General features: G+C 45.4%; 1 protein-coding gene across 10 annotated transcripts; it reads right to left on the bottom strand.

Annotated features, from left to right (window-relative positions):
• Positions 1-1,109: 1,109 nt before the first annotated feature.
• On the bottom strand, positions 1,110-117,102 carry BMP3 (bone morphogenetic protein 3). 10 transcript variants are annotated; one of them, XR_010082606.1, is made up of 6 exons: positions 116,641-116,780; positions 116,099-116,176; positions 112,238-112,339; positions 111,232-111,398; positions 105,368-105,691; positions 93,439-96,628 (listed from the first exon to the last, which is right to left on the bottom strand). XR_010082606.1 is itself a non-coding variant. In XM_063415214.1 (3 exons), the coding sequence occupies exons 1-3, from the start codon at positions 116,930-116,932 to the stop codon at positions 4,444-4,446; spliced, it is 1,389 nt and encodes a 462-aa protein (XP_063271284.1). In that variant the 5' UTR covers positions 116,933-117,102; the 3' UTR covers positions 1,110-4,443. The 10 variants fall into 10 exon arrangements, 4 of the variants coding, with proteins under 4 accessions (XP_063271284.1, XP_063271286.1, XP_063271285.1 ...); XR_010082610.1 differs by lacking the exon at positions 105,368-105,691 and having other exon boundaries at positions 92,636-95,844; XR_010082607.1 differs by lacking the exon at positions 105,368-105,691 and having other exon boundaries at positions 93,443-96,628.
• Between the last annotated feature and the right edge of the window lie 1,216 nt (positions 117,103-118,318).

Raw genomic sequence — 118,318 nt, 5'->3', positions numbered from 1 at the left:
CCTGGGCTGGGAAACAAAAGACAAGCATTTATAAACCAATCCTGAGGTGTCTTGAGGATGCCCAGGCTTGGGAGAAAGCCCTTCCCACCACCCTCTTGGCCTTTTCCCACTCTGAAGAACTGTAGAAATGCACATCCAAACCCAAGTCAGGCAGCCTGGGATGTTTTCTGCATAACAAACACCACAACCCTGAGCACCAGGAGCCTGAAGATGTTCTCGATTGCAATTCCCAGCTTCAATGAATTCTGCAGGGGACAGCCAAATTGTTTGTGCACAGAGGAAGTAAAAGTTGTCATTTTCAATAGTTAAAATATCCATGGGAGTTACTGGCTGCTTACAGTAGAGAGCTTCATATGACTTCCAATACTTATGGATTTATCAAAAGAAGCAGTTTCAGGTTCCTTCTCTTTGCAGTCCAACTCTAAACGGGAGCTGGCTCACAACTGCTCCTGAGAGAGGCAAGTGGAACTTCAGGAGCTTGGAAAGCAACTCCGGCTTTTGAGTCCTGGCTCACCTGCCCAAACATCCACAGTGCTTTTATACTGCCTCTCTCTCTGCTTTCCACTTCATGCTTTTCATTTAAATGCAAGAAAGCTGCAAGCTCTGCCTCCAGCCTCCACTGCATCTTCCCTGTGCCTCAACACTGCTCACCTGCTCACCTCAGGTGCTGCTCCTCTCTGTTGTGCTAACCCTAGCCATGGTGCCAAGGAGGGAGAAATTCCAGATTTTGTTTCCTAGGAAAGGCTCTGTCAGGCAAACCCATGCTTGCAGCTCCTTCCTGGCTCCATGCTTGTGCCGGGACAGTCTTAGCTGCACGCAGCCTCTGCCGCCAGCTCCCGCCTGGCTTTGCTCCAGGGCCACCACCCTCGGGGTTCTTCCCGGGACCTGCCGTTCGCCACTCACCTTCAACCTCATTGCAGCCACAGCAACTCCCACCCTCCTCCATTGTCACCACAACCCTCAGCCGCAGCTGCTGCACACAAGACCCACGTGTGGTGCTCCCAAGTAGCTCCTGGCAGCCCGGCACAGCCAGACAGACCCTGCTGGGTGCCACCCACAGTGCAACAGCACCGCGTGTGTGAGACCAGTGTTATAAACGAGGCCAGGACTCGGGTGGAAAAATAAAAAAAAAAAAATTCCTCGTTTATTCTGTTAAACTACCAAAGACGGGAGCCCAGGATAAGCCTAGACTCCTCACAAGCCAGAGAACACGTACAAAACTACAGTGTAACAATTCAGTACACCGGGTGCTCCTTTGGATACATTGTGTCTGCCAGAGACCTCTGGCAGAGCTTCAACGCTCCCTTTTATCTGCTCCTGCTCTCTTCTGATTGGGGCGCTCAGGATCTTCTCTCCGATTGGCCAGTTGTCTAGGATTTGATTGGTTTATAACGAGAGTCATCCTGGACCAATCATTCTGCCAGGGCGTCGAGTGATTGGTCCCTTGCCCCTACCAATCCAGGCTCGTGGTTTTGATGCTGCCTGCATGACGGCATCTGTGGAGCTATTCTTGTTGTCACACTCCCAGCGTTTGCAGAGACATTAATTAACTTGTACCCCAAACCTACAAACTTAAGAACTGTTACTTATACATTGCAACATTCAACCTAACACCCCAGAAACATTCATCTACTTAAACTTATACAATTAGAAACATAGAAACACTGACTTAACTATCCAATTTGAAACATCAGACTCACAACTAATTGAACTTATACGTTTAGGAACATTTCTTTTATAACACCAGTGTGCAGGCACCACATTGCCCGGTTGCATCCCGCCCTGGAGCATGGTGTGACGTGTTGGGTACATCACTGCCCATGTGCTGTCAGTTCCACTGCTGCCTTTCACCCTTCAGTACCACCTGACAAAGGGAGGACATGAGCACTGGACTGGTGCCAGAGTGCTACGAACGCTGGGAAATCTTTAATGTTCTTGCAAACATCTGAGTACCACACAGGAGAAGCCAGATTTCAATTTTAAAGTAATTTTATTTTACATTTCTCAGAGTTCTGAGCCGAATGTCTGTATTACTGAAGGAAAACAATACAGATCAGACGAGCTTATCCATCAGCAGTAAAACATGCCCTTCAAACTGTAGGTGCACCTGTCCTTTGGAGCTCCCCTACAGTCCTGGCAGTTCATCTTTGCCCTAACAGAGAAAACTGCATGGTTTAAAGAGTGCTGAGAGAAAGGAAGATATGTTAAGGAGGGCCACTGATATAAAATAAATTAGAAGCATCTGTAATAGTTTCTTTTCATATACAAAATAACTTTTCTTTTGGGGGTGCTTTTCATTTTATTAAATTGAAAGTCTGTACACAGAAAAACCTTCCACCAGAAATCATTTAACAATGCTGGTTTTACAAGGGAAAAGGAGTCATTAAACAACTGTTGGGGGTGTTAGATTTGTTTCTTTTTTACTTACAAAATTTTTTCCCATAAGTTGCTAGGAGACTTAATGACTGAGTGTTTGACTAAAACAAAGAAGTGGCCAAAGCAGATAGCAGCACCAAGCTACACCTACTGTTTTTGGGTCTCTGGGAGTTTCCCTCAGAGAGGGGAGATAATGCGAGTTTTGGGACAAGTAAAAAGACAGGGCTAGAGGCAGCTTCGCTCTCTTTGCCCTGGGCATCGGAGGGAGAACGGCCAGGCTGCTGCTTGCTGCAGGAGTTTGCTGTTATTTCCTGTCCGGTCTCGAAAAATCGACCACCATCTGCTCCTGTGCACCGCAACCCTGAGCACGCCAGAACCCTGAGCTCGCCTCCTCCTGCCCTGCCGGGCCTGCCCTGTCCTGCCACTGCTGTTCCTTCAGCCCTGCTTCCAGGCTTTCTGCTACTCTGTAGCCCTGCACTGCCCTGCCCTGCTGGGACATCCCTGCCGCTCCAGGCACCACCCACAGAGCTTCTGATACATCTCATCCACCAGCCCAGGGTTTTTGCCACCGCTCCGGCTTGGTGCTCTCAGAGTCCCAAGAGATCAGACTGCCCCGGGCTTTGTGAAACCAAAGCCCCTCAAGGTTCCTGGTTCTGTTTATTATTAATGCTGTGTAGTTGTTCTTGTTTATTTGCCTTGTTAGACACACTAGTAAAGGACTGTTATTCCTATGCCCATACCTCTGCCTGAAAGCCCCTTTAATTCTCTAAATTAGAATAATTTGGAGGGAGGGGATTTGAATTTGTCATCCCAAGGTGGATCCTGCCCTTCCCTAGCAGACACCTGTCTTTCAAACTAAGACAACAACCCATCTTGCAAACTCACAAGCCTCTCCTCAGTTGAAGGTGCCTGTCTTTGTGATCAGCCCTGCCCCAGGAGTGACACTCTGCTGCTGCTGAGTTCAGGGCCCCCAGAGCATGAAAAAACAGATCACCAGTTTGCCAACTAAATCAGAGTGCTGAGTGCCCCATCCAGTCCTTTCCTTAACAGCTCCATAGAGGCTGACTCCACCACATCTCTGGGCAGCCCTTACCACTGCCTGACCATCTTTTCCATGAAAAAATTCTTCTTAATGTCCAGCCTGAAGCTCCCCTGGTTCAGCTTGAAGCTATGACCTCTGGTCCTGTTGCTTATTACCTGGGAAAGAGGTCACTCCACAACCTGCTTACAGTGTCCTTCCAGGTAGACAACCTACAGATTATTTGCATGTTCTAGAACACGTGGTGAACAAGTCATTTGAACACTTCACTGAGCGTGATATTTTCATACCCTTGGCCTGCTGAGTTAGCAGAAGTCAGAGTGATGCACTCAGTCGTTCTGTTTTGAGCTCTTCTGCCCAGGGTTGCCAAGCTCCAAAGAGCTGAATTACAGAGTACAAGTCAGAGAAAAGGAACTCGCATACAAGGTGGGTAACCTCATACAAAGGAGATGCATGGTCAAGTAGGGTTATCTACAGCTTTTAGGATGTCAGATTTGTTTTGCTGCCTTGCTGTACTACTCTAAGACCTACGGCAAGAAACTTAGCTTTAAAATGAAGACTATTATATTTCTAACCTCCCCCTGCCATTAGTCACCATTAGATCAGAGATAAGAATTACCAGCTTGTGCTGCTTCCAAAATCTTGTACAAAAATACATTACTATTATACTGTCCTTTGGGCAGTGTCAAAAATCTGCAGATTCCTCTTCCACCTCTCACTTTCAACAGGTACAGTCAGATCCTATTCCCAAGCCTTGTGTCTTGGTCAAAATCACAGATGAATGAAGTTTGTATTCACTTTCCCTGGAATTGCTATTTGGAATCCATTCTGTTCCCATTCTCATTGAGTGTGTATCTTTACAATTTCTCTTTTTTGTCTAAAGGAAATGCATTGGCAGTGCAAACACAAAGTAGGTATGATGAGACTCCTGCCCCCCACCCTCTTCCCCAAACAGCAAGGGAGTAGCAGAACTCGAACCCAGGGCATTGCCAAATCACCCTGGCATTGCCAAAAGGCCTCCCAAGGTGTTATTTGCATGCACAGGACTCCACTGTCATGTTGGGGTACACCTTCAGCACTACGTTTTTGTTTTCGTCAAAGAATAAGATACTAAGAGAAGACATTTTGTCAGGAACACAACAAGGCTCGGGAATGCCAGGGACGACTCCAACAGCTCTCACAATGCTCTGGATGGTAGCATGGTTGGATGGCTTCATGGCCTGAGAAGAGAGAAAGACATGGCAGAACATATTACTGCACCCACATTGCCATGAATTTATGTACTGTACAATAAAATTTGTACAGTACACAAAAAATTCGCTTTGTTGAAGTACCCTGTTGAGACCCCCTCAGCTGGAACTTCTATAACCAGTGGCACTGCTGAGGAACTGAGCCTCCAAGACAGCTGTACCTCATACTAAAGAGACATTTTCCTCCAGAGAAGAAACTTCAAAGGACAAAGTTTCCTAAATTTATAAAAAGGGACATGCTTGTGTTTGCTGTACACAGAAAGCAAATTTGCCTAGTCAGGTAACTGCTTGGTCACAAAACCAAAAATCATTAAGGTGCTCATAAAAATAAAAAACAGCACAGAAAAATGAAAACCACAAAGTTTTAGTCTGAACCCTAAAATGCTTCCTGATCCAAGCATCTGTACAAGAAATAAATGCTCAAGACACAGCTTTTAACCAGGGGCTTTTGGTTTGGCTTTTAGAGTTGTTCTTATACACACAATCTGGGAATCAAAACAGTTCAGTGAGTACCCCATCACAGGTCACTGGGATATATACAGAACAAGGTCATTTTGGCCAAATGTTCAATTTGCAGTTTTGCTGCAATAAGAGATGACTTGTTTCTGGGAAAAAAAGGCAGTCTTAAGGGTTAGATATGGACTTGCAAAAAGATAAAGAATAACTGTGAATTCCAGTTCTTAATATCATTTATGCACCACATTTGTACATGAAGTTGTACATTGAAGTTGTAAGCTGATCAAAGACATTTCTGCTGGTTTGTTTTGAATTCAAAAGTACCTATACTCCTCAGCAATGACAGCTAGGGATCTAAAAACATGTTTTAGATTATCATACAACTCAGATTTCTGTATAATTTCTGTCTTCACAGGGAAGTGAAAGCTGTGGTAGCACTCAGCCACGTTTCCTTACTCAGATGCTGGGCAGCATTCTGTCCAAAATAACTGTGAGCCCAACAGCTGTCCTGAGCTTACTGATCACATGCCAAAAGATAGAACACCTACTGAGATCCTATTTCCTGTAGCCAGTAATACTAAAACTAAAATCAGGACTCCAAATAGGCCATGCAACATCTCCTCATAAACCTCCTTCAGGTATGGAATCCATAGCCTCAAAATGCAAAATTGCACCAAATCAACTTCAGGCTAAGCAGCACTGAACAGATTTCAAGCATGGCCTTGGCTTTTGGTGGGAACAGCCTGGACACATGCTGTCCTAAAAGAAGTATCTCTGTTTAACTGGGTAGCATACAACAGGGAACATCCCCTGTTAGAGTCCATGTTTCCATGGATCCTCCGCAGAGAGTGAAAAGTACAGAGATAGATTAAGGACCTTTGGAAAAATTAGAATGTATAAAGCTTTATGTGTGTAAAGTAGAAATCTAAGCCGTTAGTTTCAAGCTTCACATGCCCTAAGTCCTCATTGTTAGTGTAGAAGGACAGAGCTTCAAGCCTAGTGATAGAGTTTAGACACAACAAAAATAGAGTAGAGTACTGTTTATAATTTTAAGTATAAATTTTATGTACAATAAGATAGAACTTTATGCTAGTAAAATAGAGTTTTGCGTTAATAGATATGTTATGTGTGTAGGTTTTGATACTGTTTTTCGTAGTTTTATGAACTTTAAAATTGTATCTAGATTGGCTAGTGTGTAGATAAAAAATATGAATATGCATTTTGTAATTGGAGATAAAAAGCCTCTGGGTTGGAAGTGAAGGTGTTGATTGATCAATCCAATCTATTGATCCAACCTCCACCTTCTGCAGCCTGAGGAAGGAGCCCTGCTAGGGAGCCGAATAGGATTCTAAAGGTACCATCTATTGTTGCTCAGATCAGGGCCCGTCCCTTCCCTCTCCCCCTGCGGTGTTTGCCCGGGAACTCTGCTCGGGGCTGCTGAGAACTCTGTGTGAGTTTGGGACCTCGGGGCCCCCATTGCCATCGCATCCCTGTGGTTGAGAATCCTGTGCGGTTCGAGATCCCTCACTGTCATTGTGACCCTGTGATCAGAGACTCTGTGTGGATTTTGAATCTCGGGGCCCTTTTCTAACAGAAAATTGTGATCCCCGCGGCCGAGATCCCTGTCTGAGATTTGTGATTTTGCGATTCATTCCTCTCTGTTATTGTGACCCCACGGCTGGAAACACTGCTTGGGGTCAGGAGATAGGAGGCTGATTTACCTAGAGGCTGTAATGTCAGATTTGTGCTTTGCTTATAGTCTTACTAGAGTTTTGCTTGTTAAGAATTCTGTGCTTTGCTTGTTGTTTCACTAGAACTTTGTTTGTTAAGATTTCTATGCTTTAGTTATTGTTTTATTTAAACTTTGCTTGTTTATGTTTATAACTGATTGTATTGTAAGACCGCTTTTTAGGACTCTTGCACCTTCAGATACGTGCTTTGTAAATAAACCACTCTGCTTAGATCCTAAAATGCTGTAAGACCTATAAAGACTTTTACCCGTAACACAGCCTTGGCAATCCCCCTCACTGACTGCAGCACGTGCTGAGGACGCTGCACCAGTCCTTCAGGTGCACCCTGGAGGATATCCAGTTTCAGCCAGTGGGAATTCAACTGTGACCAGAGCAAAAGCCAAAGTCCTGTGCTTCTCAGGAATCCCAAATCCCCTTGGGAGTACTAAACTGCCACAGTGCCCTGCACAAGAGGTGAGTCAGGCTGCTGCCTGCGGGCCACCAATGCTCTGTCCAGCACACGGTCATGGTCATGGAAGGCAGGAGTTTGCTCAGAGGAGGGGAGAAGAAGGGGAGGGCGAGAGGGCCAGCAGGAGGTAAAAATGCCAAGCTGTTTCCAAAGTGCCAAGGCTGTGAGTGAGCCCAGCTGCAGACAGGCCACATCTGCCGAGGTGCACAGCCCTCAGGAGTTTGGCTGCCCTGTGGAATGCCATTGCATCTAGGTTACAAGCAGGGCACACAATGGCAGCTACAAGCTCTCATTCCTGACCAGGAGAGTGCCTCCCTGACCCACAAACTCTACGCCAGGTCACACTCGTAATTCATGTGGGTTTGAAAGCAGTCCAACCAGCTAACTAGAACCAGAGCATGGGTAAAAAACATGCAAATCTGGAGGTGATGGGTGGGGCACATCTGTTCTCAATTACCCAACAGGTTGTTAGCTCTAGGGGCTCACCCTCAGTAAAGGAACATTATGTACTCACAGGCACAGACTAGTCTCTTATTGCCTGAGGGTCAGGGTATCCTTCTGCAAACATGGTCTTAGTAGCAGATCCCATCATGCTCAGCTTTAAATCCTGCCACTGCAGCTGGAGGTCCAACTGCTCTGGCTTCACTATGGCAGGAATACAGACTCTGGAATGAAACGCTGCAGTGCGTCCAGGATCCCTGCCTTTACTGATGTTTCCTGCAGGCATTACTTGTGCATACTTCTGATTTTAGGCCAGCCTCAAATCCCGTGTCCTACTCTCAAGTTTCAGCAGCCTCCAGGAGCTACACGTTGCTAAGAATGACACTGGACAATTGGAACCGAGTTCATCTATCTAGGTCACAGGGCTAGGAGCACCTCAGCCTTGCCTGCTACTCACATGCAATAGCTCATACCAACCAGAGGATATTTTGAAAATCAGTGGGTCCATTGCTTTTGGATTCCCTTGGTCCAGTGAATCAGAAGTGATTTACTCAACTCTGTTGTTGATGGGCACCACAACCATGCCTGCCACTGCGCAGACCTCTCTGCCCTTGGGACAGCCTTGCCTCCCATGGTACATGGCCTGCCTGGAGTGTGTTATACTGACTGCCTGTGGTGGTGCTCCAGGCTCCTTTTGGGCATAAGTGCTGCCTACAAAACAGTTTTCCACATCTGGCTTGTATTTTGTTTGTTAAACAGGCTAATAACAAGTTCACACATCATAAGCACTATTCAGGAAATATTTTATGGCAGTTTGGGTTCTGGATGAAAAACTAATAGCAAGTCAAGATTTTTTAATTACTTTTGCAGGCTTGTCTCTTTCCTAGATGTTCTAACCACTGCCCATCACTGCGTGGGGTGAAGGTACCAGGTAGGTCCTAGATCCAAATGCATGCTGGCACTAGCAGCCTTTCACTGGCTGCCTTATGGGAAACCAAATACCCAGTTAATGGTAACAGACAGTGAAAAAGAATCAATAGAGACCATACCTTTGGAATTGGGAATTGACATTCTCCTGAGCAGTAATAGGCGTCAAAGGACTTAGGGGAAATAATCCATTCACTCCAGCCAATGTCTGCAAAATCCACCTTGAGATAGCGCCGGGTGCAAAACCTTGGTTTGTTCCACTGCTTCCTCCTCGCCTTCTTGAGTGTTTGCTCATCAAACTGGAGAGTCTGGGTCTTCTGGAGATGATTCTTCCTCTGCTTTTTCTTGCTCCTGGCCCTGTCTGCCAGCTGCGGCTGGAAGGTCTTGTAGGGTTTTCTGCCCTCCCATCTCTCATCCTCACTGTACTTGGCTCCTGGAAGCTCATTATTCTGCAATGGCAACATGATGTTTGCAGACCGTTTTCTCCGGCGGTTATTGACATTGCTCCTCATGTGGCTTTCTGGCTTGGGAAGGACCCTCACCAGAGGCTGATGGTGTCCTTGCAAAGTAGAGACCACACTCTCTGGCTCTGAGATAGCAGAATCATTGGCGTAAATCAGGATGTAGGGTTTGTAGGAGGAAGATGCTTTTTCCCAGGGATGATGGCTGGTTAGATCTATTTTAATACTCATCAGCAGTTCGTTGTTTTGCTTTGCTTCATGCAGGAGTTGAGTGATATCCTTCCACTGCCAGGAAAGGATATCCTGGTAAGCAGAGGAGAAATTTATGAGGAAGTGCCCCCAGCTCCGTGTCGGGTTCCCTTCTGAAGGAAAGGTCCAAACTGAAAGACCTATCTGAATTTCAGGTTTCCTGTGCCTGCGATGAGAACAGCCACTGGACTGGGAACAGTTCCACTTCACATGCAGCAGATCACCAATATAATAATACACCGAAGCTGACAAGACATTTTCAGAATCTGTGAGTGATGTCAAGTTAAAAACATACATCTCCTGGCCTTCGGGAGTCCCTAGAAAAAGAAAAACTCAGATAGCAATACGGGCATCTAAAAATGTCATCCAGAGGGGACACAGGCTGCTCTGACAGCCTTTTGGCTAAGTCAGATATTAATCATGTCTGAAGTTTCCCTCTAGAATAATCAGTTACACTGGATACATTTAGTCATTCCATCTAGGACACTTCATCAATTTCTATGCCAGAGTTAGAAGTTATTTACTAATACACCTGAAGGCAGGCAGATGGTACCAGAGCATCCTCGGCAGCCCAAAGAAAGCAAATCCAAAACCAAGATTTGGGGAGTTGGGGTGTGGCACACCCTCTTGTGTCTGTGTGGGGATAAACAAGCCAAGGACAACCCTTCTTATGTTTGGGATATGTCTGTGCCAAGCAGGAGTGACACTGGGGACATCATGCTTTGCACAACTGCAAAATCCAGGAACTGGAGCTAACTGCAGGTACTGTGCCCAAAGCCAGGGACAGACTGCTAACACAGGCTGGTCTGGGAAACACATGGGGGACTCAAACCCCCAGAAGGTGCAATAGCGAGGCTCAAGAGGAAGGTTTAATTTTTCTTTTAAAATTCTCTGTGGGCTGCAGTTAGGTCCATCCTTCAGAGCAAGAGAAATATAGATCCCAGTGTTAAGCTGTAAAACCAGGCTGGTAGGAAAAACTCAAATAGAGTATAGCTAAGGTATGGTCTGCAGGTCCCTCACCCGACTCTTAAAAGGGCTGGAAACATTCTGACACATTAGGGAAATGAGGGCATGCAGAATTAAATGAATTTTGGACACCACGGTATGTCAAAAGCCTCTCCAAAGGGTTAGTCTAAGCAATGACAAGCAGAGATGGCCATGGACTAGTGTTGAGGGTTAGATTTGTTTCTTTTTTACTTACAAAATTTTTTCCCATAAGTTGCTAGGAGACTTAAAGACTGAGTGTTTGACTAAAACAAAGAAGTGGCCAAAGCAGATAGTGTTGTTGTTTAAATTTATGGGGGGGTCCCCGGGGAGTGCCCCCCGGAAACCCCCAGGGTCTTTATGGGGTCGTGGTGTTCCCGTGCTGGCAGGCAAAGAGACTCAGATGCCGGTGGGATGCTGATGAGGTGAGGGTTTATTCACTGAGGGAGGGGGGAAGGGAAGAGGGGGAAAGGGAAGAGGGGGGAAGGGAGGAGAGGGAAAGGGAGCATCAGGAGGCCTCCAGGGGGAGAGGGGCAAGAGGGGCAGAGCCTTCTGCCTTGGCATTCTTATCACAGAGGTTCAAAGGGGCGCGGTAACATTCTCCAGCCAATGAGGTTACAGATACAGGATACTGCTGGGAGGGTACAGACTTGGGATAAACCATACATTTTCCAGGGGTGAGCTAGGGCAAACCATTTCCATAAAATGCAATCCCACAAGTCACCCTTTTTTTCTTTAAAATGTGAGAAGAGAAATATGATATATGACAATTAACAATTTAAAAATGAAACAGTAATTGCACAGTTTTGCAGCATGAAACCAAATACAATTGCAGTGAGGATTATGTTATACTGTGAACTTTTTTCTGACCTTGTAATTGCAGTAGACAGGTTATGTGAGTTTATATTGCAAGATTTGAAACAAGTTAACAAATTTGTTTGAGCCTTTCCAGCGTGACTGGCCTAATAGTGTCTAGTCTTTTCCAACTGGCTTTTCAGACCACCACAGCCCCCAGTTTAGGCTGAGGCGCTGACCTCTGCTCCCACTCTAGGGACAGGAAAACACGTGTAGTTCCCCGGGCTCCACACACGGCCTCAGATTCTCACCCACGGATCTGAGCCAAATCACTCCTTTCACTTTCCAACTGGTTCAACCGAAAGGACCTACACTCTGCATGCAATTGTTTACATTCGTCCATATGTACCCACTGGGGATTTTTTTCGTCCATACTTGCACCAGAAGTGTCAGAGACCTAACAAAAGACCCCCAGTTTTAGGTCATCAAAAGAAAAACAAAAGAAAAAAACTACAAAAAAAGTCAAATACTTTCTCAGACACTCTATCAGGTTATCAATCACCCTCAGAATGAACTGAGGACAGTATAAACCCAAAAAGCGTTATCGATTCAGTAGTCTACCACTGAATCACGGCTTACAAGAAGACAGTCCAAAAACCGCTTCCCTTGGATCTACACTTGTGACCTGAAAAGGCCTCTGCTTTCTAAATTAGAAAACAGGGGAATCTGCAATATGAACACACACAAAAGCTAGAAAGGCATGATTGTAAAAACTACTTCATGGGGATGGGAAGGAAATGGAGGGGTTTGGGACACCCTGCTGTTTGGCCAGAACAGCAAGGGACGGGGCAGAAAAACAGGGAAAGGGAATCAAAGTAGCATTAACAATTATACAAGGCTGTAAAACTGGTATTACAAATTCACTTTAGCTTTGGGTTTGGTTTCTTAGCGTTTACCTTGTGGGACTTGGAAAGCGGAAGATGGGACTGAGAGCATGTGGCCATGGTGGCCATGCGGTCACAGCGCAGCACGTGGTGTTAGCTGTGCCGTGCCGGGTTTAGCAGGAAGGGGTTAACTCTCGGGGGTTTGTTAAGGGAAATAGGGTTAGGGAGAAGGAGCAGCGAGGGGAGGAGGGAGTAAGGGTAAGGAAGGAGGTTACACAATTTACAAAACCGAGTTTTGGAAGGTGCGAGGCTTGGGCACAACTGAAGACTGCTTTTTCCTTCTCTGATGGCTGTCTGGCTGAGTTCCTTTCGCTGCTGTCCAGGGGCATTGGCTGCTTCGTTGTTGTTGCCGGGCGGTGGGAGGGCCGCTTGTCCGCGCGGCTTCTCCCGGTGCTGGGGCCCGCGCGCGCTGTGGCGGGGCGGGGGCCACGTGTCTGCTCGCGCCGGGACTGCGCCGCGCCGCGGAGGGGTCCCGCTGGGCTGGGGCCGCTCCGCCGCCGGGGCCGCTCCGCTGCCGGAGCCCCACCGCGCCGGCACCTGGGCCCACGCCGGGTCTGTGCTGCCGCTTTGCCGCCTGCACCGCGGCCGCCGCGGGCCAGAGGGCGCCGCGCCGCTGCTGCGCAGCCCGCGCCGCCGAGCCAAGGCGGGCTGGGGCCGCGCCGCGGGCACGCGCCGCGGCAGCGGTCCCGCCGCACCAGGGCTCATGCCAGGGCCTCGCTGCGGCAGATCCGTGCCGCCCACGCCGCGCCGCCCGGTGAGGCTGTGCAACCCGCGCGGCGCCGAGGCGGGCCGGGGCCCCAAGGGGCTGGGACCGGGCCCGCGCCGGGCTGGTCGGCGGTGGTGGGACGGCTGCGTGGTGGCTCACGAGGTCTCTGCATGGTGGGGGAGGGGCCGCCCCAGGCCACGGCGGCCCGGAACAGCCCCTCCACCGGAGACGGCACTGAAACGGAGTTATCATGGTCCATCTTGTCTCAGGGTCGTTGGTGCTGTTGCCTGACGTTGGTGCGTCATCGGTTGTTGTTTAAATTTATGGGGGGGGTCCCCGGGGAGTGCCCCCCGGAGACCCCCGGGGTCTTTATGGGGTCGTGGTGTTCCCGTGCTGGCAGGCAAAGAGACTCAGATGCCGGTGGGATGCTGATGAGGTGAGGGTTTATTCACTGAGGGAGGGGGGAAGGGAAGAGGGGAAAAGGGAAGAGGGGGGAAGGGAGGAGAGGGAAAGGGAGCATCAGGAGGCCTCCAGGGGGAGAGGGGCAAGAGGGGCAGAGCCTTCTGCCTTAGCATTCTTATCACAGAGGTTCAAAGGGGCGCGGTAACATTCTCCAGCCAATGAGGTTACAGATACACGATACTGCAGGGAGGATACAGACTTGGGATAAACCATACATTTTCCAGGGGTGAGCTAGAGCAAACCATTTCCATAAAATGCAATCCCACAAGATAGCAGCACCAAGCTACACCTACTGTTTTTGGGTCTCTGGGAGTTTCCCTCAGAGAGGGGAGATAATGCGAGTTTTGGGACAAGTAAAAAGACAGGGTTAGAGGCAGCTTCGCTCTCTTTGCCCTGGGCATCGGAGGGAGAACGGCCAGGCTGCTGCTTGCTGCAGGAGTTTGCTGTTACTTCCTGTCCGATCTCGAAAAATCGACCACCATCTGCTCCTGTGCACCGGAACCCTGAGCACGCCAGAACCCTGAGCTCACCTCCTCCTGCCCTGCCGGGCCTGCCCTGTCCTGCCACTGCTGTTCCTTCAGCCCTGCTTCCAGGCTTTCTGCTACTCTGTAGCCCTGCACTGCCCTGCCCTGCTGGGACATCCCTGCCGCTCCAGGCACCACCCACAGAGCTTCTGATACATCTCATCCACCAGCCCAGGGTTTTTGCCACCGCTCCGGCTTGGTGCTCTCAGAGTCCCAAGAGATCAGACTGCCCCGGGCTTTGTGAAACCAAAGCCCCTCAAGGTTCCTGGTTCTGTTTATTATTAATTATTATTAATGCTGTGTAGTTGTTCTTGTTTATTTGCCTTGTTAGACACACTAGTAAAGGACTGTTATTCCTATGCCCATACCTCTGCCTGAAAGCCCCTTTAATTCTCTAAATTAGAATAATTTGGAGGGAGGGGATTTGAATTTGTCATCCCAAGGTGGGTCCTGCCCTTCCCTAGCAGACACCAAATATGTCTTTCAAACCAACACAACTAGTGATGACCAGCCACACCGCTCCCACCCTCCACACAATGTAGGAAGTCTCTTGCCCAGGCAAGTGAAAACATTATTTCCAGTACTCATCTTTCACAAACTTTCAGAATTTCATGTTCTATGTGACCTTCAGTGCCTCCAGCCTGCAATATCCCAGTGGCCAGTGCCATTGAGGTATAAGTATGGCAAAAGCCTGTATATTCTCCCTGTGCTGCCCCATCCCTACCCGAACAATCCAAGAAGCTTCCTCTTCTGAACATTTTTGTGTCATACTATTCCAATCAATACATTACAAAAGCAGGAACTGGTTCTGCTAGAAAAATAGAACCCTTCTCCCCAACTTAGCAGATGCACTGCTTCGTGGAATTATGGAAAAAACATGTGTTTTCTTCAGTGGAACAGGGCCAAAAGAGTGGAAAGGCTAAATCTTCTGAGGAAGACACCCTTGTTTACATGTTCAGCCTAATCTGACAGCAGAGCACATAGGTAATTTCCCAAAAGCTGAAAACTCACGTAACATTTTTACAGATGCCTAGGGAACTAGATTTACTTGGCATTCCATCCCACATTTTATTCCTCAAGCCAAAACCAGCTCTTGATTACGCTTGTACTAGGCATACATGAGGACCTGATCTCTGCTTGGTTTGTAACCACTAATGTAATAAGGTTAATACATAATTTGGCAGAGCACTGAGTAGATCAGTCTTAGGAGCCAGAATTCATGGTCTCATAAGCACCTGTTTAAGAAGTTTATATTTAAATCATTGCTGTATGTTGAATGACAAGTTTTGATCTTAATTTTTATTACAAATGCTAGTTTAAAAATCCTGCCTGTTCTAAACTGGCATATTGTATTGGAAGACAAAAGAAATTTTGTTCATAAAGAAATTCTGGACAGCATAGGGCAAACAGAAGGAGTCCATAGTTTTGGTTAAAAGCTAAATTTCATCAGCCACTTCTGGCCTGTAACTCTACACCAAGACAAAGCACTTGCAGTAGATGGTGCTATTTTCCTACACAACCACCTCCAAACCTCAGCAGCTGAGTTCTCAGATCTTTCATCTGCAAAATTATCTCAAAAACAGTTACTAGTGGCCAGTACAGACATCTGTGGATTCACCAGATTCTGCCTCAAGAAACCCAACTGCATGACCTGAGGTGCCATCAAAATTTGGGAGTACCGGGCCCAGTACTCCCCTTGTTGCGACACCAATACCTGACTCCCAGGTGTGAGCATTGCACTGAAATAAGTGTTCCCTGGGCTAGAAATTACCCTTAAAAATGACAGACATGCCAAGGAAGATGCAGCTTTAAAATAAATACAAATGCATCTTTTGCGCAGGAAAATTTAATTTCCCTGAAACGAGACTTTGTCTTTTGGCTCATAGGCTCATTTTCCTGCTGGAAACCATTCCAGAGAATTAAGTTTTAAGAAGAAAAAGGGAAAGAAAAAGTATGAGGAACTGAGCTACACGCTGTTGCCTTTCAGACACCATGAGGCCAGATTTTAACAGGAATCCTGCTGCGCTCCACCAAATGTTACTGCCGGCCTGATGTGGAGTTTTTAAGACCAAGCTCTGCATGACAGAGCTCTTCTGAATTGCAATAGCTAAGACAACAGCACCACTGCACCACTAGCACTGCTCAATTCTACAGCATCGAGCGCTGAAACAACTGAGCAGAAAGATACTTGACAAGCAGGACATGGGCGTTCTGTATATTCATATCAAGTATCATTTGGAAGGTATATACAATTATATGGACAGGTAGTGGGTTTATTTGCCTCCTCGGCCCACAGGCTTGTCTGTGCTCACCCATGCACTCACCCCTTGCCCAAACGAAACCCACAGCCCAGCAGCACCATGGCAAGGCTTGCACCGGGATAGCCCTGCTTCCTAGTCTTGTGCACAAATCACAGCAGGGCTCTCTGGGACGCGGCCAGAAGGGGGGAGTCTCTTCAGACCGAAAGCAGAAATGCCCGCCTTATTCTACACATGTACTGGCACTCCTTCTTCGGAGCACCAGAGATGCCAGACTATTTACTAACAGCTCAAACCCAGGTCCTGGCACTACAGCTTAAGTACCTGTATCTACTGGATCTTAGAGGCATGACCAATGCTCCCTCACCTCCCTGCACCAACCCACAGTGGCATGGACAGCCCATGACTGGCATTAAAAAAGTATTTTTAAGGAAGCACAGTAAGTCTGTCAAGACTGACATCGCCAGCACAAATAGATTCTTGTCACAAAAGGGATTTCAGGCATCAATAAGCTAGAACGAGTCTGCTAACATGGGGTGTGTTTACCTTTATGGAGGATGCCCTGGCATTTTTATGGACTGCCAAACCCATCCTATGGGTGAAAAAGGATGCAACAACAAGGACTGTACTTATACAATCATTATTAGCTATCATTTAAAGGCGATATTAAAGAGGTGCCACAGCCCACTTAAGAACACGAGTGTTTCCGGTGTTCCCATCAGTTCACAGCCCAAATACAAAAGTTCACTCAGAGCTGGAAACAGGAACAAGTTCCTCAACAGAAACAGATTTGAAAATCAGATTTTATCTTTTCTCCCACCTTCCCTCTTACTTGGCTGCTGCTTCCTAGTTACCAATTTGTGTTCTGTGCAAAAGGAAAAGATAGGATGCAGTTCTCCCTTTTGAAAGAGCATAGGACCTGGTGCCAGACTGGTTTTACTAATTCTTTTAGCAAAGCAGGTAAGATCACAGCAGCTAGCAACTTGATATAAAACAGCAACAAGTTCACTACGGATTAAAGCTATCAGCCACTCAAATAAAGAAGTTATGTAGAAACAGCAATGCTGCATACTCAGGACATAGCTTACATGAGGATTTCATGACATGAAACCCACAAATCTGCACACTGCACACCATAAATGCTCTGCACAGTGGCCACTTGATCTCTTTCCTATATATTTTAAGCAGGAAGACCACAGTGGGTGTGAAAACTAAACACAACATCTAGCTCAAAGGTAGCACAAGCCAAGCAACCTAAGGGGGTACATCCACAGTAGACACAAATCTGGGCAGGAGAAGAGCCAACCTCACTCTTCCTCACAGCCACTATTCATTGCACTTTAGCTGGTGGCAGCAGGCTAGTTGGGTGAAAAACAAATTGTGCACAGCCTGTCCTTTGACACCAGAGCTTCTCATGCTGAAGCTATTTGTTCTAGAAACACGGACTGGCAGGGAACTGTGAACACATGTGCATGGTACCACTGTGAGGCACACAGTGACAGAAACCAGAAAATTCAAATTCTGGGTCTGGTCATGAGAGGCCATACTTGCAGATCTTGCCCTTTTGCCTCAGAGGCTTGTAGATTTGAGCCCATCTGCGCAAGTCATAGCTTAATGTTTTTCAAGTTCCTAAAATCTACGAGGATGTTACTGCTTGCATTGTATTTATAGGGGTGCAGCAAAAAAACCCCAAAACAAAGAAACACACAGAAGGGAAATAAAGTCTCCTGATGGAATATTTTTAAAGCTCTTATTGCAAAGAACTCCTAATATGACCGGTGTTCAGAGGGGTCAGCATTTGGCCTGGACTGGTTTCTGCAGGCTGATGGCAGCAGATGAGGCGCTGCTTCTCCTGTGCGCGCTCCATTTCTCCTGTTTTCATGGGCCTTTGCACCACAACAAAGGAAAGAAAGGCCTTTTGAAAGGGAGGAGAACATAGTTCTAAAACCACAAGAATTTGCCTAGGGGCAGGTGTAATACCTGAACTTACTTGAGCTTTGGTCTATAAAAAAGAGTTTAAAGTAATTTCTCACTGTATAACTTTACTATAACACCATTAGGAAGACCTTCCAACAAAGTCAGGACTCATTAGCAAGCCACGCTACTTAAGTGATGCTAGGATTAAAAATGCTTTCAGAAGCAAACCTAATCTGCATTTGAGGCTTTTATCTTTCTGCTCTCTTTTATTTTTTTTGTGCTGTATCTGACTTCCAAATTCTAAGTCTGGGCAGCACACCTCCAGAGGCAGTGCAGAAAGTAAGCAGATTTCTGCCAGCTGGAGGTCAAGTGTCTTTCAGGAGGAGAGGACAGTCATGTACAGACACTGCTGCATGGACAGGACCACAGCTTCCAAGTTCCCTTGCCAGAACTGCCTGAGTGTTCCATTGGGGCTCACAGATCACCCGACCTTGTTCCGATGTGTCTCTTAGAGCTACAGCGGATGGAAAACCACTCCTGTGGCACCCACAGGTAAAGCACTGGAAAAGACCTGTCCAAAGCAACACACGGACTATCAGAGTCATCCCAGAAATGTCCTGCAACAGTGAGAAGAGCTGCCACAGAAATCACAGGCTGAACATCCCTCGACTCAAATACAGAGAAAACAATTAGAGCAGTTAAGTCCATGAGAGAGAGCAGTGCCGAAGTGTAACTAAACGCTCTGTGGAAGATATACATCCTTAGTGCACTCTTCATGGATTTCAGACCTGCGGTTTCTTTTCAACTTTGTCACAGGCAAAGGTTCCTTCTTCTGAGTTATTCAAAGTTGACAATTATGCTCTCAGATAATTTAGCAAGATTAACAGGAAATAAATTTACCCAAATGATTGCATGAACATTCATCAAAATCAATGGCCAAAACCCCCAACCCAAACAAGCAACCATGCAGCCTAGTTGTGAAGTGTGGCACACGAGAGATTTCAGGGCAGTGTGGGATGAAGGCTTCAAAGAGGTGCCACACAGGGCTGAAGCTCTGGTCCCTCCCCTCAGAGAAGTGAGCCACAGAAAGAGAAACTTGCTTTTAACAGGTATGATAATGCTTGTTTTGATTAATCTGTCTTAGCTGGGTTTTGTTGGCTGTTGGTAACAGGGCCACAGCTGGCACATGCAACACCACTATTCTTTGACTAGAAACAGAGATGAGTTTCAACAAATTCTACAAGCTTTTGGTCTCATCACACAACACTCCAAGATCTCAAAATTTGTTTGCTGGGATACCTGGGAGATTTCAGAAGGGCCTTTCCCATGTGCTGCAGAAGAAGCAGCAGCCCCTGCAGAGGAAAATTAAGGACATGAAGGTTTCACAGCTACATTTGAAAGCTGTGTTTCAGAAAGAGGAGTTTCTCTCCTGAAAATGTCAGACTAAATTGCAAAGTTAAACTGCAAATGAAACCACTGAAGATTTGCTTCCAGACCTCTTGCTGTAGGTGAAGGAGACACAGGAAGATTCTTGGGGAACTTCTATTCCTAGCAGACAAAAAGCTGAGTCCTAAGGGGCTGACAGAGGTAATGGTAAAATGTGAAGGAGTAACAGCATCATGTATTAAATTAATTGACACATCCCATTAAGTACAAGGGGAAGCCCACGGGAAACTGAAATTTGGAGTCAAGGAGTGCAACAGTCAAAGCAGCAGATCTACAGACAAAGTACCTTGAAAGGCGAATAGTGCTGGAGGTACCATTTTCATTGCAGGCCTTGTCAGGCAGCCAAGCAAAAAGTCAGAAAAAGCCTTTCTATTGCACCTACCACCCTGAGGAGCATGAAATATAAGGGCTTTCTGGAAAGAGACTTCTCTGCCATCAAACAACTACACAAAATAAGCTGCTGCTGCCAATGGCAAGACAAAGACAACAGCTAACTGGTTAAATCTTTTACATAAATACTAAAGTATCAAAAAATTTTAAAACATATCTTTTGCTTTGGCACTTGATCTGTGAAAGTATTGGAGGGGGAGGAAAGGGTTTAGGAAGCAATGTGTTTATAGGACTGCTGCAACTCAGCATCAGGTGAGAGTACAAATATAATCATAAAGACCACAGAGATGGGATTTCAACCAACAATATAGGTTTAGAATTACTTTGACCAGATATGTGTAACAAAGGGAATATTGCTCTGCAAGTATCATTAACAACCTCTCCTTTTGAGAGGGGAGGATGTAATATTCACTACAGCTGTAGTGAATATTACATCCTCCCCTCTTTTGGTGGGCTAAATTCAGCAACAGTCATGGACATGAGACTTCACACAGCAAACAAGTCACATTAGAAAGGCAAGAGAGTTCTTCAGTAAGAGCAGCAGCTGGGGAGTCCTAGCTCTCAATCCTCCAAACCCAGGGTAATTACTCCTCTAAAGCCTCTCCTATGGACAAAAACACTTGCAGGGTTGAAACCTAATACACCAAAGCCAACTCACTCCTCACTGTATTTAATCTCTGTACATTGCTGCTTTTGAAGAAAGGAAGCCTGCCACCCAACTCTCTTTCCTGGGACAGGAAGCACCTGAAGCAAGTCACTGAAACTCAGAGAGCTCTTAGTTTTACTGGTAGATACTTGTCTAAGAAAAATCCACTGGGTCAGTGCACCTGTGTAATGAAAAGTAAGAGACTTTGGGGGCTTCTGTGGGTGTGGCATGACAGCTGTCCCACACGCAGCAAGGTTTTGGGATACAGTAGAGAAGGGAAGGACATCCCAGAGATGGTCATCTTTGGGTTCTGGTCATTCTGTTTAGGCCTTGTGGAGCTCATATGCACAAAAACCAGAAGAAAGGGAGGGGATGCAGCACCAAGACAGTGACTTCTTTTCCTGCTAGGACATGGGTCTTTTGAGATGCTGGCATGTTAAACACATCCCCTCCCTTACAGAAAATGTTTTTACATTTTCACCCATCTACCTGTGCATGCCAGTGTGTAGTCACAGAGTGATGTAAGTGCCCCTTCCAAAGATACCAAGATGAAGTATTTACAACACTCAAGTTGTGCTTCAACTGAACTCACCTGCCACTGCCTCTCATTGTCAGTACTATCACCACTTGCCAACATGAGAACGCTGCAGACAGCCTGAAGGATCCCCAAACCATGTCACGGCTCAGTCACACACAAATCACTGTGGTGCAGAACACCCCTAACAGGGGACTCTGCAGAAGATCCGCTAATTACTCCACCTCCCTCCCTCGCATGGTACTCAGCCATCACGATGACAGTGATGCTTGACGCAGAGCAGAAGCAGTAAGGCAGTAATTAAAATACAGGACATAACAGAAAACACAACAGTCCCCACAGAAGGCGATACTTCTCTAATTCTCTCATTTCTTTCCCCCACCGAGCTCTCCGGGCACTACTTCAGCGATGCTCTGAACGCCGCCGCCGCTCAGGGAACACGGAGCGGCCCCGTGGCACTGAGCGCTCCCCATCGGAAGCCGAGCCCTACCCCGACGGGGTTCCCCCTCTTCCCCCGGCCACGGTGCGCTCTCACCTGCCGGCAGCGGGCGAAAGCCTCGCACCGTGTTGCCTCGGCGAAGCCACAGCCCGGGTGGTGTCGGCGGGCCCCGGCTGCCGCGGTACTGTTCGTAGAGCCGCAGCATGTGCTCCGCCACTCTGTCCGCCGCCGGCGGTTGCCCGGGCCACCGCTGCCCCGGGCCGTCGTCACCTGCGGGCGTCCGGGCGTGGCCGGCCCGCACGGTCCCCGGCGCAGCCCGGCGCCAGAGCCCGACCCGGCGCGGCCGCAGCGCATCCCCCAGAGCCGGGCACAGGCAGCCCCATCCCACGCACAAATACAACACAAAGCGGGCCGACGCCGCCATCCTGCCCCTCCGTCCCGGCAGCGGCGCCGGGGGCCCCTCGGCGCTGCCGGGCGCCCTGGGGCCAGGCGAGCCCGGGACTGAGCGGAAAACGGCCACGGGGCGTCCTCCTTCTGGAGAAGGGAAAAACGGGGGAAAAAGAAAAGGGGGGGGGGGGGGAACCACTAAAAAAAAGCGGGGCGGAGGAAAGCTCCACGGACCGCCCTCCCTTCCCGGCGGGGAGCGAGGGTTTTTATTCCCAGCCGTGCAGGTTGTTGTCGGGGGAGAGGCGGCGGTGCTGCTCCCTGCACGGCCGGCACTCGTTCGCCTCTCCCGCCCCGCGGCTGGTGCAGCCTCGCGCAGTGTAGAGACCGGGGAAGCGCGGAGATCGCCCCGCCCGTCCTCACTCCGGCGGGGGCGAAGTGCAGGGAGCCGCCACCCCAGGGGAAGCGCAACGATGGGACGGAGGGAGGGGATGCTCTGGAAACTCCATCCCCCTGGCCGGACGGCGATCGAGGCAGAGGATGGTCCCCTGCCCGCCTCCACCCAGCCCCTCCCAAAGACCGTACAAAAACGTGATGGCATTAAAAAAAATAAAATATATGTATATATATACATACATATAAAAATCACGAGTCACAGCGCACTCCCCTTTCTCCCCTGGAAAGTCTCAAGGCTTGGCTGGGAGTGGAGCACTGTCTACCGCGGGCAGGTGGAAGTGATGCTTACCGGGTTATGCTGGGGTTCTGCCTGCCTCTCCTGAGTACCAGCCACACTCAGCGACCTTCAACTTCCTCCAACTCGGCCGGGACTGGCAGAGTTGCCCTCAGCAGCAGCTTGGAGCCCGTGAGAAAAGCTGTACACCCAGAGAAATCCTGCACGGGATGACTCCTCCACAACAGGAGGGCACGGCTTTGCTCAACTGTTCTTTGCTCAGCTGAAACAAATCCATGTGCCTCCCACATTTGCTGTCTTTCAGCACCAGAAAGACAGAAATGTCTCACCTGCCCTTGCCAATGCCATAGCCTCACACAACAGCCCAGCTTATATGACACTGTCCCTTGCAAAATCTGCTTTGCAACAAAAGGGTGCCTCATCTGTACGCTGGGCAAGGAACACACAGGAGGCGGAAGAGGAGCCTTGCTGCAGTGTCACAGCTTGAGTGTGCTGGTTCCCACGATCAGCTTGGTTTCTAACCTGAAGAAGGGAGATAATAAGATTGGCCTACAGACCAGATGGACACATTATGTATTGCCTCTCAAATTACATTGAAATTAGTATCAGTAGCAAGTACTGTTATGCAGTTGTAATAAGCTCATCTGTAACTACGAGAGGTGAGTGGCCACCACCAGGTAGGGAGGAAAGTGAAGATTCTTAGAAGAGTAATGGTTTTTATAGGCTCCTACATTTGAAGGTTCAGATACAACCCATGGCAGTGACTTACCTTCAAACAGTGCTGAGGTACTGAAGCTACCACATGCATCTCCAAATACTATCTGTATATGTGCAAACACACACCACATCACTATTGATGCAAGTAGTACCATTACCTCTACTTTTCTCTAGGTAAGAAATGCACATTAGTGTAATATAAAAGCTAACAATACAAATAAACATAATTAATAAGTTCATAATTAAAACACTAAGATATGATTGCTTTTTTTGGACACAAGTAATAAAATCAGTGCAGATCCATGAGAAAGAAAACAAATTTATTTAAAATGATGGCTAAAAAATTCCGCACAAACAGCAGTCCCTGGCTTATATCCATAGCAGGACCGTCAATCCCAAAGAAGAATTTTATGCAACTGGAAATTACCATTTCAATTTCAGTCATGTTTTTTTCTGCTGTTGAAAGAAGCAACATAAAAAAAACCCCACAAGCAACAACACACCACAAGTCTTTAAATAAAAACTGGCATAACTGAATCCTATTCTATACCTACAGCACCAAGCAATTTGCTGAAAGATGCGATCTTCTGCAAATCTCCAACACATCCTCTGAGCAGCTTCCTGACTCCTGAGATCAGACCACTGTAAATCGAGAATTACCTGAGTTTTAAAAAGATAAACCCTCAGAGACACTGTGTATCCGTAGCACCATTCTCAAACAAAGGATTAGATGAGAACTATTTTTAGTTCAACATGGAAGCTCAAGCACTCTGTGAACTTTTATTTACAATCTTTAAAGTGTTAGCGGAAAGTCCTGTTTATGCAAAATTAAATTGAAATTTGATTCCCAGCACTTGACTGCAGCCAAATGTCTAAAATAGAAAGTTAGCCCTATACAATCCTGTAACAGCCAGAAAGAAGAGAGAAAGAAGACATTGGATGTGAAACAGAAAGGAAAAACTTCTTGGGGCATTAGGAGCCTTCTCCAAATCCCTGTTTTCAAACAGCCACCACAGTTCTCTGAGCATGTTATGCAGGCACACATAGGATTTCAAAAATCCCTTGCTTTATGAACTGTCCCTGTGACATATCAGGACATTCATTAGAGTTCTGCAGCTTGCAAAGTTTAAAAATATCACTCATTCTATGAGATTTTAAATGCCAGAACCTTGTGAGAGCAACCAAACCAAACCAGAGCACGTCAGGAGCTCCTCTCCACAGCCAACAAACTCTCACACCTGACCTCTAAAGGAACAGCTTCTGTGCTTCTCTGCTATTCCTTTTCTGCTTCTTCCACAGAAGTGCTGCGAACCAGTTATACAGGCATTATCCTGCCCTCCAGCGACAGCCAGCACAACTCTAGGCCTGAGCTGCTCCCTTCTGATCACCACAGTCTCCAGCCTGTGCAGCAAACTGGCCTTTTAATTCCTTAGCCCCAGGCAGACAGCAGGCTTCAATCCAAATTAAGTTTATTTAAATGTTGAGCAAGTCCTGGGCCATTGTCTGGGCCAGCCTTACCACCCTCTGGCAGCCCTTTCAAAAGTACTATTTAAAACCTCCACCAAAACTTCAAGGTTTTCACTTTTTCGGAGCTTGCCACAGAGTGCACAACCCAGTTATTTGTTCCCTTCGCACAAGCACTCGGAAGTCCCAGGGAACAGGAAACCACAAATACTCCTTCTGGAGGAAATGAAATAATTACATATTTGCATAACAAAGTGATATTAGCAAAATCTGCTCAGCATGTGAAGGCTAACCCTACACTTGTGCTATTTGCCTGGCTCTCAGCCGTTGTAGAGTTCACTTAGCACAGCAGCCTCTGCTACTGTGGCTCCTGCATCCAGCTCTCCTGGCTGTCATCTGGAGAATTCCCCACTGCAGCTCCATCTCAGCTGCCTCACACCAGTCCTCTGCACCTCTGTTTGGCTGTCTCAAATGGACTTCTGTGTGCTCGGCTATGGCAGAGCTCCTGTCACTGAGTCTTTGGGTCAGTGTCAACAGCTCTGTCCCAGCGGTGTGTTCCCAACCCCACAAGGTCACCCTTACTCTTACCAGACCCCCAACCCATGGTTAAGGTGTGCTGTCCTGCATCCAGGGACCTTGAATCTTCTCCCCGGGGTCAATCTGCTCTGCAGAACCACTGTGCCCTGGTCCGCATCACTTCCTTGCATCCCTGACGCACTTGCATTCCAGGTACACCAGGTACAAATGAGAACACTGAGCAGCACATCATCCAGCAATGCTTGGAACCATGCTATCTGATCCAGCAGTGCTTGGAACCACACCACCCAATCCAGCAATGCTTGGAACCTTGCTCCATGGACCTCAATGCACCAGGCTGCCTCTCCCATTACTGGAAACAAGGAGGCATGTACTCCTTGGAATGCTCATGGCCCCAGAGATGTACACAGAGAATAGCCTTTCACAAGGCAGGCTAAGGTGGGAAGCCCAGAGGAAACGTCTTTGTGCACAGCCATTCCCTGTATCCCCTGTACTGGCTTTTTGAGACTTGCCAGCTGGGCTGGGTGTTTGCTCAGGTGGCCAGCAGCAGCCTTCCCCCTAGTGAGGCCTTCCAGCCGAATTTCATCTCTCAGGCCCCAGGATCATATCTCTCTCACCACAGAGAACTTCTGCTGCAGGACCTGTAACAACTCTGCCTGGAGGCAAACTGAAATAAAACACGTCTTGAGCGCACAACAGCCAAACAACAAGAACGATGTTCCCCTTCCGTGCAAAGCCATGTTCTGTACACTCAGCTCATCTGCGTGGCCACAGTCCATTCAGCACCTGTGTTTTTGTTTTCTTTGTGGTGGGAACTGTGGCTTGGCCTGCACAGCTTGTCCCTACTTGCCTTGCAAAGAACTGTCCAAAGGTTTTAGTCATCTGTAGCCTGATTTCTTTGTGTGGGGAAACAGAGTTAAGGATACGGTTTCCCCAACTGCCTCTTTTACAGATGGCCGAAAGGAGAACATCTAATGACTAAACATTTTGTACTAAATAACAACTCTGCTATGAATGTGCTAGTGGCTCAGCAGAATGAAGCTCTTCAGCACCAATCTCCTGTTTCCTTCCAGCTTCACTCTATGATCCAAAACAACCACCACAACAACAGATCCCAATGTTGTTGCAAGACCAAAGATCCAGATGCCACATGAAGAGAACAAAACTAGGATTTTGGTGGGGTGCTGAAGAAATAGTAAGAATTGAAAAAACATACAGGCTAATGAAACCTGCAGACCTTAATTGATGCACATAGTTCAGATGTGCTGGAAAAAGACCTACAACTCTCCCCACCAGTAAAAAAATCTAGATTTCCAGGGATCCACTTGCCTATCAATGCCCCAAATTAGTTTCCTTATAGCAGCGTGCAAACCCTGTACCTGCAGTAAATGTCACAATCTGTGACAATACCAGAATCTTCTTTCAGAAAAGAACTTAAGACACTTTCATGCACCTTATGTTTACAGTGAGAAATAGTTTTGGGCTAGACAGTTTGCACTTGTTTCTGCTAAAAAGCCACAGGGCCTAAGAATATACACAGGAAGCTTTCATGTGGTTATCAGTCCCTGGAATTCTTCTCTCATAATTACTGTGTGTTTTGCTTGTACACTTCACTTGTGTCTGATCAGGGCTGAACTGTGACAAGATCTTGGGAACAACACTCAGTGACGTTTCAGGGAAATGGAGTATAAGGTTGCTAAGTTACTTTTTTATGCTCTGTCCTGTTTGTCTGAGAAAATCAATCTTTCCTTTAGAATGCAAGCCAGACCACACAAGGGCTTGGGGACAGATTTCCACTTAGGGCAGAGACCAGAACTTCCTCCAGTCAGTATTGGCAAAGGAATATAGAACATCACTTGGGAGCTTCCATTTTGTGGTAATGCTTAGGGGTCCTTGACTTTGGATGTCAGAAGGAGGGCAGGAGGCCAGCTCACATGCAAGCACAGGTAGGCAAGGAAGCAGATGGATTTCCTGAGCAGTCAGCAATCCTGTGAATTACTCCCGACTACCATTCCTTCACTGCAAATACCACAGTTTGCATTTTGTCTCCAACAACATTCATTGCCCAAGTCATCAATGATCAGTCAGATTTAAGGCTTTCAGGTGCTGTGCTGGAGAAGCATCATAGTCTGTGTACTCTGCTTTTATCAAGTGTGGTGTCCCTCTGAGAATGTGCAGAAGCAAACTGAGCATGACTGCTACTAAATTAACTGGTGTTGATGAAGCATCTTTGACATGACCAGTGCAGCCAGAAAATAACATCCTGTTTTTTATAAAAATACTTCCTTTTTACTAGTAAGATCTAAGGATGAGCAGTGAAATTATTAACCACAAGACATTTCCATACAAAAGAAAATTAACGTATCACATGGGAGAAAAGATCAATAATGCAAAATAAGGGAAAACATGGCAATATTGAACAAGAACTTTCTTCTGAAATACTGTTTTATATGTGATCAAATTACTTGCAATCTCAGCTGCAGCACAGGAGATGAGTAGATTCAGCTCGCGGTACTGAGGAATTTTTCAACCAAATATTTATTCTAAGATCCTGATTGCTCAGACCTCACCAAGGATGTGGGAAATGCAATTGCATATCCATTCTTCACTGGATCTTTAATTACTGACATAGCTTAGACAACAGAGCTTGGAAAATGCAGCCACAAAAGCCAGTAATTGCAGACTCACCCTGGGCTCATCAGAGGCTGTTCTCTGCCTCTTCCTGCTCCTCCTTCTCCTTAGATATTGAAAGCTGCCAGGTCTTTTCCAAATAACAGTTTTGGAAGCTTTGGGGCAAGTCTTCACAAGATTCCCCTTTCTCCCTACCAGTTCTGGTTCCTGCAAGTTAATCACCAAGAAACAGCCTCCTGGGTACAGGCACGGGCACGGGTTCTCTCTTGCAGAAGCCGGGGTTGTGCCCTGCCAAGCAACAGGCACAAACTCTGCTTATGGCAAGAGTTAACTCTCCAGAGAAACCCTAAGCTTGTCTGCCACAACATCACCTGTACCTGCAGCACCTGGCACCACAAGTAACAGCAGCACTGGCTGGTGCTGTGCAAGAGGGGTTTGCCATCATTTTTGCTAGGATACATCTGGCAGCTGAAGAAAGTACTTTTGCCATTCAACCATCCACTAAAAATCTGGACATACTACCTTCAGCCACAGCTATTTCCTGGTGGAACTCCGAGGGAAAGCAGTTCCTCAGACACTTGTGTGGCAGCAATCAGAGGAGCAGCCCCAGCAGCAGCACACAGGCCTCTGGCTGATGCCCAGACAGCAAACCCCCAGCACAGACTGTCCTGACTGTACTTGCAGAACTATGGGACGCTGTAGCCTCATTAAAAATACCTCTTTTCTGCCCATGATTTACAGGCAATGCCCAGACCAGCCGCCAGCACCACAAAAGCCAGAGCCATGTGTGTGGAGCTGGAGCAGATGTGCCTTAGTGTGTGGTGCTGGCCGGTTGCTGCCCTCGGTGGGCAGTGCGCTGTGCAGGGCTCCCTGGTGTTACACTGGGCTCCATGCTGCCACAGCCCTTCTAACTCCACACCCCATACACTCAGTCAGCTAACATAAATTTTAAATATACAACACAGCTAATCCCAGGATGTGATCCTATGGCCTGTAGAGCTCCTTTGGAATGAGCGAACACATGAGGAAGTACTGCAAACATGTTGCCTTGATTTTCAAGAAATCAGTAAGAGGAGAAGGAGCTACTATCTTTAGGTCCTGCTGCCTTCTGCATCTGTCTGTGCATCATGACACTGTCTTCACAGGTAAGGAGTAGTGAATCATTCCTGATTCCCAGACTGTACACAGAAACTTCAACGCAAATCACATTCCAGACAAGCACTTGGCCAATTTCTGAGATTTTTTTTCCCTTCCATTCTGTTCTCTCTAGAGAGAGAGGAGGAGGGCAGGATGGCATTTTCCCTAAGTCACCACTCTTTCTCCCTTAAGATTTTAGTAATTTGTAGTTTCCATTTCGCCACTGCAAATATATATATGATGAGTTTCTCCAAAGCTGTAGAAAGCCCATCTTTCCTCAGAAGAGATTTGATCTTTCTTATGAGATTGAAGTTGAAATTGTAAAAAAGAGAGAAATTAAAAGTAAAAAGTAGTATTTGTTATATTTAAAGACAAGCCAGATGTGAAACCATACATGTCCAAATTAAACATTTACAGAGTTGGCAGCAATGGGTTTTACTTCTCATATACAAACGTCAAGTTCGAATGTACTCTACTTCCTACCTATGCACCTCTCCAACATCTCTCTTGCTCCTTGCTGCTTTGCATTTCTAGGGATTATCCCCTGGACTCCTGCATGGCAGCTCCCAACATCAGCACAGGGGCCTGGTTTCACCTCCAAAAGATGTGAAGACTATGACAAAAATCCTGGATGCCAAATGAGAGACAGCAATGTGCGTGATCAGGAGACTAAGGGATAACTGACAGCTATAAATACTGAAAGGAACTATACTGCTGGCACTGAAAATCTTCAAAAATCAGGGCACGCTATCCAGGAGTGCAGACATCAAGTCTCATACATGGGGACCACCATTATGCAAGGAAAAGACAGAGTCACAGATTAATGTTGAGAAGATATTTTTCCCCATATGTCTCCAGCCACAAGCTGGGAGCAACAGCAGCCTTCCCTGGCTTCATTCTCATCAGGCTCCCCAGTTTCACCCCTTCACCACCCATTTCCCCAAACTCCTAACAGTGACTGGACTGATACTATCAGTATCTTGGTCAGCCACCCCAGAACTCAGGTGCAACCAAAGGGCCAAATGGTTTGATAAACATTAAGTATGATGCCAAACAATGTAAAAAACATGCCTACTTTTTATGAACTATGAAACAAAATGCTGCCCTCCTCACACTGTTGTAGCTCTTGTCTAAGACATCCTGTGCAATTTATCAGTCACAGTAAAGTCCATAAAAAACTGGGATCTTGAAGACAGGCATTTTTTTCTCAACCCTGAATTCTTTCACACTGCAGTATTATGAGCAATAGGTAATCCCTGCAAATTAGGGTCTGGAGTCTGGGTAATTCTCTCGAGGACTGGAGAGTTCACAGTTTGGAAACTCAGGATGTTTTGACCTTTTCTGGAAGTGAAGTTGAGACTTAAGTCATAGTCTATATCCATAGCATCTGATGAGCACCTCTGAGCCAAGGACTTGCAGACATTCAACACTACTGACTTCCCCTGAAGCAGCCAGAACAGCTAGACAGCAGCACATCAAGCTGGTGGGATGAGACCCATGGACATAGCCAAGAGTGAGGTACCACGGGGCTCCCTTCTAGAGCCAACTGCAGCAAACACACCACCAAGGGCCACTGGAGGAAGGGCTAGTCATGGATCTTCAACACAAGCACAAACTTCTGTTATGTTTGCAAAGAAACCTCTGCTGATTACAAAAGAGAGAACTCCATAACCAGCAGCCTTTTCTCATCTAAATCCCCTGCAGATCCTATGCCCTGGAAGCTGGTAGATCACAGTGACAGCTGTCATGAGGCATGTGCTATCTGTAGCACGTGACCTGCTCCGACCTCTGCCTGCTATCACCAACTGACAGGCATCCATACTGAGCATTCCACTCCTTCTACAGGCTTTGAGCTGGACTCCGGGCATACCATCCCTCTCCCCTGCATGGAGTCATTGCTGCCTCTGTGGTCCACAGGCACAGGTGGAGGTTAGGTTTGGCTCCCACTGCCCATACCTCCTTCCCTCTGCACTCTGGCCTGGATGTGTGGGGCTACAGCAGATCTCTTCTGTCAACTGCTCTTAAATCCACAGGGTAGAGGAGGGAAGGGAGAAGGTGCCTTCTGCCCCATGCTTGGGAATGGGTTGCTGGCCATGACTTGGCCTACACGACCTTACAGATTACCAGATTGTATCCCTGAATATACCCAAGAAGACAACGGGAGGAATTCCAATCCCAGTCAGCAACTGTCTGCCAAGTGCTTGTCCACTTATAGTGGACAGAGTACAGCAGCAGTGTGAGAGGAGAAGGGCAGAAGCAGATGTTATGGTTCTTGTGATAACAATGCCCAACACACTGCTCCCAAGTGCCTAGGGTCCATTCATATCCCAAACGTCCAGCCCTGCCTGGACCGCCCTGCTCAGTCTTATGTGTGCTGTGCCCAAAGTAAATGAGTTTCATTGCTGATGAGATAAAGGAGGGGCTTCACATCATTAGTCCAGGGGAAAATCTAGGAGCAAAGTGCTGCAGTAGAATGGCTCCTTACCTGGCTCTGGTTTAGAAAACAATGCACACAGATAAGAATAAATGAAAATGCTGCAGTAACAAGCTAACAAACATGAGGACACAATCCTTCCCACACCACAGTTTCACAAATAGCATACCTAGCACACTGCCACAGAAAACCAATAAACCAGCCAGTTCACACAAAACTGAAAGAATACTATTCTACTACAAGACATTCCCTCCATCCTCCTTCATAAGGAGAGATGCCCCAAGTACAGTCGATCAGACAAGGGAACCCAAACTTTGCCTTTTGCTGCACTGCTTCATTCAGAGAAGTTTTTTTTGGTATTGTTCAATAAAGTGAACATTCTCCATGTTCTCTGAACAAATTGTACTGCACTTGTTTCTCATCAGATTACATAAATTAGCTGAGAGGGAATGGATTCAATTATAGTCCAGATTCCAGACCTCTTAAGAACTGACTGCCTAACACATTCCTTTCGTTTAATAAACTGGAACCAAATGAAGATTATCTCATATAAATAATACTCCCTTGATAGGGAGATGCGGTAAAATGGCAAAAATACTCAGAGGAACCACACAGACCAAATACAAGAGCCTCTGATATTACCCTCTGGATTTGAAGTATGAACATCACATAAACTTCATTGTTCAGTATTTTTACTTTGTATTGTGAGGAAGAATTTGATTCAAAGACTTCAACTTACGACCGAGTTTCCTATCTTCTGACAGCCTCAGACAGCCAAGGAAAAGATGTGTTTCTGCAAAGTATGCCTCTCCACGCTGAAAAGATAATTTGATATCTCTGCACACCATACAAACCTCTCCTGAAAAATCCAAGATTTACAGTCTCCCAAGTGAGGCAGTTTCCCAGACACTTTTTTTTTAGGGAGGCAGCATTGTGGAAAAAACTGAATCTGCTACAGCAGCTCTTAGGAACAACTCATCCTCACAGAAATACTCACCCAGCCTTTCAGCCTGAGAAGAAGACAAGCCATCTCTAGTCAGGTTTTTTTATATCTGCCTAAATGCATAAGTAGCCCAGGAAGAAAATCACAAGAAAAAGACTTTGATTCAGAGCTCAGTAAAGGACTCAAGGCTGAAGGCACAAAGTTATAGAAGCAATCAATTATCCCATTAGCAAACAGTGTTCTGGACACATTTTGTAGGAGCTGGTTAAAACACAGAGGCAAAGAACAACACTGTACAATTACCTATAAGCAAATGTTTTTTAGATTACTAAAGAATTGCTGAAGACAGTTTTGATGTCAGCCCATGCAATTACAACTTGTCTAATCCTCCAGCTGTGTTTAACCTGGCATGAAACTACAAATCCCAGATTCAGCAGGTAAGCTTCACATCTAAGACTTGAGCCAAGAAACAGGATGTTTTTTACCCACTCAGTAAAAAGGTTTCCAGAGGACATGGTAAGTTCTCTGCCAACATGAATCTTTAAATCAGTACAGTACTAGCAAAGCCTTTCCTCCTGGGCTTCTTCATACCTGTCCCTCCATCTGTCCAAAAGCTTTCTCAGTAATATAGGAAACTCAGTAACTACTGTGCACTTATACACATAAATAAAGCAAACAGCTGTCCTGGCACTTAGTTTGAACGTCCCTTTATGTTCAGTGGGAAGTTTCAAAAGTAGTTTTGCATGTGCTACATTCCACCTATAAAACCCCAGATACAGGAGATGCTCTAGCCTCACCTTCCTCCATTTTTTTTTGTGAGAGAAGTCAAATGAAACATCACATGAAGCTACATTCTTCTCTAAAAGGCATGAACATTCTGACTTGTCCACTGAGTTTGCAGTATGCCCTAGTTTATACCCAGGGAATGGTAAAAGTGGTTGAAGCATGCATGAAGTGAGACTTCTTCCACTCAGGGCAACCAGAACTAAGCATTCCTACTGAATACAAAGGGGACATTTCCCCTTTGATGGACCTGACAACAAGGACTTTAAAAGGCTTCTTTATGAGTAACTAATGAAATCCTAATATGTAGAAAGGATTACTTATGCAAAGCAGACACAATGCTATGTTCATGCCTGTTCTTATGTACTGGTTTGAAAGCAAAACCAGTGAGACTTCAAGTCAGAAATACAATTTAATAGAGAGAGAAGAATCAAACAACAAAAAAGGTAAAAATAAAATAAAATCAATGCAATAGTACAAAGAACCACTGACAGAGTCAGAATACAAACCTGACACTCTGTTGGTCAGGCTGTTGGAAGCAGTCTGAAATTCCTTCTGGAATGATAGATGTGGGTCCCTTTCTTTCCTCAAGGGTCCAGTCATCCTCTGGGAATCCAGTGGAAAACAGGATATCTTGGTGTTTGGGATTGCTGGTTTTAACCTAGTGGAAAGGCTTTGGCTCCTCCCACTGGGTGGAGCATCTCCCAATGGAATGAAGTAACTTCATCAGTCATGTGAGAGGCCTTAAATGGCCCATTCACAGGTGATGTCCCTCAAAGGAGGATGGGTGGAGGAAGAGATAAGGAGGCACTGTCTTATCTGGTGTTATCAGTTGTCGCATTAACAGAAGGCATCCGCCCTCTTCCCCCACTAGGGTTACAAGAGATAAAGAACAATATCTCCCACCCGGTTTTAACAGATGAAAATAGAATACACATTTTTAGTTACATTTTCCAACCCAAGAGATCTTATTTCAGTCATAAACAGCAATTGTCTGTTCACTCCCAGATTTAAAAGCACAAAATCTGGATTTTTGCTTCTCACCTCGATTGTGTTGGGAGATGTCTGTGTCTTTCTCTGCTGACTGACACGTGAACAAATCACCCAGACCCCTCACCAGTCACTGGCCCCTCCAAGCCTCTGTCCTGCTTTTGAACTCCATAACACACACGAGGTTTCGACAGAAGAGGCTTGGCAACCATTTTATTTATAGACACCACTTCCAGAAAATGAAGCACACGTTAACTTCTCCATACCCTCCATCTGGTCACCAGGAGCCTGACTGTGCATGATGTTGCACATAGCTGTTGTTGGTTCTTCTAACCCATGGGAAGAGGAGACTCCCATAAAGGACGCACTTGGGAAGGCTTTTCCCACAGGTAGGTCCCAGGCTGTATCTGCCACGTACACAGTACTCGAACAATCTAATGCCATTGGACACCTATTTTTAAGCAAGGGTGATTTGTCTGACCATCTGCAATGCTACTGTCCATGCAATGACTACTTGACAAAGGTAGGAACAGTGAGAACACTATTTTATTTGGAATGCCCCTCTGCAGCCAAAGCTAAACTGACTCACTCTAATATTCACAACAGACTTTTTTCAGAGAGGTGTTAGGCTGGGAGCTGGTTACTGCACACCTCTGCTCTGTGTTGTGACAGGAGAACATAGCAGGATTCTCCAGCCCTTTTAAGACAACCTCTGTACTGTTTCAGTTCTACAGCTAATGAGTTTGAAAGCAAAAATCTGATAATTTAAATACAAGCAAAAAAATCAGCAGAGTAAAATCTGTGCCCAGAAGCAATGCTGACTAGGGCAGAGCAGCTGAACAGAGAGGTTGGCAGCAGGCAATTCTTTATCTCACACTATCCCACTCAAAAAGCAAAAAGAACCAGTAGACAGAAAGGTTGTTACATCCAGGAAACCACAGAGAAAACCCTAAAGGCGGAAAGCAGAGGACACTATGCAGGTGAGGTGTAAGAGTATTTGTTTGCTGCACATACGTTGTTTTTGACTCAGCTGAAACCAAATGATACTTCTTTTCTAAACATGGGAAAATGGAAACAATACCACATGGAACTCTTTCAAAAACACTTTTTATTTTAACAGCAGCAGATTTCTAGAGTATAATGGTTTATCTGGCAAGCTTTTGTTATACTTGAGATGCATTTCCTTTTCCAATTTCACATTTAATTCCACCAGAACATATGTTACTCATTTTGCAATTTTGTACCCTTGATGCTGTTGATAGGAAGAGCCAGAATAAACTCCTGCAGTACTTCTGACCATCTTGAAATACAAGTCTCCCCCCTGTCATCAGCACTCCACTGTTTGGAACAAATTATTTATGCCTCTGCAGAGCCAGGTACAAGCCCAGAGGAAAAATAAGACTCTCCCCAGCACAGAGAAGGGCACTGCACATTGCAGCCACAGGCAGCCACGATGGCAACTGTACACCAGGCACCTAAGAACGAGTCACAGCTTTGAACCAACACTGTGACTCGTGCAGCATGATCCAAACACTGAGCAAAGTGTCAATGCTACAGTGCCACCTGCAATGGCCAGCACAAAGCTAACTCATGACGACCATCTGCTTACAAACAAACCTTCTCAAAACTGTTCAGACATTATGAGCTCTAAATCATCTCAAACCTCAGGCAAGCATGCAGACTACCATAGCATCACTTTACAGCCTCTACAAGAGGAAGCAGAATATCAAAAGTGCCACACATTACAGATACATTTCAGAGGTCTGCTCCTCAAAACTACAAGTCTGTGATGCTTCTCATCTATCAATATCACTTCTTTCCTCACCTGTGATTCATTTCCAATCACCCAGAAACATGCATTTATTCAACTAAGAATCCACTTAATTTCCTTTAGTGCTTTCAAACTTTGTCACACCTTTTTGCCCTGACAAGATTTGTACAAATCTGCACTTTTTTTCCTCCCAAAAACCATAAAGGTGTTGACAGAAAAGTAACAGAGAGAATAAAAATATCAGGAAATAATGTCCCAGAAGTCTCCTCTTTATTCTTCTGATTTGTCTCCCACATTACAAATTCTTTTAAGTGCAAAGATCATGCTTCATATCCACCCCTGAGTTTTCAGGAATTTATATGGCAAAAGGTGAAAAAGCTTTTGTTTGTGATGGTGTGCATAGAGGCCTAATGACTGAACTTATCTACCACTGGAATAAAGTGACTTATACTTACTGTAATTTTGAGCGAAATAGAGAAAAAGAGTAATGTTGAGTTGGAAGGGAACTATGACAATAACCACGCAGCACAAAGTTTCCTTTCCCTGTTCCCTACTCAGATGCTAGAGGCATGCAGAAGTGATGTATCACCAAGGACTGTAGAGTTTTTGGAGTTTCAGTGGAGTCAATACCATATATTTTTATTTAATTTTTTATGGTAAGTTTCTATAAATATAAGTGTTTCCACGGGGAAGAGGTTGAGACAGCAGACAAAGTTCAAGACTGGCAAACTGTCATTATGGAGCAGTTTATATTGAGTATTATCATGCAGCACTTAAAGGATGGCCAGGGTATCAGACCCAGCCAGCATGGGTTTAGGAGGGGTAGGTCGTGTTTGACTAACCTGATCTCCTTTTATGACCAAGTGACCTGCCTGGTGGATGCAGGAAAGGCTGTGAATGTTGTCTGTTTGGATTTCAGCAAGGCCCTTGACACTGTCTCCCACAGCATACTCCTGGAAAAATTGGCAGCTCGTGGCTTGGACAGGAGCTCTCTGTGCTGGGTTAGGAACTGGCTGGATGGCTGAGCCCAGAGAGTGGTGGTGAATGGTGCTGCATCCAGCTGGCAGCCAGTGACCAATGGTGTCCCTCAGGGATCTGTGCTGGGGCCTGGTTTATTCAATATCTTCATTGATGACATGGATGAGGGGATTGAGTCTTTCATTAGTAAATTTGCAGATGACACCAAGCTGAGAGCGTGTGTTGATCTGTTGGAGAGTAGGAGGGCTCTGCAGAGAGACCTGGAATGGTTGGATGGATGGGTAGAGTCCAATGGAATGAAGTTTAATAAGTCCAAGTGCCGTGTCCGGCATTTTGGCCACAAAAACCCCCTGCAGCACTATAGGCTGGGGACGGTGTGGCTGGACAGTGCCCAGGCAGAGAAGGACCTGGGGGTACTGGTCGACAGCTGGCTGAACATGAGCCAGCAGTGTGCCCTGGTGGCCAAGAAGGCCAATGGCCTCCTGGCCTGTATCAGGAACAGTGTGGCCAGCAGGAGCAGGGAGGTCATTCTTCCCTTGTACACGGCACTGGTGAGTACCTTGAGTACTGTGTCCATTTCTGGGCCCCTCAGTTTAAGAAGGACATTCTCTCCCAGTTCTGTGCTGTTACCTATTAGGTTTTCAGCACCCAGTTGTCAAGGTTGCACTCTACTCTTTTAAGATCTGTTCTTGCCTGCAAATTCTTTCTAGTCCCATTCACCCATAGCTCCCATCATTTTTTACTGTCCTGGAGTATTCGACCTGTTGTTATTAATATTTTCAGTGCCAGATCTGTTTCCTTCCAGATCCAACTTTCACAACTTAAACAAAGGCCTCTCGGAACCCTGGCTCCCAATAAGTGGGCATACCACAACTCTTTATATTCTATGCACCTAAAACAACCCCAGGGGTTACAGTCACAATTCAGGGTGGTGCATTCCACTTCTCTTGGTCCTAGGCCGTTCCTTTTATGATGTCTCCTCGACATTCACTTGCCCTTCTTTTCTAAAGTTATTTATAGATCCCTGGGCTGTGAGGTGATTTTCTACTGCTGTGTTGGTGGTTCTACCGGTCCTTTGATTCTCGATGCATGAGTCTACCCTTTCTCTGCTGGTCTCACTGATGTTTCTGTTGTTAAGAGAGTTAAATCCAGACCTTCCATTTTGGGGTTAAAGTGTCTTCTTTCCAGCTTTTAATTAATACCCAATCTCCTGGTTGTATCTTATGAATTTTAAACCCCAGTGGTCCTGTTTGGGCTAACATTCCTTTTTTCCTTAACTCGGTCACATGCTGCCCCATGGTCTGTGTATATTCCTGTATGGTTATATCTTCTACTGCCTCTGGGGTTAAAGGCATGTCCTGAGAACAGGGCATACCATATATCATCTCATAAGCTGGAAGTCCAGTATCTGCGTTTGGAAGAGTTCTGATGTTAAGTAGGGCCAATGGTAAGCATTTGACCCAAGACAACTGGGTCTCCAGCATTGATTTGGTAAGCTGTTGCTTCAATGTTTGGTTCATCTGTTCTACCCTACCAGGAGTCTGGGGGTGCCATGGAGTATGGTATTCCCAAGAGATACCCAGCACCCCTGCCAGATCTTTAACTACCTTCGAGGTAAAATTGGGCCCTTGATCTGAGTCTATTGCCCGTATCATCTCATACTGCGGAATGATATGCTCTAACAGTACTTTTACTACAAACTGAGCAGTTGCCCTCATAGCAGAATATGCCTCTACCCAGTGGGTTAGGTGATCCACTATCACCAGTAAGTACTTCCATCTATTGACTTTTGGGAGTTTGGTATAACCTACCTGTAATCTTTCAAAAGGTCTATAGGCTATCCTCCTTCCTCCTGCCAGAGTCTGCCTCATAACCTTTTTGTTGACCTTCTGACAGGTAAGGCAGCCATGTGTGACCTGCTTAGCTAGCTCAAATATACCTATGCAGCCAAAATACTTTAAAAAGTGATCACACAAGGCTCTAGTTCTTCAGTGAGTGCGCTGGTGTAGCTGGCCAAAAATTTGTCATGCATAGGTTTTAGGTAAAACTTCTCTCCCATCTATTAAAACCCACCTTTCTTGGTTTTGTTTTGCTCCTAATTTCTGTACAGCCTCTTCCTCTTGTATGCTATACCTCTTTAGAACTTTCTTTCATTTTCCTTCAACATGTTTAATGACTTAACCTCTCCTGAGGTGGAAGCGATGTTTTTGGCTTCCAAGTCTGCTTTGCTGTTTCCCTTAGCATGGTAGCTTATCTCTTTCTGATGTCCTTTCACATGCACTACAGCTATCTCATTTGGCTCCTTCAGGGCCTCCAGCACCCTGGAAATCAGCTTGTGGTGAATGAGCCCTTTCCCCTGAGTGTTTATCAACCCCCTCTCCTTCCAAATTTTCCCAAAGGTGAGTACAATTCCAAACACATATTTGGAGTCAGTATAGATTACTTTCCCTTTTAACAATTCTAGTGCCCTAAATAAAGCATACAATTCACGTGCCTGAGCTGACCAGCTAGGGCTCAACTTTCCTGCCTCTGAAACAGACACGTCTTCCCCATTTATTATGGCATAGCCTGATTTTTGTTTCCCCTGCACCACTTGTGATGAGCTGTCTGTAAAACACTGTTCTCCTGATGGTAATTCTACACCACTCAAATCTGGCCTAATCTGTGTTTGTACATCTATTAATTCTACACAGTTTTGTGTTATTTCCTTCCCACTACTCATCCTATATAAAACTGAGCTGGATTCAGGGCAGTAGTTGTTTTCAGTTCTAATTCCGGAGAATGGATTAGGATGGCCTCATATTTCAGGATTCGGCTATCAGTCAACCATTTATCTACCTTCTGGCACATAACTCCTTGTACATTATGTGGAGAGTACGCAGTTAAAGGTGCCCCAAAGGTTACTTTCCTAGCTTCCTCTACAAATAAGGCAGTAGCCATATCGCTTGTAGGCATATGGGCCATCTTATGCTCAAAGGGTCTAAAAATTTTGAATAGTATCCCACCAGTTACTTGTCACCTTCCCACTCTTGGGTGAGCACCACTGTGCTCATACGCTGTCTGATCTCTACAATTTACAAATAATTGAAAGGACTTGTCTAAATTAGGCAAACTCAATACTGGTGCCTGGATCAAAACATCTTTTCATTTTCCTAATTTCTCATCATCTCCCATTTCCCATTTTACTGTTTTTGCTGTTAACTTTTCATATAAAAGTTTTACTTTCTGGCTGTATCCTTCTATCCATTGTTTACATTACCCCAAGAGTCCTAGCAGTTGCCTCATTTCCCTCTTAGTGTTTGGTGGGGATAAATTTAAGATTCCTATGACCTTGTCTGGATCTAGCTTTTTAGTTCCTTGACTTAGATAGTGACCCAAATACTTTACTTCAGGTTCCACAAACTGCAGTTTAAATTGTGAAACTTTCGGTCCTTTTGACCCTAAAAACTGAAGTAATCTAATCGTAGCAATCCTTACCCCCTCCAAATCTTTTCCAGCAATTAGAAAATCATCCACATACTGTATTAGTTTCACTTTACTTGGCAAGTCAAATCCTAGCAAAAATTTTTCCAAAGTCTATCCAAACAGGTTAGGGGATTCAGTAAATCCCTGGGGCAAAACTGTCCATTGCAACTGTTGTTTTCTCCCTGTTTCTGGGTCTTCCCACTCAAAGGCAAAGTAGCCCCGACTATTCTCATCTAAAGGACAGGTCAAAAGCCATCTTTTAGGTCTACCACACTATACCAAGTGTGTTCTGGGGATATCTGACTCAATAAGGTATAAGGGTTAGCCACAGGAAACCAGGTTATTCTGTGTTGGTTTACTGCCCTCAAACTCTGAACTAATTGATAGCTGCCATCCACCATTTTAACTGGTAGAATTATGGTGTTATGAGGAGAACTTCAAACTTCCAGCATACCCAATTACCCAACTAATGCATCTATTACTGACTTCAGTCCTCTTCTTCCTTTTAAGGAGATAGGATATTGTTTCACTTATTGGTAACTCTGGGTTGGTGATAAGTAATTTTAATAGGTTCTGTATCTAGTTTACCAATTTCCCTGGCCTGGTGCCATACTTTGGGGCATATCTTTTCCTCATCTTCCTCTGTCAGCATATACAGCTGCCTGCACCTTCAATTGATTTTGGTGTGGCTTAATTCTGATGCCTAAGAGAATCATTAAATCCCTTCCCTAAAGGTTATACTCTCCTTCAGGAACCAATAATAAATCACTCACTGTCATCTTTTTGGCCGATTCTACTAATACATTCTGAATTACTGGAACCTTAAAGGTTTCCCCCTTAGCCCCAGTAACTTGTTTTTTTTTTTTCTGAGCTCAATTTACATCCTCTTGGGTCATTCTGTAGAGTTGCTCTCTCTGCTCCTGTGTTTGTCAGTAACTCAAACTCTTCCTCTTGGAGACCTAATTTTACCTTTATCAAGGGCTCCTTTGCTACTTTTGTCCACAAGAGGTAGAGCCCCTGACACCCCTACTGATCTTCTTCAAACAATTTTTGGTCTATCTCCCTCTTTTTACCTTCTCTCTTCATATGCTCCTTTTTTCCACAATAAAAGCAGGTCATAGTCACTGGACTCTGGGGCTTGGTGCTTTTTGTCTCTGGCTACCTGAGATCCTTCTTGGTTTCCTTGATTCCCTTGACCGACCTCCTTCTCTCTGTGTTTCCCATACTGCTGCTACAAAGATCTTAGCTTTTGCCTTAGCCTTTTCTTCATCTCTTTTGACATACACTTTCTGAGCTTCCCTTAACAATTCCTGTAATCCTCTTTCCTGCCAGTCTTCCACCTTCTCTAGTTTATTCCCGCTATCTCCCCAAGATTTTGCTAGAAATTGTGTTTTTAGCAGTGTCTCACCTACAGGAGTATCAGGATCCAATCCTGAATACATTTGGATATTTTTTCTCAGTCTCTCCAGCCAATCTGTTGGGGACTCAACTTTTGCCTGATGTTCACTAAATGCCTTATGGATAGTTTGTCCTCAGGGAACGGCTTCTCGAATCCCTTGGATTACCATCTTTTGGAGATTGATCATGCTACGTCGATCATTCTTGTCATTATGATTCCAATTTGGGGCTGCATTCGGTCATTTATTGTCATCTGGTGGTCCTTGTTGGTTATTTTGCTCCCATATCCTCATATGAGCCTGTCTAATCATCTGCCTTTCTTTTGAAGTAAATAGTATGCCCAAAATGGCTTGCATTTCCATCCAGGTGTATATACTTGGTCCCAAAAATTGGTCTAGCCTTTCAGATACTCCCAATGGGATCATCTAAGAGTCTCCCCATCTCTTTCCTAAATGCTGTTACATCCCCGGTTTGCAGTGGCACTGATACAAACCCTATTGCCAGGTTACTGCCAGCATTTCCTGCTAATGGCACTTCTCATAAAGGATATAACCATCCCCTCCCTTCATCCTCTTCCTCACTATCATTCTGTCTCCTATTTCTTTCTTTCTCCCTCTGCCTAGTTCTAGGGGCTGGTGGAGAATCAGATGCCAATGGGGGTGTGGCTGGTCCAGGTAGGCCTGCTGGAGACTGTGGCTGTGCAGGTGGAGGTGGTGCCACGGGCTGAGGTAAGTATAGGGGAGGTACATTTTCTAGGGGGTCCCATGTCTCCTTCTCCTTTTCCTTTGTTTTTAATGTATATATGAGTTGCGGGCCTGAACCCACCTACGGTGCAGCATAGTCAATCTCTTCCTGATAAAATGGTTCCTTACTATTAGCATAAATGTTTAAAGCTTGACATACCAAATCTTCAAAAGACCCAGACATGGCCCAATATAGGTTGGCTTTCCTAATCATTTCTTTGGTAGTTTCCATTATGCAATACTGAATCATTTTCTCCTAATTTTTTTTCTCAACAGGACTCCTACTTGTCCCAGTGTCTCAACATTAACCCCAAGGCACTCTCCTGGGGAATTTCTGGCAATTCGCTCCCCTTCCTCTCTGTACCCTGACCCTTTGGTACTTGGGTTTTGGCCATTCCCTGAGCTTTGACCCCTTTCCTACCGACCAGTGCCTTTCTATGCTTCCAGCCCCCAATTCCTCCCAGGAATCCCACTTTCTGCTTTGTCCCTTCAAAAGCTGTTCCCCTCATGGGGAGACAGAACTGAGGTTAGAAGGACTCCGCACTCCACGACTAGGTTGTGTCACACTCATACACCAGTCATATCCCACCCAACCAAACGATACTTACAGTCCTTTTTCTCTCCGGATCTTTGTGCACTAGAATTATGGGTGATTTTTGGCTGTAGTTTAACCAGGGAGCTCAAATTCCTTGCCAGATTTTTGTAGTTTTTCTTCTCTGGTTTCCCGGTGGGTTCAGAGTGCTCCCAGAGCCACATTGGTGGGGCGCCCCCCCTGGAATCAGCCTTTTCCTTCAGGGAAGCAGAGTATCATGTCCAGGTCACCAGACTGTTATAAATGAGGAGGAGTACTCCTTTATTCCATTTTCAAATTAAGCAATTTATTAATTTTGTCTTCAGCAAAAGGCGGGCAATGCAGCGCTGGGTGCATGGGGAGTCACTGCTCCACCAACATGCACACCAACTGTTAGTGCTGCATTTCTAAATGTTCATATTAGTAGTCCCCTCCCAGTTTCTATTCCCCTGTATGAGGCTGGGTTTCCATTCTTTGTTGTGTTGTTTAGTTTATATTCCTCATTGTGATGTCTAGTTTCCATTCCTTGTTGTTTCTGCTGGTCACTGGGGGGGGGGGGAGGGCGGGGCGGGTCTGGAGTCTTTATCCTTCACCCTTTGCTGACATTTGGCTCCTCTTCATGGCAGTTTTGCCTTGCTTGGATAAGCAGTTTCATATAGTTACATCTTTGCTTAACCATTCTGTTTAATAACCACAATATTTTGTTCAGTTATCTTTCCTCTTACTTGGCAGTTTCTCAAAATTTATCTTTGTACTGGTCTCATGTCACAATCCCATCATCACACATATTTTTTATCTGACATGAATCATAGCTTAACTTCTCACATCAGTAAGAAACAATGGAGAGACCTGCCAAGCACATGGCTTCTCCGTGCCCTGTCCTTCTCCTGGCCTAGGCAGTACCTACCCTGTGTGGCCCCTAACACAGTCAGTCCAGTCTGTGGCATCACTCTGCTGCTGAGGAATGCTGCTTATGAAAGAAAAGCTGTTCATACAGAGCAGCTGTAGCAATGGCGAACAAAGAGACACAGACCCCCTTATGTATCCAAAGGAGATCGATTTATTGTAGCAATCACCCCCTTTTTATAATTTTAATCTCAACCAGACAAACACAAAACTCAATAGAAGAAGGGCACCAATTGGCTGTCTCAGTTGCAGTCTGCTGTCCACGAGTCATAACTATCTCTCACCCCCCCAACCAACTTCCAACCATCCGGCCTGCAGCTGTGCCTTCCCAACAGGGCCTTATGGTGAAATTAAGTCTTAACAACTTTAACAATTTTAACTCCATATCCCACAAACAGCCTTCAAGGAAAGACCTCAGACCTGTGCTAATTCCCACATACCAAGTGGCTGCCTTCATTTGTTCAGAAAGTGATGCTGCAGGTGAGCTCTTCAGAGCTCAGACCCTTGCTCTGGGCTGGCCAAGTGAGCAGGAGGACTAATGCCAGTGATCATCCCCACAGGGGGAAAACCCACAGGACCTCTTTGAAATTAAAAGGTATGGGTATCAATTATCTTCAGAAAACTTTAGGCTCTACACAAACCCCTCACTTGCCTCTATCCTTAGAGTAGAACATTCCTACTTGGAAGAAAGCATTTCAATACACTTTTCTTTCAGCACCTCAGTACAGCTTTGGGCACGTCCTACACACTAGATATCTTTGAATTTCAAGTGTGCCCACAGACTCCTGGGCTGAGACCTGCGAGATGGCAAACAAACTGGAGAGCATAGTGATTCTGCTTGCTTTGAGATTGCTGCAGTGCACAAGTGCTCAGGTGCGGTGCAGCTGGGGACAGAATATACAGGCAAATACAAAGAAACCAGCTTTGTTGTCTTGCTGTCTGCTGAAACTATCTTGGAATGCATCCTTTAACAGCACACCAGATCAAGGCTAGATGACAGGAAAGCAGAGACAGACAAAAATTAGGAGTCAATTTCTAAATTGCAGAGGAAGCTTTTTTCACATGGACAATGCCCAGCGAAACAAGTGCAGTTGCCTGAAAGGGACAGGTGTAAAATATATTTCCAATGGAAATACATGTTTAATAAGGAGCAATTTAATTTTGCTGTGCCATGTTTGGCCTTCTTCAACACCTGCAGCTCAGGTTACATCTAATCAAAATATCAGTGGGTACCAGTAGTCACAGACAGGACCTTGCCTCATATCTGTAATCCAAGTGCTCTGATTGTGTCTACCGCACATGCAGGAATGAAGCGCTGAGCTGCTCTTTCAGCTCCCTGGAGCTAAAACAGCACCAAGCATGGACATACAGCTCAGCATTTACCTTCTGCTCAGTTTGGGCTGGGTGAGGAAGGTGGCACACAACACAAATACACTCACACTCCCTTCAGCAGACAGTGACCCTGCAGCATGAGACATGGGGCCCCAGCAGAGCCTGCCTGGCTTCCCAGCTCCCTGGTGTGCTCCCAGGCAGATTCCAGAAATGCGGGCACTGAGACGTGTCCACACACAATAACCCAACCCAGTTTTTGAACTTGGGAAGTAATATTTGTGGGAAAGAATGGCTGGCCAAGAAGCAGATGTTCTCGCTTTCAACTCTTCAGGGAAAGAAAAATACAAAAAAGAAAAATAACTTTAAAAAAGGGTTACCCTTCAGAAAAAGAACTGTTTGCTGTACATATGAACCATGGGCTGGCGTTACACGATGCGTTCAACATCTGCTCTGACTGCAAGAAGCTCTGTGGACTGTGAATTTGCCTATCTGTGTAAACAGGGTGTTACCTCAGTTTGAAAACAATCTTCTGGCTGAGAACAGCTTGCTGAGAGACCGAGTTTAGATTAATTATGTGAGCATTAAAATAAAGAAGCCTTTTAAAAAAAGAGATGCACACAGAACACAGAATTTACTCAGACAAGAGGGCTGACTCTTGGCATCAGCAGTGAGAAGGCAGCCCCAGCCTTTGGGTGCAGCTAGCAGAGAGCAGGGGGACAGAGGATCATGAGCTTTCCAGGTCTGTGAGGGGAAGCTGTTGCAGACAATCTTCTGAGCACAGGGAATAGATATGAGGAGGAAAGAAGCAGAAACATGAAGGCAGTTGTCTGCATGTCAGGCACACATTGAGGGGAGCAGAAAAGGAAATCAACAAGAAAGGAGAAGAAAAAAATTTTAAAAAAACAGTGGAGGACTCTTCACTCCTTGTGAGTTTAAATACAGGAGTGGGAGAGGAGAGTTGCTTTGCAATCGGGGCCTATCAAAACCAGAGATCTGCAGACACCTCCTGGGACCTTTTTGGGAAGCAAGCTTTTCTTTACAGCCATTGAGGAACTACAAGGCTTTTAGTGGACTGAGAAACACAAAACCAAAGCAAAACTCAGCACACAAAGAGAGACAGCCAAGGGCAGAACAGCCCAGAACACCCAGAGCTACCATCTCAGCCAGCATTCACTCACCCGAACACACAGAACCTCCTGAGCCACATTCCCCACCGTGGAGCCAGCTGAGAGTGTGGCACCGCTGAGCCTTGCTGTGTGTCACAGCTGCTACTGGCTTAACCACTAACATCTCATGGGAGGCAAAGGATAGAACTGAGGGTTCCAGCTGCTTGTGATGGCCCTTTATGCCTGCTATACAAACCACGTTCCTATGTGCTTCTTCCAAATCCCTCTACCAAGTCCCAAGCATCATTTTTCCACGGCACTTAGCCAAGAGGTAGAATTATGGATTTAGGGGGTGTGGATCCATTGCAGTTACGGGAGTTTTGGATTAACTTTTTCCTGTGAGCTTCAGGATGTGGGTTAGAGTGCAGACGTTACTGCAAGTGTAGCTGAACATACTCAGTTCCCAGACAGAGCATGGTCGGTTACCAGTTCACACAGGTTTGCAGCTACGGATTCGCCACTGGCCCACAGGGCTGTAGGAAATGACCATTCAGAAAGGAGCAGGGCCGTTCATTACTTTGCTAATTGATTCACTGAAAACATACATGGCTACTTATCTTGCTAACGCATATACAAGTGGAGCAGTTACTAGACAGGTAAACCATTAGACAAACCAGCAAAAGATTTTAGCCTGGAAAGTATGTGAGAAGAAATCCAGCCTTTTTTCCCTAGAATGTCACCTTTCAAAAATCCACAAATATTGCTTAAGGATGGGATTTTTTTCAGCTCACTGTCCTGTAGTGTCTCTGTCAGACAAGCATCCAAGTATTTTTCCCAGAAAACAGCTGATTTATGAATATGAAAGTTTTAAGGCATGAGAAAATAGAATAATAAGGGTGTATCTAAAGTCAGTGTTAGGGACTGCTCAATGCCCAACCAAAACACCACACCAGTTTCCACAGACAAGCCTGCCCCCACGACAATGGCAGTGCTGCACAGAGGACTCCTGTATTTGCATTCTGGTCACCCTTGTTCTTCCTCTGATGGAAAAAAATCCATCAGATGTATTTTCTATTAACTGGCTGAGAAACTCTTTGGGGCCTGAGACCTGCCCCACTTGACTCCTGTCCAGCCACATGTGCCCCCAGCCCGGAGCAGGCTCCCTGGGTCCTATGGGATGGACAATCCCCCACTAAGCAGGTGCTGCAGGTGGCCAGGGGTCCCAGCTGCCAACATTCATTCCCAGCATGCATGCGCAGGGAGGTCGGCCAGGCTGTCACTAACAGCTCTGCAAAAATGGGTCAGGCAAAGAAAAATAAAGCCTGGGCAGTGGAACCTGGGGCTCTGCTGACAAGGGGCTGGCCCCATTCCTCTGCTGTTGCTACTGAAACACTGCTGTTTGTTTGGCTTGGCAGCCGTGGTCCACGCAGAACATGTGTGACAGGGAGGCAGCTGCGGGCAGGTGTGTGGCATTTCTATTTCACCTCGTGCTGCAGGAATGTGGCCTCTGCCCGGTTCTGAGGGCTTGGCTCTTCACAAGTCCATTTGTATAATTTGTTTTCCAGTGGAAAAAAGTTATTGTGAAAACAGGAAAGAACTGATTTGCATATCTTTGAACTTCCAGGGAGTGTTTGTGTTTTTTGTTCTTGCTTTCAAAATGAGCCAAAGGTGGGGGGGGGCAGGGGTGGAAGTTAAGTGAGGGGAACAGATCCCCCTGGTTGATCTACCTGATCTGGGTGAGCAGAGGGTCCCCAGCCTGGTCCTGCATGGGAGCACATCCTCCCCAGTTCAGGGCTCTCCCTCACAAGACATGGAGTCCATCTCAGCCAGCAAATCTATAAAGCCTCGGCTTTATTTTGTTCACTACAGACATAATCTGTGCCAGGATGTCCCACCATCTTGGCAAACATGATATTTCAACAATCTCAGCTCCAGCCATCTGGGCAAAACACAGGGCCTGCCAGGGCTCTGCCTGATGCTCCTACTCTTCAGCAACAGTGGTCAAAGTCATTGCCGTTGAGAGACTCTAAGCCTGTCCTCTAATTCCATAAGGAGATACACACAGACCACCCTGATACCAAAGGCCAGGCTACCTGGCTACATGGGAACCAACAAACATCCTGAAACAGCAATGAGTTGTTCAGATTTTAGGAGCCTTCCTCTGGAACAGCAGGGACTGAAACAAGCATGTCACTCCCTGGTCGCCTGAGCGTCTACAATAACAACTTCAAGGCAGTGATAGTGTTTGCTTTTGCGAAGCCTTCCTCCCCATACTCCTCCCTGGTGCCTGGGGCAGCTGGAAAATTGCCTGGTGCACAGGGGCCAAGTGGTGCTAGCAGCTACAGCCATGTCCTTCCTCAAAAGTAGCAGAGCAAGCTCTTTCCTAAATTTAGTCACAACAAGACATAATTAGACATACTTTGCAAAATGTCTCTTTCTCATTTTAGGATGCCAGTTCTGACGGACCCTAGGAGAGCAAGCAGGAATCAAACCACGCAGCAGAACATACTCTGACACAAAACCCAGGAGAGCTGAACTCCTAGTATGATGATAGCTGCTAGTAGCTCCACAGACATTTGTTATGTGATCACACTCTCAAGTTATGAGACCTGAAGGGCCATGGCAAAAATCCATGCCAGATACAGCAGGCACTGACTGATTGCTTAAGGTTTATAGATATAGTTAAAAACCAGCTTTATTCAGGTCAATCAAAACATAACTAAAATCCCTAGCCCTAAATAGACTCACAAAACATAAAAAAGCAGCTCAGATCTCCATCAGCATCCTCAAAATTCCATGAAAGGGGGAAAGAAACCCAAAGTGAACTAAAAGGAGAAAGACAGGAAAGGAAGTACAATCAAAGCAAAGCAGAAGTGGCTTGCTGTTAACATATGAAAGTTTAGATGCTTTTGATCGTATAAGAGCATACTCATTTCTCCTATCACCAGACACAGAAGTCAGTTGAGCTGTTGACTTGGAAATGTTAAGTAAAAAGAGGATTTTACATGCACCTGCTTAACTGTGCATGACCTGCTCAGGTGTTAAGACTTCTCAAAGGCCACATCTTATGGATGCCACAGAGTTTTCCCTGTCCAGAGGGCAGGTCAAGCCCGAGCCACACTGTGTCTTCCTGTCCTGCACCTGCCGCACTTCCAGCACCAGTGCAGGAAGAAGCAGCCATGCTACTTCTCCCAGAGGACAGAAGGAATTGCAATCCTCACAGTCTGTGTAATCTTTTTTTTTCTTATGCAATTTTAAAAATACCCATCTACAGACTCTCTTTCCTGGTATTTGTCAAGGATATTTGAACAGATATGACTGTAATGAATGTCATGCCTCCAACTGCTGAAATGAACAAGTCATTCCCAGACTTCCCTTTTTTCTTTCCTTTTTAAAAATGCTGTTTATTGAAACATCCGTAAAATCTGCTTAGCAGCCTCAGGGCATGAGCCTCAGCTGTATTCCCTACATATACTTAATGCTGGCACTGCTGGAAGAGACCACGGAGAAGTTATCACTTCTGCATATTGGGCCAGTTACAGTTTTGTTTCCCAGTTTGCGGGGGGGGGATAGGCCAGGAGTTCATGGTTCTGCATGGATGCAGAGCAGGGGTAGGCTTGGAAAGGAAGTTTGCAAACTCTTCAGGGCAGAGAGTTTTCACTAGCACCTCTTGGTAAATTCCAGAAGCTGTTTGCAGATTTCCATTAATAAATACCAAATGTAACACACACGGAAACAGCATACTGAGCATCCAGCATATTTTGTCTCTCACTTTCCTAGGGCAGAGCACCTCAGTTCAATTCTGCCTTAAGGAAGGCACCTGCAAGCAAAGTAGCTTTTGGAGAAGTAATTTTCTCTCTTAGCATTCTGCTCCTAAGATTCTTAGTCTTTTAAATCCTTTAGTTATAAAATAGACTTCAATTACTTTCAGCACCACTGAAATGTCTTTGCCTCTGTTGTGACAGGAGAGAAATCCACCCATCAGTCCAATCAAGCACTGGGAGAGGGTCAGAAATGAGAATCCCTCACAGAGGGCATAACTACAGTACCAGTAATTAACAAAAAAGGAGGACAGAACACAGACTGAAAAAAGCAGCCTGCATGGACCAAACACCCCAAAGGTTCATGTGGAAAACAAACAAACAAACCAAAAGCCAAGGAAAAATCTCTGACTCTGGAAGCTGGCAGTTTAACTTCTTAATTCAACCTGCTGGAATTGAAGCTTGTGGATGACCCTCACTGTATGGCACATGCCACCCTTGTGTGTTGGACCTTTGGGGTTTTTGGAAATAGGATTTTAATTACTTCAGGAACAATTCCTCACATGGTGGAAACACCCCAGGGTGGATTTGTTTCACTGAACTGCCTCTCTGAGCCAGGTGGCTGTGAGTGCCACCCATGGAACATCCTGCGAACAAATCTAACAGCACAATCTGAGGTCGAAGATCCCTTTCTGCGTAATTACAGGGTGGTGCCACTCTGCAGATGGCTTCATGTGAAGCTCCAGCAGCCCACAACTAGCCAGAAGAATCTGGCAGCAAATGCAGTTGGAAGGGGACAAAAAAGAGACAAGTTTGCCCTGAATTTGATAGACCAGCCCATAAATAGGCATAGGCACTTGTCAAGAACATCTTTGCTTATTGATTTCTCATGTCAGTGGCATTTAGGGCCAGGTGCATATTTTGTATCAGAAAATAGCCTTGCCGATACATCCTAAAAATGTCTTGCTGCTCTCTGCCATGCATCTGGAAGATATGTATGTGGATTTAAAAGGCATAAATCAGCAGTTGGTCCATCTGATTATAAATCATGTGACTTTGTACTATGACTACATTAATACTCTGCCATCAATTTAAAAAGGGAAAACTAGAGCTACCCTATAATTTTGGTTGATTGAATCAAGCCAGTTCTGTGGCATTTGATTCCAGATCTAGGAGATGCTCAACAGCCACATCCTTAATGACATAAAAATGCAGCTCATGGGGCTGACAGGCTGGAGGCTTCTGTTCCCTGTCAAGAGAACATTTTGTTCTCTTGACGGAAAAAAAGAAAGATAAAATGAACAGTGGCATCACCAAGGGTGCTGAAGTGGTAGAGGGACTTGGGCAGAGGTGTCCCTTCCTTCCCCAGTCCTGAGGGCTGACTCTCCCACCCTTCCTGCTGCTGGCACGGGAAAGTAGAGAGTGATGCAGAGCCAAATGGAATCACACTGTGCTGCTCTGGGAAGAAGTTTTTCCCAGGAAACACATGCACAACCACTTGCCCTGGCTGCATGCTGCAGCTCAGCAGAGGCTGTGTCACCAACACCACTGGACTGTGCCGCACTTGTCATGGCCCAGCAGCCTGAGCTGAAGCACATCAGAAACCACTGTCACCGCTGCCTCACACTGGTCAGTTATTTACTTTCTGGTGTCTTTCATGTATTTTCTGCCCCCAACCAAAGTTCAGCACTCCATTGCCCCAGAACATCCATCTCTAGGCAAGCTACAACCAAAACTGGCAGCATATGCTGTGCTGTAAACAGGTTTTACTGCAGGCATGGAAAGCCAAGTCCTCACCGGAAGGGACCGAGAAAGTACTCTCCAAAGCACCTAGTTCTGAGGGCTTCTCCTTCAAATCTCAGAGATTTCCTCCAAGGCTCTTTCAAAGTCACCACTACTCCAAAGCCAGAGGAAAAGTGCTGCTGAGCTGCTGCTTGGCTCCTTTGCTGGCACCGAGAAGCTGTGGAGCATGCAGAGCCTTGCACTAATTAAATCCCAGTGACACTGCGACAGAACGCATTACCCAAGACTCCATTTATGGAACTGCTGTTGTTTCTTCACAGAGAAGACAGATGATTGGAGAGAGAAGAATGAAGGAAAGGAGAAAAGGAGGCACCATCCTATATTAATTCTTTGCAGTCTTCCCCCAAGTACTCAGCCTGCCTCTATTGGCTGTGAAGGGACAGATTTCTTAGGAGGAAACAGGTTTTCAAGTACAGTAACAGAGCCCAATTTCTCTGTCTCCCTGGTCACACCAGAGCCTTCTGTTGTGATCACTTCTGTGATCAGTCAAACACATGCTGCTATCTCGGATTCAGTTAGCAGCCACCCCACACACGGCCACGCTGCCTCGGGGGCCCTGGATGTGTGGACTCGGCAGCAGCCACCACTACCCTCCCGTGAGGGTAGGTGGTGAACTCCTTGTCAGAGTGAGTTCACAGGTCTGGCCCTCTCTACCATAACTCCCCACATGCTCCTCTGCTGAGATATGCCTCCCTTTTGCTGTTGGTAGCTTTCCTTTGATTTCCTGGTCATCCACTTCATCAAGAGTTCAGGAAATCAGACCCTGACCCAAGAGTGACACTTGCACAGCATTGCTCCCATTTTCCCATACTTTTTTAAGTTTATGAATTTCCAGGCCCTTTTCACAGCCCACTGCAGATGCTGAAGGAGGTACCACTGTGTGAAATCAGAGTTTTGTGGAGAGGTCTGTGGTACTTCGTGTTGCCCTGGCATTCACAGCACCAATTAGTAAAACTCTCAGGTTTCAAGCAAAGCAGCCCTGGAAAGGACAGCTTGCAAACCTGACCTAGTGTGGGGCTCATCGATTGCCAGCTAAATCATGATTACAGACCTGTCCTGACCACACTCCAGCAGCGTGCCCGATCCCTGTTCTGTTTGCATAGATGAAAGATGGAAGAACTTCAGCCTGTATGAACTCCATATGTTTGCTATCTTCCTTAGCTGTCCTGTGCGCTATGCCCCTTGGATGGAAAAAAAGCATAAGTAGAGTAGAAACCCTCTTCAGAAAAGTATTTCTCTGCATTTCTAATGAAATCCAACTGGTAACTACACTTGAGTCTCCCTGTCAGCAGCATTTCCGAGCACACCCTGCTTGCTTGTATCGATAAAACCCGTCAGTCAGCCAGTTTGTCTGAAATACAGCTAGAAATATAACCATGCATCTGAAAAGACAAGCAGAGAAAAGATATCCTAAGCTGAAGTTTAAAAAGTAGTACAGTTACTCAAAAATGTTTCCCAACATTCAACAGTCCCAAGAAACACAACTGAAACCACACAGGTTACTTAGCACTGGTCATCTTCCCCTCAGATACCTTACACCACTTGATCCTGAGGAGTAATTGTGACTTGGCTCTTATTTCTCATCTGAAATCATAAGTGCTAGTACATCCTGAGTACATCCCAAAACTGACTTGGTTAGGAAGAAGCTCCATTTGCTTGGGCACCACTCCTGACAGTTAGAAAGTTTGCACAAGTCTGATGCTAACAGCCGGCTCAGAGCAGCTTACCCAATGCCTCTTTGCTGTCGTGTGAGAGCCTTCTTAGCTTGCTGAAAAGATCATTAACAACTGTACCTGGACAGGCATTGTCAGCTGTGCCACACACCAGGTGCAATCCCACAAAGTAACAGCAGGAAATGCTTGCTGTGAAATTACACATTGGGATGGTCTTGATACTGTTCTCAGATAGTGCCCTGGCACGTTCTGAATAGATTTTCACATCAAAGAATCACTAATATAAACATACTTTGTTTACAGTGCTCCTGAAAAATCATTGTTCAACATCTTCTCAACATCTATAAATCACTGATCAAGCCAACTTCTGCAAGTCCTAAGCCAGCCAAACGCCAGGTTCTGCTGTGAGTTAAATCACTAACTCTCAAATCACTGCAGTGCTCTGGCAGATGTGCTGGTGAAGCTTTCAAGAGCACTATGACAGTTTCCAAAGGATCTTGGTAAGGAAAATGCCCAGCAGGTCACCATTTCTCGCAGTGCTGGACAGCAGAACGACAGTAAACTACAGCCCTTCAACATTGAACTAGATCCTCATGACCTAGTGCATATAATTTTAAAATGTTGACATTTAACAAAATTGCATACTAATAAGAGAAAAACCATTGCAATGCAGCCAGGGTAGGAACACATAACTTACTGAAAGCTCATTTCAGCCAGCTGAAACCAAACAGGTGACCTAGCAGGCCCTATTCTGTGCTTTTGCACCCTCACAAAAGGCATTTCTTTCACAGAAGCCACAAACATTAACACATAACCACCAAAAATCCTCATGATAATGTCCTGCTGGGCAGTGGGATGCATTCTCACATCAAAGATTTCACGCTCATTGCTAACAAATGGACTCCACGCCCTGAGCCCCACTTGCAAACACAACTCCTGACCATGAAACTAAGGAAAGACATGACCAAACTACCTATGCAAAAGGAGAAGCATGTTCCTCAGTTCCTGCTAAGCCATGTGGTAATCCTAATTAGCAATATTTTCCAAGTAATTATAGTTTTAGAATAATTATGTTAATAAAAACAACAAGTAAGAGGCCACCTGGGATGGTTCTGTTATGTCTCGGTTGAAACTCCAGTAAACACTTCTAGAATCCATACCAGCAGCTACTTTGAAAAAAAAAATCTCAGATGTACTTTACAGTTCAGCTAAATCAAAGCAAATCTGATTCACCTAAAGTCTGAGTCAATGTCAGTTGATGCAAATGAGCATTTTGGTGAACAAGTGAATCCCTAAATGCATTCAGCCTTGGAGCCAGAATCATACATGGTGTAACGATGATTAATTTGACTATATGAGACATCAAGAAAATATTTTCTGCTTCTTTTTAAGAACAACATGGGTTATTAAATCTCCCAGAAAAAGTTCTCTATTCAACAACAACAGCTACTATACAGGATGTAATTCATTCCAATTTTCTTTATCCAGATGCATACCACCATTAGGCATAAGATCTGGCACCAAAGACACTCTGTGAAATGCATTAAAGTGAAAATCACATCTACCATTCACAGTTCCATTGTCAGGAACATCTTTTCCTCCTTTTGAATTGCAGTCCTCCACTGCCTTCACCTTTTGTTTTGGCAGTCCTCTAAAGAAAGGGGATTTTTGGCTACCTCAATAGACAAGTTTTCCTTGAACCCATACTTAGGGAAGTTTTTTCTTTTCAATATTCACTCTAAAGTTGAATAAGTCAATGTTCCAAAAAGCCCAGTACAAACTGCCAGCTCCACAGGATGAAGACAACTCCTGAGTTCTTTCTATGCATTTTTCTTCCTTTCTGTCTGTTCTTTGGGGGTTTTAGAAGTCAAAACCACACCTCTACAGCAGGGCTATTGAACACCATTTGCCCCGTGATACTACAAGAAACAAAAACCACATACTATCCTCACTGTGAACGAAGTGCCAGTCACCAAATGTATACATGGTTCTTGAATATTCGTTATCCTTGGACTTGTCCAATACCACCCCTAGGATTATCACCAGATGCACTAATAAGATTCTCCAGTGCTGGTGCCAGGGACCCACATGCAGCAAAGCGGGGACTGAACATGCAGCAGCCATGCACTGGTTCTCCTTCTCTGGCCAGCCAGCCATGTGCACACCCTTCCTCCAGTCACCCTCCATGGTGAGGATGGGTCTCTGCTCCCTGCAGCACGTATGCTTCACCATCTGACCCAGTGGCTGATGTGCTGCCTGCTGCAGCCCTACATTCCCACTGCTCAGCCACAGAGAACATTTGGGAACCGGTGGTCAGAGATGCTCTACTGTGACATGATGCCCTACCCAAAAGACAAGGCAGCAGATTCAGGCATGCCTTTGCTGTACTGCTGCCTGAGTTGGAGGGTGGCAGAATCCAGCCCTGCTGGCAGCCCGTGCCCTGCAGTCTTCAGCCAGCACGGCGCTCCCCACTGGGGGCAGCAGCAGGGCTGCTCCCGGCAGTGTGGGCGAAGGCAAGGTGCACCAGATACCATGGCAGTGGTCACAACGTGTTGCCAGCAGCAGGGCTGAGGGAGAGGTGGATCAGGTTCTCCTCCACATGCTTGGCATGTACAGAAACCCAGTTACCATGGACCTCAGCATTTCCCAAGCCTGAGGACTGCATGTACATGTGGCAACAGCTATGGAAGAAAGGAAGGGGTTAAGGATGGATTTTAGTCATTGTTCTAACCACCTCATCTGCCACTGATGGCACTATGGACCACAACTATAACAGTGAAGTGCCATGCTAAAGCTTTAAAATTTGAAATATCTGAAATGTCTCTCCTCCAATGAACATTTTTGGACACTTCTTCTGTGGGCTAAATAAAGGTTCAGTTTCACCCTTTACTACTTCAGTAAAAGTTCCCAAATGCAGCTGAGAAGTCCAGCAGAGATGAGAACACACCTTTGTCCCAACCCAATGCATTGCCCAGTCTTTGACTGCTGGAGACACAACAGCTACAGATTCTGGATTCAACCATTTTAAGCACTTCAAAACATTTTTGTGAGGGTCTTGATAACCTTCCAGTAAAAAGCAGCTGTCAAAAGGTATTATGCAATATCCTAGCAGACCTCCTCCATGCTGCTGCTATAATTAGGCTGGGGTTTTTCTTTTGGCTTTAAAGCAGCTTGCAGAGAATATAATTTTCAGTTTGAATAAATGAAATGTTCAGAGTACATCAGGTCCATAATAATATTTCAACTTGAGAAGCATGTGTTCAGTTTAAAAGAAAGCAAGCAGTGTAGTTGGTGGTAATTTAATTTACCTTTCAAAGCTTCTGAAATCTCTGAGATTTCTGAAAACCAAACCCTCAGAGTAACTGCACTTCACAAAGAACACAGAAAGTGGGAAATTCCTTCCGAAGTGAGCACAACATCCACATGTCCCTTTCAGTACAGCACTTCATAGAAGAAGCTCAGAAGCTTTTACCCTCCAGTTCTCTTCTGACACTTCACTGACTTTGAGAATTTCAGTCCCCACCTCAAGGGCCGTAACCAATTACAGACAATGTGACATAGCTCCTGTCAGGGTTTGGCTGGTGTCTTGGGTTGAAAAATGTAACCAAAAATGTGTATTCTATTTTCATCTGTTAAAACCGGGTGGGAGATATTGTTCTTTATCTCTTGTAACCCTAGTGGGGGAAGAGGGCGGATGTTAATGGGACAACTGATAACACCAGATAAGACAGTGCCTCCTTATCTCTTCCTCCACCCATCCTCCTCTGAGGGACATCACCTGTGAATGGGCCATTTAAGGCCTCTCACATGACTGATGAAGTTACTTCATTCCATTGGGAGATGTTTCACCCAGTGGGAGGAGCCAAAGCCTTTCCACTGGGTTAAAACCAGCAATCCCAAACACCAAGATAGCCTGTTTCCACTGAATTCTCAGAGGAAGGCAGAACCCATCTAGCCAGCACTGGACCCTTTTTTTCTACAGGATCATCTCTACTTCACAGAACAACATCTGTTACTCCAGGAAGACGTATTTGGACTGCTTCCAGCACCCTGACAACAGGGTGTCAGGTTGTATCTCTGACTCTGTCAGGGCTTTCTGGGACTTTTGTTTGTTTACTTGTTTGGTTGTTTTTTGTACTACTGCATTTGTATTTTTAATATTCCTAGTAAAGAACTGTTGTTTCTATTCTCATATTTTTGCCTTAAAGCTCCTAATTGCAAAATTGTAATAATTTGGAGGGAGGGGTTTTTTACATTCTCCATTTCAAGGGAAACTCCAGTTTTCCCTGACAGATACCTGTCTTTCCAAACCAAGACAGCTGGCTATGGTACTTGTGTGACACAAAACACCAATAAAAAAGGGTTCACTGCCTTTACAGACACTCTGTGTCAACCCACCTATGCAAAACACGCAGCAGTTAACATGGAGCCTGGCTCCAAAAACACACCGAGGCACATTTCTGACAGTTCTGTATATGTATATAAACTAAAGGGCTGTTTATATTCAAGAGCTGCCTGGACAAAGAGAGGGAAAATAGAGCCATAATAAGTTGCTAAGGCTCCTCTGTCTCTCAGGATGCTCTATCCTAGTATACTGACACAGATGGCCAACAGCAAAGAATTTTATCCTTGAATATCATATCTCAGCTATCCTAGACTGGGCAAGAATCTAAATACAGAAAGAAAAAGCAGCAGTCAGTGAACTCAAGAAGGCCAGCACCAAGTGACCAGCACTGCTTATTTTTTTCCCTCCCTAATTTACTTCAACAAGTTGTCTGAAACAATGAGCAGCCATGAAAATATACACAGGAACGTTTCCCAAACAGGTACACAAACATCTTCAAGCAGTCCACAGCCGCTTTGAACCTCAGCCTGATCCTATCTAAAACATCAGCACTAGGGTTCTTGGGTTTTACTTCTACACCGACAACTTGCCCTCTAATTATATTTCCTTCATATTCAAGAAGGTAATTTTCTCCCCCATTTCTTCAGCTTATTTTTCATTTGGCATTAAAACAAATCCTTTCTATTCATGCTTCAACTCCTCTGAACTATTCCTACCCTTTCACTAGGCCAAACAGAAAATCAGCAACACATCAAACAAAAGCATGTTCTAGCCCAATGCCTTCTTCTTGGGTGTGAGTGTGAACCCTTCCTAAGCCAAGAGCTCCAGTAGCCCTCTTCCTTTATTGCCCAACCATGCAGATTGAAACAGAGAGTATAATGGAATTGACAAAGGAGCCTGGTATCTTAGGCCAGATCGAGCAGAAATCATGGGAGAGACAGACACAGATAAAGGCTCCCTGGGGTAGAAGTGACCAAGAAACATTGGTCAGATTGGTTGTGAAACTTTGTAATGATTACCAAGTAACTGATGTCATAAAGAATGTATAACCAATGAGAATTGTTACCAAAAATAGAACCCTATATAAGTGCCATACAAGAAAAACCCTATAAAAACACCTTGTATGTTCAATAAATTCAGCTTCTGATGAGAACTTGGAATGTCCCTGTCTCACAATCACCAATACCCAACAACACGCACTCGAAATACAGTCTGATTTACCATAGCTGTGCCATGAAGTAATGTGCCCTTGATCTTTACTTGGATTTATCACACATTTAGTCACTTTTACTACTTTCTGTGAGTAGTATTCCATATCCTCTATGTAGCAGTGTGGATGGATGGTGAGATGCTGTTACACTCCTGAAAGCGTCTTCTCAGGAAGCTGCTCGGGCAGGCACACCAAGAGTCACTCAAGTCCACACACACACCCCTACGGATAGCTCAGCAAATGAAAGGCAGGAAGGGTCTTCTGTATAGAGCTCCAGCGGGATTTATTGATTCACAGGGTGAAGGGATCCAGGAACAAAGACAAAGATACTGGAGGGTTCAGGTTTAAGTACAAGGGCAAGTGGGGGTGAAGCAGAGCATCAGGAGTCAGTGAACAGAGGGCACAAGGGCTGTGCAAGGGCAGGGCAAAGGGCAACAACCAATAGGAAATATGAGGGCGGACAATCAGCAATACAAAAAACAATGAGGAAACAGGGAAAGGTGAACCCTCTAGAATCGGGGCATATATAAACAACAGAGGTGGGCAAGGCCAACAGGCCAATGGGAAAAACAAAACCGAGGTAGATTAACATAGTGCTGCAGAGCACCATGGGGGAAGCCTTTTTCTCTCACCCTAACTAATGAGGCATTCTCAAAGTCTATGATAGATTCCTCCAGAGCACTGCCCTGGAACCCTGGGAGTTCCCCTGATGAGCTCAAGAGCCTCCACACTCAATACTTCTGAATAGAACTCTGACACAGTTTTCAGTCAGGTGGCTTCCAAAGTAATGCAAAAATCCTCAGTAGCAAGGATACACAGGAACCTTTATGCCTTGCTCCAGGACGTGAATATACAAAAGCAGTGTAATAAAATATATTAGTAGAAAGATAAGGAATGTTCAGTCGAGGCAGTGATACTAGCATCCCTACCAAAGCCTTGCACATCTCTGATATGCTGTCCCAATTTGTAGAAGCTCAAGGCTGTGACATCACAAGCTGCCTTGAGGCACAAGGATGATCATGTACACCTTCAGCTACAGACATTTCCTTGCTGCTGCCTGAAAGCAGCTGACAGCATTTGGGCCATATCCCCCGGGAAAACCATGCATCCTCTGCACAGCCTGAACACCCAGAGCAGTAGAGCACTGACTCCTGCAGGATCTGGCCAGACATTCCCTACCTCATTTCCAGGGGCAGAGAACACATACTCTAGGCCGCATCTTTCTCTGAACCAAGCCTGGCTTTTGTGAAGCTCACACTGGTGTCCTTACCTCACAGCCACTGCAGCCAGTCCTTTGGCTCCATGACTTGGGGGTGACTAAGAACAGGGCCAGTGTGATTCCAGCGAACAGCACAGGCATCCAGAGGTCTCCTAGGGGTTAGGAGAGCCCTGTCGCAGCAGGATCAGTTGTTGTTTTCAAATATGCATAGGATTTAAAAGACTCAAGAATTCACAATTACCCTGAAACACCATCTTCACGCTTGGGCTTTTCCAAGCACTACAGCAGGGTCCCAGGAAGTGTGTGCTGGAAAAGCAGGAGTGGTTCCACAAGCCTACAGGTTCAGGCTAGTGCCCATGCCAACCTCGGAGATGCCCTGTGTGCAGCTCAGAGCACAGCTGCCATGGGTAACTGGGACACGTTTTCAGAGAGGCTGATGGTGTTACCCATCTGGGCAGCTCCACCTGGCGCAAATTTCTGTTTCTAAACGCTTGACTGCATGGTGTGCACTTAAATACTGCCAGTGGTTACACTTACTGCATGTGCAAAGGACATTAAAGTCATCTTCTCTGGAGAAGATGAATGAGTAACTGCTGAAAGATCACAAAAGAAACGATTTTCTATCTAAGAGCAGATGGAGAGAAGTGCTTCAGCAGAGCCCTTTCTTAACCCTCTTGGTGCCAAGCGAGAGCTCAGATCGTGAACACACATCAAAAGCGGTAACACACATTGTCTGTCTAGAGCAGAGGTTTAATCCTAACCCATTCCTTGCTCAGCTTCCCCAGTCTGAAGTCATTCAAGATGGAGCACTATGGCAGCCACAGGCCAGTCTTTCCTCACAGACACTGGGTCGTTCAGTTTACAGCAGCAGTAGAGATTAGGATGATACAGTATAAAATAGAGTTGTTAATACCTGCAATCAGTTAAAGCTTTAACCTTTGAACACATTAAAAGTATGAACTAAAAATATAGCATTAAAAACAATAAAACAAGATGGCCCCAAGCCATTACGTATGTCACATGCTATGAACCAGGTGTTAGACAAAATCCTTCTCCATCTCTCAGACTGAGACATATGCCACTTCTCTGTCCAAGCATGCTGCCAGGATCAACTGCCTCTCAAAGCTTCTCCAGAATTTAATTTGATCTCACCAGGTCCAGCTCTGAGATTCAGAATCCCTAAACAAAACTGGAGACAAGGAGGGATTCAGGCCTTGGCACTCAGGGGAACCAGCAAGAGTAGATCTGGGAGGACTCACAAACACTACTTCAGACCTAAACAGCAAATGCCATTTTGCAATATGGCTTGGCAAACTCTGAGCATCAGTATTTCAGGCAGGTTGGGTTTTGATCAGAGCCATTCTCATGGCACTGATCCAAAGCAGTATCTGAGTTTGGGGCCACTGTCCTTGCATATTCTCTCATTAAATGACCATGATTTTTACAAGAATGAGTTGTCCAGTAACCTCTCTCATTTTTGAACACATCGGTTTTCTTCACATCAAATTTTGTACGGCAGTATCTCTCCATCCACTGGGATGCCAAAGGCACAGCAAGTACAGAGGAATGTGGCAGCAGCATCTTTTAGGACAGTAACGCTGACAGGATGAGGAACAGCCCTGGCTGTTTCACCTTGAAACAAACTTCAATTCTGCCTATTTTGACAGAAATAAACTATGACAGGCAGGGACTGGCAAGAAGTAAAAGGCATAATGCAGCTTTTTAGGGATTTCCTTTCCATATTAAAAGATTCAATACATTGTATTTGCCATCCATGCTCAAAGGCAGCATCCTCAGCCCTCACAGCATGAATGTTTTTCCTTCCTCAAAGTAAAGCTTTTCTTCATGCTTTGAAACACATCCCAAGCTGTTCCTGTAACAACAAACGAATTTCCTTGGGCTGACCACAGGAAGAGACGGACAAGTGAGGCAAGATAGTTCAACTGTCCTAATTGTAAACAGGATTCCGTTGTGTTCTCATTTATACCAGACGGCTCTCACTATATACCCACTATGAAAACACCCCATAAGTACAGTGACCACCCAGAAGCGATGGACTGGATTCCAAGAGGTTGGGGGGAGGGATGCAGCTCAGTTATACATGTGTTCTGATTTATGTAATTCTCTAGCAAAATTAAATTGAGCTTTAAAAACATAAAATTAAATATTGATATCAACAGAAGGCAAATGTCTAGAACATCTGTGTAGGAGAAATACATTCATGCCAGTCAGAGCAGTGGACTGGCTACATTGCAGCAGTAAGATTTAAACAGAAAGGAGAATTTTTTTCCCCCAAAGCAAAAGGTGTTCTGTGATGTGCTACAGAAGCAAAAGATTCTGGTCCTATATGAACCAATGCTGAAGAGTAGCTTGGTCTGACCTTATTACTCTGATCGCCAAGTACACAGCCACTCCTCCACTAATGACAGCAGCTTCCTCTGCTCTGAGAGGGAACAGTTGCTCCCTGATGTTTGCTGCACAAGGCTGTGCAGAGCAGTCTTTGAACACAAAGGTTTTTAGAATCTCACGTATGCAACTGACAAACACTGCTCAGCCCATTGAGGGAGAAAAACAGGTTCACACCAACATCTGCTAAACTGAAATTGCTAGAAACATACAGAAATCCACCGACCCAGGTGCAGTGAATTCAAATTTCCATCTGATAAAGTCACCCTCATCACCTGCCTGTGACAGCAATACAAACCTGGAATCTGCCCTTAGATACTGAGAGAGGAGCCCAGCTATCCTGTGGCAAGATGAAGGAATTGGACATTGAGACCATACTTTTATTTCCAATTTGGTACAGTACAGTTTCTAATTGCATAAAATAAGAAGACACTCGTGCTTTTATCTGTCAATCATTTGGTCAAACAACAACAGAGTAAAAATCCTGCATCTCAAGTCTATCCTTCTTGAACTCTGCACTTCTCTGGAAATGGGCCGTCTGAGGCAGCTTAGTTTACCCCCTCCTCGGAGAAGCCAAGAATTTTTTAATCATTAACATCTTTGTTGCCAAAATCACCCTGCTAAAAACTTAACCAAGGCAGAGACAGGTTATTAATGTCTCATTTTACAGATTAACAGCAGAGAATACATCTCGGATTAATATCATAATCCTTTTACCCAGCCCATTGTTATCTGACCCAAATCATCAGAGAGGGAGCTCAGCACTTTTCTGAGCTGGAAATGCAGAGAGAATGAACAAAAAGGTGGATTGGTGCATCCACAAGGAACACACAATTTCCAATCATACGTTATTTGGTTAACGCCTACATCCTCTTGTCAGTACTACCCAGAGTTATGGCGATGGAGCCACCAATGCTGAAGTGGGTCAGCAATCTCCTGAACACCAGATGACTGGAAATAAAAGTCAGTCACTGTTCAGGTATTTATCTGTAATTACCTGTGGACACTCACCTTGGCCTCAGCATCCTTCTCTGTGGAATTGCATTTTATTGAAATGGTATGCTCTGGCTCACCCCTGGAAAGTGTATGGTTTATCCCAAGTCTGTAACCTCCCTGCAGTATCTTGTGTCTGTAACTCTACTGGCTGAAGAATCTTACCGCGTCCATTTCGAAGCTCCCTGTTAAGGGTGCAAGCAGAGAGGGCTTGCTCTCTCTTTGCCCTGGAGGCCTCCGGAGGCTCTGCTCCTCTCCCCTTCCCTCTCCCCCTTCTTCCCCCTCTCCCTGAGTGACCATGCTGCCTTCCTGGGGTCGAACTCCAAATAAATCCTCATCCCATCAGCACCTCACCAGCCGTCTAGAGTCTCCTTGCCGGCTCACATGAAAATACCAACGAACCTAGAGCCCGGGGGGCTCCCGGGGAACCCTCCCCGCGGACTCTCCTCAAATCTAACCTACAACACTTCTCCTTCCATTTACCTCCTCTCTACTCATCAGCCACTCAGATGTTTCTACCCTCAGCCTACCAAGCAGCCAATTCAGTCAAGTGTGCTAATGCTCTGCTGGGTTTGAGCACTATCTTTTCTCCTCAGCCATGCAAAACCATGTTTTCACATCCCATAGGGTCCCCAGAACCCAGGCCCTCCACAGGATGCAACATATAAAAGTAGTCAGATACTGGTGTGACTGACTCAACACAGAAGCCAGCTTGTGATGCTGATAGTCACATGCCTGTCCCACAGCAGCAGCCATAGCCTGCACCCAGAGAAGGGCACTATCCCAAGTACAGGGGGAGCTCCCTGTTTGGCAGAGTTCACCAAACACTGTTGTGACAGCAACTTCGAAGCCATAGTATTGGGCTGGCTGGTGTGCACATGCTTCTGCTTGATACACGGAGCAGGGAACAGCTCAGAGCTTCTAATCCCACATTCAGGCAAGGTTCCCATTGACGTCAAACATAAATATTGGAGAGTTCAGCTGTGTAAGCCTCTGCAGTGGGGAAAACAAGTATATTTTCAGTACATATATACTTGGCATGCCCTTAAAGAGAGTTCAGATGAAGCCTTCAAGAAAGGTCCTTCCAAAGAAGAACTTGGTGCTGTCCCCACCTTCCCGCTGAACACTGTTCCTCCCTACACTGCAGTGCCAAAGTATCCGGGCAAGGTACTGCACTCCAGCGGTGCCATCCTTCCCTAGCCCCAGAACATGGCACAATTTCAAGCCAGAGAAAAAGCACTGTACGCAAGCAATGCCTGCACCTCTGCTGCTTCCCAAGCTCTGCACGTGTGTGAACATGCCTGTAACAGCAGCCAGGTAGAGGAAAATCCTTCCAGGCTCCCCTAGGAGCAGGCAGGACAGACTGTCAACAGGCTACAACCATAAAGGCTCATTTGAAGTTTTTCACTTCTGCTCACTGCTAGATTCAGGGGCTAAAATCAGCACCAGAGGGAAGGTGCTCCAGGACAGGAGAGATCATGCTGCTGGGAGGATGAACAGGATGGCAGTGTAGTGCAACTCACATCTCTGGTACGGTGCAAGGAATGGTAGGATGGGACATGGCAGTTGCAGCCAGGGTAGTTTATATTTATTAGCACAGAAGTGTAAAAATGTGGTGGCTAACAGCTGGCCTGAAGACCTCACAGTTATAAATAACCCTAATTTTATAGCTGAAATATAAGTAATTTTATAACTACCTTAATTATATAACCCAACCATTGGGGAGTAGGTCTAGGCCATTGGGGACATGCAAAGCTATTGGCTGGTTAGCCGGATGGCAACTAATTCAGCCAATCAGGACAAACCACACCAACTTTCAAAACAATATATGAAGAACAGCACTCAATAAAAGTTGGCTGTTGTTGCATGAACCTCAGTGTGTTTTGTCTCATGCCTGTCTCCAACATCAATGCCAAGTGGTGACCACTGACATGATACAATAAGCTATGGGTACTGTGGGGAGACAGAGGGCTGCAGAGAGTGGTGGGGAAAGCCACGGTAGTCCTGGCAGAGCAGCGGGTATAGCTGCAAGCAGCAGAGAGAGATGCAGAAGGCAATGAATAGAGCCACATTGGTCTGGACCCTTTGTGAATAGATGATGCTGGGAAATATGGGAGTGTGGGCTTTGGTGCAGGAAGACCCTGTTGTCAAGGTATGGACTCTTTTTTTTAAAGAAATGAGGGATAAAATATGATGAGCAGGCTTTGCTAGCCTTGCTAATGTGGTCCAAGAACCACAGATTGGACATGACTGAAGGAGCCACCCTGGACTTAAAACATAGGAGCGGGCTGGCAGATTTATAATTGAAGCAGCCTCCATAGGTGATGAGACTGCCATTAATGTAATAAAGCCCTGGATGCTCATCATGGACTTATTAAGTCTGTTAAAGACTGAGCATGACACAAGGACAGTGGAGGGTACACCACAGGCACTGCCCGTTGAGGCAAGTGGCAAGGACAGGGCACTGAGAGGGGCAGTGAGAGGCGTGGATGCTGCACCAGGCATGTGGGAGGAGGATGGGCGAGACAGCCATGTCACGCTGTGCAGCCATGTGGAGCCACGCTGTCACCCTGTGCTAGGATGCCTCGCCCAAGGAACATCCTGCAGCCGTGTGGAGGATGTGCTGCTGGCCCATGCCGGGATGCATTGCAGTAGAGCGTGCTGATCATGCTGCAGCCGAGCCAAGCTGCTGCGATGTGAAGCCATGTCAAGCCATGAACCCAAGTATGCCACTGAGTTGTGCCATGTTGCTGTGTCAGGTGAGTGCTCTGCAACTGTGCTGGATCACCCTGGCCCTGCAGCCGCACTGCAGTGGCGCACAGCTCCCGCAGAAGCAGAGCGCCCAGTAGCTGCACCAAGTACACCAGCACGGCCATTTGAATTGTGCATGCCAGAGCCGCGCATGCTCCTTGTCCCCAAGGACCTGCTCAGATCGCCTCCTCTTGGAGCTGACTGGCTGGGCTCTGAGACTGTGCCTACAACCCAGCCTCCACTGGGCACATCCACTCACCACTGTGATACGTGCGCAGACTGGAGACACTTCCTCGTGGCCTACCATGCCTGTAGGATCTGCAGTTGCTGGCCTTGGAGGGAACACACAGAGCTGTTTGAGTAGCAGATCTGTGTTGGTAAGAAATCCGGAGGGTCAGACAGCCATGATTCGGCCGTACATCACTGCTGCACCACTTGACCTGTGGGGGAGGGATGTACTATCAACATGAAGAGTCTAAGTGGGGACATATTTTTAATGGAGGCCACTATATTAAAGGGCATAAAATATTCCACACTAGTCTTAAAATGGCTTACAACTCCACCTGTGTGGGTAACACAGTGGTCTCTAGAAAAACCACACACCCTTAAATCTTTAGTAAAAGAACAGCTAACTCAAGGGCACATAGAACCATCCACAAGCCCATAGAACACCCCAGTATTTGTTACAAAAACTAAGTCCGGTAAATGGAGGTTGTTCCACGACTTAAGAAATATCAATGCAGTCATGGAAAGCATGGATGCTTAGCAACCTGATATGCCATCTCCTATTATGATTCCTAACACCTGGGACATTCTGATTGTGGACCTAAAAGGTTGCTTTTTTACTATTCCTCTTTACCCAGATGATACCCCAAAGTTTGCTTTCACAGTGCCATCCATTAATAATGCTGCACCAGTCAAGCGTTATCAATGTAAAGTTTTGCCATAAAGTATGAAAAACAGCCCCACAATTTGTCAATGGTACATTGCTCAGGCATTAGCATCAGTAGGAGAACAATTTCCAGGGGTGTACTGTTACCATTATATGGATGAGATCTTAATAGCAACCCCAACCAAAAAAGACCTTTCACACATTTGGCCTGATGCTAGCATTAAAAACATTTGGGCTGCAAGTAGCACCGGCAAAAGTGCAACAGCAACCACCCTGAAGTGCCTTGGACTCAAAATATTGTATCAGACCATACAGCCACAAAAAATCCATCTCTCAACAAAAATTCAAACTTTAAATGATGCATAAAAACTTTTGGGTACCATAAACTGGCTCAGACTCTATCAAGGATTGACCACCTCACAACTGGTACCCTTATTTAACATCCTAAAAGGTGATCCTGATCTAAATTCTCCCAGAAAATTAACCCCAGAGGCAAAAGCCACTATTGAAATACTAGAGCAGGCTATCACAGTCAAGTCCACCGCATATGCCCAGGGTATGCATTACTGTATTTACTTTCACTGTCAATTTTCATCCTACCAGGATTATCAGACTGCGGGATACTCAGTGGTCCGACCCTTTGCATGTTTTAGAGTGGATGTTCCTATCTCACCAATCTAAAAAGACAGCACCAACCATCTTTGATTTAATCCTTCCAAAATTAATATACCTGTGCCACAACAACAATTTGAATAGTGGTTTTCCAACAGCACAGCTTTACAAAATGCCTTGCAAAATTTCTTAGGACAGATTAGTTACCATCTACCAAGCTATAACTTACTGCAGTTAAGTGGGACCATTGAACTATCCCTAAAACCACTGAATAGTTGCATACCCCTAAAAGGTGTTACAGTATTTACTGATGGTTCTGAGAAAACTGGAAAAGCCATTCTAATGGCTTTGAAAGAAGAAAATGAATGGCAAACATTGGAAGGTTTTGAAAGTAGACCACCTCAATTGGTGGAGCTATGTGCTGTAGCTATGGCTTTCCAACGTTTTCCCCATATTCCTTTAAATATTGTTACTGACTCTGCCAATATTTTGCTGATATCACACAGAGATTAGACCGAGCCCTGTTGAAAGGAATTGACAATGCACAATTATTTGACCTATAAAAACTTTGTGGCATACCATTCAGGCCAGAACTTGCCCTTACTAAATCCTACATACTAGAAGTCACACAAATTTACCAGGTTTTATTGCAGAGGGCAATGCTCGAGCAATTGCCTAGCTAGCCCTCGTTGAACAGCACCACAGCCAGATATGCTTGCACAAGCAAAAGCATCACACACCTTCTTCCAGGGCTCAGTAGTGAGAGATAATGAAAGAATAAACAACCTTGGAAACACAGACTGGCGGACTCAGCTTGCTTTGTCTGGCTCTGGCATGGAACCTTTATGGCTAGAAAAGCCCGAGAACCTTATTACCTTTGGGAACAGCAACCCCAAGGAGAATCTCAGGGAACAGCAACCCTGGGAGAAAACCTTATTACCTCAGGGAACAGCAACCCCAAGGAGAATCTCAGGGAACAGCAACCCTGAGACCATCAAGGTGTTCGAGCACCACAGCGACAATACCTCTGTCAAACACAGAGGCTTGTAATATGGTTAACACCTGTGCTGACTGCCGAGGCCACACTGCACCACTGCAGATGGGAGTTAACCCTCATGGTTTGAGAGCTTTACAAATCTGGCAAACAAATGTCACACACATCCCTGAATTTGTACACCTAAAATATGTGCATATGTCAATTGACATCTTCTCATCAGCCATAAGGGGTTCAGTACATACAGGGGAAAGGAGTCGGGACACCATAGCACACTGGCGATCAGCCTTTGCTGCTTGAAGTATCCTCCGTACCATCAAAACAGACAATGGCCCTGCTTACATTTTCACAGAGCACAAGACAATTCCTACAATTCTGGGGTGTGTTACACCAGTGTGTTACACTGGTATTCCCCACTCAGCAACAGGACAGGCTATCGTAGAGGGTGCACATAGCACTTTAAAATGTATACTTGATAAACAGAATGGGGGAATGTGTGGTAAGACCTCACAGAGTAGACTGGCTAAGGCTATATATACCCCGAACCATTTAACAGTATTAGAAAATTCCCAGAATCCAGTAATTTTAAATCACTTTTTATCATTGCAATCATCTAGTGATGCCCAATTGTCTAAACCCAAGGTGATGGTGCGAGATATTATCACTAGTAAATGGGAAGGTCCGTGGGATCTTCTTATGTGGGGACATGGGTACACTTGGTGTTTCCACAGACACTGGAATGAGATGGGTACCTCCCAGATGTGTATGCCCTGCTCTAAATCCTGCTCAGGTACAAAAGCAACACCTTCCTGATGGCCCCCCAGCAGATGTTGTGGAGCAGTGATTTAAATAACTTGCTACATGGAGATCTGGGACAATTTATTTAACGATTTTTATCTGTTGAAAGATATGAAGATTTTATATATTTAAAGATACAAGGACTTAAGAATTTTATCGATTTAAGGACATGAATCACAAACCTGAACTAAGACAAATTGTTTCTCCTGTTAGTTGGTTTTCTTAGAGTTCCAAAGTTGGTTTGTTTCCTGCTTGCAGAGTTAAGTTGTAAAATTGCAACTTCTAAGTAATGAGCCTTCAGCATGCCATTTTGAGAATTTGTGTTGCTGGTAATCCCATTTGACAGCTCCTGGACATGAATGTTACATCTCCAAGGATACATGGGATATATCACTGGCTGATAGGGGCTAGGCTTATTGAGTTGGGTGGAAAGTCTCATTTGACCTAGGCTTTTTATTTGTGTCATCATGGCTGTTCCATACATTGTGCCCTATTTGTCATCCTGTCTGCAAGGGCTCTGCAGAGGATGACAAATACTGCTTATGTATTTAAAAACAAAAAGGGGGAACTGTGGTGCTAACTGTTGGTCTGAAGGCCCCACAGGTATAAATAACCCTAATTTTATAACCAAAATAGAACTAATTATATAACTACATTAATTATATAATTACCTCACTTATATAATTACCTTAATTATATAACTCAACCAGTCTGGACCATTGGAGAGCAGGCCTAGGCCGTTGGGGACACAGGCAGCTATTGGCCAGTTAGCTGAATGGCAACTAATTCAGCCAATCAGGACTAACGACATGGACTTTCAAAACTATATAAGAAGACTAGCACTCCATAAAAGTTGGTTATTGTTGCATGAACCTCGGTGTGTTTTGTCGTGTGTCTGTCTCCAACATCAGCAACATAAAAATATATGGTGGTAAAATTAACCCAGCAGATATTTTTGCTGGCAGGAGCCTGGGAGTGACAACTGCACCAGGCATTGTGAAAGAGCAACAGCTGAGCACGTGCTGGGGCTGCTTGCACACTGCCAGCGAGGTATCCCACACTCTGGAATTAATCGGATTAGAGTGGCTTTCCACTTCCCACCCAGATCAATTGGCATTTTAAGTAATTCACTTATCGCCCTGGAGAGTGAAAGGCTGAATAACATCAGTACTAAGCCTTTTGCAGAAGTTTAAGAGCTGCCTCCTCTCCCCAAGGCCTTGTCTGCAGCTTCTTTCTTTCCTACTTTCCTATATTTTCACTTGGTTCGACTTCTTGCGCAAAACAATCAATTAATGTGATGCAAAATAAAACACTCTTGAGAAATTGATACCCCGTTCTCCTCACAAAGATAAAGCAAAGAAAATATTTTAAACTTTATTCTATGTGAAATCAGAATAAATATGCCCCATGAAACCAATTTCCAGCTGAACTTGAAGTCTATTTCAAGAGCAGCAGGAAAAGCTGCTCTTGAAACTCCATTCCTAGAGCCCTGTCCTAGAAGCTGCCTTCCTGGAGAGATGTTATTCTGCTACTGCAGGGGTGCTGCCTATACAGCTAGAAATTAATAGTCAGCAAATGCTTTGATCTTTCTTTTTACTTTTTGTAAGAACTATGTGATGACTTTCAATAATTTCCTTCCTTTGGAACTCCCTAGCCCCACACTAAAGTTCAGTACATTGTCAGCATCTGAGAGGGCACAGCCATACCAGGGAGTTCACTGGTGGATATTCCTGCAGTCCAGACAACTTTTCAGAGCTGGTAAAATAGACACTGGGCAAAACATGACTGAGGTAAATAACAGGTTACTACAGATGTTCTTTTGAATACAAAGGAAGTATAAGAATGACAAAGTCTTCCTTTTTGTATAGTAGGGTAAGGAAATACAAGAGTAAGTAAGGGATAAAGTGACATTAAAGGGGTCATGCCAGGAAGGGAAGTGCCTGGTAACAAAGCCTTAGTTAAGAAAACAAACATGTTCTGAATATTTTACAGCACAAACTTTCTACCTCAGATCTCTAAAACTCGTGAAATCAGCAAGACACCAACAATGAGAATGGTAATCCCAGAATATCATAAATACCTAGAACAGCAGGTACAGAATGTAACAAAACCAGGCAAAGTGCACATCAGCTGTCTTGCTGGGATGCCATGAAATGTCTCTGGTTAATGGTGTGTGGTCTTTGTAGGTATCGAGTGCTAATGATTATTTTTTCAAAGAAACCATAGTATCAAAGCCTTGTCCTGCAGAAGTTGATCCCAAATAGGGCAATGTATATTTGAAAAGGTGTTTAATACAGTCTGCCCACACTCTGAAAGGAAATCCCTGTGCAAACCTGCCATGCCATTTGCAGACAGAGAGCCTCCGAGACAGGCTGTGCTCCTTTAGTCTCCCAGGCAGCAAAAATAATACCCTCGCTCAAAATAATGAGGCTTATGGGAAGATTATTGGCAAGGTCAGGGCTTTCCTTTGTGTGACAAAACAACAACCTGCTTACTGTCCTGTTATAGAATTGCACGCTAGCACCTGCTGCACTGTTCAGCCAAGCTCCATGCTCAGGTGGGAAGGACCCAACAATTCACACGGAAGTCCACAGCTTGCAGTTAAGTAAATATTTCACCATCTCACCAAGCAGCTCTATCATTGATACAAAATAGCCTTTGTTGTATCATCAAAAGCCATCTACCTAGCGATCAGTCAGCCATAAAACAGATGTTGGGGGCCATTCCCTATCCTTGCACCTTATTCACTGGCCAGGAACGCCTGAGGTTCTCATAGCAAATGGTCTGGCACTTCTTTTCCACAGCCTCACCAGGCATTGCTGTCTCCTGAGCTGTTCTCTGCTTTGAATTTAATTAAATATCCATGAGAGCCAAGGAAGCCAAGCTTAGTGCTGATCTGGTGGAGATGCAATAGCTCTTCTTTACACTTCCCTGCCACTTTCCTCACATGGAGTGGGTGTCCAGCCAAAGGGGTCTTCATAGAAGACTAAAAAGGTTGGGTTGTTGTAAAAGTCATTTATTACATGGCTAGATCTGTTTCATGAAGGCAGAGTTCAAAGGATAACAGTTTGTGCTATTATACAAAGCTGTTTGGCATAAATTCCCCATGTCCCAAGCAGAAGCAGCCTTCTCAGCAGCAGCAGCAGCATCCATCTGTGATCCGTGATCTTTCCATCTGTGGTCTCTAGCATTCTCAAAGCAGTGCATTTTTATTCTATTTTTACCCAATCAGCTACAGACACAATACTACTGTCTTCTTGGACCTATCCGGTCCTAACATTGAAGTACAAAAGTGGTTGTAATTTCTTACACAAATTCTACGTCCATAGTTCTATCTCTTCTATCTAGGAATGCGAGCAATTCTACATTATGTTTTCATTATGTCTGGAACTTAGTTAACTTTGTAAAAGGTGATGTTACTGAACTTTAAACTAGGCTTTAGGGCTTTTCTTACGAACTAATACAGTCTCTTATTTGCGTAAGGCATTCAAAATATTCTCTACCTATTTAAAACTAAACTTGCATTTCTACACCATGTGTGTGTGGATTTATGTATTTTAGTTTCTCTGAAGGTTTGAATTCAGCCCTCACATTTCTGAGTACTTGGAGCCTTTGTGAATGGGGCCCAGAGGGATTTGCCTCCCAACAAGCAAGATCCGCATTCTGGGAATTGCTTCCACCATCAGAATTTCATGAGGATAAAACTTCCAGTTAAAGCAAATTCTCTAAAATGAAAAACTTTGGCAACCTTCACTCAAAACAACAACAACAACCAAACAAACCAGACCAAAAACCCCTCAAAACCAAAACCAAGAAAAACCCACCCACAAACAAACTGGAAAAGAAGTTCTCCCAGAAACACTTCCCAATGATTTTGAGATGCAATATCTAAAACAAACATTCATATCAAGCCATAAACTTTGTGGGACACAAAGTCCTTCTTAGTTATCACTATAGCACCAAATCAGTTGCTTCAATACAGCACAGAAGGCAGTAAACCTTTTCCTCCAAGCAACTTCTTGTTTACTGTTGCAGGATTTAATACATTAATTGATCATATCAAACTTACATGGACAATAAAAACTTGATTTAAAAGTGTCTGCTTTGTCACCTTTCCAACAGGAAGGCTTGTGCCCTACTTCCCCCGGCAAGCCAGTGTCCCCAGTGACACATGGCATTGGACTGATCCAGAGCATGCTCAAGATGACAAGGCCCAGGCTCCAGGCGGCTGGCTCTGCCTGTATGGGGACCATCCCAGTGCTCCAGCTGCAGCAGCAGCTCAGCACAAATGTTGTGCACTCAATGTACTTCCCCACAATACACTCAATGTATTTCCCCCAAGGATGCGAACTTTAAAAAGTGTAAACACAAGCCAGTAAAAAATGGCATGAAAGAAACAAAGACTTTTCTTATGAAGGATTACACTAGAGCGATATAGATAAATTCGCTCCTGACAACTGCAATACTAAATCCTTTTAGAACATCCACAAAACATCCCAGGGACCGAGTGCAAGCAGCTCAGTTCTGGACGCTGGCAGTGAATTGCTAACCCCACTAAACTGCCAGTAGAATGCCTGACAGTCATCAAGAATTTGAGGGGAAGGACCGTTTGGGATACATGGCCGGAGCGACCGTGCACCTCTTAAGGGTGGATGGAATGGTGCTTCCATTGAAGAACAAGCCCTCTTAGTGCCTATGGCAGTTTTCCAAAGCAGCACTAAGATTTATAAGAAAAAGCACCAAAATCTAATCCTTTCCTTCAAGTCTTCTGCCTTTTTCTGGCCCTTTTCCAAACAGAGGAGCCTCCTTCCCTACTTCCTGCCCCATGTGTCTGTGCACCATGCACAGGACTCAGACAGTCCAACACTAGGCACACTTGGAGAATCAAGGTGGTTTGAATGAGGAGTGGTAGAAAGAAACTCACTGTGGACACTCTTCATTATAAAAATGGGAATATGCTTGCAAAATGCAAGATTTAAAGTGTAGTAACAAAGGTAAATCAATCAGATGTTATCAATTGCACTGGCACACGCTTTACCCAGAAGGATCCTAGCTCATGTACAAAAAAATGGTAGACAGCACTAAAAAAAAAGGAAAGAAACTCCCACAAAACAGAAATGCTACATGGAAAATACAAAAGCTTATTCTTAGTTGTGTCTTTGGAATCACAAGGCACACAAACCTAAAAATCCAGCGTGACGACCAGCCACTGTTTCCTTACTAAGGATCCAGGGCTGTTGGTTTTTTTCCCAGCAGCTGCAGCAAGAACAGGAGGACGATGCAAGCAGAGGAAAGGAGCTAGCATCTGGCAAAGCCAGTAAGAAGTGTTTCCAGTGAAACCAAAACAACAACTAGTCAAAATGAGCCCTAAGCCTAAAGGCCTTCAACCTTAGAATGGGACACAGGTTACTCAGCTGGGATCACTGGAGTCTGAAAGCCATTTTTTATAAGCCACTGTCAAGTAAGTCTGATACATACATCACTATGCCCTGGGACATATCCGAGTGCCAGTGAACATTCGGTTTACATTTCCTTTTCTCTTGTTTACATTTTTAAGAATTTGTATTAGTCATGTTCATTTAATCAGCTGCCTGAACTACATGTCACTGAGTGACAGATTTTAACAACCAGGGCTTGTAAATAGTACTTAAGAGCAATGAACAGTAACCAGAGTTTACTTATTAAATCTAAGGTGAAAACAAAACACTGATTTCCATTAGGAAGCAATTTAAGTATTTTCCACACATATAAAAATACGTGCATCTCTTCAAAGACCAAACAGTCCCAGAAAAAGGCTGGCAAATGGTAAAATCAAAATTAGACCAAACTAAGATAAAGAGAGAAAGAAATGATGAAGCTGCAAAACTGTTGGGCAGGCTGCAGTGAGCCTTTTGCAGCAAAGCTGGTGCAGGATGCTCCAGGCAAGGGAAGGCATTCCTCATGCACAGCATCACTGATCACATTGCTGCCATCATGGGACTGGCTGCCAGACTGGGCTGGGTGCAGAAAACCATTCAGGCCCATTTCCAGGGAGCTGCTCTCTGCCACTTGGATCACTCCTGCCACTGATGTGGCGTGGGTGAAGCTTTTGGGTTTCCAGGCACTTCTCACCTTGCAGCTGTGGTTGATATTCCTTTCCTATGCTCACTGGGTTTTGAAAGAGGGTCTGCTTTTTCTGTATTCTCAAGCAAAGCAGGCTCTGTACCATTAACTGGCTTTATGGAAAAGCAAAAGAGAAAAAAAAAAAAAGGAACTTAAATGCTGAGAGTCCTGAGAGTAAAGATCCAGAGATGGCGAGAGGGAAAGGAACCCTCAAAAAGGTCATGAGAAGTTCATGAACATGAAGCTGACACTTACTTCAACAACACCCACACAGCCTTTAAGGAAAGGTGGAAGAATGATCTAAAAAGTCACAGCTAAGGGGAAAATATGCAGCACATCTTAGAAACGAAAAGCATGGCAAGGGATTGCCTTAACCACAGGTTCAAAAGCATGTACCTCAGCCCTGCAATACTCTAAAGGAGCTTCCAAGGAAACACAAGACAAATAGAGGACAAAGCTGGGTCACCTTAACTGATGCATAAAGTTCTTTTCACCTCCACAGGAAGTACGGTCTCATCACCACAAAGCTAAAACCAGAGGTGACAAAAACCAGAGGTGAGCAATACATCCGGTGTAGTCAATTTTCAGCAGAAATGCAGAGATTTCTCTTAAGAGATTAACATTGATTTGTGTGGGGTTCTTTTAACAGCCAGGGTTGAAACCAAGTTGCTCATGAACAAGCAACAATTCACTCTTTCTTGTCCTGGACTGTTGAACCAGTTCATGAAATCAGCTGTCAAAGATGCCCTGCCCATGGAATAAAGTTTAAAACTCATGTCCTAACCTTGGCTGATCAGGACATCTTCAAAACATCTGCAAGTTTTGGTGCAGTGCCCAGGAATCATAATTTCTCCTGAGAAGGAGAAAAACAGATCTATTAAGAAAGGGCAATACCTGGAAAATTAAGAGTCTTAGGCAAGACATGCCATTGCTAACAGCAGTTCAAAACTTGATGAGAGTCAGCAGTGTAGAATGGTGAACTCCAGACATATTTTAAATGATGCTTTTGGTTACACTCCATTTAAAAGAATCAGCTGTCAATAACTATAATTTTCTTTTGTATAATTCATAAAGTGGTCAATTCCAAAAGCAAAAGTATTATTGGTTTGAGTAATTGACTGCTGAAGCACAGTAGAGACACCATCTCCACATCTGGCGTCTGGGAGCATGTGCTTCGCGCGCTCCGAGCGCGCTCCTCAGCGTGCTGTGTGCAGGAATGTGCTTCCATCGTGGGCTCACTGCCTGCTACGGGGGCAGGAGCCCTCCTGGACAGCATGGGGCTGTGCAGGAACACAGAGTTCCATGTGCTGCCAGCACCATGGCTCTGTGTTGCCCCAGAGCTCACAAATCTACTCAGGCTTGCAGCAGAGCACACCACAGGTTGTGGTAGGGTGGGGAGAACCCAACCTGTGCCCAGCTGCATTGCCCGAGGCTGCTATGGGCCCTGCCCTATCCATGCCACCCAAGCGCTGCCACACTCTGTCAGAGCAAATGTCAGCCCAGGATTACACAGCTCAATGCCCTTACACAGGCAGAAACTACCGTGTGATCTCCGAGGCCTTGTCCTTGTTGAGGACACAAAGGGCCAGCAGGATGCTGAGCACCTGTTTGCCATGCCCCCCACATGCTATCAAGGCTGTCATCACACCGAGCCCCTCAGGAACTATTTTATAGTGGGCACTCATGAAATGCTTTTCCTCGCTGCCAACCCCGTGCATGTCCTGTGCGATCTGAAAATCAAACCAGACCTATTGCATTGATCATCAATGACAAAAACAAAGCAACCAGTTAGGCTCTGCACAATGTCAACCATTCTGAAGGGATACTAGAACTGAGATGTGGAATTTTGCTCACACTTCAGCTACAGATCCAAGATAGGGAACATTTTTCGAACCGTTTTTTCACAGAATGTCTTTGAAGGATTATAAATAAACACTACTTATAATTTACTTTAATAAGTTTGCCATGGAAATTTACAAAGGATGGAACCTCCAAGTTTCCTCCTCTGAACTACAAAAGTGAGTTCTCACTTGAGTGCTTCAGGAACTGAAGTGTCAGATCTGACTTGGCCTCCAGACTCCACTGGGAGAGAACCCCACAGTTTTACCTACAATGTTTTCCCTAGAACTGGAAACAGAGACAGCTGCACAGCTCTCCTTGCACAGTGTCAGATGTTGTCCTGAGACTGGCCATCAAGCCAGGCAGGAGTTTCTAATGCTTCTGTGTTCTGAATCTCCAGATTTAAGCAATCAGAAAACGGTAAATGCTTAATTATATAGAGAAGTGTCACATGTACTGCCTGTCACCAATCATTAGTGCAGAACAATCCTTCTGCAGAGAAAACCTTTCACCTCAATTCCCATGGGGAAGTGAACACACCCCATCACAACAGTAGTAGCCCTAGATAGTCTCCAGCTTGGTTCAGCTAACAGTGTATAATACACCAAGAGCTAGCAGGCCACTGCAATTCCTTAGAATCTGACAGTTATTTTTCCCTGATAATTAGGGGCTTGGGAAGAGCCAAGTTGCTTTCCCTTTCAGGGATGTTTCATCCATGTCCAGCTGTAGTGCTGAGTTACAGAACCAGCGGCAGCACCAGTCCTGAGTGCTCTCACCACGGGAGAAAACAGGAGTATTCATGAAGAATCAACTAGAAAGAAACAAGTGACAAGCAGGATTGAAGAGGGACAGAGATGCTGTCTCCAAATCCTGTTTTTCTTGGGAAGTTCAGAATTTCTTTCACAAACTTTAATGTAGCCCTCTAATAATGTCCTCCTGGGGTAACAGACCCAAAATACCAAAACTCAGTAGCTTTTACAGTGAAGGAGCAACTTCTGGAGGAACAAGAACCTCCTTTTGGGAGCACCTCGCTTTGGAGCTGTTTGTTACCTGGCTCGATTGACACTGGAGTGTCAACAACATGCTTGCTACTCCTAGCCAGGGTGAGCTGCAGAGATGGGCGCTACAGAGCCGAGCTCTGGAGGAACCACCTCAAACAGGACATACCCTAAACACCTGGCACCGAATACAATGCAGCAGAGAACTCCAGGTTCATTTCTGGAAATAACTTGAAACTGCTTGTTTTCAAGTTATTTGAGTCTGCATCAAAATGTAAAGTGAGAAAACTCCTTGATCATTCCATTTTTCCAAGTGAACAGTGATTCACAGAAACCTCCTGGGGTGGGAGGGGAAAGGGCAAAGCAAACCCGACATTTTGAGCTGTATAAGTCAGCAAACAAACAGGATGAAACTGAAGGAAGAGCAAGTGGAAGTTAGGGCCATGCTTCCTCAGCCATAAATTACACAACAGGAAAACATATGAAGTTGTCAGCCAGAGTGAGGGCAGAGGAAACCATCTCCCAAAAAATACATCGCAGCCCAAAACAAAGTTTATCTCACCAGAGCTCTCACTGGAGAGGGGTGGTAAAAAGCCTCAGAGCTCTAGATGAGTGCAGGGCCTCGGCTACTTTTCAAAGACCTGACATTCATTCTGTGAAACTCTTCAAGCTCAAAGCAGAGCTGTCAGGAGAGCTAGATTCCCCTTCTGCAGGTGGAATTTTACACACGGAAAATGAATTCCAGATGCAAAGCAGAGTACTTGTCCATCTCCAGAAAATGAACTCTAGTCTGAGTGACATTCACTTGCTGCAATTTGCCCCTACAGTTCAATTATGGTTTAACATGGAGGGAGCCCTCCCCTCAAAATCTTTGTCAATCCATCTTCTCCTGCCCCATTGCTATATACACAGTGACACAGGGAGCACAATGCGCACAATGCAATAAATCTGCACCTCGGCTTTGGACAAAGGATTTTAAGCATATAATTCACGTATGCCAATTATTTGTGGTAGGTAAAAATACTTCTTCAATTCTAAATTAAATGTAAAGAGAACAACAAACAACTGGAAAGGTCTTTTGTGTACTTGCAAATATGGAGTAAAGAGTATGAAATCCTTGGACATGTCAAACTCTTCAAAATTCTTGATAATCACATTTCCAATTTCCTTCCCCCCCCCAGCCCTCTTGTATGCACAGCACTGGAATCTGAGGAAAGCTGAAGGTACAGAACTTCTGTAGAAGCAATAAAATGTTCCAGCTGGCCCTAAAGCAGTACAGTGAGCTAAGGAGGTGTTCTGCCTAGGATCAGTGCAGTTAATCTGCACCATTACTCCACATTCAACACCTGCTGAATGGACACCTGACTCGAGGCCCAGGTTTCCAGGTAGGGACACACAGAGCATGCTCTCCCAGGCAGATACACCACCTGAGGCTGCATGTCCCAAACAAGTGCCCTGATCCCAGCAGTCACAGCCCTGGGCAGCTTCCTGGTAAAGCGCCACACGCAGCCATGGCAGCTCGCACAAACACTCTCTCCTAAAGGTTAAACTTGCCTATTTAATTTTTCACAAGATGAAAGAGGAAATTATGAGAAAAATTCCTTAGTAGGGCTCCTAACTGCCAGAGTAAATACAACCCAACTTACCTTTTACATACAGAACACTATCAAAAAGACAGATGAATTGCCCTAGCCAGAGCCTTATCTGCTGCTATCTGAAAATAAATGGCAATTGGCAGCAATAACAACTCCCTGCAATTCATGAAGCTTCATTTCCATAATCTCTGGTGCTCCGAAAAGCAGAGGGATGCTCTGAGGAGAGGCTTAGAAATGACAGCTGTGCCACAGAGAAATAGATATCAAGTTCCCCACAACAGCACTTTTCCTGTAGGAAAGCTGTTTGCTCTGAGCATTGCAAGGAGTAAGGAGACACACACCACCACTTCTGCCTCCATCTCCTTTTCTCACCTGTTTAAACCTGCTCCTGTCCCAGCACAACTCAGCCCAGCTGTGTCTGACCACATTCCCCTTCCAGAACAGTACAGCTCAGGGAAGCAGGTACTACATCCTGGCAGGACATTTCACGCCAGGCCAATGATACCAGGCAGAATAACCAGCAACCTCCAGCAGCATCACCACCCACACAGCCCACTGCCTACTGGCATTATAGATCATGGATTTGGAAAGGCAGCAGCCCAGGCCTGGAGCTCTGGGAGCTCAGCAGAACTCATTGTGTACTGCCGCCAAAACACAGCCTAGCTAAGAAGGTTGAAGACAGAGGTGAATTGGAATTACTGAGGCTTTCGAGCCCATCACCATGGCTACAAACCTAAGGTTTCTGCTATTCACTCCATTAACCAGATTGCTTTGGTGCATGAAAGGAATCCATATCAGCAAATCTCACGTTTCCTGGGCTGACTCCATGCTGATCAAAGAAGTCCATGGGTAACACCACACCACTTGGCATTTTACAGCACTGAAAGCAGCATCTGTATTATTTGAGGCATATTGTTGAGAGAAGATGGGTGAAAACATCCTAAAAGATGGTTTTCATTCCAGTGAGCTCACCGAGTGGGTAAGATAGCCAAGGTGGAAGTGGAGCAGTAGCATAAGCCTGTTCAATGACTTTGCTTTGAAGATCAGAGAGCAGTTCAGCAAAAAAGTAATAAATTTTTTATCTCCTTACTCTCAGTCCCATGCCCTCTGCTAGACCATACTGCTTCCAATCCTTTGGAAATACCATGTGCACTCATGGGCCAATGAACTTTTTTGCCATTAGAACTGTCCCCAAGGTCTGACAGGCGGTGTAGTTTTTAGGTATACTAAAAAGAAAAGCAGCATTTTTTAGGTACTGTCCCACTGAACAGTCCTCCTACCCAATCACAGTGGTACTTAACAGGTAGTACACTCTTTTTTCATCTTTTCCAGGAACTTGCAGCTGTGCCACCCCCTGAGCTATCTGTGCCTCACCAAGCCAGGACAGCAGTATCTGTGTGTGTTAAGCAGTAGTGTGCCCGTAAAGGCAAGAACCCATTGTGCTTCACTCTTGTGAAGCCTTGGCACCGAGCTTTGTGGTGTGCTGGCTTTGCAGCCCTCCCCAGCACCACTGCCTCCCGGGCCACAGGCACAGGAGGGCTGGGAGCTCACACCCCAAGTGAGGCCATGCACAATTCGGGACTGGCCTGGATCGAGACATCACATGCAGCTGTTAAGCTGCCCAGTTAAAAAGCTATGTGCCTTGTAATGCCCACAGTGAACCACCAAAGGCGCCAGGGGAGACCAAGGGTATTTGCAGCAGGCTCACACCACGTGCATGTTGCCTGAGGACTTGAAAAGCCCAGGGAATGCTTCCCCCACAGCCACCAACACCTGTGATCTCCTACAGAGCAGTCGCAGCCCCTCTTCAGACACAGGAGAGTAATGCTGGAATCTCTCCAGCCCAAACACTAAAGTCTGTAAAGGCTAAGGGGAAGTTCTTCAAATTCAGGTACATTCTTTCCAAAGTACACCCAGCCAATTAAAAGCAATTTTCAAAAATTTCTTAGCCCTATTTCTGGTTAAAAAAAGAGAATTGAAACTCCGAACCACAGTTTTCAACCGGCATTAATAGGATCATCATGGATCCCTGAATAGCTGCCATCAGTGACAGCAGAGCAGAATTCCACAGACATAAGTAGTAAAGTACCAACTCCCATTTTACAGCATTTCTGAAATCTTACAGCAGATGTGCAGACCTTTAAGGATGCAAATACTGAATAATGAGCCCTTATCTAGAGATAAAAGGAGAAAAAGTAGCATTAAATCAAAGCAAATATTTGAAAACTGGGAGATTATTTTTAATAATCTGTAATTCTAAAGTAAGATGAGCAATTTAAGACACATTATTTGCTTTATGTGTAGCAATTTTCAAGGCAAAGCAGTTTTTCAGGCTGCTGTTGTAGCAATATTGATTGTGAGGCACCTCCAGCCTGAAGAAACTGCTGCTGTTCACAACACATACATTGGATTGCAGTGACAGCAGACACTGCCTGCCTGTGGTCTTGGGTTCCTGGGGAGAACCTGACACAATTGTCCCCATTCTCTGTTCAATTGCCCTTGCTACTTTTACGAAGTGCTCCATTTTGTCAAGTTTTCTCTAGACACACCTTTAAATCAACACTGGCAGATGCCTCAAACAAAATCTGCAAACCAACCATCTCCCATACAGTAGATTTCAACACCACTCTTGTTAGCACTGATGGCAGAAATCAATTTTCAAAGCATATCGTGTCATTTCTGCTTGGACCTGGCCTCTCCTTCCCTCTCTGCCCTGGCTCAGCTAAGGACATCTAATCAAAAGTCAGCAGTTCACAGCCTTCTCGTCTGCTGGCAGAGCAGTGGTAAAAGTACCCCAGAACTCACAAGAAAAGGTATGAAGGCTTTCAGTGCTATCAGGTGCTTCCACATGAGTTCAAATGAAAGCCTGGTATCTCGGAAAGGAAAAGTGCCTCTCCTGTGCCAAGAAAGATCCTCAGCAGCAGCTCTGTTAACAGTATTGCCTTTTATTCTAAGTGAGCTCACATGAAAATGAAGGTGCAAAGCAGAAATTCCCCCTGCTGCCAGTTGAGAATGACAACACCAGACACACTCTGTGGATATCTCAGGGGCTTCAAACAGCCTGTGGGATCGCAGACAGGCTTTCTGCACAAAGCCAGAGCAACCAGGAAGTGCAACTACTTTGGAAAGTACCTGTGTGCCTCAACCACAGCTCCACGGTCTGCACTGTTTACAGTACCTCTCCTGTCAGACACCTAGCATCTGTAAATATGCCACTGACCAAGGCCACCTCAAAAACTGGCCAGAGCCTTCCCCGCTGGTTGTATCTCCTGTGTCTCAGAAGAGCCCTTGTCCTGGGCACGGGAACAGTGCTGGCACTCATCCCATGCCCAGTGCCAGCTAAACCTCCCCAGCACAGAATGCCAACAGGAACCAGTGCACAGAACCCCGGGTCTCATGCTGCCTTGATCAAAAGGTGAATTTCATATTCCCACAAAAATCACCTCCTCCAGTAAGGCTGGCAAACTGCTGAGTTTCACAGCTCTGTAACATCGAGTTAAGCACTCAAGTGCCTGGACACACTCTGCAGATACCAGTGGCCCATCTCAGCCACAGCATCTGCCTCCTGCCTGTGAGGCACAGCCCTGGCAGTGCCTTGGCAGTGTGTTCCTGTTTCAGTGGCTCCCTCCTGGGCATCCCTTCCTGGGAAGCCCAGCAATGAGCAACTGGGTTTTCTTGTTATTTCGTTCATGCTGTTAAACTTGCTCACATACTGAGAGACTGAGCACTGATAGTCTAAAACCACAGAATTCTATAGTGATTTCTGATCAAACCAATATTAGTAAAAAGCAAACAGCCATTAAAACAGCAACTCCCCAGCCCCCAGCTACCTTGGTGAGCCAAGAACCCAGCATCAAGGCACCTGCAGCTCCTTGCCACTCTCTGGAGATCCCAGCCCTCTTCCAAGCACACACTGCCCAGCATCCCTGGTGGGAGCTCTGGCCATGGGTATTGGCACAGTGCTGGGCCTTCTAGCTACTGACCTTGCAACCTGAACCTCTGACCTGCCCCATCCCTACCACAGGGTTATGACTGACCCTGGCTGGTACCACTAGCCCTGGGTGTCCACCATGCTGCCACTTCAGCAGCACCCTGCCTTGGCAGAGGTGCTCCCAACTCCTGCTACTTCCTGACACCTATGGGAAATCATAAAGAGGAATTTCCTAGCTTGGAAGTAACCCAATGTTAAAGATCCATTAACAGCTTTATGCAATTCATCCAAGGTGAAAAGCAATACCTGTGGCCAGACAGGAAAACTGAAGCTGAGCCCTTCCACAAGGCTCACATCTATCTCTGTGCCCCCCCACCTGCTTTCTCCAGCACCAGTTTATATAGTTCTTTGAGAGACAGGCTTTCAAAACTGAAAACCTTCCAGTACTAAAAGGTAAACTCTAAACTTCCATCTGTGCCTATGAATGCCACAACTTAAAGCTCTCAAAAGTAAATCAAGCCTCAAAGCATGCAGCAGCAGAAACTGCATATTCAGGTGAGCAAGCTGAGACACAAGTCCTACTGGCACGTCAATTCCTATCTATGAGAAGCTTTCCCTAAGCACAGAGACTCATCAGCCACCAAGTAGCAGGTTCTCCCCTCTTAATACGCTGCCAAATGGGGAATTCCAGGGGCTGCAAGAACGGGGTGGAACAGTGGGGCAGTGGTAACCCCTCAGCAGGCTGCACAGCAGCTCTGCCCCAGGAATAGTTCCTGGCCTCTTGAGGTTCCTAAGCAAGTAATGGGACCAAGCAGCCCAAACCCCCTTATTTTCCAGCCAATAGCAGTCACCTTGCTGGAAATTAATTTGCTGTCTCACTCCCCCTCAGCCAAAAATACAGCATAAGCACCTTTCAAACCTTAAGTTTTTACTTTTTTCACTTAAGGAATGTAGTATTTGATGAAATACTACATTGTGTAAACAAAAGCCTTATCCCTAGCTATTAAATGTAAAGTCCCTTGTTTTGTTAAAGACATACCAAAGCCAAGTCCAAAGTCCCCAGACAGGCCTGCAGGATACTCGGAGCGATTAACCCCTCTGTCAGAGTGCCCTGACCTCCAGATGGATCAGGGATTTTCTGCAAGTGTTTCTTCAGAGATTCTGGCAGCACTAACAGTCTGTTCTCACATGCAGCAGTGGAGGTGCTGCCTGTCCTGGGACTACTGCAGGTTGGGATATAAAAGGTCCTTCCAGAAGGACCATATCACTTATCTCAGTGCTGACCACAGCCATTTTCACAACCTTTTTTTAAGGTCGTTTGGAGACAAACTCTGGCTGCAGCCCCCAGCACAGTCATTCTGAAATGAGTATAAAAGAGATTATTCAAGAAACCCGTAAGAGCCCTCAAAAACTGAACATTAAGGCCCCAAATCCTTCTCTAAACCAATATTGAAGAGCCATGTAAGAGAGAAATCTGAAACACTCTTCCTCCGGAGAAAGAATTGATGAAAAGTGTGGCAACTGTATTTCTGACTGAGGAAATGCTTAAGTTCACACTGCTACACAGCATAAGACAGCAATGTCTTCATGCTAAAAACATGGAGCCTAGAATTCTAAACTATGCAGATAACAGGATAAGGGGACCACACCCTCAAAGACTATAAATCAGCAGAGCTTTTGGACAACAGCTTCCAGTTCTATGTATATTTGTAGGCACAACGTGAGCTACAAAACTGTGCTTGTACCCCTCTTATGACCCCACAGGCAGTGAGGTGCAGGTCTGAGAACACCATCTTTACCATCTTCCCCTCCTCTTCTTACATGAGCATCTGACCTGGCAGAAGGCAGTCATTTTGAGACTCCTTCCATAATATTTGTGTGCAGGAGGTGCAATTCCACATTTTGGCAATATGTCCTGCCAAAAACAAATGTCTGGTTTGCACGAGAACAGTGTAGAAAAAAAAGAAGTTTGGCTTCGAAATCAGACTTCAGCTCAGCAGTAGTCAGACCATGTAAGCCCCAAAAGCCTCCGCAGCCAAAACCGGGGAAATCTGGTTTTTGTGTCTGCTCAGACTTCTAAATTAAAAAATGTGTCTGCAGAGCAACTATGGTGGAACTACACAAGAAGTGCTTTTCACAGTTTCAAACAGCAACACTGACTCAAAAGGAGGGGAAAATAAGTTTAAAAAAAAAAAAAACAAAAAGAGAGAGAGAGAAAGAGAGACCTGTAATCAAAACCTTAGGAATTATATGGAAAACACATTTGTGAAGTAACACATTTCTTACCATTCTATGCAGCTGAGAATGGCTTTCAAGGAAGGTGTTTTCCTCTGGCTAATGACCACATGGAAATGACAGCAACCCAACTCGAACTGTTCATAGGTGAAGCTTGTGCACTTGCTATTAGCCATTTCTATCTTCAAATATCAATTAAATACCATTTTCATTTTTGAAACAAAAAATATACTAACACAACCAGCATGAAGAAACTGGCAACTACACCGTACACCTGTTATTATGCATTACAGTGAAATTAAAGCATTTAGAGAATTTGGCAAGGCCGTGATGCTAAAACTATGGTGGTGGTTATAACTGCAAACATGCAGATGAATGCTGCTCCTGCCTGCTAGGAAAATACTGCTGCACAAAGAACTCCTAGTGTCCAGCAGCTGGCCTTTCAGGGTGAATATCCACAAACGTGCCCTCTGTGACACCTACTCAGGTGACATGGGCACCAGTCTGGTGCTGCAGCAGAAGCAGCAGTGAGGGGGCCCAGGAACAGCCCCACACAAGCACTGACCTCCTTGGGGGAAGTACAGAGCACTATTTATTCAGGTGCAATAATACAAATCTTTGTGGGTTGTTCTGCAATGATAAAACAAAGAGGATTCCAAAGAATGCATTCCCTGTGTGACTTCCTGAGCTCCACTGTAAGCACACCATGTTTGCAATATCTAGTGATGGCCAGAAGCAAATTATTGTCATTTGGGGCCTCCAAGTGCAGAACTCGAGCAGCTTTTCAAACTGGGAAAGTTTTATGGTGCTGCAGAGTGTTACTGGGACATGGAGAATAGCACAGGGATCTGGTGGAGATAAGCTTTTGCCCTCCCCCCAGGCATCATTTCAGCTGTCCTAACCTTTTCATGTAAAAATAAACAGGACGAGCCTGCAATAAAAGACAATTTATGTGCTGTAGCTGGACCACGAAAGCCTAGAGAGCTAGAGGCACCCCAGCACAATGAGTGACCTGAGTTTGTGTCACTAATTACCAGTTTTGTTCAAGATGAGAGAATCTATGCTCAGTATGAAACACCATTAGCAGAGGTGGAAAGCTAGAACTCTATAATTTATGGAAATGCTTTCCTCACCACATACAACAAAGTAGTGCAGGCACCCCAGTACCAACAATGCCCAACCCCAGAAAACGTATCCAAACGTGGGCTTCACACCCAGACGCTTCACCAGGTATGCACACCTGGGGCTACCAGTCTGTGATCAATCACTCCTGCAGTGATGACGTGGCCATCTGGCTGCAGCTCACAGTGTTAGCAGGTTACTATAACCTCATCCACATGGCCAGTAACATCCTAGTCCCAGGGTTTTCAAAAGAAAACATCTGAAGTACCTGTGATTTTCCAACACAACACTGGCTGTTTCATGTTGGATCTATAAACTATATAATCCCTGACAATTTCCAGGAAAACTTACTTTTGGTAAACTTTGGCAGTTTCTCTCAAAATCCACCAGAGACAGACGCTGGATGCAGGTAAGCTGCTGTGCTACACCTGGCTTGTTTCAGGGGCAGAGAGGGACAAGGTGAGCTCAGGCCTTGACTGTGATCAAGACAAGTTGCCATCCTGAAGAAAAAACATAAAAGAAAAACTGCTATAGAAGCTATGTAAAAATACTCCTAAAAGACATTGTCCTGCTTGTCTGTATGAATCTGCCTTTTGCCTGTCAGCAACAGCTCTGTTGTATTTCTGAATAACCCTGTTGTATTTCTGAATAACCGTGTTGTTCAGGCACAATTATACATCCTGATGAGCAGAAAAACTGCAGAGGCATGGGACACAGCAGAACACCATAATCCTTGTGCTGAGGTGAAGCTTGAAGAAAAGCTGTCAGATCCACTGGCTGTTCCTTTGTCAAAGCCAAGCTGGAAGCTTTTAAGAAAACTTAAGCCTTCCCCTGCCTCTTTTTCTTGATGGGTGTGAGAGGTAAGGGCATTGGTAAGAAAAGTGCAGAGGATCCCTCTGCTATATAGAATGCCAAGGAATCCATGTCTCTCTGTCATTGGGAATTTTTCTAATTTTACTTGCTCCACTATCAGTCCAGATCACCAATGCTAACATGAGTGGGTACCATCAGCATGAAGCTTGTAGCACATAGTGTAATGCAACAGAGGTTCCTCTGGAACAAGGAAAGTTTGGAAAATTATACATATGCTGTTCCCACTGGAGTCTAAGTTCAGCCATCAAATTCAATATGTTACTATACAAAAGACTACAGCAACAGAGCAGAAGTAACAGGGAACTGATATGCCAAGTTCAAAAATACACTTGTGTTCTGACCAATTTCAGTCAATTGCTTCTTATAAAATGAGATGGCTACTGAAAACAAAAATCACTGATTTCCATTGGGAAAGAAGAAAGGTAGGCCCAAACTCCAATTCTAGGGTGGTCAAAAAAACTCAAAAGAAACAAGACTGAAACATAACTCCCTCTTTCATTTACACTGAATGGTCACCTGTATGAGAAACAAGTTCATTATCACACCACTGTTCAGACAGCAATTGCGTGTACGCAGCAAGATCAACTCTGCTAAAAAACCCTCAACAAAGCAGGTTTCAAAACAGAAGAATCTGTGTACATGTCACTGTGTAAACTAGACAGACACTAGGAAAAGATGACAAGAGTTGTTTGATATTAATCCAAGATACAGCCATTTTAACAAAGCTGTCTGGTAAGAGCTCATCTGACCCACTAAATGAGCATCTAGTGTTTTTTTCTTTCAGCTCTAGAGTGTTTAGGAGGAAAATGCTAGATCAAGAAAGCAATGGAGGTGGCAAGATTCAGAAAGTGGATATTGTGGTTCCATAGCAGTACTGGCCCAGGTGCTTTTTCCACGTCTGGCTACCTGAGGAGGGGTAAATCACAAAGCTGAACCATCCTCCTACTGATGGTTTGAATAAATGCACCTCACATCAAGCTGGACACATATTATGTCTCCATTAAGTGCACTGGGCTATATAAGTTAATTACAAGCACTTGCATTGCCAGCTCTCACATCATTGTTCAGCTTTTAGTTCTTTCAATAACCACATTGAGTACATTGTACAGAAATAAAACTGAAGATTTCACCTAATGAAAAATACTTCCTTTTGCCTGTGGAAATGACACTTTCATACAATGGATCTTCTTCACTACAGGACAACAGAAAGGGCACCTGACTTACAGCAATTCTGTGTTCTCTTCTGGTGAAAGTGGTTGCCATACAGTAAAATCACAACTATTTTAAACAAGTTCTATGCACACATCTAAGATTTGGCTAAGCACGCTGTCAGCAGCTCAGTTTCAAACTATAGTAACTGCTGTAACTCCGGTGACTGGGAAAGTCAGACCCATAATGGAAAGCAACAGTGCTATTTTTAATCATTTCAGGCCTCATAAGAGACTCCTCAGTGAGCACTGAAGTGGGATCAATAGTTTCATGCAAGCATTAGAGCAGATCTTGCTATTATGTTACATGGCAGTAGCAAAAGCACCTCCTTGGAACTTACAAATATTAAATCAGAGAAAAAGCAAAGATGAGCAGAAACCTGAGCAACAAAACACTCTTGATTTCATGAGGTAAACTCTGATTTAAAAGATCTCTTAATGAGGTTCAAACTCACAAGTATGTAAGATCTCTTAACCTGGTGTTAAGCCAAAAATCTAAGCGGTCCAAGCAGCCTCCACATGAGAAAACACTGCTCAGGTTGAAGACTCACTCTGGAACTTCTGTCAATAACCAATCTGCAGGTTGAATACTCTGATTCTCCCACTGTGCTAGGAGGGATAGAACTGGCCAAGCACACCAAACCATGAACCTGATGGAAAACAGAAATGCCAGCCTGCATAAGGCCTCCCAGGCCAAGAGGGACCATTCCCATTGTGGAGCCTGCAGCCTCCTCTGTGTTGGGGGTTATATTTGAGTTCTTTTACTTATAGAATTTTTCCCCATAAGTTGCTGGGAGACTAACTACTGGGTACTTTTGGGTGCTTGACCAAAACAAAGAAGTGGCCAAAGGAGAGTATAGCACCGGGCTACACCTATTTTTGGTCTCTAGTAGTTTTCCTTTCCGAGGGAAAAAAGATACTGTGAGGTTTGGGGGCTGGTAAAGGACGGGGCAGGAGACAGCTTCGCTCTCTTGCTCTCGGTATCAGAGAGAGAACAGCCAGGCTGCTGCTTGCTGCTGGAGGAGTTCACTGTCACCAAGTTCAGTCCTGAGAAATCTACCATCATCTGTGTGAAAAATAGGGTTATTTAATTCATGTTCTATAAATAATTATAAGCTGTAAGCTGTAATATATTGTATAAAAATATGTATGCTCAACCCACGTGCTTCACAGACTCCTGATCTTCCTGGTCCAGAAATAGAAGGTGAAAATATGAGGCACTAGTAAGACAATGGATATTGACCAACCTACCCCTGCCTACGTGCAGCGAAGATTGCCTAAAAGCAAGGATTTACTCTGATCGGTCGCCTACATGCAGAAAATCATCACACACTTCTACAGCTGTTAGATTACTAAAAGCAAGGACTTACTCTGGACATTAGCACTTGAATGGACCAAGGGACTTTTTCAGGGCTTAGCGTAAACACTCTTAATTGCCGGTGCTTAGCAGAAACAATGGGAAGGGTGCTGCCGAGGGGGAAATAAAGTGTATTTAAGTTGAGCCTCTGAGCGGGCGAATTTGTGTACCCAGCTAGAGACACAGACGGCCAGGGTCCGTGTCTAAGGGTCACTCTTGGCTGTTTTTCCCGGGAGAAACTCTGTCAAGTAGGTATCGCTGTTTGTGTGGTTTTTTTATTGCTTAAAATTCTGTGATTTGATTCCAAATTTTGTGATTTGAATTTTTAATAAACCAAATTATTGAATTTGGAAATAAATTGTCCTGGCATTTATAACAATCTGTGTGCCCAGGAACTCAGAGCTCGCCTCCTCCTGCCCTGCTGGGCCAGCCCTGTCCCAACCGCTGTTTCTTTGGCACTGCTTTGAGGCTTTTTGCTACACTGTACCCCCACACTGCCCTGCTGGGACATCCCCACCGTTCCAGCTTGGTGCTCTAGGAGTCCCAAGAGATCAGACTACCCTGGGCTTTATGAAACAAAAGCCCCTCGGGGTTCCTGGTTCTGTTTATTATTAATGCTGTAGTTGTTCTTGTTTGTTTGCCATGTTATACATACTAGTGTTAGGAACGAGGGAAAAAAAAAAACTGACCCTCTCCTGGCTAGAGTAACCCCCCCCCACCCCAGCCAATCTGAGTAGGGAGAGCTGCCCTGAAGGAAAGTTGCCTGGCAACTTTTCCCCACCTAATTGAAATGTGAAAAGAAGCTGCCCACACCTAGATAGCCCTATTGTCCTTTATAACTACCTCATTCAGAAGGAGTAACCTCGGCTACGACCAGGACAAATGCATATGCATGTGTATATGCAAATAGAACCACCCTGGTGGCTCCTGGGAGGATTTTTTTAGGGAAACTGACCCCAAAACAAGAAGCTAGAGGTGTCAGAGGAGAATTAGATCGTGCCCTGGCCGAGCACGAAGTGGATGCACCCCCTGACCTGCTTTGAAGATTCACCGTGACCTATGAGGAGTTCGGATGGAATGGGAATCAGCCAGCTGAAGCACCTCATGCAGAGAAGGGGAAACTCTCAAAGTTTATCCCTGAGAGCAAGGAGCTGACCTCACCCACTCCTGCAGCAGGCTGCTCATCCACCCTGCCTCCTGATGGTGGACTGGAGAGAGCTTCTAGCTGTTCCTGTGGAGGCAAGGACCCGGCATCTACTGCGGGCAGCTGAGTGAAGACCTGCAGCAGTGTAAAGGACTTTGATCGGACTCTGCAATCCAGACTTTAATAAAGAGCTGATCACTTTAATAAAGAACTGAATATTAATAAAGGCATATGCCCTGTTCTTTTCACTAGTAAAGAACTGTTATTCCTATACCCATACCTCTGCCTGAAAGCCCCTTTAATTTTCTAAATTAGAATAATTTGGAGGGAGAGGATTTGAAGTCTTCATCCCTAGGGAGGCCCTGCCCCTCCCTAGCAGATACCTGTGCCCTGACACTCTGCTCCTCTGGCACAGCCACACAGTTCCAGGGCTCATACCAATTTCAAAGCATCAAGGTTCTGGGCTGGCCAAGTACACTAGAGGTAATGGTTCATTCAACATCATCATCTTATCCTACAGCACTAACAGATACAACCAAAATACAGGAAATTCACCACTGAGAGTGGCATAACCCAAATGTGTGGCAGCTGGTCTTCTCACTATCTCCATGAACCTAGAACATATTAGGGTTCCTGGACTGGCCACCCTTGCAGACCAAAGGTAACATGCAGCTGTCTCATGCAGCCTGCTGCCTCTTGCAGCCTGCTGCCTCTTGCATAATGAAATTGAAATACATCACATCATGCAAATAGTCAATTTATTTCCTGCTGTCTGAAGAGGATAATAAGGGAGGCAAGAGAAAACATTTTTTATATATGTAAATATATATATATAAATTCCCTAATGAGACACGCACCAGCTGCCTGCTTACACCAGTGCCTGCATGCACCACACTCCAGCATCTATAGAGATGCCTATACTGCTGGAGGGACCAGGGCACCAGAGCCAGGACTATCTCAGCCCACACACAGGCTGTCTGTGCCAGAGCTTCTGTGCATGGGAAACCCCTGCCTGTGCAGAGACATGCAATGCCAACACCACTGACTCAGAGGGGAGTGAGACTTGGGTCAGCCAAAAACCTCCTGATGCGCTGGCACATATTTGGCCGCTCCAAGAAGGTTTCCTCAAGTGTGACCGTATCAAAGGGGCATCAAACAGAGGGAGGAAAGAGGAAGGTAACTCTTTAAGCAAAACTGAAATGAAGGGTTCAAGCACTAGAATTCATAACTACCTAAATATTTTAGTAAATAAAGATTGATCCAAAACCTCCTTCCAGTCCCAGAAATGCAAGGCCATAATTTCACTGTGGTGTAAAAAACTTTGGCTTTGGCCTCACACACATCTGGTTCAAATTAGCACCTGCATATCTCAGTCATTAAATAAAAAACAGCGCTCTCCACATGACCTGCAGAGTCCTTGTGCACTGGTACTTATCCAGCATCATCATGTCTTCCCTTATCAGATGTGTGTGGTATGACATAGTGAACACACTGCTGCAGCACAACTGGCACCACTTCGATTCCCAAGCACCAGGTCATGCTTCCCATCGGGCTGTTTTAACCAAACACTACGGGCTTGAAAGCTAATGGATGGAGTCCTGGAATTTTACCTCAGATCCTTCACATTTAACCTAAGGCTGATGAACTAAATGCAATCTCTAGGGAAAAATGCATCTGTCAAAACCCTCGCTTGCAGCATATGGCCAAACTCAGAAGTATGCACCAGCCATTTCCATCTTGATTTGTTGCACACAGCCTCCAGTGCCTGTTATGCAAGCTAGATTACAAATGAAAAGTTGTTGCTCTAGATATTTTTCCAAAACAGCACTTGGGGATTTGGATGGAGAAAGCAAATTATTTTATTGTTAAAGCATACATCTTGGTGTTAAGGAAAGCTCACTTTTATTTCTGAGTCCCAATGTGCACTGTGTGAGCCAACATAACTGCTTCACTACCATCTCCACAGCTGACCCTCAACCTGGCACAACCTTGCTGTGGAGATAGAGAACGTGCACCAGCTGAGGGTAAAACTAATGACTTCATACAGCTCTCATATTCAAACAGCCTTCAGCAGCTCTCAAACAACATTTACAACTGTGAGCAGGTTCAAGAATTTAGCAACTCCTTCACGTGATAAACCCATCACCAGTGTCCCAAGACTCCCACTGCTGTCTCTGGGCAATGCACAGGTCCAGCCTTCTGCAAGTCTTTAAATATCAGGCAAAAACTTGTTGACCCACAGGAAAAAAGACCTTGACTGAAAATCAGTTTTATAAGAAAGAAAAAGGAAACATGGGGTTATACCTGCCTATTTTTTATTCAATATAGCAGAAACCTTTGGGGCAGTAAGATACAGGCACTCAGCACAGCATTAAGTTATACATTTAGCTGCCCATTAAGGCATCCTGAGTTAGTCTTGTCAATAACTGTCTGTTTCCATTTCTGCAACCTTTTGATAGGCTGCCATGGGTTACTGCCAAGTAGATTTTCCCTAAAGACCAAGAACTGTGACGGTACATTGCTAGCACAGAGACACCTCCTAGCAGTCTGAGGCCCTTCCAGTGACCACCCAAGCACAAAGATTGGGCAGATGAGAAGGTACATGTTCACAATGACTCTCAGGAACCTGAATGATTGTCTGTAGGTTGGGTCACACCTCCAGCTGACACAAGCTGGACTCGGGGCCCCTATGCCACATTGTGAATTCACTTCCAGTCAGATGTGCATGTCCTTCCTGCCTCAGTGCAGGCTTGAGTTATCAAAATTGACCTAATGTGTTGGTTTGAAAGACAGATATCTGCTAGGAAAAGGGCAGGACCTCCCTAGAGACGGAGAATTCAAATCCCCTCCCTCCAAATTATTCCAATTTAAAAAATTAAAGGAGCTTTCAGACAGAGGTATGGGGATAGGAATAACAGTTCTTTACTAGTATATATGACAAAACAACAAACAAACAACAACTACAGCATTAATAATAAACAGAACTAAGAACCTTGAGGGCTTTTTTTCACAAAACAAAAAAAAACCTGGGGCAGTTTGATCTCGGTGCCCCTGCAGGACTCTGAGAGGCTGAGCTGGAAGGGAGGAGAGTCCCGGGCTGGTGGATGAGATGAGGAGCTCTGCACTGGTAGCTGGAGCAGCAGGGGTGTCCCAGCAGGGCTGGGCAGTGCTGGGCTACAGAGTATCAGGGGAACCTCAAAGCTCCAAAGAAGCAGCGGCGGTGGGGGGAGGCTGGAGAAAGCGAGCTCAGGATTCCTGGGTACACGAGCAGTTGACGGTAGATTTCCCAGGACGAGGCAGAGGCAGAGTGATGGCCGTGAACTCTTCCTGCAGCGATGGGCAGCTTGACCGTCCTCCTCGATGCTGAGAGTGAGTTCCCCTCCTCTAGCTCTGTCTTTTTGCCTTTCCCAAAGCTTGTCATCTCTCCCCTCTGAGGGACACTCCCAGGGACTTAAAAACAATAAGGTGTAGCCTTGTGTTGCCATGTCCTTCAAGTACTCCCTTTTGTTCTGATTAAGTAGTCATTAAGGCTTCTTGGAAACTTATGGGAAAAAAATTCTGTAAGTGAAAAAAAAAAAACCCACCAAATCTAACCCCCAACACCTAATAAAATCTTAGTTCTCATGTATTTCATGTGGCTCATATTCTGGTCTAAATCCCAGGTTAACAAGTTGAAGAAGCTCAATGCATAACTTTCCTCAGATCTGCTCAGATGAATGCTTAAGAGCAATTCTGAGTAACAAGATTTTTTTTCCTGCTTGTTGTACCCTATGGCAAAGAGCTCTTCAAGATGTGCCTCAGGAGCTCCTGGCAGTAATCAGGCTCAGAGGGCAGCCTGTGTCAAACTGCAACATAAATTTGTTCTGCACTTGCACAAAGACTGCAGAAAAGAAAACTTCCAAGTGCAAACACTGAGACATCCAAGGAGATTGGATTAAATGCCTCCCCTTTCATCTGTGCAGAGCACTGGCCAGTAAATACTCTAACTGGTGTCAGACAATGTGATGCAGCTGTTTGTTAGAGCAAACAAGAGGAAATCATTAACGATAGAAACTTCCAGCCACTTGACTTCCACACCAAAATAGAAGCAGCAAGTAGACACATCTGTGATGCAATTTCATGCTCGCAAGTAAACTGCCAAGCATGGTCTTGCCTTACAGCACAAATGAGAATTTTCCTCCATCATAACTTGCCAGTTACGCTCTCCCATGCCTACACAGCCAGTAGCTGCAATTTACATAATTGCAATTTCATTTTGCAAATATGTCTGAGCTCTTTTTATGCCTGATTTTCCCAACTGCCGCTTCTTGGAGTTCAAGTCTTCACTCATTATTTCAAACACCTAGTGGAAAAAACGCAAACTGTAAGTGATACAATTATTACACAAAAAACCAGGAAAAATTCTTATGGTTTGGAAGATGATAGGACTGAAGGTTTTTGTGTTGGGTTTTTTCCCCCTTTTGTTCTCCTTTTCTCTTTAAGAACAGCATATGCAAAACATTTGTGAAGCCAACACAGCTGTGGGGCCCTCTCACCAGACCAGGACTGCCTACTCAGTATCCTTTCTAGCTTTTTATAGCTACAACTTAAAAACACCATGAAATTTATTTCCTGTAATAATGATCCCCAAATATTTTCTTTAAAAGTGGACATTTCAGCAAAACTCTCCCAGGAATGTGGAATTATGCACTTATATTATATTAGCACAGTCCTTCCCTCCCCACTTCCTTTATTGTGCCCCCTCAGACTCTTCCTCCCTGGTGTTTTATTTCACCTGCTGAGGTCTCTGATGTTTGCGAAGCCAGGCTGGAACCTGTTACAGACTGTACATATCTGTACAGACCTTGGTGGAAACTGGCACACCCCACACTGGAGAAAGGCTCCAATATACATCGAAAACAAACAGAGTAAAGAGTTCTTCCCCGAAATTTCCTTTTTCCTACAGTAAATTCCTGGGCATATAACTTTATAGCTCATTTTGCTCTGTATGCTCCAGGACACTCCTGGTCTCCATCACTGCATTTTCAGAGTCTAGCCTAGCCTCAGAAAGGACCTCTAGAAGCTGGTTTAAAGTCAATGTTATTTTAAGCTAATAAATATATGTCTCCTGTCCTGCATGCACAAACCATTTCAACAAACTGGTACCATCATATAGCACTGCTCTTTTAAACAATTTACAGCCTTCCTTCCACATCAGCACTCTCTTCTTGAAGCAGGCCCAAGGGATCCATGCTCATACATACCAGATTCCAACCTCTGCTGTGTGCAAGACTCACTCATATCCCCTGTGGTCACTGGAAGCTGACACCAACAACACCTGGGACACTGCTCACAGCAAGTCAGGGTTTGGTTTGCAAAGGCTGGGGAAGCTTGGGATCACCACTGCACGGACTGCTCCTGCACCACCACCACTTGATTGCACCAGCAAAGCACCTCTGGAATTTGGTGCAGGGCAAACTGCATAACAAACATCTCACAGCAGAAGGAAGAACAGTGGGCATGTCTGAAAGGCAATTTGCTCATGCTAAATCCATTGCTCAGGCTAATAACCTAGACTGCATCTCACCACGTTTTGGTCCTTACCCCACTGGGGTTATGGAAGCAGCAGAAAAAAATTTTAAAAGTGCTCCCTCCCACACAAAGCCCAGTCAACTACAGACACTTATTCTGCACATCAGAGTTAGACAGTGGAAGCACTGAAAGGGCAAGCACAAAGCAGACTGGGACAGCACAAAACTTCAATTCCTGAAGCTGGAACACATCTCCAGGTAAGAGTGCAAAGAAGAAAGACAGGACAGTGGATGTAATATGGAGTTTAATAAAGAAGAAACAAATGGCAACTCTATTAGTTTTGCCTCCTTGGAGGACTTTGCTTGACAACATTAGAAGCATCCTTCTAAAATCAAGTTTCCCTCTTGCTTTTACAGATGGCAAATCTGTGGTTCAGGAGTTGTGGTACAATACAGTTCTACACTGGAAAAGTGTCCAGGTTCTTGGGGCTGTAGCCCACCAGCACCTACGCAAACCAGTGGCACATAAACCACTTTGCACAGACTTAGAGCTTTTCAGAGGGCTTGGGTTTGCACCAGAGGCATTTGTATTTGTATTTTACCAGTACTTAGGTGTACCTGGTTGGCAACTATCTGAGCAGAGAAAAAACCTGCTCAGACAAAAATCTAAAAAAATCCTAAGTCCTCACAGCACACTCTTAACAACACAGTCCTCAGATGCAGGGACATCCAACCTCAAACCAAGAGTCAGGCATCGGTCACAGAACGGAGGCCTGTTCACTCACAAAGTATAAACTCTTTTCTGCATTCACTGCCCAAGAAACAGTTCCCAGACACTCGAGACTCAGCTAGACCCTTTAATTGCTTTTTTCAGTCACAGTGTTACTGTAAAATCTTCTCTTGAAGATTGATCCACTTGAATAGCCACTTTGTGGCTTTATAGCATCACAAATACACCTTCGGAATCTCAGGTAAGCCTGCGCTAGGGCTTGAGGGTTATTTAATTAAAAAAGAAAGGGTGGCAAGTGTTTCCCATGACCTTCTCTTCACATTTGACCAAAGTATCTGTTTTTCTAAAAAAGCGTGTGGTCATCATTTGCCCACATGCTCACCACCAAAGTCTGAGGCTGCACACCCTTGGGAGGGAGAAAAGAAGCCCTTACGGCATTGTAGGGTCCTGGTGGAGCACACCTCCTGCCTCCTCCAATTCCTCCCCAACCAGGGCTTTTTGGGATGTTTGCTGTGAAGCACGGAGAAGTTGTCATTTTCTGCTGAGATTTACTTAACCCATTGATATTTAGTATCTGAGATGGAAGACAATTTGTCATCTCACTGCCTGTTTTTCTATTCTTACCCCCTTCAGTTCCCATCTCAGAGAGTGGTTGCTATAAATTCACTCTCTACCATTTTGGTGTGACAGTAATGTCTGTGCCTGAGACATCTCAAAATAAAATCTCCTGTGAAAAGCCAATCACTAAGCACAATATGTCAGGAATATTTGCTAAATGGAACAAGCGGATCTTTGCTCCCAAGACCACATTTTCATCCCTGAGGTTTGTGTTTTGATGCACATGGCTGTTGGAGTCCAGGATATCCCTCTGGCCACCCTGGAGGGTTTGAAGACTGTACAGGAGGGTTTGGAGACTGGACAGGGGGGTCTGGGATCTGGACAGGGGGGTCACTTAGACCCACACAGATCCCAGGAGGACACTGACTGATTCCTGTCCATGGGAGTGAACACTCACATGCAGGAAGAATCACAAATCCTAAGAATTTAAAATAAGTAGTGGATGGTTTATTATAGAATATAAATATAGAAATTAGGATTCTTAGTATATGGGGCTGAAGAGACAAGATGGAGGAACTGGGGAGTGGCCCCTGTCCTCCTTGTTCTTGCTCTCGTCCCCCATCTTGTGCTGAGTTGGGTTTTAGAGATTGGCTTAGAGTAGAACTGACATGTTAGTATAGGTAGTAGGTATTGGTAAAATTTTGTAAATAAAAAATACGTCTCGGACAGTGGTTGGGTCAAGGGTACTGTACTTAAGGTGCGGGGCTCTCTGATCCACGCCAGTCCAGTCACGTGTCTTGCTTTGCTGGGGACACCTTGCAAAGCTAGACAAGAACTGATAGATAATTGAGAATAAACAGCTTGATAACACGAACTGCTGGACTCAACTTGTCATCTCTGGCTTCGGTGTGAAACACCTAGGGCTAAGAGAAGATTGAAAACCTTATTACCTCGGGGAACATCAACCCCGAGGAAACTCCCAGGGAACAGCAACCTTGGGGGAACCCTTATTACCTTGGGGAACAGCAACCTTGGGGGAACCCTTATTACCTTGGGGAACAGCAACCCCAAGGAGAATCTCAGGGAATCAATAACCCTGAGACAGGGCAACCAGCTCTGATGTGCCCCTCTGTGCAACAGAAGAGGCCGATCTGCCTGGAACCTCACATGCTGTTTCCGGGTTCTGCTGCCAAAGCCACAAGCCATAGAGGTAAATGGTGACACATCTTCTGCAGCACAGGAGCCCTGAGCTCGGCCCTGACTCACATGGGCAGGGATCCTGCAGAGTACTTACTTCACAGCAGCACTAATTATTTGACCCTGCACTGTTCCTGTGGAGTGCTTTACTTCCACCTGCACTGAATACTGGACTTACACACACACACTAGATAGAAAAGAAAGGAATGGAGCACCAGGGCCAAGGAATAAGCAAATCTAACTGAAGGGGCACAGCCTGAGGCTCTCTGACTCTGGCAATATCCACCATCAACATCTCTAGCTTCTGGGTCTCAGCTGTGTTCAGAGCCAGAGGAAAGGGAATCAGGCACTGGGAGAAAAAAAAAATGTACTCAACAAATAATATTAAGAGATCTAATTTCATGTGTCCAGTAAAAGGAAAAATTCTTTTTATTTTATCACACCTTATTTTGACAACTCGGTCAACACTAGTTCAGAATAATATGACAGACAATATTTTTATCTCAAATGCTGCCAGTTGAACAAAAAAAAAAGCTCCTACAACCGTAACAATTCCACAAAGAACAGAAGTTGCTTCGTGTGCAATCACCATCTCACTGCTACCAATCACCAAACACAAGAGTCTGTCCTTAAGATACTCACAATGTCCAATGACTCCTGTTGCTAAACAAAGCAAGCGTACTTACCAACAGAGTACAGAAGGGTTATGGAAACCCCCTGGAGCAGAGCCTAGAGAGGCAGGCACCTGAAGAAGGGGCTGCAGCAGCACTGTTGTTTACATCTGCCAATACATTCCCCCTCCATCTTGTTTACCATGACAGACATGGAATAATTAACTAAAGTGGGAGCAGAGTCAGTCATGACTGACTTAGTTACCAGCTTCAGATGAACCCAGGCTGTCAGGAGCAGTCCCTGAACACTAAAACCACGGTGGAAGGACCTCCAAGCTGACTAAATATCCTATCTGTATGAAGCACATCCAGTCCTCTTTTTTGTCTTTTATTTCACAAATATTGCATGAGATGAAAGAATGTCAGGGCTGAACTCTCCAAAACAGATGTAGAACACATGTATCTGCATCAGTTTAAAGCAAGATTCCAGACACTAGAAAGCGGTTGTGGTTTGGCAGTGGAGATCTCTCATTTTAATTAGCTCAGGCTACAAATGATTTCTAGAAAGCCTTCCTCATGCTGGAGTAGGATTACTTCTGTTGGGACAGGTCTTTCAGGCAGATGTTCTAGGAGGGGAAACTGCAGAGGTAATGATCCCACTCAACATGCTCAGTCCACAACAATGGGCAAATTTGTACATAAGCAGGTTCCCTCAAGTCCTTGGGGTAGTGCCAGCAACCACCTCAGACCTAGGTGTGACTACAGCCCATGGAGCATGACCCAAAACAGGCAGAGCACCTCCACGTGTGCTTTGTGGTGACTCTCCCATACCTTGCAGCTCTCTTGACCTGTCTTCTACAGATGTGCACTTCTTCCTAGCTCAGCTCAAGGGAAATTGAGTCAAGGTGAGACTAGCTCAGCTAATGAGCAGTTACCATTTCCTGTCTGCTAAGTAAAGTATTGATATCACCCAACAGAAAATCTTTGTTCCCTGTTGCAATTATTTCCCTCTTTAGTTTGCTTAGCTTTCATGTTCTGCATAAGTGACTGTTCTAAGAAACATGCAGAATTATTCCACAACCAAAAACTTGCTCTTAGTTAGAAAGGAAATGTAAGAAAGAAAGAACCAATATGCCTGTGTCCCTCAACATATTAAACTCCAAAGCCTGTGATATTGCTCATTGGTCATGTCCTTAGCATCAGTGTTCAGGAAGAGCCATTAGTCAGAGTACCAGGCAATGACATCACCATAGCAAACAAAAAAGACAGCACTCACCTTTCTAAAGGGAGGGCAACAAATAGCTAATAACATGGAAAGATGAAATGGTTGCATTTCTTTCAAGACTCAAGCTTACAGAAGACAAGAGAGAAATGCCATGAACTGAACTTGAGTGACTCAAATGACCTAAGAACACTGGCTGATACATCACCGAAGTCCCCTGTGCTATGCAGTCCTGCCCAAGAACCAGGTTTGCTCCAATGCCAGCCCCATCAGGAGGGCAGGAGCCCACCTTGGATGGGACCCTGTCCAGCTAGAACGTGTCCTATCCCTTGCTATTTGAATAATTACCAGCAACTGTAGCAGATCACTTGTTACCCTCCAGTCCCTTCCTCATTTACAAGGTTTAAGCATTCAGCTCTACAAGGCAGCACGTTTTCATCACATGACACTCTGGATCAGCCTTGTTCAAAGGGATAGCAGGATTTTTCCTGGAGATAAGGGCCATGGGCAGCCAGAGACCAGCGTAACTTCCCAAAGGCACATCCCCTCCACATGAAGCGGGATGCTCCCTCGCCTGCCATCTGTAAGCACACATAGCCAGCTGGCCATGCAGAGACTGATCTGTATTTACAGTGAGACATACTTCTCTCTGCATTTGTACTGAAATGTGCAAAGCTTTGCTCCACTGAAACCAGAGGCCATCAGTACACTTTGGAAAATGTGCTATTTATAGAATGTCCAGTGCTCTTTTGCTGTACTAAGGTTTCATCCTTTCTCTATTGTTCATAGATATTTTCCATAAAAAGCAAACTTCACTGCTCTGTATTTAATAGATAGATTCTGAGGGAAAAATTGAAAAGAAAAACAATATCCCTGTGAGTTAAATCAAAGGAAAGGATAGTTTTTCCAGCTGGTTTCTGGATGATGGAAGATAGTCTGTCATTCTGAGGCCAGAAAATGTCTTTTACATACACCAGTCTCAGTAAACCTACCCTGAGTTATAAGGTTTATTTTATAATAGTTTAAATCTTATATTGTACTTGACTTCTGCTGCTAACAACCAAGGCCTATACAATGACTATTGTTTAGAAAGCAACATCTTTTATTTAGTTAATTTTATTTTGCCAAAACACAATGTGCAGCCATAAATCCAAAACAGTCCTTCCCAGGTTATTTATTATTATCATTAGAACAACACTAAAGTTTGCAAACTATTACTATAAGCAAGGAGTGTTTTTTAGAGGCAGCTCCTCTGGCAGAGTAAGCAAGGGCTGTGGAACATCTCCTGAGTGCAAACTCGGCCTGTATCTTTCTGACACCTCAGCTCATTTGGAAATCAAATGCTGGAAATGCATCCTGTGGGTCAGCCTCGGGCACTTTATGACAAGATTTATGACAGCAAAATGAAACACGGGGTAAGGCCTCATATCTGATGGAACATGGAGCCTTCTCCATGATGGAAAGGCTTTAGGGGAGATGATTTGCCCTACAGTGCTCTGAAATGGTGCATGCTGTGCTTGAAGTGCACGTGCTCCTCCCTGCCAGTGCACCCTGCACAGAGCAGTGGGGATGCTGAACAGCTTTGGAAAATCCCTCTCTGCCACACACCCTTCTCAGATACTTCAGAGCCATCTCCTGATAAGCTCTTGCTGACAACAGCTGTCCAAGACTCCACCAAGTCCCACAGAGCAGGTAACTGATGACCTGAACATTTCCTTGAGCTTACTTTGGGTAGACAACCATAAATTATTGGATCCAATGGTTGGTTAAATTCATAGGAGGCACTCATGCTCCTTCTCCTCTACTTACGGAAGCCTTTTCTACAGAAGAGTGCAAATCAGAGGTGTGAGGACTAGGAGGTCCCAACTCACCCAAGCTAAACTTCCAAGTGGTGTTTAACTTTCTACTACATGATTGGAGAGAACTGGTCTTTGTTTTTAATGCTGGGATTGCTGTATCTGCATCGGACACCCGGTCAGGAACTCTGAGCTGGCTCACCAGGAACGGCCCCATCAGCACGATATAGGGTGTTGACTTGGCACAAGCATGCAGGCAAAGCAGCAGCAGGCACAATGGATGCTCCTGACTTCAGCAATTGAAAAAAAGCTTACATATTTACAAGAAGCAGAGACTGGAGAAAAAGCAGGCAGGAAAGAACAAGAGACAGGTAAGGTTCCTAAACAATTTAAATCCTCATGAAAAGGTCCATTTAGCTTTTATTCAGCTCAGTCTTTCCACCAGAACCTACAGCTAGATGGGTTTTAGGGTTAAATCCAGCAGTGAAAATATAAAAGGCTGACATATGCAGAAATCTCTCCAGAGACCAGAACTTCCCTTGCTTGGTCCTATTTCAGCTGCAGCAGACTGGTGCAACACAGACCATTTTGATCTCAATTTGCTTTTTCACCTTTTTTAGTGATTAGTCTGAGCAATAAACCACATTACGACAATTTAGCCGAGACATGCACAAGCTACATCTCTAGCAAGAATCAGAATTCTCCCCACCAGCCAAAATGCAAACTGATTCAACAGCATTGTTCTACTCAAAGTGAAGCAGAACGGATGGATTAGAAATTTACCATCAAAAAAAGCCAAGTGTTTGGAGACACTCTTTGAAGTGGCTGTTATGCAGACTTCATGCACAGGGAAGAGTCATACATAGTCTTTTGAGCATATTAGCTAATTTGACAACTCAAATAAAAGTTATAAAAGTACAAGAAGGGGCTGAAAAACCCCCACAAAATGTTTATACACTCACCAAGAAGCCCACCAGTCCCTCCTCCAGGTGTGCAGACCCCCCAGCACTAGCACAGCCCTCCAGTTCACAGCAACGTATCTATTCATGTGTCTCTGCTAGGTCTGCACCATAGCTTCTCTGCCAACTTCAGGAGAAAATTACTATTTCCAAAAGATACCTTTTCCCTTTTTTTCCTGCTTTGTTTTTCTACTTAACTTTTTTTCTTAACATTTTATTAATGCTGCTCTGCTTTGGTCAGCTACACATAACAGCATTTATTAGAAGAGATTATCACAAGTATGAAAATGTTCATTATCATGAGTACTAATTTGTGGGGAATGAAACAAATACATGCCTATGTGACAATCAACATGGTTATTATGAGCTTGGGCTTCTGATTTACTTCAGAACTATGGGTATCTGTTTCCTTTTCAGTTTAAGAGTACCAGTGCTCCATCTCCCACCTGGCCTACTTTCCACGTGCCAACTACCACAAAGCAGCTGACAATTACTCACCTGCTAGGTATAGATGCTATGTATTCCTTCACAAAATACCTCGTAAATACAAGTTTCCAGGAACTGCCTGAAAGGATGATTAGGAAATGTCTACAGACACCTGTGCATTCCAACCAGGTTCCCTGTGTTCTGCTCTCCACCTTAGCAGCTCAGCTTCTTAAAGCAAACATTTCCAAATAGGGCAAGCACTTTGTTTGCACTGTGCATCATCCCAGCAGCACGGGTTTGCTCCGGTCCATCCTTGTGCCACCATCTGTCCCATTCCAGGCTCACAGTGGGGTACAGAAGCCTTTCTGCAGTCTCCAGACACCTGTGCCAAATAGGCTGTCAGGGACAGAGAGAGAAGGTGAGAAGCTGGCCCAACACAATTCCCAGAGGCTCCTGGCTGGAGCTCAGCTCTTGACCTGCCACTCTCCCATTGCTCCCATGTGAACCTCGAGCATGTTTCTGACTGCCAGTGCAGGTGTGAACTGCACCTGATAAAGCATTTCCTTTGTTCTGTGCATTACAGAAATGGGAGCTTGCAGTTGCATCTCGTGGTGTGAGGTTATGGGACTGTCCCTGAGGGGAAGGTCTTCTGTGGCAGGGGGAGTGCCCGGCAGCTGCTACACTCCAGTGAAATTGTGCACAGGGCAATTGCTTCTTGCAACATTTGAGGTCTCTTCCTCAAATGAATTTGTAATCCCTGATGTAATGTGTCATCTACTAGACTGTCAAAATTCATTTTTCTGATGCTTTTGATGGTCTAAATTATCTGGGGTTTGCTTTATGTCCTCTTATATGCCACATTAGGCACTACCTTCAATTCACTCTAAGTCCTGGGGAACTGAGCTCAATTCCAATGAGCTACCCCAGAATCCAGTGTAACCCCTGTGACTTCTCTTGGAAAGCCAAGATGTGCTTTTTGGCCACCAAATTCTCTTTCATCAACCCAAACCTGCACATAGTTCATAGTTCAGCTCCAAGTCCAGAAGCACATTTAGTGCTGCAAAGAGATGCAATTAATCATTCTTGTAAATCAAATTTGAAGGGGGAATGAACAACTCCCACCTCAAACACTGGGATTTCTCTCTCATAATCATACAAGACAGGAAGGAAGAACAATTTAGAAAGACTGTAAGGAAGGTGTCCCTGCTCATGGCAGGGGGCAGGACTCATGACTTTTAAAGAAAGGTCCCCTCCAACCCTGCCTATTCTATGATTCCATTCTATGATTTTTAGATTTGGCTTCTATTTCCCAAGTTAATAGAAGTAATCAAAATTAGTTTGGTCTACCTTGGCTGGCTCCAACCAGACAGAACATGGTGGAGCATTTCTGGACACTGCCAGGCCATGTCAACAGGTCCCACAGCAATAGCACCCTCCTCACACCAGCAGCATTAACGACACAAGCAATTCTTTTTAATTCACCTGATGCTCGCAAGCATAACCCAAATCTCACTGAAGCAATTGCTTCTCAACCAACCAACAAAATGCACTAAGACCTGTCAGCATTGGCAGGTTCCTGACAGTTCCCGACAACACTCAATGTGTTTCACAAAGGCATTCAGGAAGGGGCACTTCATGTGTGCCCAGCAGTAGTAAAGAACTACCTCCAGCGTACCAACTTCCCAGTGGAATCCTGTGTGAAACTGATTTTAGCTTCTGTAGCAGTTACTGGGCTTACACCTACACCTGTGACAGGCTACTGCTGAGAACGTGAGGCAATTACAGCTCCAGTCCTGCTCCCAATTCCACGCAGGGAGAACCCACCTGACTGCAGCACAGGAAGACTGAGGTTGGAATGGAGTCCAACAGCCTTCCTCCGACTGGAGAGCTTTAATTTCATGATACAGTGCTGTCTCAAGACTGTAGTCTATGTGTAGCACACATAGACATGGGGCTGCAGCTCCCTTAAAGGTGTCCAGCAGTCACTGCCTGCTGCAGTGGCATGACTGCACCTCTCTCCCAAGCACCTAAACACTCCCACAGGTGGTGAACAGCCAGTAGGAACCTGTTCTCTGCCTTGTTCGAGCAGCATACAGAACAACAGCCCCCAACAGAAACACTCAGCCTGAAGGGAAACCTGGCTATTCATGATCTGCATTAAGAGCTTTTTAACTGATATTTTCTGACCTTAAACATGGCAATTGTATTTGAGTACTTAATTAGCAAAAGGCTACTGCAGAAAGCAAATTCAGGATAGAGAAGCAAATTTGTGAGCCAGTCAGTCTTTAAAAGAATGTCATCTTTAAGTAATCTTTAAAAGAGTGTGAGTCCCACCACAGTTTGAAGACGCTGTTTTCAGTCTTTAAGATCAAAAACCAGAGTTCTTCTGGACAGGAAGAACATTTAGCTTTTCTTATGCCCCACAGCACAAGTACCTGGCTGTTATTTACAGCTTTTATGTCACTGAAATGATACAATTCACATACTCCATGAAATATACTTGCATCTCCTACCTTGTACTTCACTTTGATAAATTACAGCAAAGAATGAAGAAATAAAAGACACCCTACGTTTCTCCTTGTTGTCCACATGCTTTTCTGCAGAGTCACAGCCAGCAGCCTGGTTGTGGGGAATGTGCACTACAGGAAATCATGTCATTTTTAGACATTTAAAACCATCCACAATTCTTGCACTACTATTTAATGGGAATGATTTGTCTGTGCTACCACAGCTATGACTTCAAGAGATAGATCTCAGGGAGGGAGGGAAGCAATAATTATATTAATTGGTCCTTTGTAAGTAACAGCTGATAAAGACAAAAAAAATGAACAATGAACTTCAGACCTGCCTTAGCCTGTTCTACCATTTGAAATAACATTCTCTGCTTGCTTTCTTATCCTCCTCCTGCTGCTTTTCCCTTTTGTGCTCCATAATCCTCTAAGTGAAATAACAGAAATCAGTGTGCACCATAAAGGGACAGCCAGCTTCCCCACAGCTTGTTTTGGCGTCCAGAGGACTCTAGATCCAATGGCCGCATTTCTGAGCACTCCGAGTGCTTTTGTGCTCCATCACACCTGTTGTCAAACATGCAATATGATGTGTATGAGAGGCAGACCATTACACTTATGGTTTCTCGAGATAAAAGGTTTTGCTTGTCACCTCCACAAGTAGACTCAACAAGTGACACAAATTCTACACCTCCCTATCCCCCATTGCACTGGGAAGAAATGCACACTAAGCCATAAAGAGGTGAAACATCTGGAAGAAAGGCAGTCTCTTTCACACTACACTGTCCAGTGACACGGAATCTGACAGATATTTTGTACTGCAAGGGCAGAAGTGTTTGACATTAGTTATGATTCCCTGCATGACTCATGCCATTTCCATAGCAATTTATTAAACAGACAAAGAAGGCTTAATTTAGAAAAACATTTCTATAATTACCTCTTTTTTCTTGATTGGGAACCCTTTGGGGATATTGGGAAACAGTAAAGGGGAAAGAAATCATGTCTGGAGGATACAGTTGGTCAGATCCAACACCATCCTCAGCTTCAGCCATTTTCCACATGTGAAACAGGTCCTCTAGAAAGCTTTCCCGAGACACCTGCAGCAGCTGCTGTGAGAAGCTTTAGGGGAACAAATGTTACCAGTGCTTTTGCCCACCTTCAGGAACACACATTTGAAACCCAAAAGAACCACCCAAATACCTTCACAGCCAATATGCAGGGGCAGAAAAAATCAACAAGTTCCATTCTCCCAGGCATGAATTTCATCTGATGATCTGGTTGTAGTTCTCACATAACTGAGAACACCAACACCAGGATTTGAAGTTTTCCATGCTTTGTGGTTTGGTTTTATTGTTGGAAAACATCCTCCCACCACACACATCCCCAGTCAGTGGAACAGCAGAGAAAGGATGAATCTTCATCTTCCTAAGTTCCCTAATTTCCACCAACAGATTCCACCTAATTATTTGAATCTCCTAAACACTTTTATGGCTGCACTGCTACCCACAGAAACACAACTAGAACTTGCTCCAATTGCCATGGAAGCCATTTCTAAGCTTACAGGCTCCTCAGATGCATCAGTGAGGAGGCTGGAGTCTTCCTCTCTGGCCCATCACACCAAGCTCCTCTCAAAAGATCAGCATAGTCGCTGAGAGACTTGCTTTGGAACACAAAAAAGGAGTTCCCAGCTATTGCATAATTTCCCAAGGCTTTTGTCAATACTAGTGCTAATATCCACAGGGCCCTTTATCACCTTGAATAAACAAGTAATATTGAATGCATACCAGAGTAGAGGTTAGAGCTAGACAGGGTAAACATACACCTGTGTAAAGAAGTCAGGACCTGTCTGCCTGCCAAGTTCTTCTGGTCATGGGACTTGTACTGGCTTTCAGGTGAATTCCACTTCCTGCAGCTCATTTCTTACACACACTTTTCCAGATCAGGTTTGGAACAGACCTGATTGACAAGAAAGTATATGAAATGTTTCTGTCACAACAGGTTCACTTTAGAGAACAAACCTCCCAGACCAAGATGCCATATGGGTGGTCTGCAAAAGCCCACAAGAAAAGGGGAGGAAATAGGAACCCCAGCTAGTGTTGTTGTGGTTGAGTTTCTTACAAAAGGATAGGCTGGCTGTACTTTCAGAAAAGACACGGAAACTCATCTTCTGGAAGAGGTTGATTGCTAAGGGTCCAGACACTGCAGCAGGGCTCCCACAAGCAACAGCGGGTGAGAGCACTGACACTGCTCACCAGAGCTAGAAGGTATAGCCCCATCCCCATGACAGGGACAAACAGTGCTGACAGCCTTCCAACGGCTGAGTCTGGCTATGGAAAATGTTATGGCAAAATAAGGATTACAAAAACCTTTGTCAAGATTCTACCTACTCAGCTTCTGGAAAGCTTTTAGATTTCTTTCCTCTGATCTTTCTGGAATAACCGTGACATCCAGCTCTGCAGCAAGCAGAGGTAAGCCCACAGCTTGCAGTGCCTCCATCTTCTAGGAAGGAGCAGTTTCCAGCCCCCCTCAAACTGTCCAGAGAAGCACAGCAACCACACAGGTGCCTTACAGAGCAAAGCCAGGATCTCACCATGCCAGCATCACTCCAGCCACCCAGGCTCCTCTGCAGCCACCAGCCTCTAAAGCTGTATGGAACTGCCTGTGGCCCTGCTGCTGATACAGAGAGCACTGTCCAGATTAAAAACCCCACAGTTCCACAGGGAATACCTGCTCTCTGTTGGCTCAGTAGGTACACAATAGAGAAAACCAAAAATGTCTTCTATGTATCTTTGCGATCATGATTTATTAATCCAAAAATCCAACTGTGATGGACAAAAGACTCCCTAACAGTTAAAGTTAGAAAGTGTATGTTTATTGTGATGCTGGGCAGCGGGTGGGATAGCTCCCTAATGCGCACTGAAACATCACAGGTAATTACAAAGGCTTTTATTTACAAAAATATTGAATACACAAAATACAAATGCATATTCATACCCCTGTCACTTCCTCTTCTCTGCTTCATATGCTAATTGACAAAAAAGCTATTAAGCATGCGCAGTTTGTTCCCTGAAATGGGTTGGTGGTCCTTTTGTTAGGAGTAGTCACCAAAAGGAGGAAGTAAAACAAGTCTTCTTTATTCTAAACTTTCAGCCTTTTCAATGCAGATGTGATTGATGATTCTTTGTTTCCTGTTTTCCAGGACTATTTCAATGGCTTTCTGGAAACAGGAGGTTTGCAATTGTCTGGTGTTGTATTGATTAAGTTTCTCTGTTTTTCATAAAGTTGACAAGCAATGAGTTACTAGATCTGGGGTAGCTTATCTTAAATCCGGTTTCTTTTAACCATCCTCTAACTTTTAAATGATTTCAGCAAAGCTTATCTATTCATTTCAGCTAAATCAGCAACATCTATTGTTAACTATAATCTTACCTTTTCTAAAATCTTCAAAATCAGTCTCAATCACAGCCAACAGTACCTTCTGAACCACCAGCTGAAATTCCTTTCCACATTGAACTGTTTTTAAAAAACATTATGGTGCATCCTGTAAACCAGTGAAGTGCAGGAGAAGCAGAGTTTGGACCATCTCCATGACAGCACTAAAAATACACACAGATCACAGATATGCATTAGAGCAGCAGAAAAAAAAAAAGAAATAAACGGCAAAAACTACCCCCAAAACCTTCTGAATTACTACAAGTCCTAGAAAAAGACCTTTTTAGGTTATAAAAGTTAAATCAGGCTGTCCTTCTGTACAGCCAAAAACATCTCATGCATGCATGAGAGCCCCTCCTGGGATGGAATGGCTCTGCCTAACCCAAAGGTGACCTCGGCTGGAGAACGAGAAAATTGCAGCTCCTTTCCAAGGAGCTCAGAAGACTCAGACCAGAAAGGGAACTGAGGGAGTCACGGGCTACAACTGCCAATGGCTATTTTATCTTTTTTCTAACATTGTGTTAAATATGTTGATTAAGCCAAAGAGTGCCTCCATTTTCAAGGCTAAACCATCACAGCAGAGTTACATCCTCCCTCAGTTCAGGCACAGATTTAACCTTTTGTGTTGCATTTCTACCTGAATATCTCAAGTGGAACAGTTCCCAGGACATTTGCCAGGCAGCAAAAACTGTGACCCGTTTGAAGCTCATGGAAAACCTTCCTCACATGTGGAGGAACCACACTTCAGGCAGCACTTCCTCTGCCAATTAGTCAGCCATAACAGGATAAAAAATGACCCCATAAGAATGGAAGAGACATACGGGAATAACACTTCTATTTCAAGCAGAAGTTATATTAAAAAACCTAACATCAACATCTTTCTTGCTTTCAAGAAATCTCTCATCAAATAATGTTTCTCACATGTTCCATCTGAGGTTTTCCCTCAAAATAACATGTTTTTCTTTTCAGAATAATTTTGAAGCTGTCAAGCATATCAACTCACAGGCACTCATGGAAATTCTTCCAACACAATTTGCTGCTCTTCTCCCTGCTAGGGCCTGCAAGAAGTTTTCATTCAGTTGTTGTCCCACGCTTCCCAGTCACTCTGAGAAAAAAAAGTACAGCTCTTACTTAGAATGGGTTTTACACAGGTTTTGTGTTCGCTGTTGAGTTAAGGGTTCTACAAGTATAAGGAGACAGTCCTCAACCTGTTGGAGCCCTCTTGTCTATTCCCTGTTCTGCTTTTACAAACCTTAATCCTCTCTTCGAAACTCAGCACTTCTGCAAATCTACAATACTTACTCCAAAAGTAACTTTTACTACTGTGTGTTTTCGATTATGTATCCAGAGTACTCTAAGGGCTTATTTTACATCTCCACAAGCAGGGCCAGAGTTCTCACGTATGCAAGAACATCAAATTTTCAGTACACCAATCGATACTCGAACAAATATAATACATAATTCTTCAGAAAACACCTGAACAAATTAACTCCTACGTATTACTAGACCCGCTCAGGGAGACCCAGCCGCCACCAAGCCCAGAGACCAACAGCTTGCGGGTCCTACCGCAAATTCCCCGGGGTTACCTTGCACCTACTCCCGCGCCCATCCCGAACTTCAGCGCTAGACCCACTACGCATTAAAAAGCACCATTTCCACCCAAAACCAGCCGGAGAGCGGCCGCGCAGCCCCTCAGGCGACCCGGAAGGAGCGCGCACTTTCCGGTACCGACGCCCAAGTTTGCCGCCCTGCCTCGCCATTGGTCGTTCCTGTGCGCCGCTAGCAGCGCTGATTGGACAATGGCGCCAGACCCCGCCCTCCCCAGAGCAGCGCGCCGGCGGTGAAGGGCGGGGCCGCAGGAGAGGCCGGGCCGGGCCGGGGCGGGCCGGGGCCGCCCGCTGGGAAAGGCCACGGGCTCTGCCCATGAGCGCAACCCCGGAGCGAGTCCTGGCGCCAGAGCCGCCGCCGACCGCGCACTCCCGAAACTGCCCAGTGCCGCTGTCACCCCTCAGCCCCCGCCCCTCCTACCCTACGCCCACCCCGCCTCCCGCCGCTGTCACTCAGCTATCACCCCCACCCCGCCCCCTCCTCTAGAGACAGGGACCCGCCCAGCTCTGCCCCGCCCCAGGCCCCGTTCTGGGATTCTACACTTCTATTAGGTTACTCTTACCACTTAGAAACAGTTCGCTTTTTGTTTTAATCAGTTTGTGCCAAAACTCATAGCTTGAAACAGGATTGAACCTGAATTATGGCAATAGCAGAACAAGGCAGCACCTGTGCTCTCAGCCCACAGGAACTACTGCTCACAAACGGCATAAACAAAGTAACTCTTAAAAAGTAGGTTTTGGCTCCTTAGACCAAGCCAAGCCTCCATGGTCCCGCAAAAACTCTCTAGTTCCCATATTTATTATTTAATTTCATTAAGAGACTAGAGAAACACATAGCTAAAATTGTGAAGATGTACGGAGCAGTGAAACTGCTGAGTGGGGAAAGGGCAAGAATAAAAAAGCATAAGGAAACACAAACACAGTAAAGTGTGACTGCAGAGCACGGAATTATAGGAGCAAGTCACTGTTCATGAAAAGCGCAGGCTGTGACAAGAATGAAAAGGCAGAGCTCCAAACAACAGCCTAAAGCTAAAACCTGCAAACCTGACTTTCGGGGAGTGCATCAGCACTGCCCTCACAGGAACAGTGTGGGGGGAAGACAGGGGGCTAAGGAGCCAGACCAAGGGGAAGCCTCAGTGTGAGACTGAGCAGTTGCCATGCTGGGGGGCCATCACCCTTATGTCTGTCATTAGCAATAAGAAAAGGTTTAACTGAATTAGGTGGAAGCCTCAAAAATACCTTCTCCTTTGAAGAGCTTTTGAAGTAAGCCTCTGTCTCACATACAAGGACTCATTTGAAGCTCATGAAGCTTGCTCATATCTGCTGTGGAACCTCACTTCAGGCAGCATTTCTTCCACCCATTAGCCAGCCATAACAGGATAAATAATGACGCCAGAATTACGGAAGGGATGGAGTGGAACGGCACTTTTATTTCAAGCAGGAGAGCCAAAGGAGATCAAATAAATCAGTAGGGTACATCTGCTCAATGTCCCAACCAAAACCAGTCACAACCACTCCTGACTTCCAGAGCACCCAATTGTGCCTGTGCAGGCATCTTTAGTACTTTTCTTTAGCGGCAAGACCATGTAAGAGAGAGAAATCCAAGCTCTAGCATCTCTTTTCAAAAGTTACCAGAGGCACTATTCTAGCTGAATACAATACCAAGACTACGTCTTTCTTAGGCAAAACTAAAGCTCTTAAAAAGTCAACACACAGGACAATCTTCCCTTTGAACTGAAGAATATTGATGCAGTTCTGCAGAGAGTGGCAATTTTAACTTCAGCCAAACCATCCTGAGACTACCAGCTGCGAGTGCAGGAGCAACAGATGAGGCAGCAGCAATCCCAAGTGTGTCCTCAACTCCTTACTAATCCTCTTGTAACCTTCCTGGACTGTTTTCAGATGCTTTCCTTATGTAAAAAAACCTAACATCAACATATTTCTAGCTTCAAAGAAATCTCTCATCAAATAATTTTTCTCACATGTTCCACCTGAAGTTTTCCTTCAAAATAATGTGGTTTCCTTTCCAGATTCATTTTAAAATTGTAGATCATCATCTCACAGCTACTCATGGATATTCTTCCACCACAATTTGCTGCTTCTCTGCCAGGCTGACAAGAAGTTATCATTTAGTTCTTGTCCCATGCTTCCCAGCGACCTTGAGAAAAAAAGTACAACTCTTAGAATCACTGCCACAGGTCTGGTTCACTACTGGATTAAGTGTTCTGTAAATAACAAGGGATGGTCCCCAGCCTATTGGAGCTGATTTGTCTATTCCCTGTTCTGCTTTTTCAAACCCTAAAACCACTCTTTGATACTCAGTACTTCTGCAGATGCACAATACAACAGCAGTTTCTCCAAAGGCAACGTACTCCTGGCTCCGCGCAGCTCCCACCCTTCAGCAGGGAGATAGCAAAGGGAGCTGTGGTGATACTGACAGGGGGTCACACAAACACTGAGGAACCTCAGGGCTGGGCTCTGCTGTTGCAGGGAGCAAATAGCCAAGGACGGACTCTTTACCTCTGCAAGGAGACAAACAGTGACAAAGAATTATGAAGCTGGGATAGTCCAGGCCCCAAACCTGCCCAGTCTGCACCTGCTGCACAAACCTGAGGCCAGACAGGACACAAATCCACACCCAGCAGAGCTTCAGAGAAGGCCCAGCTGCTTACTTCCAGCAATGACCAAACACCCAAGCTTCAGTGTCCATCAAGCCCTGCTCCCCTCTGCCCTGAATCAACAACACCCAAGACATGTTGGCAACTCCTGACTGACCAAAATATCCACAAACCCATACTGGCAATATCAGATTTCTCTGCCCACCCAGGACATACCAAGGAGGAGTGTCTCTGTCTCCCACTCTCTCAACACAGACCTCTTCACACCCCATTCAGCAAACACCAACTGAACCCTGAGCTGGGAAAGCAAAGACAAGAGGTATTTCAAAAACATCCCTGCCTGGATGCTGTCCAAACGTGGGACAAAGCCCTTCCCACCACCCTCTTTGCCTTTTCCCAGTCTGAATAAATCTGGAAACAGACATCCAAATCCAGGTCAGACAGGAATGTTTTCTACCTGCCAAATGCCCCCAAGCATCAGGCTGAGGGTGCTCTGAATTGCAATTCACAGCCTCAGCAAACTCTGCATGGAAAAGCCAAGTGGTTTGTATGCCGAGAAAATAAAAGTCACCATTTTTAATAGTTAAAATGTCAGTGGAAGTTACTGACTGCTTACAGCAGCAAGCTTCATATACTTACAGTTTTACCAGAAGCAGCAATTTCAGGTTCCTTCGTTTTGGAGCCCAGTTCCAAACGGGAAACTTTGCATGACTACTCCTGAGAGAGACAAGTGGAACTTCAGAAGCTCAGGAAAGTGACTCCCTCTCCTGAGTCCTAGTTCTCCTGGCCGGAGCACCCGCAGTGCTTCCATCCCACCTCATTCCCTGCTTTGCACGTTCATACTAATAAAAGAAACACCCAAGCTCTACCTCCAGTCCCAGCCACCTCTTCCCTGCGCCCCACACTGCTCCTCCTGCTCCCCTCTCCTGTCGCTGCCCCTTGCCAAGGAGCCGGGCTAAGACAAACTCCAGTGTTTGTTTCCTAAGAAAAACACTGTCAGGAGGCCCCGCCGTGCAGGCCGCAAGCCTCAGCCGCAGCCCCGCAGCTACTTCCCGGTTCCGTGCCCGCGCTGGGACAGTCTTCATTCGCCCCGCGCCCGCAGCGAAGTCCTCGCTGCCTGTTCCGGAGTCGCCCCTGCAGGCGCCGTACCACTCTCTAAGCTTTTTCTGGTCTCCGCTCACCTTCAACGCGGCTGCAGCCACAGCAACCCTCGGCTCCTCCATTGTCTCGCCACGTCCCTCGACGGCCGCTACTGCAGCCGGGACCCGCGCTACTCCCACACTGCTCCCGGGCATCGCGTCGGCTGCAGCTGCGCCGCAGCTCCGCGCTCGGCGCTCTGCGCACTGCAGGCCCACACGGGCGGGAGCGGCCCGGCCGCCCCAGGCATCGTCGCCGCGGCTCCTGCCCTGCAGTACCGGCCGTTTCCCACAGGGCGGCAGAATTCTGCGTAGGAACGCCAGAGCGCATGCGCATCTCGGCCGCTGTTCCGCCTTTAAATACCGTGCGATGCGGGGCGCCTATCCCCCACTCCGCATGCGCACTGCTGTTTCCGCGTCGCCCTCAATGGCCACGTGACAAATGGCTCTTCGTAGACAGTGCGCACGCGCGCCTTCCCTGCTGCAGTACCGCGTTCTCGCCCGCAGGTTTCCCCATGGAGCCGCTCGAGTCAGTGCGCATGCGCCCCCTCTTGCTGCAGTACCGCTCCTCGGCCAGCAGGCGCCAGCAGCGAGTCACTCCGAAGTGTCCGTCCTGTGTGCGTACCGGGGCACCGCGTTAGGACATAGAGCACGAAAACACCAGACCACAACGAACATACCCACGCCCACGATTGTCTCGAAAACTGGTGGAAATAAATTAAAATACTCTTCATCTTTTCAGTGCTCCCAGTCCAGTCGGAGCACTTGAGAAATAAATATCTGTTCCCTGTCTCCCAGGAAGAGCTTTTCTAAGTGAAAGCACTGGAAAATACGACTTTACATAGCATATTTTTCCCTGCTGTAGGAACAAGAGCACAGGCAGATGCAGCTCTCAACACTCTCTTCTCCAAAAACAAGTCTGGAGTCCTTTGCAAGCTGTCTCTGCCATGTGGTTTTCTCCAGGAAAAATTGAAGAATTGCTCATAGCAATTTGGATAATAAATTATCACAAAGGGAAGTAAAGAATAAAATATTGGTGTAAGAGCCTTTGGGATCTGTTGGACTGAATTTGGAAGGGAGCACTAATTCCCTGCAAATACACAACCACCTCCAACACGAAGCACAGACTGTTAAGTGGGATCTGACAGCACAACTTTGACAAACTTCACTGTCATTTTTTGTTTCAGTGATTTTTCCAATCAAACTATGAAGCTTATAAACCTGGAGTGTCTCCAGCACTGCATCTGGCTGCTATGGAACAAAAGGATACTCCTAGGGGTGACTGCAGTCCCAGGGATGACCTCCCACACACCACAGACACACCTCTAGAGCTTGTGTGTGGGGCTGGTAAGGGCTGTCAGGAGGATGCAGCCCCCAGGTGGAGTGGCAGTGACAGCAGCAAATTCCCATGGTCTGATGACACAACAGAGAGACAAAGGCCAGCAATGCCCTGTACCAGGAGGTACAGGTTTACCTTCTCACTGTGAGGCAGCATCACCTTCCACCATAGCCACATCCAGGGGGGAAGTCTCAAGGGAGCATGTAAAATCTCAGGATGCAACACAATGCACTGTCTGCCACGTTAATCCTGTTGCAGCTCAATGTTGGGCCCAAACCCCACACCTATGGGTAAACATTGACCTAACCTGCGTCAGTCTTAAACACAGCCCAAATTCTGACCAACAACATGGTCCCAGAGGTTTCCTGCCCAGGGCTGAGAGGA

The sequence above is a fragment of the Prinia subflava genome, chromosome 18 (genome assembly GCF_021018805.1).
Source record: "Prinia subflava isolate CZ2003 ecotype Zambia chromosome 18, Cam_Psub_1.2, whole genome shotgun sequence".
Classification (NCBI taxonomy): domain Eukaryota; kingdom Metazoa; phylum Chordata; class Aves; order Passeriformes; family Cisticolidae; genus Prinia; species Prinia subflava.
Note: the sequence above shows the minus strand (reverse complement) of the source record. Positions and strands in the feature narration are given on the sequence as shown.

Excerpts from the sequence above, each read along its gene's own strand:
- BMP3 (XM_063415213.1), bottom strand. The coding sequence starts at position 21,868 with ATGGCGGCGTCGGCCCGCTTTGTGTTGTATTTGTGCGTGGGATGGGGC. Across the intron at positions 9,716-21,540 it reads CTTTCGCCCGCTGCCGGCAG|GGACTCCCGAAGGCCAGGAG; the intron begins GTGAGAGCGCAC and ends TTCTTTTTCTAG. Across the intron at positions 4,636-8,810 it reads GTCAATTCCCAATTCCAAAG|GCCATGAAGCCATCCAACCA; the intron begins GTATGGTCTCTA and ends CTCTCTTCTCAG.